The sequence below is a fragment of the Eubalaena glacialis genome, chromosome 19 (genome assembly GCF_028564815.1).
Source record: "Eubalaena glacialis isolate mEubGla1 chromosome 19, mEubGla1.1.hap2.+ XY, whole genome shotgun sequence".
In the NCBI taxonomy this organism is placed as follows: Eukaryota; Metazoa; Chordata; class Mammalia; order Artiodactyla; family Balaenidae; genus Eubalaena; species Eubalaena glacialis.
Genome location: NC_083734.1, coordinates 42,280,761 through 42,405,259, shown reverse-complemented (window position 1 = coordinate 42,405,259; position 124,499 = coordinate 42,280,761). Strand labels below are relative to the sequence as shown.

Genomic DNA, 124,499 nt, shown 5'->3' with positions numbered 1-124,499 from the left:
CACTCTGTATGACAGTCTCTAGATCCATCCACGTCTCAACAAATGACTCAATTTCGTTCCTTTTTATGGCTGAGTAATATTCCATTGTATATATGTACCACAACTTCTTTATCCATTCGTCTGTCGATGGGCATTTAGGTTGCTTCCATGACCTGGCTATTGTAAATAGTGCTGCAATGAACATTCGGGTACATGTGTCTTTTTGAATTACGGTTTTCTCTGGGTATATGCCCAGTAGTGGGATTGCTGGGTCATATGGTAATTCTATTTTTAGTTTTTTAAAGAACCTCCATATTGTTCTCCATAGTGGCTGTATCAATTTACATTCCCACCAACAGTGCAAGAGGGTTCCCTTTTCTCCACACCCTCTCCAGCATTTGTTGTTTGTAGATTTTCTGATGATGCCCATTCTAACTGGTGTGAGGTGATACCTCATTGTAGTTATGATTTGCATTTCTCTAATAATTAGTGATGTTGAGCATCTTTTCATGTGCTTCGTGGCTGTCTGTATGTCTTCTTTGGAGAAATGTGTATTTAGGTCTTCTGCCCATTTTTGGATTGGGGTGTTTGTTTCTTTAATATTGAGCTGAATGAGCTGTTTATATATTTTGGAGATTTATCCTTTGTCAGTTGATTCATTTGCAAATATTTTCTCCCATTCTGAGGGTTGTTTTTTCGTCTTGTTTATGGTTTCCTTTGCTGTGCAAAAGCTTTGAAGTTTCATTAGGTCCCATTTGTTTATTTTTGTTTTTATTTCCATTACTCTAGGAGGTGGATCAAAAAAGATCTTGCTGTGATTTATGTCAAAGAGTGTTCTTCCTATGTTTTCCTCTAAGAGTTTTATAGTGTCCAGTCTTACATTTAGGTCGCTAATCCATTTTGAGTTTATTTTTGTGTATGGTGTTAGGGAGTATTCTAATTTCATTCTCTTACATGTAGCTGTCCAGTTTTCCCAGCACCACTTATTGAAGAGACTGTCTTTTCTCCATTGTATATCTTTGCCTCCTTTGTCATAGATTAGTTGACCATAGGTGCGTGGGTTTATCTCTGGGCTTTCTATCTTGTTCCATTGATCTGTGTTTCTGTTTTTGTGCCAGTACCATATTGTCTTGATTACTGTAGCTTTGTAGTATAGTCTGAAGTCAGGGAGTCTGATTCCTCCAGCTCCGTTTTTTTCCCTCAAGACTGCTTTGGCTATTCAGGGTCTTTTGTGTCTCCATACAAATTTTAAGATGATTTGTTCTAGTTCCGTAAAAAATGCCATTGGTAATTTGATAGGGATTGCATTGAATCTGTAGATTGCTTTGGGTAGTATAGTCATTTTCACAATGTTGATTCTTCCAATCCAAGAACATGGTATATCTCTCCATCTGTTGGTATCGTCTTTAATTTCTTTCATCAGTGTCTTATAGTTTTCTGCATACAGGTCTTTTGTCTCCCTAGGTAGGTTTATTCCTAGGTATTTTATTCTTTTTGTTGCAATGGTAAATGGGAGTGTTTCCATAATTTCTCTTTCAGATTTTTCATCATTAGTGTATAGGAATGCAAGAGATTTCTGTGCATTAATTTTGTATCCTGCAACTTTACCAAATTCATTAATTAGCTCTAGCAGTTTTCTGGTGGCAGTTTTAGGATTCTCTATGTATAGTATCATGTCATCTGCAAACAGTGACAGTTTTACTTCTTCTTTTCCAATTTGTATTCCTTTTATTTCTTTTTCTTCTCTGATTGCCATGGCTAGGACTTCCAGAACTATGTTGAATAATAGTGGTGAGAGTGGACATCCTTGTCTCGTTCCTGATCTTAGAGGAAATGCTTTCAGTTTTTCACCGTTGAGAATGATGTTTGCTGTGGGTTTGTCATATATGGCCTTTATTATGTTGCCCACTTTCTGGAGAGTTTTTATCATAAATGGGTGTTGAATTTTGTCCAAAGCTTTTTCTGCATCTATTGAGATGATCATATGGTTTTTATTCTTCAATTTTTTAATATGGTGTATCACATTGATTTGCGTATATTGAAGAATCCTTGCATCCCTGGGATAAATCCCACTTGATCGTGTTGTATGATCCTTTTAATGTGTTGTTGGATTCTGTTTGCTAGTATTTTGTCGAGGATTTTTGCATCTATATTCATCAGTGATATTGGTCTGTAATTTTCTTTTTTTGTAGTGTCTTTGTCTGGTTTTGGTATCAGGGTGATGGTGGCCTCATAGAATGAGTTTGGGAGTGTTCCTTCCTCTGCAATTTTTTGGAAGAGTTTGAGAAGGATAGGTGTTAGCTCTTCTCTAAATGTTTGATAGAATTCACCTGTGAAGCCATCTGGTCCTGGACTTTTGTTTGTTGGAAGATTTTTAATCACAGTTTCAATTTCATTACTTGTGATTGGTCTGTTCATATTTTCTGTTTCTTCCTGGTTCAGTCTTGGAAGGTTATACCTTTCTAAGAATTTGTCCATTTCTTCCAGGTTGTCCATTTTATTGGCATAGAGTTGCTTGTAGTAGTCTCTTAGGATGCTTTGTATTTCTGCAGTGTCTGTTGTAATTTCTCCTTTTTCATTTCTGATTTTATTGATTTTATTGATTTTTATTTAAATCACCATATCCAAAATATTATTTCATCATGTAATGTGTATTTTAAAATAAGTGAGTTTTTTTCCCCCTGTACAAGATTTTCGAAACCTGGTATGTATTTTACACTTACAGCACATCTCAGTTCGGCCTAGCAACATTTCAAGTACTCAATAATCACGTGTGACCATTGCTATGGGATTGGACAGTGCAAATAAAGAGGTTAACAGAAGTTAACAGAAGTTCAACTGCAATCGGTGCCTTAAAACGTTAAATGGATTAAAAGTTAAGATTAACTTTCTGTTCTTTTAAATCAAGTAATAAAAAGCTTGAAGTTCCCAGATGTTTCAGAATTTAGGGTTTTTCTGATTTTAGGCAGTTATGCAGACCATACCCATGTGTTACGTAAAGTGTTCCATTTGGAACTCTGGAGCAACTCCGTGTGATCAAACGTATTAATATTTATGCTGAGAAATAAATACGCTAAATGGAATAAACAAAGACTATAAATAGCCTCACATCATTTTAGGTCATGTTTTGCTGCCGGATGAGTTTTGGTGTTAATTGTTTTTTTTTAAGTCAGTTTTTAGAAATTTTCGGTTTTCAGAATTGTGGGCAAGGGGACATATGCTATACAAGTTCAAGTCCCAGCTTTGCCACTTATTGTGACCTGTTTGAGCACATTAAGAGAAGACTTAATTATTTTACAAGGTTGATATGAAGTTCAAAATTTTTAATGAGATGATATTAAAATACTTAGTAAATTGTAAAGCACGATACAAATACAGATTTGCATTATGTTATTTTTTAAGTTTAAGAACTAATGTCAATATCAAAATGGGCAAAAGACATGGACAGAGCACATTAAAGGAAATATTAATCACTAATAAACAATGAGCAATCTCATAATTTAAAGCAAATTAAACCAGGGAATTCCCTGGCGGTCCAGTGGTTAGGATTCTGTATTCTCACTGCTGAGGGCCCGGGTTCAGTCCCTGGTTGGGGAACCAAGATCCCTCAAGTCCCTCGTCGTGGCCAGAAAGAAAAAAAATGAAGCAAATTAAACCAAGTATAATTTTATCTTGGCAAATATCTAAAAGGTTTTGGAGAATGGAGCACTCTTGGTGGAAGTGAAAATTGGTATGATTTCATCTAAAAGCAACTTGGCAACAGCTTTCAAAATGTTTATCTGCTCTTTGACCTAGCAATTCTACTTCTAGAAATTTACCCTATAGGAATTCCCTGGTGGTCCAGCAGTTAGGACTTGGTGCTTCCACTGCCAGGGCCCAGGTTCAGTCCCTGGTTGGGGAACTAAGATCCTGCCAGCCACGTGGTGTGGCCCGGAAAAAAAAAAAAAGAAATTTACCCTACAGATATTCTTGCCAAATATGTAAGGATCTACTTTTTAAACTGTTCCTTGCAGCCTTGTTTGAAAACTGAAAAAGACTAACAACAACCTAAATATCCCTTGATAAGGAACCAGTTAAATTATGGAAAATATATTCAACTGAATACCATGTAGCCATAAAGAAGAGTCAGATCTATGTATACTGATTTAGAAAGAGCTCCAATACATATTAAGTGAAAAAAAGCAGGGTACGAGATGTATATTAATAGTATGATTCCCATTGTGTACACACAGACGCATTGCATTTGCCTATGTGTTAAATTTTAATATATTGATATATTGTACTGTATATAAACAATACATGATATTGTGTATGTTTATGTTCCAGATATGTTGTATGTTTTATATATAACTATATAATTATATAATATAAATTATAGGTATTATGGAATTTATAACAGGTATAATATATAGATATAAAAATATAGACATAAATATATAAATTTATTGAAGAAACTGTTAACAGTGGTTACAGCTACTGAGGGAGTGCAAATTCTACTTTAAATTTTACACCCTTCTATACTATTTAATTTTTTAAACTATGTCCATATATTACTGAAATAAACTTTAGATTTTAATTTTTTTTAACAAATCTCAGTACTTTACCATGAATTCAAGGGCAAAGCCTGAGTATTGCATTTTGTTTAAGTCACAGTTTAAGTACACACTGGGCCCTCAGAAAATGTTTGTGGATGAATGAGGTAGCTGATGAATAGAGTAGTAAACAGACATAGGCATTAACTAATGTAACAATTAGCTTTAAAAGTGTAAAGATATTTAAAGGAATGCTCTCCTAGTGCCAATAAATGGCCTAACTGCTTTTTAAGTGCAAAAAAACATGTAAAGATATTTCTGGAGTATGCAGGAAGCTAAGGTGAGTTTCTGGCTGGTTCTAGAGGTGGCAGTATTAGCTATACAGTGAAAGGCTGGTTTCTGCTCTGAAGATCTGGGCATGGGAGAGTTCCCCAGCTTGGTTACAAGTCTGCTCCCAACATCTTTCTTCTTCCAATCTTGACAGTAAGGGCCAGGATCTCTGACACCCACCTCTCCACTGGAGAGGAGCTATAGACAGGAAGAGGCTTGCCTCTAGGAGGAAGAAGTACAAAAAGGAAAGAGACACAGAACAGTTCCTACAGATTTATTATAATCTATATGCTGCTTCTATGGCTTTTGCTCTTACACATATACACACACAGAGGCTCAAATACTCCAGAAAGCCCTGATGAGTGGCCCAAACACAAAGATTACAGCCAACTGGTAGGAAGTCAGAAGCCCCACCTGTCTACTCCTCTCCTATCCTGTCATCTGACGCAGCAGCCATAGTCAAGTGCCTAGGAAATAGAAATAAAGCATGAAGGAGGACCCTTAATAAAGAGCTTCTAGGAAAGTTTGGAGATCCCAGAGGACCCTGGCGCACAGCCAAAGAGCTGAGAAAGACCCAGGCCCTAGCTTGTTAGAGTGACTGGAAGATAGCCACAGCTTCCTCCCCAGCTCTGCTGTCACAGAAAGTTAATTACTTGTTGCGTCCGCACTGTCAGAATCATCCTGGGGGAAAAAAAAAGACAAAAGCACCTGTAGAGTCTGCAAAGAGTGGACATTTATGTTCACAAATGCTGCTCACTCCCTCCAGCTCTCCAGGTTTTCTTTGGTAATTTTCTGAATCACACAACTTCTTGGGAGCCTAACACGGAAGGATTTAAATTTTGTATGATAAAATAAGACACTTGTACTCAGTAAACAGCACTGTGCCATGCATCATTTAATGCCAGAATTTCAGTGAATGCTACTGGTCCTCACAGCTATAAAGATAATCAACAGGACCAGGTCTGCCCTAGATTGGAGAAGCAGAACGGGAGATGGAAGGGACAAGGGTCTTACTGGGGTTTTCTAGAGCATGAAGAAGAACATTTGACCTCCTGTGTCAAATTCAGATTTGGCTAACATGCACTGAGAACCACTATGTGCTAGAGACTGGGACAGGAGCTTTCTAGTATCTTATTTTTAAGGGCTAAAAGGAAAGGGAAAGGTTAAGGAGCAGGCTTTACTTACATCCAGGTCGTCCATTGCAGGGGGAGGTCTCTTGGTGCTGACCTTCTCCAAAAGCTGGTGGGAAGAGAAAAGTAGTCACAAGAGAGAAGAGGGGCAAAGGAAGAGCAACCTGCATATCGACGGACCACAGGAAAATGGTCCCAGGCAAACAACTGCCCCAGCTTTAAAGCCCCTAATACATCACTGGAATGAACTGGAGAAAAGTAAATTGATACCCCCCTTTTTAAAAAATTTTATTTTATATTGTAGTACAGTTGATTAACAATGTTGTGTTAGTTTCAGGTGTACAGCAAAGTGATTCAGTTATACCTATACATGCATCTATTCTTTTTCAAGTTCTTTTCCCATTTAAGTTATTACAGAATATTGAGCAGAGTTCCCTGTGCTATACGGTAAGTCCTTGTTGGTTATCTATTTTAATTATAGCAGTGTGTATATGAAATTGACCCCCTTTTTAAAAGGAAATTTAGACACACACACCTCCTTACTAATCCGGGTTACTATTAGTGTTTTTGCAACTTGAATAAATAGCTGAAATTCGGAAACCAAATATCGTATAGCACGGTGCAATTTATTGGGGATGGGTGATTTATTTTGTGATGTGAATTTTTATACTGCGTAGTTTGAGCTTCCCATGAAGCTATCTGGCTCAGGAAAAACACACACACATACACAAAGAAAATAGAAGAGAGAACAAGAATTACAGAAAAGTAGGGAAAGCTTTTGCCAAACTTGTTCGGAAGACAGGCTCTACTCTAAACAGTGAATGAATCTATGTATACAATTTCACTAACAGAATATTCACTTCTGTCATCCCTACTAAATAAACATTGCACAAAACATAAAGCCTATCACACCATTGAGCAACCTGCCTGGGGAGATCATATCCCTCTGCCTAGCCCTGACGACAATCCTCCAGAGCAATGTGTGCAGAGAGTCACAGAGAATGATTGAGATAGGCAGAAAACGGCATTACCTCTGCGTAATGGTCCACCTGAGCCAGCTCCACTTCTTCATCCCCTTCCCAGTCTCTCCAGTTATCAAAATCCACACACAACCACACTGGCTGCAGGAGGAAAGCACAGAGAGTCACAGGGCAGGAAGGCAGCAGCAGAAGTGCATAGATGAGTGTGGGTATGTGTGTGGGAGCATGCTTGGGGAAAAGAGGGTCAATGGGGGTATCGTCTTCCCAACAGCACCCCTTTAGTTAACCCCCCTCCAGGCTGCCACGTCATCAGCAGCAGCAGCAGCAAAGATTTACCAAGAACTTACTAAGTGCCAAGCACAATGCCAGGCATTGTAGGGGATGGAAAACATAGAAACTCTGTCCTCCAGGAGCCAACTGACTAGAAAGATAACACATCTAGAAAGATAACTGTATCATAAAGCATCCTAGGAGTCAAGCAGCATTCCCTGGAATCAGAGACAACCCTTTGAGGCCCATATTCCAAGTTCCCACATTTAGACAAGGAAAGAAATTATTTACTCGTTCATTTAACAGGTATTTATTGAACACATACTGTGGTTGGCACTGGGATTTTTAAAATGTTCACTACACAGTCCCAGCCATCAAGAAGCAAGTAGGGGACTTCCCTGGTGGTGCACTGGTTAAGAATCTGCCTGCCAGTGCAGGGGACACGGGTTCGAGCCCTGGTCCGGGAAGATCCCACATGCCACGGAGCAGCTAAGCCCGAGTGCCACAACTACTGAAGCCTGCGCGCCTAGAGCCTGTGCTCTGCAACAAGAGAAGCCACTGCAATGAGAAGCCCGCACACCGCAACGAAGAGCGGCCACAGCTCACCACAACTAGAGAAAGCCCGCGCGCAGCAATGAAGACCCAATGCAGCCAAAAATAAATAAATAAATAAATAAATAAATTTATTTTTTAAAAAAAGAAGCAAGTAGGGAAGGGAAATGTAAATAAATCATTATAATACAGTGTGGAAAGTATGACGGTGGGTTCTGTAGGGGATATTTTAGGAAGCCAGCCTTCTTGGAGTAGCAGGGCCTTGAAGGATAAGCAGGGGTTAGGTGGGCAAAGGTAGTGGTGATGGAGACTTTCCAGGAAGAAGGCATAGCTTGAGCAAAGATATTGACGTGCACAATAGCCTGGTGTGTGGAAGACAGCTGCAAGCAGTTTGCTGTGGCTGGAATGTGACATTTGAGGCAGAGAGTAAAGGGGTGTGAGGCTGCAGAAGGAAAGAACAGCCAAGTCATCAGCTTATATGCCATGCTATACAGGTGCTTAGACTCTAACCCAAATGGCAAAAGCTACAAGTTCAAATGCCTGAGAGTGTCAGGGATATAACGAAAAGGAGTGAAGTGAAGTGGAATGTATGCTCCATTTCAAGCTCCAACTCTAGGCATTTGGGAATTTAGACTGGTGTGGCCAGAGTCTCCAGTTTCCAAGAGAAGCTGAGAATCTGGATTTTTAGCTGAAATCTCTACGTTTTTATTTTTTTAATTTTTATTTATGTATTTATTTATTTATTTTTACAATCTAGATCTTTTATTTTCTTTATAGCTATCATGCCATGAATTCATAGGGAATGGGTTCCAACAGTTCAGGCTCCTTTCCATTGGTTCTCAAGAAGTGTGCTTCTCTGGGTGGAGCAGGCTGGTGCTTCAGCTGAACCCAAATACCTTTCTCTTTGGCTTCCTTCTTTTTCTGATCATTTTCCTTCACACATTTCAGGAAACTATCTCTGCTCTCAGAGTGCTTAATATGCTCAATATGCACATTAATTCTCTTGGCAATAATCTTGCCCTTAACTTGTTTGTTTACAGCGATGCCAACAGCATGCTGGGTAATGTTGTAGACTTGCAATTTTGCCATGGTAACATTTGTGGGGCATTCCTTTTTGAACAGAGCCCATTTGCTTGATATCTACAATACCATCTTTCTTGTAGATTCGCATGGAAGGAACAACTCCAAGTTTTTTAAAAGGCCTAGAGAACATATAGTGGGTGTCCTCCTCTTTCCCTTTGTGTTGGTCATTTTGGTGAGTTACTGGAAAATGGCGGTTCCGGCTGAAAGGTGAAATCTCCACATTTTTTAAAAATTAATTAATTAATTAATTAATTAATTAATTAATGGCTGCCTTGGGTCTTTGTTGCTGCGCACAGGCTTTCTCTAGTTGTGGCAAGCGGGGGCTACTCTTCATTGCGGTGCACGGGCTCTAGGCTTCAGTAGTTGTGGCACGTGGGCTCCGTAGTTGTGGCTCGCGGTCTCTAGAGCACAGGCTCAGTAGTCGTGGCGCACAGGCTTAGTTGCTCCACGGCATGTGGGATCTTCCAGGACCAGGGCTCCAACCTGTGTCCTCTGCATTGGCAGGTGGATTTTTAACCACTGAACCATCAGGGATGTCTGAAATCTCCACATTTTTAAATGTCAGTAGCCCATCAAAATAATTTTTTTAACACTTTGAAGACTGCTAAAACAAATTTGAGAGGCAGGTCCAGCCAGCATGCAGCCAATTTTCAACTTTTAGGGGAAAAGAAGCCACTGGAGGGTCTTAAGAGGAAAAGTGACAGGGTCAAATGTGTGTTTTAAACAGACCATCCTGCGAGGAATGCAGAGGATGGATTGAGGGTGGTGCTGAAAATATGCAACAAACCTCACCCAGTAATGGATAAGGCCTGAATTAGGAAGAGATTAAATCATGGATTCTATTTAGGAGGTCAAATAGGCAGGACCTGGTGAGTAACTGAATGTTGATGGGAAAGGAGCCAAGGGTGAGTCCCAGACCTAACTTGCCTATCTGGGTACACAGATAGAGAGCACAGGAGAAAAAGCGGCCACTTCCTGCACACCCACCTTGATATCCTCCTTAGTGAGTCGGGGCCAGGCCACCTTCTCCTTCCATTTCCTCACAAAGCAAGTAATGGAGCGGCCAAAGCGCTTATCCTGGGAGTCCTGCCAGATAGAGAGCATCATTCTTAGGGTCTGAGGTTTAGAATGAATCTCCATTTCCCAAGCAGCCTTCCCATCCAGCCCTTACTGCCCCACCCCACCCTTACCTTGCAGTTCACCTTGGCATAGAACTCAATCTCATTATAAAACTCCACTCCATCGGCATTCTTGCAGCTGAGGAGACAATGCAGCTAAGGAGACGAGGAGGCTGAGTGTGGAGTGTGGGGGCATTAGGAGAAGGGAAAGGTTCCCAAGAAGCCAGGCCCTGGCGGTGGGGGAGGGGGAGGGGATTACCTGAACACAATGCGGTGGTCTTCGATGAGCACGTGGACATCGGTGCTGTCCTCAACACAAAACTCCATGAACACATATTTGGGCCTGTCGTACCACAAGGTCCGAGCATGCTGCCTGAAGAGGAGTTGAGGTGGGGCTTCATAGGGGTGCGAGAGGGAAGACTGAGGGCATTTGGGAAAGGTCGGGGAAAATACAGGGACGTTTTATGCTATAGCACGGTCAAAGCGGAGCTAAATAAGACAGAAGGGGGTGGAAGGGGAGGGACGAGACTGGGGTGTGCGGTGAAGATGAACCTGAACCTGAACCTGAGGAGAACCGAAAGTGCGAGAGTAGAGAGGTAGGGAGTTATGGAGAACATTCAGGTCACACTTCCCCTCACCACCCCAAGGGTACAGAGACCTGGGGTCCGGGGTTCCCATGGGACCTCGCAGAACCTGGAGCGCCCAGAAAACGTGGGGAAAGGAATCTCTAGTGAAAGAGGCGGCCAGAAGCACTTACCGTGCCATGGCAGCTCCCGCTGCCCCGAGGCGTTTGGAATCCGAGGCAGGGGCCGCTATCTTTAGATCCTGGGAACTCCCCCAACAGCTGCCTCTCCTTACATGGTTGGGGAAAGGGTTTAGAGGAACGGGGAACGTGGCCTAAGCCAAGGGATCCGCACTCCGAAGAGACTCTGGGAGAGCATAGTCCCTGCAGCCCTTCACGTCTTGGGGTCTCCAGAAATACACACGTTAGGAATAGACGACCCGCCCGCCGGACCAGGGCAAGGATTAGAGGTCGATACACACGGAAGGACTTGTCCCGGCTTCATTCACCTGTTTCTCCAATGCTTAGTACACTCAGTGCCCGACACACAGCAGGCGCTCAGTAAAAAAAAAAAAAACCCACTGGCCAGAATTAAATCCCGAGGGAAGGCCGGCCCTGGATGACGTCTGAACTAGGTGACGTCTGGGCCCCGCCCAGCCGCTCCTCCGGGTTTCCCAGCTAGCGCGCCGTTGCCATGGCAGTAGGGGGGCGTGGCTGACGTGCGGCGGTGCTTCCTGAAACATGGCGGCTCTCAAAGCGGCTGCGGAGCCGGTAACAGGGGTGGCGGCCGTTGGACCAAAGGCGAAGGACGAAGAGGAGGAGGAAGAGGAGTCTCTTCCGCCGTGCGAGGCAGTGCGCTGGGCGCCGGTGGGGGCGGTGGCAGAGGCCGGGCCCGGGGCGGCGGCGTTCTCGGAAGAGGCGGCGGCCGAGGAGCCCGGAGCGGCCCCGGGCTCCCCGCCGGACTCGCCGGGCCGGACGCTGCGGCAGCTGCGGGCCGAGCGGCGGCGGCTGGACTCGGCGCTGCTCGCGCTGTCCTCGCATTTCGCGCAGGTGCAGTTCCGCCTGCGGCAGGTGGTGCGCGGGGCGCCGGCGGAGCAGCAGCGCCTCCTGACCGAGCTCGAGGACTTCGCCTTCCGCGGCTGCCCTCACGTCCTGGGTTACGGGAGCCCAGAGGACCCCGCCAGCGATGATGGCGACGGGATGCCGGGGGACCGGCCACGGTTGCGGGGCGAGGACCAGGTGAACAGCTGGGGCCGGGCCCCGAGGGATATGGGAATAGAGGGGTGGGTGGGTGGCGATGCTAACGCGGACGGAGGTAGCACTGGTGAGAAGCCGGCTCGTCTAGGTGGCTATGCGTGTCCCAGAAGATGAGACCAGACAGGTGTTCGGGGCCTGCTGAAAGGCAAGAGGACAGAGAGGCCTGGGAAGCTGATGGTGAGAGGTGTTCACCAAAGGTGTGGGAAGAGATGCAGGTGTGATGGGGTGAGAGGCAGAAGAGGGATGAGCGAGGAGAGTATTCAGAGGGCAACAGAGCAGCCAACTGAAACAGTGCAGCTCCCACTCACCTTGCCGTCGCCTCAAGAACCTAAGTCCTCAGCACATTTGCTGATAGAGTCCTCCGACCCTGGAGATTGAGAAAATTGCTTAGAGAAGAGCAAGTGAATTGAAATCCATGGAAATTTAGATCTACTCCCTGTCCGTGCTTTCCTAGAATCTAGAGAATGTCTTTAATCTTCAGACTCTTGTCTGGGTGAGAGCTTTGGTGAACAGCAAGGTCTCTTAGTAATTGTAAGAAACACAAGTCCTAATCATGTGAATTTCCTAATGCTGGTATTTTAAAACTCCTTCCCCATCCTACTTAATAACTAGGTATTCTAAAGGAAGCCCCTTTGGTAACTGTGACAAGATTCATTCAGTTAGTCAACACTAAATGCTGAGAATTTGTATGACAGCCCCAGGGGACGTTTCCTTACAGTCTTTGAACCTCTGTAAGTGCACAGTTGTAGATAGCTTGTTGGAAGAGACTGGCTGTTTTTCCTCCACCTTCTTATTGTTTAGGTTACAACCCATATGTGGCTTTCTTCCCACTTAAATTGGTTTTAACCAAGGAGACTTATCAGTAGCAGATATTGACTTGCTTATTTTAATCTGAAATGTTTCCAGTGCAGTCCTGTGTTTACTGTTCCACCCTTCTCTCCGTATACCCACAGCTCCTTGCACAAGTCCTCAGATTGCCAGACTTTTAAGGAACAGGTAGGATAGAAAGAATTTCTGTGGTCAGGCCCTGTTCAGGAGTGAGGAGCACCAAAGGTTTGGTGTGGATGTGGTGCTCTTTTGGTTGTCCGTTTTTACTTTTAGAAACAGTGTACAACTTAAAAAACAAAAACAAAACAAAACAAAAACTGTAGCGCTCAAAACACCTAATAAGCAGCTGTAATCTTGTGTGCATCTATTGACACATGAACAGGTGGTGCCAAAGTGGGGACATGTTTGAACCAAACGATTTACTACTTATCAGTTCCAGTTTTTTGTTTTTTTAACCAGTATTTTCTCTCGCTTCATACTGGAAATTATTTCTGTTATTTCCTGCCTTGCACCAGAGCTCGTTGTTCTCACCTAGTAAACATGTTTGCCCACACTCCAGTAAATCACATACTCAGTAATTACCATGGCAGGTAACAGTGTTCAGCAGACACACTCATGAAAATGGAATCAGGATCTATGGCTGGTTTCTTTCTTCTTTGGCTTTATAATGTTGGGATGGGATACAATGAAAACAAAAACAAAGTTTCCCTAGTCCTTTCCCTTTGGGCTGGTTAGACAACTTTTTCCATAAGAGTTCATTATTTGGAATGTGCCCTTCTGGACCTGATTGCGTTCAGTAACATACAGCAAATGTGTACTGAGAGCTTACCCTGTGCCAGACACAGTGCTAGGCCCTGGGGGTAGTCAGGGCCTTTGCCCTTAAGGAGTTCATAGACTTGGGGAGACAGAATCCTAAACAAATCATTATAATGTGACATGAGCTAGAGTAGAAGTGTGTACAAAATACAGAGGAAGTGATTGGTTCTGCCTGGGGAAATCGAGGAAACCTCTTAAAGAATAGCTAGGCCTTCACTAAGTGGGGGAGAAGAACAGGGTTCTAAGAAAAAACCAGGACACTGGGAAAGCTTTGGAGAGGCAGTATCCCCTGAGAAAAGACTTGCTTTCATATTGAGCAAAGCTAAAGCAAGAGGATTGCTTTTTAAATAGCTAAACAAAAAGTTAATTTGTTGTTTTTCATTTGTTCTCTCTCATACCTTACTTCTGGAGGCCTTGGTAAGTACCATTTTAAGATTAAATTTAATATCCTATAGACATCTAGTTTAAAATGCAGCCTTACACCTGTAAATGATTTGCTAGTTCTGCTTTGTTTTGTTTTTGATATTCAAAAAAGGCAAGGAAGAAGCAGTTTTTGAGAATACATTGGCAAGACCTTACCTCTCCGAAGGGTTTTTCGTCATTTAAATGCAGAAACTACCTGGTGGCCAACAGTGAGAAAAGGCGTCACTGGTCAGGGAACCTTACCGAACTTTTTTTTTTTTTTTTTTAACCTAATTACCTTCTCACCCCTATTACTTGGCTTTGAATTTTTTTCACTGCCCCAGGTACCTGTGTGTGTTTGATTTTGCAATACATTGGAGGCGCTTTGGACCTTAAGAAAGCTGGTTATGAGTTATAAAGCCTCTCTCTACACCCTTACCTCCAGATTCTCTCGCAAAATTTGGCTGTAGCAAGTATTCAGGACTTGTTCTGTGGTAATTGGCTCTGGAGGATGGCATGTTTAATTCCAGGGAGGCTGTCTTGGCTGAGATAAATTGTGGCAATCTTAACTAGACCTGAGGGGGTGGGAAGCAATCTTAACAAAAGGCCCCATTGTATTCATATCCTATTTCCAATGAAGGACAAATACTTTCTTAAAGAAAACAGGCATTTAATAAATTGCCCTGATGAGATAATTATTCTCATTTTTGAACCTGTCCCATGAATTCTGTATTTCATTCGGGTTACTTGGAAACATTTTATATTTTACTAGTCATTATTGGCTTAAGAGAATTCATAATGTGCCCTGACTTTTTCTTTTCCTGTGAAATCGACCCAAATCTTTTCCCATCTTAGAGTGAGCAGGAGAAACGGGAACATCTGGAAACCCAAAGGGAGAAGCAGAAGGAACTGATACTGCAGCTCAAAACCCAGCTCGATGACCTGGAGACGTTTGCCTATCAGGAAGGCAGTTACGACTCCCTGCCGCAGTCGGTGGTCTTGGAAAGGCAGCGGGTGAGCAGATCCAGAGGCACCTCCTCCACTGCCTCGGGTTACCTTGTCCCTTCCAGCATTCACAGGACAGCCTTGTCCAGCTTGCTCACCCTCGGCCTCACTGCTGGCCCATATCAAAGGGAAATTTTGCTGCTACCTGGGACCAGTCTTTATTCACACATGGAAACACACATGCCAAAGCTTTCTAATATGATGATTGAGCTCTTTTTTTTTTTTTTGGTGGCTATTATTATTAATAATAGTAGTAATATATAATAATAAAAGAAATAATTTCTTTCATTTGATCATTGAAACCGTTCTACTTGGGCACTTCATACGATGTGAACTAGTTTTCTCCCCCAGCACCAGTCAATAAATATTCCAGGAATCCTGACTTTAATGCTGTATTTATTAAAGCAACACCTGGGCAGACAGGTAAATCTGCTAGTCAAAACACAGTCTCCTTTACACGTTTGTCTCTCTGGAGCTGTGATGTGGCTGTTTTTCTGGCAGGGCTGGAGTTATACATTATCTGGTTTTCAAATTGTTCTTCATATTGTCACTAGGATATTTTGGCTGTAACGTGCCTGGATGTTTCGTAGAACTTTTCCTTTAGTTGCCTAGAGTAGTAAGGCAAGAAGGGATGAGAAGGGCTAGAAACTAAGGGAAATCAGTATTTATTCTCTTGGAGGCCATGGGGGAAGCTAACTATGGGGCTTTTGGGATCATCAGCCACTTTGGATCATTCACACTGTTGTTCTCTTGAGTGAAATTTACCTGGCCTGCTAGAAAATTTGCAGTGAGAGGAGCCATTTCTGTCAGAGAGGAACCAGGGGTCCTTGTTTCTATAAGAGAAGTAAAAGGCCTGTGCCCTCACCTTGATCAGCAGTTGCACCATTTTTCTCACAAGTTTGATTTCCATTTAAGGGTAGGAGGGAGGCACACTAGTAAAGGTTCTCCTTCTTCCTAACCCTCTCCCTGAAAATTCCAAAGGGTGTGCTCATGGCTTGTAGTCTTGATAGGTGATCATCGATGAGTTAATAAAGAAACTGGACATGAACCTGAATGAGGACCTCAGTTCACTCTCCACTGAGGAGCTTCGGCAGCGTGTGGATGTAGCTGTAGCTCAGATCGTCAACCCAGCCCGAGTGAAAGAACAGCTGGTTGAGCAGCTGAAAACTCAGATCCGAGACCTCGAGATGTTCATCAGCTTCATCCAAGGTCAGAGGAGGGATGGAAAGAGAAGGGTGGCTGGGTGTCATCATAATTATATGTATTATGAGTACTAACACCTAAAGGTGCCAGTCCTTGATGTATATGTAAGAGGTTTGATCACTCGGTAAGGGAGCCAGCATGGTGGAGTAGAAAGGACATGGATTGTAAAACCAGAGAGTTAAAATCTCAGCCCTGCCCCTTACTGGCTTCGTGTCCTTCGTAGACTAATGAGGTTAGGCAGGTTCCTAACCTCTTCAGTCCCGCTCTCCTCCTCCATAAAATGATGATTCGTGCTTCCTTCACTCAGCAGATATTTATTGAGCCAGCTAGTATATGCCAGTCACTGTTCCACACGATGAAATACTATTTGTAAAAGTCTTGTCACGTGGTAGGCACTAGTAAATAGTATTTCTCCTTTAAAAATCTGCCAAAAAGAGGCTAAATAAATGTCTCCTCTTTGTAACTTCTGACTGCAGATGAAGTAGGAAGCCCATTACAGACAGGTAGTGGACACTGTGAGTGCAAGGCCAGTGGGAAGACAGGAAACGGCTCCTGCAGAACTGGCGGCAGCAGACCACCTCCAGGAAACAGCAGAAGTAAGTACAGCTTCCAGAATGCGCAAATCTGTAGAGACGGAAAGTAGATTAGGGGTTGCCTAGGCTGGGGGATCGGGGAGAAGTAGGGAGTGGGAAATGCCAACGGTACACGGTTTCTTTGCGGGATGATGGTTGCCCAACTCTGTGAATATACGAAAAACCACTGAAGTATACACTTTTAATGGGTAAGTTGAGTGTTATGTGAATCATATCTCAAAATAGTTATTACTAACCAAAAAAAGTAAGCCCAGCGACATCCTAGGTGGCTCTTGGCTTCATGTGGGACCCATGCTGTGGCTCAGAAGCAAGACTGGATCTCAGCTTGTGACTTGTTGACTGTCCCTCTGACCACTGTGGCCTCTCACTGATGAGTCGTTGTGTTTTCTACGCAGCAAAGGCAGAAGACATGAAGAGAGTTCGGGAGACAGGGCTGCACCTGATGCGGCGAGCGCTGGCAGTGCTCCAGATCTTTGCTGTCAGCCAGTTCGGTTGCGCCACGGGCCAGATCCCGCAGACCCTGTGGCAGAGGGACCAGGCTGACAGGGACTACTCCCCCTTACTGAAGAGGCTGGAGGTGTCAGTAGACAGGGTGAAGCAGCTGGCCTTGAGGCACCAGGCGCACGACCACTTCATCAGCTCCGCCGGCCTCCAGGACCTCTCTCTGGGAGGCAAGGACGAGCTGACCGCGGCTGTGCGGAAGGAGCTGACTGTGGCCGTGAGGGACCTGCTGGCCCATGGACTGTACGCCTCCTCACCGGGGATGAGCCTCGTCATGGCCCCCATCGCCTGTCTGCTGCCGGCCTTCTCCTCGGCCCCCGAGGCCATGCACCCCTGGGAGCTCTTTGTAAAGTACTACCACGCTAAGAACGGCCGTGCTTACGTGGAATCCCCCGCCCGGAAGCTCTCACAGTCCTTCGCCCTGCCTGTCATGGGAGGCGCTGTGGTGACGCCCAAGCAGAGCCTGCTGACAGCCATCCACATGGTGCTGACGGAGCACGACCCTTTTAAGCGCAGTGCAGACTCGGAGCTGAAGGCCTTGGTGTGCATGGCGCTGAATGAGCAGCGTCTTGTGTCCTGGGTGAACCTCATCTGCAAGTCGGGGTCGCTTATCGAGCCCCACTACCAGCCCTGGAGCTACATGGCACACACAGGCTTTGAGAGCGCCCTCAACCTGCTTAGCCGCCTCAGCAGCCTCAAGTTCAGCCTCCCTGTAGACCTGGCTGTGCGCCAGCTCAAGAACATCAAAGATGCCTTTTGATGAGAATGCCCGGGCCCCAGACCAGCATCTTGCTCAATAAGGATAGATGGTTAGTCTTCTAGGATAAGAGCAAGAATTAGGAGGAGGGGCTAAAGACATTTTCCCTAGCCAGATGATGCAAAGTCTCTCTCCCCCATCAACTTAGCATCTCAGAAAGATATGCTGGAGACCCTCTTGTTAAAAGGTTCTGCCCTGGCGTGTAACCACGGTGTACATGGGAGCACATATACTTGAGCCTGTTGGAAAGAAGTCAGTCATGGCACGCACTCATCGTGCCATGTCTGATTTGTAGAAAATCCGGGTTGCTGTAACCATTCTCTTCACGGTGGTGAGGGACAGCATGAGTGAGTTGTTGGTCCTGGAAGACATTCAACGTAGGGCTCCTGTCAGTCAAGTTGCGAGCCATCTTCCTTCACTTGAAGCAGGTTTGAGAGAATCCTAGGTCAGAATTCACATTCCTTTTGTGAATACTGATGCCTCTTTCTTCCTGACCCCAAGGTCAGGGGAGGCCGTGTGTGTTCCATAGCTGCCTCTAAAACCGGGAGTGGGAATATCTGAGAACAGCATTTCTAAGGGTGTTTACCACAGTTGATTTTTTTTTTTTTTTTTGGCTGCGCCGAGCAGCTTGCGGGATCTTAGTTCCCCGGCCAGGGATTGAACCCCGGGCCCACAGCAGTGAAAACGCCGAGTCTTAGCCACTGGACCGCCAGGGAATTCCCCACAGTTGATTTTAATATGAGCCCTTTTTCATGTAGAGGTAAGAATGGAAATCTGTCACTGACCACGTGGTCCTTGCCTCACAGCCCAGATGATGGTCTTTCGGTTTTGGAGCAGGTTTACCAGGACAGCCACCATCTGGTACCATGTCCTCTGGCGAGTAACCTTTCCTCTGCGCACCTCCCAGCCCCTCAGAAGGAAACGTGTCCAAGGTGTGTTCCACGTGTCCTGGAGGCTGGATGGTAGAGGAGGTCTGACCACGTGATCATACTACAGCGGGGGTAGGAACTGTGGCAGATCACTGGTGACAAAGAAGGGGCTTGGCATTTCCTTGTAAAACTGACTCTAGATTGGTCCGATTGGGTCTCTTTTAACCTTTTTAGTTCATGTTTGCCATTCAGCTTGCATCCTGCTCTGGAACTGACCAAAGATGAGCAAAGTGTATCACCTTCCGGAAAGCCAAATGGGTTCCCAACACTACTGATTCAGCATCGTTTCATGTATTAAATTGCCAGCTGCACTTTGTGTCTGCACTATTATGTAGTGCATTTTAACTTAATTTTTTCAGTAAGATATTATTTAAGATATATTCTTGATAATTCATTAGAATTAGTCCTCCTTCATGTGAAACAGGATAAGTGTAAAATGTTGTGAAAAATGGTATCTGTGGTTGCTAATAAAATCATAGTATTTTGTGTAGCTTCTCTGCAAAGACCTTAGAGACCATTGGCTTTGGTTTATAAGTCTGGGCATTGTCAGCGTATCTGATCCAGATCAGTATTTCCTTGAGCAATGCCTGGCTCCTGGCCTTTCTGCCTCTTCTCTGCCCCCTGCGCTGGATCAACTCAGCTTTGGTGGTGTTTCCCCCCCTACCCCCCTTGAACAAATTCATGAGAAAGTGTCGTTGGCATTATCATCCCATCTTTCCCAGGCCTACAGTCCTATCCCCACAACAGATCTCACCACACATGCCACTTTAGGAATTGGCGCTTTTAAATTCACTTGTCTGGATACCATTTAGGGTGGGTGATAAGTGCTATAGTCATATGGCATAGCCCTGGATCACCCCAGTATTATCTTTTTCCAGTCCTCACAAAAACTGGTATTAAGGCTTTTATGCTAACATCATGAGAAGCATTTTGTGTGTGTGCCATCCTAATTTAATTCTCACTACATGTAAGGCAGGACAATATTATCCACATTTTATAGCTGAGGAAACTGAACTGCAGAGGTTAAATATTTTGTCCACGTTTACATGTTGGAAGAGCTGGGATTTGAACCCAAGTTGCCTGAATCCAAATCCTATGGTCTTTATACTGTTATGTTACCTCATTGTATCATGCTGCTTCTAGATATTTTGTTCCTCTCTCTCCTTTATCCACCCCCTCACTTCACCATCACTGTGGATGAACAGGTATTTTCCACATGCCTGCCAGAAATTTCAGCTGCCAAAGGACTAGGCTGCAGGGAGATGGGCAGACAGCCATTGCTCTGCCAAGTTCTTCATGAAACTTAAAGACATGTAGAGACAGAGACAAGCCTGCCAGCAGGCCAGCAGTCACATACCTGCTAGTCACTGATAACATCTGCATTATAACTGAGGACAGAGGTCTGTGCTTCGCTTGGAGTGAGGCAGACAGGATGAAGGAGGAGAGGAGGGACTGTCAGCCGAGGTCTAAGGCTATGCAAGAACAGAATGAAAGAGAGCCGTGGATATGTATCCAATGAAAGTGCAGGGTCCATTGTATGATCTGCAAGGCATTGTTAAAGATTCCCAAGGTGCTCTGCCTTCATTCATTCACTACTGAGCACCCACCAACTGCTTGGGCCAGGCTAGGTGCTCAGAACTTATCTCTCCCTGCCTTCAAGGAACACAAGATTTAGCAAAGGAGGTAGCAAGCCAATTGGAGATTTGAGTAGCTTGTTAAAACACAAATTGCTGGGTTCCATCCCCAGAGTTTTTTATTCAGTAGCTCTGAGAATTTGCATTTCTAACAAGTTCCCATGCTTGTTATGCTGATGATGCTGGTCTGGGGACCACACTTTGACAACCACTGATCCAAACCAACTGAAATACGTTCTATAGTAAAATTAAGTATGGATTGGATTGCTGAGGGAGCATAGAGAAGGAAGAGATGAATTCTGCCTGGGAGAATTCTAGAGTGGCCTTGAAGGATGGATAGGATTTTGCCCAGCTACAGTGGAGGAGAAGAATAACGAAACGTGGAACAGCTTGCATGAAGACCCTGGCGCTCAGAAGGGGTCGGATCTTTGAGTAGTTGAGCTGGCTGGAACCCAGGTGGTATGTGAAGGGTGTGGAGGAGACAGGAACTTATACTGCATGGAAGATAGAGAGGAAGGGAGTGAGAGTTCAAACTTTGGTACAGAGAGCCAACGAAGGATTTCAGGTAAGTGACGGACTTAAGAGTTGTGTTTAGAGAACTTTCTAAAAATAAGATCTATAGCTCATGGCTCCACACCAGACCTGAATTGGAATCTCTTCAGTTGGCAGTGCATATTTAATAAGCATCCCAAGCAATTTTTGACCCACCCTAAGTTTTGAGGAGGGACTGGAGAAAACAAAGAACTGAAGCTGGATCAGTTAGGGAGCAGGTGTAAAAGGATAGAAAAGATTTAAAAGACGTGAGGCAAAATTCACAGGATTTAGTTACTAATTTGATTTGGAGAGTTTTAGTATGTGATAAGAGTTCAAGGCAATGACAAGATTTCAGGGTTTGGTTTCTGTTTTCCAAGAGAGAAACAACAAAAGAGACAGAAGCAGATAAGGAGGCTGCAAGAAGACCATGGAGGTGGAAATGGACAGGGTCGTGTGGTGCCGTGGCAAGAGCACAGGCTTGGGAACGGGGGAACCTTGATCTGCGCCACCAACTCCGTGACTTTGCTGCTCTAGAACTGTCCTCTCATCTTTGAGATGACAGAGTAGACGATCTCTGAGTTCCTTTCCAACTCTACAATGTCATATTACAAATTAAAACAAAACATTTTCATTAAATATAGAAATATAAGTACATAATTAGTGTGATAAACTATTGGAATGAAGTCCTGAGGGCTGCAGGGGAAATTGGTCCCTGGAGAGCCTGAAGAAGAGAAATGATGAAACCCTGATTGTTCCCACGTCTTGCCCAAGACCAACCCTATAGATTCGTCAGTGTTCAAATGAGCAAAAACTATAAGATGGTTTCTCTTTCTCTTGAACTCGGAAGACACCTAAGGAACCATCTAAAAACACTCTTCCAGTAAGTGATGGGAAATAATTCAGTTTGAGAGCCAACTAGACCTGGGTTCAAACCTAGATTTGATGATCAGAGCCTTAGGCTCTCTAAATCTCAATTTCCTCATGTCTAAATGGGAGGAAAATACTCAAGATGCAGATTCCTGAGAATTAAATAGCAGTTGACTTACCTAAAGTGCCTAGCATCTTGCCTGGCACAGAGTGGGTACTCAATTTGGTGACTGGGTAAACAGTATGGGCTCAGGAGGACTGCTTGAATCTGAGTTCCCAGCTTGATCACGTACTAGCTGTGGATTTGGGGCAAATTACTTAACCTCCCCAAACCACAGTATCTTCAACTGTGGAATGGAGATAACATTACTTATCTCTTAGTGTCGTTATGAGGATCAAAAGAGATAATACATGTAAATAGATTAACTTGGCCTGACACAGGGTACGCGGCTGCTAGTATCGCCATAATCGTCCTTCATCTCCCTCCTTTATTCTGGTCGGAAATGTCTCTGACATCATTAGACTCTAAATGTTGAGGGCAAGTTCCCTTGTTTGATTGATCTTCGTCTCTTCCTTATGCGTAACTGTACACAGTTGGTACTAATAAATGTCCTATTTTGTTTCTTACTGTTCCAAAGCAAAAAAAGTAAATTTCAAACTGTGCCTCCCCCACCCGGTAGCGCCAGAGAAAGGAACTACAACCAAGGCGGCAGAGGAGCAGCTGCGTCCACGTAAAAGCCTTCCGGGGGAGGCAGAACTCCTTTGCCCTGACTACTGCTGGAGCTGCTCATAAAGTTTGATTTGAATAAAAAAGCTGCCAGGCCTTCCTTTCCCTTCAAGAGCTTCTTCCGCCCTCAACACAGATTCTGAGCGCCACGCAAGAGGGGGTGGGGGGAGAAGCCCGAGGGGGCGGGACAGGAAGTGAGGTCACCCTCCCTGGGGTGAAAGGTAAGCGGAAGTGCCCTTTCTTTCTCTGCTGTAGTCCCGAGAGGTTGCTGCCGGTGAGTAGAGGCTGGAGCAGGGTATTACAATCCGCAGGCATCCGCGGCCTGGGGGTCGAGTTGCGGGGTGGTGCTGGGTGCTTTTCATTTCTCGGTCTCTGACGGCTTCGTAGCGGATCCTGTTCTGCGAGCAGGACCTGCGGGCGGCCTGAGCCGAGACGGCAGTGAACGCCGCTGAAGTTTCGGGCCCACAGCCTGAGCTGGCGGGTTTCTGAGCGGCCCCTTCTCTTTCCTCTGCAGAAATGGGCAAGTTCATGAAACCCGGGAAGGTGGTGCTGGTCCTGGCCGGTCGCTACTCCGGACGCAAAGCGGTCATCGTGAAGGTACCAGCCTCGCGAACCTGTGCCCCTTTGTATCCCGTGAATGGGGCGGGCGGGCAACTTGGAATTCAAGACGTAGTTTGGGGGCATTACCCACTGAGCATTGCGAATGGTGGTGGGGTGGTGAATGCATGAGAGCTTTTGAGAGAGAAAGACGCAAAATAACAAATGGGAGTTGAATTGGACAGCTAACACCCAACGCGTTCTGTATCAAAGAGGTTTTAAATAATACTAATGACTGACGTTTATTGAACGCTTGCTTGGTGCCTGGCACTGTCTTATAGGTGTCGTCATGTGCAATCCTTGCGGTAACCATAAGGTTACTTTCTACTGCGAAGGTTTAGAGATGTTAAGTTTCACCTGAGGTCAAACAGGTAGTAAGTGCTGCAGCTGGGACTCCGTAAAAAGAGGAGAAATTGTTTCTAGTTAAAATGGTCACTTAGCATAATCTAGCCGTTCACTGTTTGCCTTTTACCTACGTCTTTAGCCTTTTATGAGATTTTCCTAAGCTCTGGCCACATACACCACTGCTGTTGACTGTTGGGGACACCGGGGCACCCTTGGTTCCCTTTCCTCCGTCTCCCTGAGGCTGGTTTTGGAGTTAGGCAGCCAGGTTTGGAATCCTGCCTCTAACCCTTCCTAGCAGTGCAATCCTGGAGGAAGTTAAGAGATGTAAAGTCCTGAGAACTAGTGCTTGGCATATAGCAATCACTTCATAATTGTTAACTGTTGTTACATTTTAAATCTCTTACCTCCCAGGAACCCTTCCAGATTTTTCCTGGTGGGAAGGATACCACCCTTTTCCCTGTTACTCTTTGGGCATCTAGCATAGCACTTAGTTAGAATGTCTGCTTTGTGTGGTTTTTAAAATAGTGGGTCTCAGAGGCCTAGGGGTTGAGGGTGTTCTTTCTATACACGCCCTACATCTAGCAAAGGGCCTAAACAGCAATAACATGTAATTCTTGCTCATTCAGAACATTGATGATGGCACCTCAGACCGACCCTACAGCCATGCTCTGGTGGCTGGAATTGATCGCTATCCCCGCAAAGTGACAGCTGCCATGGGCAAGAAGAAAATTGCCAAGAGGTCAAAGATCAAGTCTTTCGTGAAAGTTTATAATTATAATCACCTCATGCCCACAAGGTGAGCCTTTCAAGAATGGGAATGAAAGTGACTTTTTCTACCTTTTCCCTCTCTCTGCCCTGCTGAATAAGGAGACAACCTTGTAGCCACTCCAGTGGAAGAGACATCATTTTCAATTTGTCATTTGGCCGTGGTTTCCAGTGTTGCCTCTTTAATCCATCTTGGAAGTGTTCACTTTCCTGTCATTTTCTATTGATTTCCCTGACTTGGCAGAGCCGGATTGAAAAACCTCTTCCAAACTTGCTCTCGATCTGTCTCTCTCCTCACCTGAAAATTCTTTGAAGTATTGAGTAAAGGTTGTTCCATTTGTTTCCAGCCACAGTAAACACAGGCATAGAATCTGGCCTGCCTTCTTCCACTCTCAAGGATAATAGTTATTATAGGGTAGGGTAGTTGTGGGAAACTGAGAATGAATTGTGAAGTTTTTCAGTAGTTTGAATCTATGTAAATGAGTTTGTTAAAACTGGGCATTTCCAAAGAATATCATCAGGACTTTAGCACAGTTTTGATGATAGCTCCTATGGAGTCAGACCTTAACATGCCAATGTCCCAGGAGTGGGGCGGAGGGGTGAAGGCCCTGGCAGCATGTGGGCTGCTCCTACCTTCCTGCCATTGTACCCAGGTACTCTGTGGATATCCCCTTGGACAAAACTGTTGTCAACAAGGATGTCTTCAGAGACCCTGCCCTCAAACGCAAGGCCCGACGAGAGGCCAAGGTCAAGTTTGAGGAGAGGTAAGTAGGCTTTGGTAGTGAATGCTGGAGTATGGTTTCACTGTTCTCCATGAAGACAGTTTTGTCTTCTGTGATTCCTCCCCTCATTAGTGTCCTTTTTTCCCCCCTCTAGATACAAGACCGGCAAGAACAAATGGTTCTTTCAGAAGCTGCGGTTTTAGGTCTGTCTTGTTTCAGTCATTAAAAATACCAAAAAAAAAAAACATGTGTCTGCCTTCTTGTTATTAGACTGGGAAAGAACATTCATACGATGAGAGACACTGGGTGGTGGATGAGGGACTGTGGGAAAATATAAAATAAAAGGTAAATCTGCCTTTGTGAGACATGGGCTACTTCTGTCCATAGCCTCATAATCCTTTAGTGGTCTAGCTCAATGGGTAAAATGTGATATTGAACTGTTTCCCCAAAAGATCTACTCTGGACATTTTTAGGTGTGGAATTGTTTAAGCATCCCTGGCTTCAACCCATTACATACCTAGAGAACTGTTCCCCCACCACCACCACCATTGTGACAACCAAAGGCCCCTCTGAGTGGACACCATCTGCTTTGGATTAAGAGTCACTAACTTGAGGTGGTTTGTTAAACCAGAGTGCCAGATTTGGTAGGTCAGAATTCAGCATCTTGTCAAGTGATGTTGGTGCTGCTTGGACGAGGACCACACTGGAGAACTGCTCTAGATGGGGATGGACACCAACAATGAAGGCCTGAGCCCCAAAGCAGCCATTCCTAGTGGAATTCCTAGCCAAATGGTCTGGCTGGCAGAGACAGGCAAGAAAGGGTGTGATTCAAGGGGTTTGGGCTCTGGATTGTCACCACTGTGTTACAGGAAAGGCATTTGGCCTTTCTATAGCATTTTACCTCTCATTGGATACTTAACTGTGACTGGTGTTACTGATGAAATAGGTTCTCCAGCCAAGCTGGTACTAAGTCACTAAATGGAACTAGGATTCAAATGGCCCTATTTGCCAAGCTTCACACTTGGCACACTTTCAGCTGGGGTGAGAGGTGGGGGCTTGAGAAAGGGGCTCAGTAAGTTACTCTGAGTGGGAAGCCCTGGACTAGGTGAAAATAGAAAACATCCTGCACTGTTCTATGTATATTCATTCGACTCATCTCACCCTTAAGTGTTTTTTGGTTTTTTTTTGTGTGGCTGCATTGGGTCTTCGTTGCTACGCGCAGGCTTTTCTCTAGTTGCGGCGAGCGGGGGTTACTCTTCGTTGCAGTGCGCGGGCTTATTGCGGTGACTTCTCGTTGCGGAGCACGGGCTCTAGAGCACAGGCTCGGTAGTTGTGGCACAGGGGCTTAGTTGCTCCGCGGTATGTGGGATCTTCTCGGACCAGGGCTCGGACCTGTGTACCCTGCGTTGGCAGGCGGATTCTTAACCACTGCGCCACCAGGGAAGCCCCTCACCCTTAAGTGTTCGATGTCTCCAATAAGTAGCTTGCCTACTCACAGTCACAAATGGAACTATGTTTAAACCCTCCTTTAACTAAAATTTCAAGTTCAAATACTCTTCCAACCAGGTTTGGATACATGCATCACTTCCTAGCAATGTGACTTTGGGCAGGTTTCTACACTTCTGTGCCTCACAAGTTTAGAATCTCATCGGGCAAATGGAACCAACTTCAAGGGGTTGTTTTGAAGGTTGAGTTAATTCATGAAAAGCAGAATTGGTATTGGGCACATAACAGCTCTCAAGTGCTGGCTATTGCTACAGCTTCGTCAACTTGATGGGGCTTTATCTGTCCTGGTTGCATTTCTCATTCAGTTATCAACATCTGCATGTTCTGGGCAACATTCTAAGCTCTTGGGAAATAGCCATTAACAAAGCAGACAAAATTCTACCAATAGGCCTGTGCTGGGATCGCTAGGTTGGGAATGAATGGCTGATTGGGGCCAGCATTCAGTTTGTAGTTGCTTGCGGGGTAACTTCCCCTGAGGCCTCACAGCTGGGGGAAGTTCGAAGACCCGGAAGCCACCCAGGGTTGGAGTACGGAAGGGCAGGGACTTCACTGAAATGAAAGTGAAAGCAAAGAGCCTGCATAAGAACCGTAAGAAGTGTCTTTCAGGCTCTGCTGGGGAGACCAAAACTCCTCAAAGTGCAAGCAAGACTTTAGTCGCGTTGGACCCTGCCACTTTGTGCCAGCTCTGAAGCCTCAGCCCTTGCTAACTGGACCTTAGACCATGATGGTGAGAGGAGGGTCTTGGGGGTGGGGAGAATCAGAGGAATCCTCCGCTTGGCCAGGAATCTACAGGTCTCCCAGGGCCTGGCAGGCAACCCTCTCCCTGCCCATCTCTTAGACCTGCTACAGGTCTGGGGAGAGACGGCTGGGATGACCTCTCCGCTAGGGAGTTGGTCCCCTAATCCATTGCCTCAGAGACAGTTCTATAACCTGCATCTCAGGGGATCATGAATTCCTTGTGTGGATGTGCATTTTTCTGGAGAAAGAATCCATCGTTTTCATTAGATAGACAAAGGGTTCTGTGACCCCAAAAAGTTTAAGAATTGCTCACACCTTTATCTCCTGAGATCTTCCTCAACAAGTTCCTCCCCTCCTTATATTTCCATCTAAATATCACCTTGGCCTTTCTTCAGGGCGAGGGGAAGAAGTGTTCCTCTTCTGAGACCTAACCTTCCCCCTGTCTGCTGTGGACCCCTGATCGCCCCTTCTCGTGCTAGACTAAGCCCTCTGTGGGCTGGTCCTCTGTCTCAGCCTGTTCACCCTTGATCCCCGGTGCCCAGCACAGTGCCTGGCATGCAGTAGGCGCTCAATAAACAGCTGTTGAGTGAATGAATCTCATTTCCCTAGTTTCTTCAGTCTTTCTCCCTCATACTACCCCATCTGTTACAAATATGTGGGTCTCTTGCTTGGAAATTTTTCATTTGCCCCTCAAATGTTGAAGGAAGACAGGCTCTAGAGGCCAGCCTGCCTGGTTCCAAATCCTGGTTCCTCCAATTGTGTGGCCCTGGGTAAGTTATTAGCCTCTCTAAAGTTTACAATCTAAGCCCCATTTCCTTATCTATTTGGTGGGAATGATAGTAACACTTCCACACAAGAATACCTACCTGCCAGAATTAAACTAAACAATCCCTAAAATACACAGTAAAAACTGAGCACGCTGCTTGGCACATACTAAGTGCTCAATACATGTTCATTATTGTTAATATTGCCAACCTTTTCATATCCCCAGTTCCCCAGTTCAGCCACCCCTCACTCCTCCCACTCTGCTAAAACTGCTCTCTTAAAGGGCCTTTACATATTAGGAAAGAAGGAAGGTGGGTTCAGGAAACTGTATTTTTAAAAAATCACCCTAAATTCATTATTGAGAGACAGCGTCTATTAATGACATTGTGATGTCTATCTTCCCAGAATTTTTATGCATTAGTAAATATCCTCATGAATTAAAACATTTTAAATCAACAGAATAGGGAATGTATTTACAGGCAGCTTTATATTTTGCTTTTTTTGCTTATTGTGAGCATTTTTTCATGTGAAATGTTCTTTATTGCTGTCTTTTAATTGCTAAATATTTTATATTTAGCTGTTTCTTGTTGGACATGTAGATTTCTTTTTTTTTTTCCATTGTAAACAAGGCTACAATAATCATCCTTGTACGTGAACTGACCATCTCCTTATGATAAGCAGGACTGTTTTTTGTTGCTCAATCTCAGCGGTCATTCTCATGCCTCCTGGCAGAAGGCTTGTTAGCAGCACTGGGCACAGCTGCGGGCTCCTCTGCCTTAAATGTGTTGTTCTTCATGCCTGCTCTCCCTCAGGTTTCACTAGCCCCTCCTCTGCATTCTCCTCGGCTGGTTCTTCCTTGTTCCCCTGATCTCTTAGTGTTGGTTGCCCCAGAAATCAGCCCTTGGACCTCTACGTGTTGATCTCATTTAATTTTGTGACTTTAAATGTCTCTGCTTGGATAATTTTCAAATTTATACTCATGGCCTGGACCCCTTCCCTGGATGCCACATCATAGAGGCAACCACCACTCTACGTCTCTAGTGGGATGTCAAATAAGCACTTCATCCCTAATATGTTCAAAGTAAACCCCAATCTCTTCCATCCAACGTATTTCCCATCTCGGCAAATGGCTCTCTTTCCCCTCAGTTGCTCAAGCCTAACAGCTTAGTGTCATCACAGACTCGTCTCTTTCTTCCACATCCTACTTCCAATCCATCAGCAACTTGAATCAATCTAAACTCTTTTTTTTTTTTTTTTTTTTGTGGCACGCTTGTGCGGCTTGCTGGATCCTAGTTCCCCAACCAGGGATTGAACCCATGCCCCCTGGAGTGGAAGCGTGGAGTCCTAACCACTGGACCGCCAGGGAATTCCCTCAATCAATCTAAACTCTTGACTGCGCCTCACCACCTCCACTGCTACCACCTGATCCAGGCCATCAGTATTGCTCACCTGGACACTGTCATGGCCTCCTAAGTGGTCTCCCTGTTAGTGCCTTTTCCCCACATCAGTCTATTCACACAACAGCCAAGTTATCCCGTTAGCATTTAAGCCTGCCTGCAGTCTCCCACCTCACTTTATGTGAAAGGCCCTTCATGGCCCCACTCCGTTTTCTCTGTGACTTTATCTCCCACCACTCCCCCCTCACTCGCTCTGCTCCAGCCACATTGGTCTCCTTGATGTTCCTCAAATATATACAACAAACTCCCACCTCAGGGCCTTTGCACTTGCCGCTCCCGCTGCATAAAACTTTCCCCCACATATACACACGGCTGACTCCTTTATCACCTTCAAGTATATGATCAAATATCTCAACGAGGCCTACTCTGATCACCCCAGTTAAAACTGTACTCCAACATTCTCTGTCCTCCCTTCTCTGTTTTTGACCATAACACTTATCACTAACATACTGCAGATTTTACTTATTTATTGTGTTTATTATCTGGCTCATCCCCTAGAATGTAAACTCCACAGGGAAGTTTTGTCTGTTTGGTTCACTACTGTATCCCCAGAGCCTAGAACAGGGCCCGACACATGGTAGATGCCTGGTAGCTGATCGTTGCATGAGTGAATAAGGAAGCAAATGAGGGAGGGGACTTCCTGTAGCCCTCCTTTTCTTTTGCCTCTGTTTCATCACTCCTCTTCCTTTGTGTCTATGATGCTACCTAATCCTGGCCCTGACCCTGACCATGCCTTCTTTTTCTTTTCTTTTTTAACATTTATTTATTTATTTTGGCTGCACCAGGTCTTAGTTGCGGCACATGGGATCTTCGTTGCGGCACATGGGATCTTCGTTGCGGCATGCGGACTCTTAGTTGTGGCATGTGAACTCTTAGTTGCGGCATGCATGTAGGATCTAGTTCCCCGACCAGGGATTGAACCCAGGCCCCCTGCATTGGGAACGTGGAGTCTTACCCACCGGACCACCAGGGAAGTCCCCATGCCTTCTTTTTCTTCTCTGCATTCCTTTACCTTTCCTGACCCCTGACTAGGTATCTTCAAAGATCACATTTTTAAGGGCTCCGTCCCTGAATGAGTTCTTCCATCCTCTTGGCTTCTACCATTACCACATACTGTTCTAACCCAGAGTCCGATCCACCAAGTCCTGTCCCTGACACTCTGTGTCTTCGACAGCCTTGGGTTTGACTTACTTTGGCCCATTAGGGCCAAAGTTTTTTTGTTTGTTTGGTTTTGTTTTTTGTGGGTTTTTTTTGTTTTTGGCCACACCACGTGTCTTCCAGGATCTCAGTTCCCCGACCACGGATTGAACCCGGGCCATGGCAGTGAAAGCCTGGAATCCTAACCACCAGGCCATCAGGGAACTCCCCCCATTAGTTAACCTTGATGAACCTCAGGTTCCTCAACTATCAAATGGGGATTATTAAAATACAAAACATTTAACATAGCACTCATTATATGCTGGGAACTACTTTTCCAAATAAAATTATAGGTAGAAATTGTTATTCCCACTTTACACATGAAGAAACCAAGGCACAGAGAGTTAAATAACTTGCCCATTGTCTTGGCAGTAGTAAGAGGAGCTGAATGTAAGCCCCGGAGATTTGGCCCCAGAACTTGTGCTCTTAACTCCTATATTACACTGCCTCCCAGTACTGCTATGATGAACACAGATACCATGAGATTTTATCTTAGGGGTGGTTAGGTTCTAAACTTGGCAAGTAAGGCAGAAGAATGCATGTAGTCAAATGAACCTCAAATCATTAACTCACCCCTAAGTATCCAGAATTTACAGTCTCTCAATGAGCTCAGTGTAAAACGGATCCCTTTTTTTTTTTCAGTTGAGTACCAGATGGATACTGGCTTGCATTTAGAGACCAAGTTATCATGTTAAGTAAATAAATAGCATGTATAGTTGAATTCAAGTAAGTGACTACAATCAGCCTGTGTTGTCCTTAAGAAGTCTGTGATAGAGAAGTTTCAGTTGGGAGTTGGAGACAGGAGGCAGTTTTGTGATACTTAAATGGGATGGAGTCCAACTGTGCCAAGCACTTAGCAGGTCCCCAGTAACTACTGGCTCTCTTCCCTTGCCTGCTGGGTCAATGACATTATACCAAATCCTTGGACACCCAAGTCTGCAACCTCGGTGTTGCATCGCCTCTCCAGTCTGTCCCCTCTGTCGCTTTAATACAACATCCGGAGTCTGGCAGCTTTTCCTCTTGAGATGTACTCATCTGTGTGTGCTCCTTGTGCCCAGTGCCAGAGGTTCAGGTCAGCTCCTGTTACGTCTGTGAGAATTAGAGCCACAGGTCTGGGCTTGTTTTCCTCACTCCCCAGTTCCTGCTGCTCCAGTTCATCCTGCCATCACTGCCAGCTCTTTTTTTTTTTTTTTTTTTAAGTATAGTTGATTTACAATGTTATGTTAGTTTCAGGTGTACAGCAAAGTGATCCAGTTATACATATATGTATTCTTATTCAGATTCTTTTTCATTATAGGTTATTGCAAGATATTGAATATAGTTCCCTGTGCTATATACAGTAGGTCCTTGTTTATCTATTTTCTACATAATAGTGTGCATCTGCTAATCCCAGCCTCCTAATTTATCCCTCCTTCACCCCTTTTCCCCTTTGGTAACCATAAGTTTGCTTCCTATGTCTGTGAGTCTGTTTTTGTTTTGTAAATAAATTAATTTGTACCATTTTTTTAGATTTCACATATAAGTGATATCATATGGTATTTGTCTTTCTCATCTTGACTTACTTCATTTAGTATGGTAATCTCTAGGTCCATCCATGTTGCTGTAAATGGCATTATTTCATTCTTTTTTATGGCTGAGTAATATTCCAGTGTGTGTGTGTGTGTGTCTGTGTGTGTGTGTGTGTGTGTGTGTGTATACACACACACATATATATATAACATCTTCTTCATTCATCTGTTGATGAACAGTTAACTTGCTTCCATGTCTTGGCTATCGTAAATAGTGCTATGAACATTGGGGTGCATGTGTCTTTTCGAATTAGGGTTTTCGTCTTTTCCGGATATATGCCCAGGAGCAGGATTACTGGGTCATATGGGTAACTCTATTTTTAGTTTTTTAAAGAGCCTTTGTACTGTTTTCCATAGTGGCTGCACCAATTTACATTCCCACCAACAGTGTAGGAGGGTTCCCTTTTCTCCACACCCTCTCCAGCCTTTATTATTTATAGACTTTTTGATGATGGCTATTCTGACCCGGTGTGAGGTGATACTTCATGGTAGTTTTCATTTGCATTTTTCTAATAATTAGCAATGTTGAGCATCTTTTCATGTGCCTGTTGGCCACCTTTATGTCTTCTTCGAAGAAATGTCTATTTAGGTCTTCTGTCCTTTTTTTGATGACTGGATTGCGCTCTTTTCAACACTGTGTCCAACACCTCACTCCCTCTTTCAGAAATCTTCACTAGTTCCCCATTTTCCCACTGATAAACTCTCTGGCTTGAATTTGTTTGTTTGTGTTTCCTTGTATCCATTCGCTGGTGGATGGACGTTTTTGAATGTTTTTTTTAAACTGTATTTATGAAGCTTTTAAAAATAAATTTACTTATTTATTTAAAGCTATTTATTAAATAGCATTGCCAATTACTAGATTTTCAAACAATATGTATAATTAGATCAAGATTTAAAGCAGAAGTAAAAAGAGGATGGATTAAAGACTGAATCCAACTTTTATTTTTCATATTTATTTAAAATCAAGCCATCTTTTTCAAATAAAAATCCAGATTTCTGGTTTCCCTTAGAAATGGGAAGATATAGGATACGGAGACCACATTCCATGTGAAAAAACTTGGCTAGAGCCGAGAAGGGGTTGCCACTTTAGTTGGGACATGCTGTCTGCAGGATGTAAGAGTCCCCACCTCTCCATATCACACTGCACCTGCTCCCCTGACTCATTGATGTCATGTAACTGACCCTGAAAGTCACTGATTATTTCTCACTACTCATTAACCGGCATTATTTGGTCAAGCCCTAGTTTTCCTCTGCTTAAAATAGAGTGAACTCACACTGAATTATTCAACGCCCACTGTAATATGTTCCCATTCTGTCATTCGTTCACTTCATTCATTCACTCACTTCATTCATTCATTCAACACGGGTTCACTGAATGCCTGTTTTGTGCCAGGGACTCTGCTGAACACTTGGGACACAGAGATGGCCAGGACAGAGTCCCGTCCTCCCCAGTGAGCTCACACTTCCCTGAGCTGACCTTATTTATCAGGCTTCCAACCACAGGGTGAGCTCTCCATCCCACAAACAAAGGTGCATTTATTCCCATCCCTGGTGTCACTCCCCTGCCCATTTGTCAGCTCTCTCTGGATCTGTTCCAAATCACACCCAGCCTGAAAGGCTGCTTGGTACAGCAGAAAGGGTGGCAGTCATGGGACAAGCTGGGAGATGTGGGGTAAATTACCCCCCTACTCTGAGTTTGATTTCTTCACCGTAAAGCACAGATTAAGAGTCCGGAGTCAGACTGCCTGGGGCCAAATGACTTCGGGTAAGTCACTTGACCTCTCTGAGCTACTGTTGCCTCATCTGCAAAATAAGAAGAGGGTGTTTATTTCATAAGGTTGTTGCAAGACATGAGTGGTATAATCCATATAAAGGGCTTAGCACATGTTAGCTGATACTCTTATGACATCTTGCAACTGTAAGCCCCTACTACTCCTCGAGGCCTCCCTAGTTTTGTTAACCCCTTTGGGACGGTCCCTCCTCCAAATTCCCGCTGTCCTCCACCATCAGCCTCTCCTCCACCATCAGTCGTGTGATTGTGCACTGGCTTGAGTACCGTTTGTCTGTCTGTTTGAAATATTTATTTATTTATTTTGGCTGTGCTGGGTCTTAGTTGCGGCACGTGGGATCTTCGTTGCGGCATACGGACTCTTAGTTGTGGCATGCATGCGGGATCTAGTTCCCCAACCAGGGATCGAACCCAGACAGGCTGCATTGGGAGTGCAGTCTTACCCACTGGACCACCAGGGAAGTCCCTTGAGTACCGTTTTATACAGGCCTAAGCGCTGGACCCTTTTCTTCCACTGCCTGTGTCGTGCCCAGTACCTCATAGCAGGAGCTCAATCAGTGTTTGTTAAACTCTAGGTCTCCAGGAATGACCCAGCCGTGGCTGCTGCAAAGGCTCCTGCCTTTCAGAGCAGCTGAGATGGGGGCAGCCAGGCTGGGCCAGGACGAGCCCAGGGCAGGGTAAAGGGGTTGGGTTGTTCTCGGGCTGAGCATCAACTCTGCTCCTGGAGTGTCCAGAATAGCGGCCCCCTTTCCCTGGCTCATTCGTTCTCTGGAAAGGCAGGTGGATGTCTGGTTGTTCCCCTCTGCTCCAATAGGCCCTCCAAGCCCTTCAGGAGGAACAGGCCAAACTAAAGACCAGGCTACAGGAGCTGAAAAGGAAGCTCAGGGACAACCCCCAAGACAAGGTAAGCTGGGAGGGGGTATGGCCTGGTAGAAAGAGCTGGGGAGGTCTTGGTTTCACTCCTGGCTCTGCCATTTCCTTGCTGTGTGACCTCGAGTGTGTTACTTGAACTCTCTGAACCTGTCTGCTTCTCTGTAAAGTGGAGCTACCTACCTCACAGGTTTGTGTGAGGACAAACTAAGATTTTGCATGTAAAGTGCCAGTACATGCTTGACCCACATTCATCCACTTAGTTACCCAGCTCTTCTTTCAGTATTCATCCCTGGCACTCAGCATCAGTCGCATGTAATTGGGGGTGCTTTCCTCCTGGGAGTGGGGCACTCTCCCAACCCTGAAATCTGCATCAGCCTCTCCTCCCCCACCTCCAGGTCCCATTCCCAGTGCCTGAGGCCCCCCTGGTGTTCCGAGGAAACATTCAGCAGGGCAAGGAAACGGTCAAGTCTGTGGTTTCTAACCTGCGGATCTGTTACCCTCTGCCTGGAGGCTCTGCTCTGGTCACCTTTGATGACCCCAATGGTGAGCTCCGGGAAACCTTGGGAGGGAGGCTGGGAGGCTTCCTAAGTACTGACCCTGCTCCCCGACCCAGTGGCCAAGCAGGTGCTGCAGCAAACGGAGCACACGATCGATGTGGAAGGGTTCCGACTGCGGGTGCAGGTCCAGCCCTTGGAGCTGCCCATGCTGACCACCATCCAGGTGACAGAATGGCAGGGCCCTGGGATCTGCACGGGGCCCCGTGCCCCTGGGCACAAGGGAGTGGGGTTGTGCCTGGGATGACTCCCTCCTGCCTCCCCCTAGGTGTCCAGCCAGATGAATGAACAGAGAGTACTGGTCAGTGGGTTTCCTGCCGGGCTTAAGCTAAGTGAGGAGGAGCTGCTGGACAAGTTGGAGATCTTCTTTGGCAAGAGCAAGAACGGGGGTGGCGATGTGGAGACGCGGGAACTGCTGCAAGGCGGTGTCATGCTGGGCTTCGCTAAGGATACAGGTAAGGGCCCTGTCGGCGAGATGAGAGCTGAGGCACCAGGCCACGGGAGGGGAGAGCCCTTGATGCTGAAGGTCCCCCGCTCCCTGTCCCTGCAGTGGCCCAGCACCTGTGCCAGACGGGCCAGTTCACAGTGCCACTGGGTAAGCAGCAGTTCCCTCTGAGAGTCTCTCCCTACATGAGTGGAAAGATTCAGAAGGCTGAGGTAAGTGGGAAGGTGGAAGATGGGGACTGGACCCGATAACCTGTCTGCCTGCCAGAAACTTGCCCAGGGAAGGATCACAGCCCCGAAACCCCACCGACCTACCCGCTGCCAACCTCTCCAGGCCTCCTGCCCCCTCCCATACTCCCATGGTCACCACCTGCCCCGACCTCTGCCCCTCCGACCCCCCAGCCCAACCTGCACGAGCCCTTGCCCAGCTCCCGGCTCCTTTTCCAGGTCAGGTCCCAGCCAATGCCCCACTCGGTGCTGGTGCTCAACATTCCCGATGTCCTGGATGGCCCGGAGCTACAAGACGTCCTGGAGATCCACTTCCAGAAGCCCACCCGTGGGGGCGGGGAAGTGGAAGCCGTGACAGTCATGCCCCTGGGACAGCAGGGCCTGGCGGTCTTCACTGCCAAGTTGGGCTAGGAGCCTGCCCTGCTCATCACCCCCGCCCCTCTGCCAAGGTTCTCAAACCAGGCTGGGGTTGGACGCATACACAGGAGAGAGAGATCATGCTGGTCAACGGCAGGAGGGACTATGAGTTGTGAAACGCTGCCCGAGAACAGTAAAAGCGCCTGCATTGCATGATCTTCTTCCTCATTTTGTTTCAAGAAAGGAAACTCGATTAGGCCATGGAAGAAGGCTGGGGGGAGGGAGAAACCCTAGCCTTCCACTAGCAGCACTGGCCTTCCACAAGCTCCCCTTCCCCTCCACTATCAGAGGCAACATCCAGGACCCAGGGTTTGGCTTTTTATTGACACAAACACAAAGGCAGCTTCGGTAACGGGGTGGGTACACAAAAGTGAAAATCGCACTTCACACATTTAGGCCTCGTTCAGATGATGAAGAGGCCGAGCCCCTCCCCCCACCTCCCATTGGCAGTGGCTTGGGCAATAACCCGCCCTAATTCCAGATCCAAGGGCAGAGGGACTTGCACCCCTAGCCCCGGGAAGTCCCCACTTTGGTTTCAGTGGCCCAGGTCCTAAACCCCCGCTTTGACCCCCTGTTCCATCTCCCCACCCATGTAAACAAAGTTTGGGGCTTAGTCTGAAAAGCTGCCTCCCTGCTCTGAGGAGACAGTGGGCCTCCGTGACTACATGGGGAACGTGCTTCGATTTTTACTTTGGTCCTAGAACAAGAGACAGATGGCATCGCCTCTCAGAGCTCTGGCTGGTAAGTGCCACACTTAGCTGCAAGGCTGAGAAAGCTTCCCCGCCTCTTTCGCCTCAACCACCATAGAGAAATGACAGCCCCAGAGACAGGACATGGCACGCGCCCCCGGAGGCTAGGGGCTGGCCCCCCACACACCGGCACACACACAGATTTTTGGCAGTGCTATGGGACTGGGGAGCAGCGAAACCCCAGCTCCAGCAGAACAAGGAAGGCACTGGGGAGGACGGGGGGAGGAGGTGTGAGGCAGGGACCCCTACACACACAAGCAAGGTTTCCATTGCTAAGGCACTGAGAACAAATCCAGAGAACTCAGTGAAGGGTGAGGGGGCTCCGTGTCGCTCCCATAGAGTGGTGACCTAGGGAAGCAGGTCTGACTCCCGCCCCTGCTGGAAGAGGCACCCCTGGTGGAGAGTGGCAGAACCCCTGGAGGTGGGAGAAGCCCGATTGTGCTCGAGAAATTGGGGACAAGAGGACGAGGCCTTACAACAAGGTGGGCGCTGGCTGGCCCGGGTTGAAGGGACACTAGGGCGACACAGGGACATGCTGGATTCACACAGATTGGCCCCATATCCTGAGCTGGCATTTCGATTCTTTGGGGAGGTGTGGGGCGGGGGCAGGAGGGGAGACGAGGCGGAGGCAGAAGCACAGGGAACAGGACGGGAAGGGATTGGCTAACCTTGGCACAAAAGCAGCACAGCGAGGCCCGGGGAAAGGGTGGGGGCAGGAAGCGGCCGGCCTCCCTCTGACCCTCCCTATCCCCTTGGCAGGGCCCAGACATCCAAGTGGTCACTTCCCAACCTCTTCAGAGGGCAGGAAGCGGGGAGGGGGAAGCCCTGACTAAAGAGAAAGAACAGGGCAGGGGAGAGGACATCACTGCAGAGACCTTGGGGGGAAAGAGGGCAGCGCATTGTGATAGAGGATGAACCGCGAGGGTCTGGTGGCCAACAGCACGTGGCTTCCCAGCTTCTCTCTTCCCCGGGCCCTGAGGGTCTCCCAGCCCCCTGCCTAGTTCTCCTTCTCCGGCCCAGGCACCAGGAGGACTTTGCCCACGTTCCTCTTCTCCTGCATCTGCCTCATGGCATCCGCCACCTGGAGAGGAAGATAAGACTCTGCTCCCAGCGCCATTCGGCCCGTCCAGGGAGCCGGCCTAAAGGAGTCAGCCCTCCTCCTCCCAGGACTCCTCCCCTAGGGACCCCAGCCTTCACGGGTCCTACCCAGGCCCTCCCTGCAGGGCCATCACACTCACCTTCTCGAAGGGCCACACGGAGTCGATGTGCGGTTTGATGTGGCCCTGGTTGTACAGAGCCACGAGGCGGGTCACCACACCGCTGACCAGCTCCACCTCGCCCTCCAGGTAGCCCAGGTGGAAGCCACACACGGCTCGGTTGGCCGGCAGCAGCTGCAGAGCTGTCACGCTGAACTGATTCCACCATGTGCGTGCCACGGCCATCAGGTTCCGCTTGGGGCCCGTTAGCAAGTTGGCCATTCCTGGGGGACGAGGAGACACAGCCTGTGAATCCAGGTGCCAGGCACATCCCTGTGTGTCTGGATCCAAGCTCATCTGCCCCCTGCGGGCCCCTTACAATTATCCATACCGGCGCCCGGGAGTGACAGGAGAACCTCCCACCTGCCGGCTACCTGGCCGAGATGGACTCTAGCCGACTCAAAGATTGCTCTAATCTTTATATATTTGTTTATATTTGGTGTGAAGTAGTTTTTTTAAATGGAAACGCAACTTGCCCAAGAAGCCCAGGAGGTAGGACAGAGGAAAGTAGACTGGTTGATATTGCATCAGGAATAATCCCCAAACAAGAACACAGAAAGAACACAGAATTTGCTATGACTCATGAACGAGAAGGACAGTAGCTACACCCAGGAGGGAGCAATCTGAATGCAATATCCAGCACCATCCTAACCGTGATGCTTCCTACAGAGCACCGGAGTCTCTGTCCCTTCTGCATTCAAAAGCCCCGGGCCCCTATATCCTACCCCTCAGACCCCACCCTGCTTCCCCTAACTCCCCGCTCCAGCCCCGGCCCACTAACTCACCGTAAGTGACTACTTTGCCCATGGGTTTGAGGAGGTTGTAGCACTTGGCTGTATCTGACCCACCTAGAGGGTCCAGGACGATGTCCACTCCTGTCACAAAGTAGGGGGCCCAGGAACAGCATTAGGATCCACAGATCTGGAGACCCCCCTCTCTGTCCCATGCCATCCTACCCCTTCCCACTCCCTGACCCCACCTTTGGGAGAGATCTTCTTGATCTCCTCTACGTAGTCAGTCGTGTGGTAGTCGATGGGGTGTGTGACTCCGCTCTCCTTCAGCACCTCATGCTTGCTGGCTGAGGCCGTTCCGAACACTGTCACATTCTCTACTGTACGGCACAGCTGCACGGCAGCCATACCCACACCCCCTAAAGCAAGACACTTTCATAAGGAGGGGATATAGAGTCGTCCAGCCACCACTCTCCATTCTCACCTCTCAAGGATCCAGCCCATCACCTTCATTTTGCCTGGGCTCATCTTGAGGCTTTCTCCCATCATCCCATGTCTAATTTCCAAGATTGAGTATTGGGGGGAGGGTGGCTGGCAAGGAGGAGGTGCTGGGCAAGGGCACGTTGCTATGGATAGCACACCAGGCTGGACCTGGTGCCTGAATGTTACCACGGCAACAATACTGCAGAGGCCTCTGGGCACCATAGGCCGAGGCAGCTAGTGTTGCCATGACAACAGTCCAGACAAGCAGCAGGGAAGAGGCCTGGAAGGAGATCTGGGTGGGGTAAGGAAAGGGGATAAATGGAGGGTGCCTGTCACCTGCAGCCATGTGTACCAAGACGCTGTGGCCAGGCCGCAGGTTGCCAAAGTCAAAGAGGACCAGGTAGGCTGTGATATAATTGACCAGCAAGGCAGCAGCTTCTTCAAAGGTCATGGCCTCAGGCATTAGGAAGGTCTGGGCCGAAGGCACAGTCACCTCCTCCTGCCACATGCCTGACCGGATCAACACCATCACCCGGTCCCCTACCTTGAAAAATGGAAAAAGAAACTGAATCACTTTGCTGTACAGCAGAAACTAACACAACACTGTAGATCAACCATACTTTAATTAAAAAAAAAAAAAAAAAGAATGGAAAAAGAGCATCATTCATTCACTCATTCATTCACCCACTGGTAATTTATGACCTTCTACTATGCACAAGGCCCTCTTCCTGGCAATGAAGTAATAGTACAAGCAGCAGCAGTACTCGTGGTAATGGTTATTATAATAACAATAGTAATAATAATATCATCAATAACAATTTATCTTTATTGACTGCTTACCAACGGCCAGGCCCTATTGTAAGTGCTCTACATATAAACACTCAATCCTCACGTCAGCCCCCTGAGAAAGATACTATCCTTATCTCCATTTTACAGATCTTACACTTTATTATTGTGTAAGATCCCTGAATGCAAGAAGCTTACAGTTAGGGCAGCATGAAATATTGGTGAAGAGACCAAACTGCTTTGGTTTAAAAAAAAATGGGCTCCACTGTTTACTGACACTATGACCTTGGGCAAATAAAAATTATCTAACCTTTCTGAGCCCCAGTTTTCCTATCTGTAAAATAGGGCAGTTAATGAGGATTAAGTAGCAAAAAATCATTCAGTGGTTTTTAGCCTAATGTCTGACACATAGTAAGAACTTTGTAGTGTTAGCTAATAATAAGGACAACAATGATGACAATATCAGAAGCAAGGAGGGGAGGTCACCAGTCCAATAACTGAAGGAAGAGGGCCGTATGCTGTAAGGGCCATACCAAAGTGCAGGTAAAGGTCTCTGAGCAGTTAGGGCTGTTACCTCAGGAGAAGTATCTGAGCCACCACTGGGGGCTCAGAAAGAAGCTTCACCCAGAGACTGGGGGGAGGAGTGATGGCCAAGGAGAGCCATGCAATCCCACCTACCAGGAAAAGGCATCCCCCCTCCCCTTCCCCACACCCTCAGCCACCTGCACAAGAGCCTCCTTGCAGGAGGGAAAGGGAGCAAAGGAAACAGAACCTTCCCCTCCAGTTTAACAACTGGGGTCAAGGGGAGGACAGGGGAAAGGGGGCAGTCTCCGGAGGAAGGCCTCTCATGGTCCTCTGAAGAGCATGGAGAGGGAGGTGTGGGTGCTGTTCCAGGACAATCCGAGTCTGTCTTGGTCCCTGCCAGGAATGATGGGAATTCTGTACATTAACGAGACTTGGGATCCATGCAGCAGGGGGATGGGACTCCCACACATACCCTTTTTCATGTCCACACTCCACTGAGGAGGAGTACTGAGGGCAGAGTAGGATCTTTCTCTGCAAGCACTGGCCTGAGATGAGGTCTGAGGAATGGAAGCATCCCACCCCAGGACTCAGGACTAGCGGACTCAGAAATAACCCAGGAGAGCTGGGGAAAGTGTAGTGGTCAGTCCAGGTGGTGGCCAGTCGCAGATTTGGCCCAGAACAAGGTCCACTTACCCAGGCTAATGCTCACCCCTCAGCCCATTACAGGGCAGGCCCATGACCCTTCCCCAGCCCAGATATCAGGAGGGAGGGAGGGCTCTCCCCTCTGAATCCAGGCTCTTACATCATATTCTTACCCTGGACAGGATATCCTGTATTTACGAAGCGGAAAGTGTGGGGAGAAGAGGTTAGGTGGTTGGCCTTCAGCAGTAACATGAACTATTACTCCCCCCACCAAAAAAAAAAAAAAAAATTCTTCTTAGCACCTTCTTAAAGTAGGATTATTTAGAAGTCAGTGGAAAGGGTGGAGCCAGAGCTGACTCCACGGAGAAGCCCTTTAAGGAGAAAGGAGACGTATGCCTGTACAATAAATCCAAAAATTCCAGCTCTGAGATCTGGGACCCGCAGGTCTGGCAAGAAGAAAGTCTGCATTTGATGAGTCTCTTTTGCAGGGGCCAGATTTGAAAACAAACCCCTAAACAAATGACGTGCAAAGGCCTCACCCCAAGTCTCTCAAAAAGTTGGCCATTTGAAACTCTCCGGTGCCTGGGGCTGTCGCCAAGATTAATGATAAATAAAAAGGAGTCACAGACCGGCAGAGCTGGGCCAACCTGCTCATGGTGCCACACCCCCCTCCCCAGTCCAAATGGGCACCGGCCCGGTTTCTGAGTAGAGGGTCCTCTACGAGAAGACAGAGGTGGGTTCCGCCCAAAGTTCCCAAGGGCAGCCCGGGGTCGTGGTCTGCTGGCTGAGTCACCGGAGGAGGAGATAGTGCAGTCACGGGAGACAGAGAGCCCAAGACAAAGATCCAGACACCCAATCTCGCCCCCCACCCCACCCCACCCCGTCCCCACTCCCACCCCCACCCCCTCCCCACTCCCACCCCCACCCCCTCGATCAGACTGGCAGGATAAGGCCGGTGCGCGGGAGGAGTGGGTGGCAGACTCCCTCTCCTCCATGATGGGCGTGCCTCTCTCTAAGGCCCTGCTCTGGGAGGGGCCGCCTCACACCCCCACAGACCACGGGGCTGCATGTGACTAGGGCTCTGGCACGGCCCTGCGCCCCCGCCCAATCCCGACTACATAGCTCCCTCGCGGGAAAAAGGTACCGACAGTCACTTAGAGTCACAGACCACAATTACCCGCGGAGTGTTTAGTGGGCAAGGGTACAGGATAGGTTTCACGGCTGGTGGGAGGGGGCCGCAAAGGTCATTGTGCGCATGCGCATAGGCTCCTTATTGTTTCCCCACCCACCCAGCACCAGCACCGTTTCGGGGCGGCGGCCACAATTAAAGTGTTTGGGGAGGGGGCAATTACTTCATCTCAACCTCCCACCCCCAAATATAAATCCAGTTCTCCAGGAGCCTCAGAGTCCAGGCTCCTTTCCTACGTCTTCCATGCCCGTCTACCCGGGTTCGTGCCAGTTTCCCCCCGCTCTGCCACACCTATGGCGCCCGCCCACTCGTGCCCCACTGCCCCTTGGCCTGCGCAGCCTCCCCCTGCCCTGCCCTGGCCCGCTCACCTTGCGGTCGTTAACTCCCTCTCCCACAGCGATCACCACGCCCGCGCCCTCCATGCCGGGAGTGAGTGGCAGCGGCGGCAGCCGATCGTACAGCCCCAGCCGGGCCATAAGGTCGGCGAAGTTGAGCCCGCAGGCCTTGACGCGCAGCGTCAGCTGGCCGGTCCCGGGGGCCGGGGGAGCGGCCGGCCGGGTCTGCAACTTCACCTTGTCGTAGCCACCGAAGCCGGTGAGCACCAGGCAGCGCAGCGGCGGCGGCGAAGGGGCGACAGGCCCCTCGGAGGCCGCGGGTGGCTGGGCGTCGCCGGCTGCCTCCGCCTTCGGGAGCTGCGAAGAGGCATCTTCTCCAGCCCCTGCCTCGGCCGCCGCCACCACGGTGGCCGCCTCGGCTACCTCTCTCTCGGCGGACATGGCTGGGACGCTCGACGTGCGCGCACAGCTGGACCAAGAGTGCACCGCTGGGGAAGGCGGGGCGCGAGTCAGGACTTGCTAAGGCTGCGGACTCGGAGCGGGCGGGGCGGGGCGCCGGGACGGGGGCGGGGCCTCGAGCGCGGACTTAAAGGGCCAGGGCCACCGTGCAGGTGCGGCGCGAGCGCTATAAGTGGAGAGGAGGTGCTTATTGGGTACGGGCCCACGCGAGGTCCTTCTTGGGATCATGAAGACTGCGAGTTAATTTACTTATTTATTATTTACATAATAATAATACATAATTATTATTTACATAATAATTAAGCTAAAAATATATTAAGGGACAGTCTGAAGGACGATCCCAAAACAAACCTGAGCTTACATCAGATGTGGGGAGCCAGCCATCTGTGGAGCGGAACCCAACCGAGTTGTTCCTCAGGCTCTGACACGACCCATATGAGACCCATTCTTTGCTTGCAGTGGCAAACTTGGAGCAGGGTGACCGAGCCATCTGACTTTGTTAAAGCTCTGTGCTTCAATTGTCCTTTCTGTAAAATGGTGATGGTGTTGCTTGCTCTAGTTAATCTTTACAGGGTAAAGATAAAATTAAATCGAGTATCCTCTATTTAAAGAAGCGCTTTTAAACGGTAAAAGATGCCATGCAAATGCAAAACAGAGGTTTGATTATTGTTAGACTCCGAATCAAGCCTGAAATGACTTTAGAGCTTGTCTCTGGCTCCAGCAGGGCTGTCACCCTGGGCAGTTCTATCTGCCTCTTCTTTGTCCCCGTCTCCGTCTCCCCGAAGCATCCACCAGAGGACGCAGCTTCCCCAAAACTTTCCACCCTGCGCTTGGCTGGAGAAACTCAGTCCTTGCTTCCCGGCTCGCCCGGGCCCGCGGTTAAATCACCGCAGCCCAGGCCAGGCCGTCCGTTGCCATGGGAACGGAAAGCCAGGGCGTCACCATTGTCCGGGTGGGTGTGTTGGAGTCCTTGCCTATACATCCCCAAGACTCCCTGCCGGGACTTTAGAGTGGGGGAGGGAGACCGAACCAAAAAGACGCCCTTTTTCCCCCTACCTTCTCGCGCCCCCTTCTGTTCAGAAAGTGGATGGCTTCCCCCGCGCGTGTCCGCACTAGCACACCGGCGTTCACGTGTGGTACGCAGAAGGCCCAAGCCTCGCGCTTGTGCAGCTCCCACCCTACCCCTCAGAACTTTCCCCGAACTCTGCCCCTCCCCCATCCCTAAGGAAGTCAACTCAGTCAAATAACCCGGTTCAGCACAACCAAACCCGCAGGGGCCCATTAGACCACACCCGCGCGCTAGAACCCTTCTCCTGGGCCCCTGTTCCCCCGGGGCTTCGCCCCGCTCCCTGGGCCCCGCCCCCAGGCAGCGCGGGGCGGGAGGCGGGGCCGGGGGCGCGGCCGCCGGGCTGGGGGCGGGGCGCTGGGGGCGGGGCGCAGGGGGGGGCCCGCGGCCCTGGTCGGGGGCTCGGCGCGGGCCCGAGAGATGCCGGTGTCGGCGGCCCGAGCGGCTGCAGCTGCAGCGGCGGGGGAGGCGGCAGCGGAGCCCGGCAGGGGGGCTGCGCGGGGGGCCGGCGCGTAGCCGGGACTATGGAGGGGCAGAGCGGCCGCTGCAAGATCGTGGTGGTGGGGGACGCGGAGTGCGGCAAGACGGCGCTGCTGCAGGTGTTCGCCAAGGACGCCTACCCCGGGGTGAGGAACAGGCGTCTTGGGAGGGGGGCGCTGAGGCCGCGGGGGTGGGTGACTGGGGCCTGGGGGACGGACGGAAATGGGTGCTGGGGTAACCAGGGATCAGAGAGAGGGGCTTGGAGGACTGGGGAAAGCGTTGGGGTTTCTGAAAGGACTGCAGAGGTTTGGGGTGGGAGGCATTGGGGAGCAGGGTGAGATGAATGGGGTTTGGGAGAACCGGAGGATCCCGGAGGGGGCGCTAGGGGAATGTCGGGGGTCCTGGGCATTGGAGAGGGGAAGAACTAGGGCCTGAAAGGACCGGGAGGGGGTCCGGGAGCCTAGCAGAGATTCCGCTGAGGCAGCCGCTCCCGGGATCTCCCCTTTGCCCAACACCGGACCAACTTGTGTCCTCGGGCTGGGCTGCACGGGGTGTGGGAATGAGGAGGGCATTTGTCTGGGGTGAGGACTGGAGGATCTCATCTTGAGCCATTCGTGTCTGCAGAGTTATGTCCCCACCGTGTTTGAGAACTACACCGCGAGCTTTGAGATCGACAAGCGCCGCATTGAGCTCAACATGTGGGACACTTCAGGTAGCCAAGTCCCTCGGGGTCACCCTGACTTCCAAGGCCCCCACCCTGCTCCCTCCCCGGGCTAGACCCTTAGGCTCCAGGTCAACCCAGCCCATCATCCTATTCTAGGAGGAAGGAAAATTAATTTTCTGCTTAAAGCCAGGAAAACTAGGCAGAGCTTTCAGAGACACATAGAAACCTTGTCCTGAAGGAGAAAGCCCAGTATCCCATCCCCTCAGCTGGATTCTGCATACCTGGGAAAGTTGGGAAGGAATGGCTTTTATTTTGGAACATGTTTCTTAGGAGATAGGGCTGGGTTTAGGAAAGACACTTAGAATTTCTTTCGGGGGCAGGAAACTGCTTCTCTAGACTGAACTATAGAAATCTGAGATCGAGTCCCAGGAGGGTGGGAGGGCTCTGCCCCTGCCCCTTCCCCTACAAAAAGGGAGGGGTTTTTGTTTTGTTTTAGATTTTTACTTTGCTCCCCTGGAGAGCTTTAGAAGATGTCTGTCAAAGCCCAGAAAGCACATGCAAAATTTTGTGAGAATGTTGAGAGATTTCATGAGCTTCTCAAAGACTCAGAAAAGATTAAGAATGATTACTTTTAGAGAACCCCCTAGGGAAGTGGAGAGCTGTTTTCTGCCATCTAACCTCCCCTCTGTCTACTCCCTTCCTTGGAGAAACACAGACTCCTTGATGGGTATTAATACCTGCTCTTTTCCATTCTCTACTCAGAATCCCTTGACCAGGATTGCTAAGGTTTCCCATTCCCTTCCAGGCCTTCTGCACACTCAGGACCCTCGTCTGTCCCCTCCCTCCCTGTCTTCTCTCAGGTTCCTCTTACTATGATAACGTCCGGCCTCTGGCCTATCCTGATTCGGATGCTGTGCTCATCTGCTTCGACATTAGCCGACCAGAAACACTGGACAGTGTCCTCAAGAAGGTGGGAGCCTAGGGAAGCAGGACAGCTAGACTGAGGGGGACCAGAAAACACATGGGCCAGGAGGAGGGAATTACAGCTGAGCATGGCCGTCAGGGAGAGTGTGTGTGAAGCTTTCACCCTTCCCAATCCCCCCCTGACTTCCTGGAAATCAGTCCTCAGAGCTGGATATGGCATCTGGGGGAGATGGGGGACAACAGGGAGAAGTACTCAAGGGACATCTCGTCCACCCTCCCCATCTCCTTGGGTGTGGGAGCCCCAGATGGAGGGGATAGGAATGCTGCTGCTGGAGATCAGGAAAGCCCTGTGGTCTCCTCTCCAGGCCCCTATCTCCATGAGAAAAGCCTGTGGTGAATGGACAGAAGTCAGCTAAGGCAGCCCCAGTTCCCAGTGAGGGGAAGGGAGGGCGGAATTGGTCTGTTCCCAGGAGCAAATTTGGGAAAGGGGGTGGCAGACCCTTCATGGCCACTGAGGTAGAAGCAGGGCCCCACCCCTGCCCTCTCCTCCCTTCCCTTCTCCCACACCCTTCCTGCTTTCAGCCCAAGCCCACCACTCTCACCTCCTTGCTTACATGGGAGAGCCCAGAGAGGTGCGTGGTTTCTGCATGCTGTGAGCAAGGACTCACCCTGTGCCGCCTCCTACCCCTGCATAACTCTGTTTTTTTCCTCCAAATAGTGGCAAGGGGAGACTCAGGAGTTTTGCCCCAATGCCAAGGTTGTGCTGGTTGGCTGTAAACTAGACATGCGGACCGACCTGGCCACACTGAGGGAGCTGTCCAAGCAGAGGCTTATCCCTGTTACACATGAACAGGTGGGACCCTTGATCTCTGACCTAGTCCCAGCCTAGACCTCTCACCTCTGCCCCTCTCAGCCTCTGATTTGAAAACACCCTATCTGGCTAATCCCTTGCCCTGGCCTCTGACCTGATCCCTTGACCCCCCCTGCCCTCAGCTTCCCTGCCCCTTGCTGAGCTGCAGGCTACGCCCTGTAACTCTCTCCACTCACTCCATCCTTCCAGGGCACTGTGCTGGCCAAGCAGGTGGGGGCCGTGTCCTACGTGGAGTGCTCCTCCCGGTCCTCTGAGCGCAGCGTCAGAGATGTCTTCCACGTGGCCACAGTGGCCTCCCTCGGCCGGGGCCATAGGCAGCTGCGCCGTACTGACTCACGCCGGGGACTTCAGCGATCTACTCAGCTGGCAGGACGGCCGGACCGGGGGAACGGGAATGGGACTGGAAACGAGGGCGAGATACACAAGGATAGAGCCAAGAGCTGCAACCTCATGTGAAGGGCCCCGTGGGCAGACTGTGAGGAGGGGAGGTGTAGGCACAGTTGTCCCCCTGCTGGCCCCCAGCCTCCTGACCTCCTGACTCTGGCTGGGACTTTAGGGCGGGCGAGTGAGCAGTTCTCCTGGGCAGGGAAGCTGGAGGCAGTAGGGTACCCCCATTCCCCACATCCTCATTCAGCTCCTCTCCAAGGCAAGTTGAGGGAACTAGCAGAGCAGGCATCTGGGCTGGGAGCTGGGATGGGGCCAGGGGGTTGGGGAAGCTGGCATCAAGCAGTGACCTTGGTTGAGTCTCAATATATGAAGGGTGCCTTCCCTCCCCACCTTCAGTTCCCATATCCTGGTCCTGGCTTCCTTCCCCAAGGAAAGTTTCCATTCTCTGACCTTCCCTCTTCCTCTCCTCTCACTTCTACAGCTGTTCTCACTCATCCTAACCTCCAGGCAACATGCACTAAATTAAAAAGCAAGTTGAGAAGCCTCTCCCCCGATTTACCCACCAGTCTTAGCTCCCTCCCTCCCTTCCCCCAAGAGTCCCCAAATAAAGCCCATGTCCATGGAAAACGACTGTGGCTTTAGTTTTGTTGCTTTCTAAAAACCAATCTACCAGTCTCTAGCAGCAGGAGGGAACGTTAGACTTCAGTAAGAACTTCCCTGTCGATGCCCACAGATGGAGCAGAGGAAAAAGCTATGGGTTGGATCAGCAGTGTCCTTTTAGGAGCCAGAGGTGGGAGAGAGAGAGATCTTGGGAATATTCATGTCAGTTAATGAGCCAGACAATCCTAAAGCCGTTAGGGGGTTTTAAAGTGGACTGATGTGCAATTCATTATTCAGCCCAACTGGGGCCCCCTGCTAATGTGGGAAGGGTCCTGCTGAAGTGGTCCAGGCCCCTTGCTCACCATGTCCAGCCCCAACTTGGAATCTGCCGGTGCCCTGGGAGCTGTAGGTGTAGGGAGGGCATCAAAAGCCTCCACATCAGCGTGACCCTTTACAGAGTGGTTTCCCAAGGGAACAGTAGTTTGATTCTGGGGTCTCCTTGGAGGCTGGGGCAGGGGCTCTCTCCCTCTTTCCATCCTGAGCGCCTTGATGATTTTGGAGGGAGCACAAGATGTGAGTTGAGGGTCACACCTCCCCAACCCCCTACAGAAGGAAAGACGGTGGAGAGGCCAGCCAGAGCACTTGTTGTCAGGAAAGACAGTGCTGGTCTGTTTTCTCCGGAGTCTGGTTTCACATTGTCCTGTATTCCCTCCCTGGCTCTGATCCCACTGGCCTCTTTTCGGTGACATTCTCCCCCAGGAACCATCCATGGCTCTCCCCTCCCCCAGCCCCAGCCAGTTCTTCAGACACACTCTGGGAGAGAGCACAGACCTTACCCTCCCATCTGCTGGGATCCCCACCTAATTCACAGCCCATCTTTCCCTCATTCATTCAGCAAATGTGTACTGAGCACCAACTGTGTGCCAGACACTGGCTTGGGATTCTGAAAGGACCAGTCTCTGTGCTCTGGAGGCCAGCCCGGTGGGGAAGAGAGGTACCCCAGGTGTGATGGTTCCTTGGTTGTGGAAGCTCCTTACAGCCTCAGAAGCCCATCCTCTGAGCCAGGTCCTTGAGGGTTGAAGAGGAGTTTGCCAGGCAGGGACGGGGTAGGAAAGGCACTCTGAGCAGAGGGTAGAGCATGTGCAAACACGTGGAGATGAGGAAGAGCATGGCACGACTGGGGCTGCCATGGCAGGGAGGGCGGAAGACAAGGCTAGGAAGGTACAGGGAGGCCGCTGCAGGGCCCACAAAGGAACCAGGGCTTCATTCTGAGGATGTGAGGCAGCATGAGGGATTTCAAGCAGAGAATGAAGGGACCAGATTTGGTTTTTGGATAGATGGTTATCTGGATGAGGTGATGGGGGGCTGGGGTGGGGGTGGGGTGGGGGGCACAGGGAGGGCGTCTAGGGGGTTTGGCTCTGTGATGTGTCATTTAAAATAGCTTCTCCCTCGGGACTTCCCTGGCGGTCCAGTGGTTAAAACTCTGCGCTTCCACTGCAGGGGGCACGGGTTCAGTCCCTGGTCAGGTAACTAAGATCCTGCATGCCAGGCAGTGTGGCCAAAAAATAAATAAATAAAATAGCTTCTTCCTTCCCTATGCCAGGGCCCAGTCTTGAGAGGAAAGGAAATCCCCACCCACTCCTGGCTCATCAAACACTCCTTATCCTCCCTCTTCCTCCAAGACCCTGTCCTGGTCCATCTCAGCCAATCTCCTCAAGGATTCTGGGACAGCTTCAAGGGCACCGGGCACCCTACCCTTTTAAACTGAGACCTGGTTAGGGGCTGACTCCAAGATCCTCTGCAAGGATACTGAGTCCTGGATTGAGGGTGCTGGAGAGCGCTGGGGCTCAGCTAGGTGGATCTCAGTCTGGTCCCAGAGGCCTGACCCTTCCCCCACAGGGGCCTGACATACCACTGTCTTGGGATTTTTGTCTGTGGCTTCTCATCTCCACTTTGGACTTTGGTACAAACCAGGCTCAAAGTACGGAGTGTTTGCACCCCCTCTCTTCTCCCAACCTCCCTCTCCTGCCATGCTCAGGGAATGCAAACACATTTAAATATTTGCCTAAAACAAACATAATTAGGAAGATAAATCAGCTGGAGGAACCCCCAAAGTTTAATACATTTCCACTACCACCGGGAACAGATTTTGGTCCCCTCTGCAGGTCTGGATTGCCAGACGTTTTATTTCCACAGAGCGGGCTGTGCCTCTGGGCTGAGGAGCCCAAAGGGTGAGAGGAGGGAATGGGGCTGTTCCTAGATCTTCAAAGGCCCCTGCAGGCTGGAAGGAGGGGACCTTCCGCCACCCCATCCCAGATGCAGGAGTCAGACCCAGCTTCCTCCTTTGCAGCTGTTTCCCCCACAAATTGGACACCCCTTTGGGAAACAATGTAGCCTCGTTAATCATTTAATGAAATAAACAACTAATCACATTGTGATGCTGCCAGTGTTTCTTAACCTCAGCAATCAGCCTGCCCTGGAGGGAGGAGGGGGAAGGAAGGAATGGGTTAGGGGTGGGGTCTTGGTCTAACAAACACCTGAAATGCTTCAGCTGGCAGAGGGTCATCCCCTTATGACTCCAGCCTTTCCAGGAGGGACAGTCATGAAAAGCGCTTGATATTTGGAGGCAGAGGTCCGAGGGCCTGGGTCCTAGCTCTGCTGCTTCCTCCCTGGGGAGCCTTTAGTGAGGCCCTGCGGGCGTCTGAACCTCAGTTTTCACACTTGGAAAAGGGAGCTGATTGCCACATCTGCCTCACTGTGTTGCTGAGGAGGATTCAGAGAGGAGAAAGGATGTAGAAAAGTTGTTTGATCCTTTAAAGGGGGCTGAACTGATATTGACCTTTATTCTTTACAACTTGCACATCCAGGCTTGAGTGCCTCTGAACTAGGCCTGATGGAATAAGGAAAGGCTTCTTGGAGAGGGCCTCTTGTGCTGGGATTCAGACTGGAGGAAGGCCAGAAGACAGGAAGGGGCAGGTCAGGTGTCTCGTCCCCATACCTATCCTGAGGGCTAGAGAGAGAGGTCTAGCGACTCCTCCAAAGGATGTCCTTTGGTCCCCATTTTTCTGAACTCCCCCCATTACCTTTTCTGAAGTCTGGGTGAGGGCACCAGGTTGCCATAGTGACCCCACTCCAGATACACGCAGACTGGTCCTGCAGGCTGAGGGAGGTGGGGGGAAGGGGTCATGTCCCGCAGGTTCCCGGTGGACACCAGGACCCTGGTAGGCAGTCCTGCTACAGCCTACACTACTCTCTCTTCCCCAGGAAAGGGGTTCAGCTCTTCTGAGTATCCCCCCCTCCCTCTCTGCCAACAAAGGAGTTTCTTCTACACAGTGCAGCCCCTCTCCCCCCTTTCCCCCTTTCAGCTGGGTTCCCAGGTCTCTCTCCATTTCTAGCCAATCCCCTACTCCCTCTCCTCAAGGCTGGGGGTGAGGGTCAGAGAGAGGGGAGGCTCCAGGTCCAGGCATGTGGGGTGATTCCCAAGCAGCTACCCCCGCCAGCAGCCAAAGAGACAAGAGGGACACGTACATAAGTGCCCCTCCCCCCAAGAAAATGCCTCTGCTGTTGACTCCTAAATAACAGATGTCTGTCTGCATATTAATGAGATTGGACGAATAATTGGTGAGTTTTTCATTCAGTGTCAGAATGAACCCAGAGGCCTTATGTTCATGCACACAGACACCCACTCACTGACTCTCCCCTTCCCCCAGAGCACAATGAGACAGAGGCAGTTGCTGGCAAGCTTGAACCACAGAGGGGAGGGGCAGACAGGGAAGTGGGAGGGGGCGTCAGCAGGAGGGAGACTGCCACCGTCTGGGTCTGTCAGGTTTCTCCCTCTTGACTGCTATCTCCCCAGTCCCCCACTCCCACCAGGGGCAAAAGCTTGCATTTGTGAGATTTCACCACCATGCAGAAGGGGCCCAGAGGAAGGTGGGAGCCTGAAGGTAGGGAGAGGGGAGGCAGGTGCTGCCCAGAGAGGAGCAACAAAGCAGTGGCCTCCTTCAGCAAGGTTGTTACCTCCCATGAGCCTGGAATCAGGGGGCCCTTACCCTGCTTAGCCCCTGTGCCTGGGTGTGAGGTGGAGATTTTTGAGTCAGATAGCTGCCATCTGCCAGCTGGGTGCTCTTGTGCAAATTACCCAACCTCTCTGAGCCTCTCATTTTCCCGTCTCCAAGAACACCACCTTGCAAGACTGAAAGGAATAAATGAGATAAAATGTGTCATGTGTCTGTCTTAGTGCCTGGTTTACAATAGGCCCCCACACATATTTGTTTTCTCCCCACCTATACCCAAAATACACCAAGACAGTTTCAAAATTGCTGCCTCTCCTGCCAGACACACGCTCGTTAGGGCAGGGGCGAATTAGAAGTTTAGTAATTATCCTGGCTGCCTAGAAACCTGGGGGTAAAAATACAGAGAGGAGCAGGAACAGAGAAAGAGATTAGATAGACACAGGAGAGAGAAGTGATGGAACACAAGGCCTGGAACAGAAGGAGAGACCACAGAGATACAGAGCCGCAAGCTGGGAATGGAGAAGGTACTGCAAGCCAGTGGAGTGAGCCCTGGAATGAGAGTCTAGAATCTACACTGTAGATTCCAGAAGCCCTGGCTCTGCCATGCTCGCTGTTTGACCTTAGCAAGTCTCATCCCCTCTTAGCATCTTAGTCTCCTCATCTGTAAAATGAGGGGTTGATTTGCTCTCTGGGTCCCTTCTCACTGTGTGAGAACAGGAGTCCCAGTGGCAGCGGGTTGGTGGGGGGAGCAGGGGAGAGGAGGCAGGATTGCCCCCGCCACCCCCCCCCAGCAACTTACTATGGCCCATCGGTCACTCTTGCTCTGTGTCCTCCCTCCCTTGGTAAATAGATCTGCTGCGCCAGCAAACAACTGTCCATTGTGTCCTAATGAGGGACGAACAGGGAAAACCAATCACTTATGATGCAAATGAGCGGCGGCTGCGGCCTCCTCGCTTTCACTGAGTGCCTCTCTTCAGCGCTGCCCCAGTTGGGCCTTTCTCCTTAGCCCCAGTTCCCATCTGGTCCTGGAGGAGGAGGGGGCAGGCCCAGACTGCCCTTCCCATTGTCGTTCATTGCCACTCCCAGCAAGGGGGCTCTACCCTCACAGCTTCCTCGAGGCCCAGCTTCTCTCCCCACCCACAAAGAGCTCCCAGGGCAGCTCAGTTTTTGTATTGTTTTTTTTGTTTGTTTTGTTTTTTTTTAATAAATTTATTTATTCATTTATTTAATTTTTGGCTGCATTGGGTCTTCGCTGCTGCACGCGGGCTTTCTCTAGTTGCAGTGAGTGGGGGCTACTCTTTGTTGTGGGGCGCAGGCTTCTCATTGTGGTGGCTTCTCTTGTTGCAGAGCACAGGCTCTAGGTGCGCGGGCTTCAGTAGTTGTGGCACACGGGCTTCAGTAGTTGTGGCTCACACGCTCTAGAGCGCAGGCTCAGTAGTTGTGGCGCACGGGCTTAGTTGCTTCGCAGCATGTGGGATCTTCCCGGACCAGGGCTCGAACCCGTGCCCCCTGCATTGGCAGGTGGATTCTTAACCACTGCGCCACCAGGGAAGCCCCCTCAGTTTTTGTTTTTAATTAAGGTGAAATTCACATAACATAAAATTAACCATTTTAAGGTGTACAATTCTGTGGCATTTAGTGCATTCACACTGTTGTGCAACCACCACCCCTTTGGGCGTGGGCATCATGCCCCTCTGCCCATCTCCACACCCTACAAGCTCCAGTGGCATGGGGAAGCTGCGGAGGCCTCAGCAAAGGGTCGAGGAGTAATGGAGGTTGGTGTTGGGCTAAAGGCTGAGAAAAGCCCAGAGCTGGCCTGTGGTGAAGAGGACAAGGCCTGCTCTTTAGGATGGAGCCCAGGGAGAAAGCTCGGGCTTTGGTGGGAAGGGAAAGATCATCACTGCTTTCCCCAGCACAGCCCTGGGGCCACATCTTTAGGAAATGGCCTCTTGAATTGCTGTAGAGATTTTTTTTTCCTTAATTTTTCTGACATTTGGTTGGAAACCAGAGGAGGTTCCAGCACAAATCTTGGCTTCCATGGCTTTCAGAGTCTCTGTGCACTTAGGGATGGCCCCGCCAGCAGGCATCTCACCTTGGCAGCTGTGGAGCGCCGTGAGACAGCCCCCAAAGCCCTTTGCCTCCAGGAGAGACCTCTCCTCACCAAGCCCCAGGCTTCACCAAGGGAAGATTTTCTACCCACTTGGCACTAGTTTATTGCAGAAGTCCTATAGCCTAACAACTGGGAAGACCCACATAAGTTGTAATTTGAGTTTCTCTTGCCATTTGGTTTTAGATTGTTTTCAAAAGATGGCAAACATCTGCTTACCTGTGTGTCTGTGTTACCTTTGGATTCACCTCTTTTTCCCTCCTCCCTAATTTGGGACATGTAGTAATGCTTTAAACAAACAAACAAAAAAACCCACAAAAACTCTTCTGGAATTAACCAGTGCCAACTGCTGCAGCATTGCAGAGAAAAAACTTTACAGGGTCACAAACTTTCTTTTATCTTTCCTGGCCCCTACCCCCACTCAACTGGAGTCCACACTCCCTCTCTGACAAGACACAGCCCAGACACCATAATGAGAGCATTTTCATCTGTGTTCTAATGAATAGGGAGTCCTGGGCTAGTCAGCTCCAGGTCTGCCATCAATTCACTGGGTGACCTTTGACCAGGCCCTGGACCTCAGTTTTGTTTTTGCTTTTGTTTTTTTTTTTGCTGTGCGGCTCGGCTCACAGGATCTTAGTTCCTCAAACAGGAACTGGACCCAGGCCGTCAGCAGTGGAAAGCATGCCAAGTCCCAACCACTGGACCGCCAGGGAATTCCCGTGGACCTCAGTTTTATTACCTATAAAGTGGGGATAACAATCTCTACCCTAGTGATCTCCTAGGGAACAAGCAAGGAGAGAGAAATAATGGTTGCGCCAGGGCTTTGAACTTGCAAAGAGATTATCATGAGCGTCCTAATTATTTCTCCAGTGATGGCGGCATAGCAGTTTATCTATCTTGAGTATCTAGCCTGGAGGAGGCCCTGCTGGAGGACACAGGGAGAGGGGAAACACCTTCTCTGTCTGCGTGGGTGTTGGTTTGATTCATCTCAAAGCAGTAGGCTTCATGATAGGCAAAAGAGAATCAAGGAGGAAATCTGTAGGTGTGGGCTTAGAAGAGGAAGAGTGATTCTTGGACGTTTAGATCTCTCCTACTGGTTTTGGAGTAAATTTGGGTACTAGAAAAATGGGTGGGAGGGATTGAAAGGAATTAGCACTCTCAGTGGCAGAACGTGGCTTGTTTTCCAGGACTAAAGTTCTTGAGGGTGGGGCTAGCAGCTGGATAAGGCCTTTACTCAATGAGTCCATTCATTCATTCTTTAACTCTTGCATTCAGCAAATATTCATTGAGTACCCAACAAGGTGTCTGCCAGGAACAGAGCTGGGTTATAACAAAGATAAAATGATACTAATCCTACCCATAATGACCTTCTAGTCAAATAGAGACAATAGAGTATGTATGAAATAACTTACTGAGGGAAGAAAGTATCATAAATAAAGCAAAGCTTCTGGGATGCTCAGAGCGGGGAGATTCTGGCCTGGAAGTGGGGAGGGCTCTGTGGAGGAGGTGGGGTGGGCAGTATTGGGGCCTGTAGAGATGGCAGAGCAGGACTCACTGAGGACAAGACAGAGTGTGAGCAAAATCTGTGGGTCCCCATACTTGGTGGCCAGGGCGCCTGAAAGGAAACAGCAGGTGAGGCACTGGTGAGGATGGATTTCGGCTTAGAAGGGACAGCCTGAGGAGACTGGGTAGGTCAGAGAAATAGATCCTTAGAAGATTCTCTCAAATCTTCTGGATCCTTCCCCTAATTCTGCTAGCTGGGGTCTCTTAACTGGGACTTCTGGAATCTCCTAGCTTTTCACCTGGCCAAATCCTACCCAAGAGCCAGCTTGAGATGCTTTGCCCCTTATACTAAGCCAGTGGTTCTCAAACTTGAGCTTGTTTCGGAATCACAGATTGCTGGCCCCATGTCCGGTTTCTGATTCAGTAAGTCTGAAGTGAGGCCCTGGAATTCGCTATCTAACAAGTTCCTAGACTATGTCGTTAGCCCCCACTCCCATTCCCCATCAGGGGACCATGCTTTGAGAATCACTGCATTAAGCTGCATGTCAAACTGCCTTAGCATTCTGGGTGCCGACACTAAGTCTCAAAGCTCTTGTTTGTTGGCCCCCATGTGGAGGCGTGAGGTGCCTCCACAGCAGGCAGAGCCCACCACACAGCCCACAAGGGGCTTCTGAACCAGAGGACACAATTCTGCAAGGGTTATCGGTGGCCTCCTTGCTCCACCCTTTGAATAGCAAGCGCCTCCTCCCTCCCTTCCACAACCCTAGCATACACAGAGTCCACTACGAAACTGGGCACGTAGTTGCCCCCTCAGTCATTAACCTTGTTGTTATCACCTCCTAGGACTGGTTCCCAGCACAGTTGAGCCTCACACAAATCTTTGTTTGCATCAAAGTTTTGCCACCTCCTTTTGTGGTGTGATCTTGGGCAAGTTGCTTGACCTCTCAAAGTGCCATTTTCCTCATTGGTAAGTTGGGAATAGTGCCTGGCACTTAGGAGTGTGGCACATGACAGTCGCTTATTATTATTGTTGTTGCTCCTGAGAGCTGGCAAGATCGATGGTCCACAGACCCCATTTCTCTTCCTTTTTAATTGAGTCATCTCCCACCTGCCTCCTGTTTTGCCCTCCTTGGGCCTTTCCTGTCATCACTCTGTGTCTCCCTGCTTTTCTCCCTCCAGGCCAGCTTTCTCTTCTCCCCTCACAGGGCCCGCTGGTGGCCGACTCTCGCTGGGTAAGGATTGTCTGTACCTTGATCTCCATCAGTCAATAAAGGTAAATTACAAAATCATTTGTTTTACTTGTTCTCATTACCTGGAGGGCTGTCTGAAATTGCCTTTCTTTGGAAAGCCACATTTGCATATCTCTATGCTGGAGTCAAAAGCTGCAGCTGTGGTTTCACTGCAATTTAAATATTAATAAAACCTCCTAAACCTCTAGCTGTTGTTTTAAGCAGTCTGGCTCTTCTGCTCCTAGGTTGCTAATATAATTTAGTCTTTGTCCTTTGCTTTGTATTTGTTTAAAGAGCCATTCTGGAGTCAACTGGAGCTAGCTGCTACAACTTTGTAGATAAGAACCACTCACCAGCATGGGAACCTTAGTTTTCCTTAACAGGCCCAAGATCTTCCTAGAGACAAAAGAATAGACCGTAGGTAACATTTTATACCAATTAGCAGCCCCTTACACTAAGCCAGTGGTTCTCAAACCTGAGCTTGCTTCAGAATCACAGACTGCTGGGCTCTTCCCCTAGTTGTGATTCAGTAGGTCTGGAGTGAGGCCCTGGAATCTGCATATCTAACAGGTTTTGCCTGCCCCCCCCCCCCCCGCCCCATTCCCCATCAGGGGACCATGGTTTGAGAATCACTGTCCTAACCTGCATGTTAAACTGCCTTATCATTCTGGGTCCCTGAAACTAGGTCTCCAGAGCTCTTGTTTGCTGGCCCCCATAACGTGCAGGGAGTCTCTCCTGTTTTCCATTTCTTCCAGCCCCTCAAACCATTACTTAGATTTTCCTGATCGTTGAGACTCATTTCAGGATCTGCTTCCTCCTGCACCTCCCCAACCCCTGCTCTCCACAGTTCTCCTTAATTTTCTATTTGCCCAGATCCATTTCTTTAATTTTCTCCTTGGTATGGGCAGATTTAAAGCCTGTTGGAGGGAGCTAGGCATCCCTGAAGTACGGTACAGGGGCCTCTGGCTCAGCCATTTTACAGCCCTTGATAAGCAAGCTCCCACAGTCCCTGGCCAGTGAGCCCCATTCTCTCTCAGGTTCTGCGGGTAGATCTGCAGTTCCCCCTCACCCTGCCCTGCTCTCCTCACTGCCTGCCTCTGGGGCTGCCCTTATCTGCTCCTCGCAGCCTTCACAGGATACACTCTGGGCAGCCTGGCTCCTTCCGCTCCAACCCCCCAACACTGATTCCTTTCTTCTTCCCCTGCATGTTTCTGAGCCGATACTTTGTGGATGATCCTGGTTGCATTTTTTGGGAGGGAGATAATCTATGAGCTCTTCTCTAGGCCCCCCTCCCTGCGCCTGCATGATAATCCCTCCTCTTCTCCTTCTTTCCAGCTTCTTTGCAGAAGTTCATTTCGTGAAATGAGATAAAGGCAGTACAGGAACTAGTTCCCAAAATGCAGCTGTGCCCAGAAAGGGCTGAAGACTGTGGGATGGAAAAGTGGGAGGATATCTTAAAGCCAGAGGTCAAAAAAGCAGGTAGCTTTACTCCATTTTCAGATAAAGACTCTTAAGCTCTGCCAAGCATCCTGAGGCCAGAGCCAGAAGCTGACTTCCGGGAGAGGTTATGCAGAGCTGGAGAAACAGACTGGGTGGACATTTGTTGGGAGACCTTGAGAGACAATTACAGAAAACTTCTAAATGTGTCTTAGTTGTCTCTGCTTTCACCCAGGATTCCTGGGAAGGCAGGATGTACTACATAGATGTTGCTTTTTCTATTAACCCATCAGTGATGGGGGCAGCAGGATGAGGCCTAGCTTACCCCCAGGGTCCAGTGAGCCATGGCTTGTCACTGGAAATGAGACATTTTTGACCGAAGACTGGGAAGCACTTGCTTCTTGCCTGCCTTTATGGACTCCCTGCCAGGTGGACAGGAAGCTGGCGTGGGCCTGAGAGAGGTCACCCCGAGAGGTCACACCGAGAGAGGTCACCCCGTGGGCAAGGCTGAACTGGCAGGTCCTGACAGCTGAAAGATAAGAAACCCTAAGCTGGGAAGCTGGAGGGGAGTGGACAAAACAAGTAGCCGTGATCCAAGCCTGTAAATCCCCTTACCCAGGGCTGCTTTCCCAGGGAGAGCTGCCGCTTGGAGGCAGGAACTTTCCACCGCCTCCCACCACAGGCCACAAAGCCAGAGACTGCTAGTTCCCCTCCCAGTCCGCTCCTCTCCCCAAATTCCCTTGAGGCTTGAACCAGTGCCTTCTGACCTGGGGTCAGTGACTGATGCAGGTGGAAAGCTGAATGATGGGATGGAAAGGGCATGGGTTCGGATCTTCACGCTGTCATTTATTAGCTGTGCAAACTCTGAGCAAAATCCTATATTTCCAGTTCCTATTCTTCAAATGAGGTGACAAATAGCCACTTCACAGAGCTGTGATGAAGACTAAATGAGATAAAAATGTAATAATGGCAGTTAGTTCCATTTTCTCTACTTCTCCCCTCACCTACCCACCACCCTCCTTACAAATAAGGCAGTACTGAATTGTGCAAGGATTTCATCCTCTTTGCCTCAAAGAGAATTCCAATCTCTGAACAGAGTAAAGACCAACAAAAGATGATACAGACTGTTATCAGTGGATTAAGCATGTTAAACAGGAGTGGTTGTCAGAATTCCAAAGATGTCCTCCCTAGATTTCTGGCCCCGGCGTTATTCAATCAAACGCTAAGCTAGGTAATGCTGTGAAGGGACTTTGCAACTGTAATTATGGTCCTGGACCTTATGATAGGGAGAGCACCCTGGATTACCTGGTGGGCACAATCTCACCACTTGAGCCCTTAAAAACAGAAATTTCTTTGGCAGGAGTTAGAGAGATGAGGCAGAAGGGGAAGTCAGAGATTCCAAAAGTGAGACGGATTTGATCAGCCATTGCTGGCTTTGAAGATGGAGGTATGGGGTCATGAGTCCAGAATGTGGGTGGCCTCTAGAAGCTAAGGATGACCTCTGGCCGACAGCCAGCAAGGAAACAGAGAGCTTAGTCCGAGGAGTGCAAGGAACAATTCGGACAACATGAAATGAGCTTGGAAACAGATTCATCCCCAGAGCCTCCAAAAAGGAACACAGCCCTGCCCTGCTGGCACCTTGATTTTGGTCTTATGAGACCCGAAACAAAGAAAACAGTTGAGTCAACTTGGACTTCTGACTTACAGAACTGGGAGATAATACATGGGTGTAGTTTTAAGCCACTAGATTTGTGACAATTTGTTATGGCAGCAATAGAAAACAAATATAATAAGGTTTTGAAGTCCCCTTGATAACCTAGGAGGTAGGTACTATTATTATCCCCGTTTTACAGATGAGGAGATGAAAGTACAGTGAGAAAAAGCTCTGAGAAAGTCTGCAGGTGTGAGCCTTCAGAACAGTCATACTTGGTGGAAGTGTTTGCTACCAAGTTTATTTGCAGGTGAAAAGCACATTTACAAAACATATTTTGTACAATCAAGTCTTTACTGCCCGCACACACTGGGGGGCTAAGGAAGACCTAGTCCTTCCAACAGCTATAAACAATCCTGGATAATGAGTTTATGAAAAACACTTTCTCTTCCTTCAGCAAACAAAATTATTTATGAATCTGTACAGTTCAGCAATAGGGAGCAAAGGGAAAAAAATTACCTCAAGGAAAGCAAACAGCTCCTTTCCTGGTGGGATCCGTCATCTTACAGACATGAAATATTCATATCAGAGATCTTATATTTCAAGAGGAATGGGTTACATATCAGAGCTACAACAATAAACATTTTATTTGTCACTAATGGGGAATTAGAAGATTCTCTTTGGACACCAGAGTCCTTGAAAAGATTCTGCTGTTTCAGAGCACATCAGTGCTAAGAAATTCTTTAGAAACCCAGCAACTATAGCCCAGACTTTTGGAGATCAAGGTCAGCAAGACTCCCCTCTCCTCTAATTAACCCTCAAATTTCATATTATATCCATTACCACCTCTGGATTTCCTCCCCAGTGCTCCACTCCAACACTTGAGAGCTGTCCAAGGACTGTTCTGATTTTAAGTCACGGCACAGATCCCCAAGTACTCACCTTCCATTGAAGGATCTGACTCCTGGACTTTAAGAACACAAGGGTTTTGAGAAACAAATTTAGGGAAACCAGCTATTCTCCTGAGACCAACCACTCTGTGCCTCCAGTTTGAAGCCAACAGCCCCAGGACGAGGAATAAGGCTGATAAATAATGAATCAGCATCTTGCTCAATTGGTGGGGTTTAAATGGTTTTAAATTCTTTTCAGGTGAAAAATTACCACAATTTTGTGCTCATGGCAGATTTCAAAGGGAGACTTGAAGCAGAAAATCTTTAAGGGACCTTGCAGAGCCAGAAGTTCTTTTCAGGCTGATGTACATAAAATATTTAGGAATTGGGGCTGTGGAAGGACTGAAGAGGCCTTTCCCTGGGCCTGGAAAAAGGTCATTTCTTAAGCTCATTCTTGAGGTCCTGCAGAGACAGGCCCTATCCCCTATATACATGGCTGGCTGGAATCAGCAGCAGCTCTGGGGGACCTGGGGTATCAGGTAGGTGTCCAGCTCCTGGCACTGGTAGAGGGCTACGCTGTCCAATACCCACTCTCGGGTCACCACAGGTGCTTCACACATCTGCCCGATGACTGGGGACAGAGAACACAAGCAGAGATTAGTGTCAATTCACATTTCCCCAGACCAGACTCTAGTCAATCTACTCGGGGCAACTGGTTGGATGAGTTCTTAGAGTGACTTAGGCAGGAGCAATATCACTGATCTTCAGCAGTGCTTCAGGACATAGAACCTTACTCAAAAGCCTGAGGACTGACTGCTGGTGAAAGCCTACAGCCTCTGGCAACTTTATTAACATAAGCTCCAATCTGTTAAAGGAAAAGTCACCAGAGAGAGCAAAACAGCATTGCAATTTAATGACGTGGAAACATGTTTGCCATATCTTAAGTGAAAAAGCAAAACAGTATGATGAGCATGATCACATTTGTATAAAATATATGTGTGTACATACGTACACAGCCAGGCCTGGAAGAATTTTCTGGTGATCATCTCCAAGTGGTGGGATTGCTGGGATTATTTTGTTGTGTTTGTGCTCATTTATATTTTATGTGATGAATTTTCATATTTAAGCACCCCCCCACCCCCGTGGAAACAGTTCATGCACAACTTTTATAATGCAAAATAAACAAACAACAAAAAAGTTTTAAAAGGACATTTTAGCCATTCATTCGTTCATTCAACAAGTATTTATTGAGCACCTAGAATGTGCTGAGAACTATGTTAATCAAGCACTGGGTGACCTGTGTTGAATCAAACTCTTCCCACCCCATATGACGCAGGTACATGCCTATGGCCTTCCGGAGCCCCACACAGGTGCACCATTCACTCCAGTTGATCTAAACAGGACATTTAGACCTAAAATCACCACAGTAATCTGCACTTAACCTGGGCCCTCTACCCCATACTCCTCTGGATGAAGGCTTACAGCAAGACTCACCATGGAAGCCACCGCCCTCTGTCCAGGCATCCGGCTGCACGACCACGATTGGTTGAGTACCCTGCACCCCCAGAAAGGAAACAGCATTGAGGGTATCAGAGCAGGACTTTTGCGACAGTCACTTCACCATTTCTTGATAGTTTGCTGAAGCAGACTACTCTGGGGGCAACCACACAAAGGAGGGGGAAGGGCACATGTCAAAAAGGAAGGGTCAGAGGGAAAGAGCCTTCCCTGGCTCTTGTTTAATATTTGTAGCTCTCAAGTCCTTACTTATCCCTTACAGATGGAGTCTTCTGGCACAGGTACGTGGTCAGAGAAGGGTCAGGGTGAAGTGAGGCTTCTAAGGCTACACTGGGGGGTTCATAGGGACTGAAAGGTGCTGCCTTGCTTAACCTCAGGACAGAATATTGTGTCCTCCCCCGACAGGGCACCAAACACTTACCTGGCTGAGGGTGAATGATGAGGGCTCCTTCACCACAGAAGCCCCACACAGATGCACCATCCACTCTAGTTGATCTAAATAAGACATTTAGACCTAAAATCACCACAGTAATCTACATATTTAACTGGGCTCTCTACCCCACACTCCTCTGGATGAAGGCTTACAGCAAGACTTCTCAGTGGGAGAGTCCCTGTTTCTCTGCTCCAAAGGGACGGAAAGGCCTTAAACTACAAATTCTAAGTCAATTTGCTATGGATATGCTACCTACTTTGGTTATCAGTCCCCATAAGGCCACTTGGTAGATAAGGTCTGAAAGTCAAATGAAACACTTGGAAAGAAAGAAAAAAAAAAATCAAAGATCTCATTTCCATTAATTTGCTGAACTGCTGGCTAAGACACTGTGAAAAAATACCTACCCGCCATCCCTCCTTCCTTGCCTAATTCTGTGTTGGTAATTGATAATCACAGCCACTGACAGCACCATACTTGGTGGTAATTACTGTAAATGTCAAGAGATGGGAAGATAATTCATTCAGTCAAGAAAAAATACATGGGCTTCCCTGGTGGCACAGTGGTTGAGAATCTGCCTGCCGATGCAGGGGACACGGGTTCGAGCCCTGGTCTGGGAAGATCCCACATGCCGCGGAGCAACTAAGCCCGTGCGCCACAACTACTGTGCCTGCGCGTCTGGAGCCTGTGCTCCGCAACAAGAGAGGCCACGATAGTGAGAGGCCTGCGCACTGCGATGAAGAGTGGCCCCCACTCACCGCAACTGGAGAAAGCCCTCGCACAGAAACGAAGACCCAACACAGCCAGAAATAATTAATTAATTAATTAATTAATTAATTTTAAAAAAGAAAAGAAAAAAGAAAAAATACAAGTCATCCTGGACAGAGACTCAGCACATCAGTGGGGAAAGGCTACATGCTGAGCTGGAATCAAATCACTTGAAAAAATCAGAAGAGATCTTAGAGATGTTCCACTTGGACCTGGAAAAGCAGCAGAACTGACCACTGGGTGGTTCCTGGTCACCTCTGGGTTCTCTTTACCATCAGCCCATTTCTGAGGATTGCTGAGGTGCTCCTGTTTGGCTGAGTGAACCGAGGTCAGTTAACTCACCTCCAAAATGATAGTTGCTAGAGACCCTCGTTTTCATTATACCAAAGTACAAAAACCCTGAGAAAGCTTTGAGTGGCACTTGGAAATTTCATGAACACCCAATCAATAACCAATAAAGAAGACAGAAGCAAAATTACTTTGCCAGGTTCTCTTGCTGCCACTCATCTGTCCCTGACCAGATGCCAAGGCTGACTTCGGGGGAGTAAGAGGACCTGATCCTGGGGGCAGAAGTGGGTACAGAGGCAAAGGTGGGTAGCCTTTGTTTGGAAAAGAACGAACCAAATCTAGACACACCCCAGGGCCTCAGCGCCTCACAACTTCCGAGCTGAGCCACATAGCACTCCTCAACATAACATCACATTCAGTGTCAAATTTAATTAGAAAATGTTCATCAAGAGTCTTCCTCTGCTCTGGGCCTATGTGGGGCCCCAGGCCCACAGGGCTTATGCAGCTGTTGTGCTTTCATCTCTGTATCAAATGAAGATGGTTTAGGAGGAGCAGAATTCTTTCTTGACATTTACAAACCCAAAAGGTATCTTCTCTCTAACTTATTATTTCCCCCCTTTCTTAGACCAAAGGGCAGTAAGAGCAGCTCTATCCCACTGAGCACAGAACATACTGTGTCCTAGATCCTAACTCTTCACTGCCTTCTAGCTCTTGAGAAGGGGCACAGGGCTAGTTTTTTTGCCATGGGCTAATATTTTGGTGCAGTTTTGTCTGATGAGTGGTAGAGAAATAGAATAACCTCTGGAATATCTCACCCATATGAGGGAACCCCCATTAAGATGATGACGTAGGGGAAAGGCTGGTGCTGGATTCGGCAGTTCTCCCAGTCTCTTACCTGTGGGCATATTGGTAAAGGGTCCATAGCAACAGATTTCTAAGCCCTTGAAGATCTGGGAGAAGAGAGGGACAGAGGGGTGGAGAAAAAGAAACATTAGTTATAAAAGATATGGGTTTTTATAAAAAGCAATATAGAGACTCAAAAATGAAGAACTTTCCTTTTTTTAAAAAAATTTTTAAATTTTTATTGGATTATAGTTGATTTACAGTGTTGTGTTAGTTTCAGGTGTACAGCAAAGCAAATCAGTTATACATTTACATATATCCACTCTTTTTTTTTTTAAGATTCTTTTCCCATATAGGCCATTACAGAGTATTGAGTAGAGTTCCCTGGGCTATACAGCAGGTTCTTATTAGTTGTCTATTTTATATGTAGTAGTGTGTATATGTCAGTCCCAATTTCCCAATTTATCCTTCCCCCGACTTACCCCCTGGTAACCATAAGTTTGTTTTCTACATCTGTGACTACTTCTCTTTTGTAAATAAGTTCATTTGTACCCCCCCCACCTTTTTTTACGATTCTACATATAAGCGATATCATAAGAACTTTCCTTTTCTTTTCTTTACTACCTGATAATTTCTGCTGCTACTTCCCAGAGACAATCAGCCCAATGTCCAAAACACAGATGGATTTTAGACTTTTTTTCATGTGTGCATGTATTTGATCTACTCTATAGACATTCTTTGTCATTCAAGGGCTGGGCATCCCACCTTGCCACCAATCAGGTCCAGGCTCTTCCCTGATGACCTCTGCAGGTAATTTTACTCCTCGTTAGAGACAAGAAGAAAAAATTTGGTCCTCCTTTATGTTTAATAAAAGGCTTAGATGGCAAGAGATTCAAACTATCAGCTGAAGTTTGATGTTTATCCAGATTTGATATATACATCAATACTAACCCTGACCCTAACTGGCAGAGACGTCTATGTTTATTTTATGTGTACCTGCTCCTTTTCTCCTGGTCCCAGAACATCTGTTCCTGCCTTCACACTGCTCTACGAATGGCCCTTGTTCCTTCAGCAACCTAAGTCGTTTTTAGTCTAGAAGGGAAGCCTGGTTCTGCCTCTCCTCACTGAGCTTACTGCCTAATTTCCAGGAGACACAGATCACACTGCACCTTGCAGGTACCTCTTCCACTTACAGTGCTCAACAGACTGTCCAAAAGAACTTTCTGTTTTGGTGGAAATATTCTATATTTGCTTTAATAAGGTGGTCATGAGTCACATGTGGCTAATGAGCACTTGAAATGTGGTTAGGGTGAGTGAGGAACTAAACTTCCTATTTTATTTAATTTTAGTTAATTACAATGTAAACAGCTTTGTGGCTGGTGGCTACTCTGTTGGACAGGCAAATTCTTACACACGCTTCGGCACAAATTCTTAGGGAAGGACTTGGGTATCATTTCAAAGAACAAATCTAAATTTGTGTCAGTTGGCTGGATACATACCATTTAGGTAAACTTTGTTCTCTTGACCCTCTTTCTTTCTCCCCATTCCACTAAAATGAAAATTGTCTAGGCCTAGAACTCACCTCCCTTCAAGTAAGAGAGACTGGGGTAGAGAAAAATCAGGAAGCTAAAAACACATGATGGCCTTTTAGGAAATGCCCACTCACCCCCCAACACCCCATTTCAATCTCAGTCAGAGGAACAAGGACAGACAGCAGGACAAGTCTGTTTCTGTTATAAGTGACAGCCTCCATCTGTGCCATTCTCACTATCTGTATGAATAAACTGCATCTCCAACCTGTTGGCAGGACCTAGATGCTCATAATGCTAAAAGTTCTCCCCAGGTGGCCAGCTGGAGCCAAATGTTGACACAAAAAGTACAAAAGATTAGGAATTTTTTTTAAATTGTATTTATTTATTTATTTGGCTGCATTCAGTCTTCGTTGCTGCAGGCGGGCTTTCTCTGGTTGCAGAGAGCGGGGGCTACTCTTCGTTGTGGTGCGCGGGCTTCTCATTGCGGGGGCTTCTCTTGTTGCGGGGCATGGGCTCTAGGCATGTGGGCTACCGTAGTTGTGGCAGGTGGGCTCAGTAGTTGTGGCTTGTAGGCTCTAGAGCTCAGGCTCAGTAGTTGTGGCGCATGGGCTTAGCTGCTCCACAGCATGTGGGATCTTCCCGGACCAGGGCTTGAACCCGTGTCCCCTGCACTGGCAAGCAGATTCTTAACCACTGTGCCACCAGGGAAGCCCAAGATTAGGAATTTTTACATCCAGGCTGACACTCACTGATGAGGATATCTAGTTATGAGATTAGAAATTTGAAGTTTCACCTCTACAAATACATTTCTCTTCCACAAGAGAACACTACAGTGACACGTGGTGTCTTCAGAATGACACTACTTTGACCAGGCACGTTCCACAATTGCCACCCCAAATGCAGGGCAAAACTCCAAATGCTGGAATTTCCTTTCAAGGAGGTAAGAATCCAGTGCTGATTCTGCCTTGTATCCAGTGGAATAAAACATATGACTGGCTCACACAGAGCTCCCCTAGGTGCAGGCAGAAGGAGAAACAGGGCCAGCAGCTTTTCTTGGCATCTGGAAGTTACTTGATAGGCTCAGAGGGTGAGGGTGGGCTGACCCCAAGGGTTCAGAGCTCCAGGGCTTGATTTGTGATCATCTCCCAAAGCAGTTTTCCTTAGAAAATCACCTCTGTTGGTCCTCTCTCAAGTTCTATAAAGGAACAGGAGGCGCTCCGTATGTGGATGTTCTGACATGCCCTTACCACAACGTACACACTTGAAAAAGGAAGAAATGCAGACCAGGAGCGTAAGCACTCAGTCAGTGACCCAAGAGCAGCCAGCTCAGGCCTGACAGGCTGGTGTGAAATCTTGCCTGGATTTCTCCTTGAGAGAACGACATAATTTTGGCTACATCATCTGCTACAGTATGATCTGGGAAGAAAGTCACTGAATCTTCCTGGGCCTCTAGTCTTTCATTTGTAAAGTTGTTAGAATAATCAATTTTTCTCCTATGTGAAAACTTCTATAATGTGCCAGGAAACTATGGTATTGTCATTAAGAGCTCAGATTCTGGAGGCAGACTAGTTCTAGTTGCGTTCAGCTTCTAGTTGGGTTCACAACTAGCTGTGTGAGCTTGGGCAATTTACTCAACCTCTTTGAGCCTTAATTTTCTCATCTATAAAATAGGCATAATTATAGTACACGCTTCCCAGGGTTGCTGTAAAATTTGTAATTAGTTAAGATAGGGTCGAGTGTTTGGAGCAGTCCCTGGATATAGTGAACATTACACAGATGTCAGCTATTGGTTATCAATCACTTTCTCTTCTGTGCTTCCACAGACAGCCTGGGTACATCCCCTCACAGCACTTATCACACTGCTGTAGAGAAAGACACCACCGTGAAGTAGAAAGAGCAAAGGTTTTAGATTCACATCTGTCTCAAATCCCAGCTTTGCCATTTATCAGCTAAGATTTGCACCCTAGAATGAAACCCAAATTATATAACTTCTCTAAACCTCTAAGCTCCCTCATTCATAAATCGGATAATAGAGTTGGCCCACTGGCCTACTGTATCCAACAAGTTCCGCATCCGCAGATTCAACTAAACTGCCAATGGAAAATATTTGAAAAAAAAAACTGCCAATGGAAAATATTTGAAAAAAAAAATTTTCTTCCAGAAAGTTCCAAAAAGCAAAACTTGAATCTGCTTTTTGGCAACTATTTACATAGCATTTATACTGTACTAGGTCTTAGAAGTAATCTAGAGTTGATTTAAAGTATATGGGAGGATGTTACATTCAAATGCTATACCATTTTATAAAAGGGACCTGAGCATCCTTGGATTTTGGTATCTGCAGGGGGTCCTGGTACCAATCCCCCAAGGGTACTGAGGAATGACTGTACTTATTTACTTTGTTGGGCTGGAAGAACTAAAAAAACCTATATGAATGCACCTACTTGGTATTCTAGCAGTGTAAGAGGCCATCTTGTAAGGCCCCTTACAAGATGAATGAGACCATCTCCACGAAGTGGGCAGGAATGCAGAGGGGTGGGTAGGTTTTTTGCCAACATGGGGGAGGAGGGCTTTACCTTCCTGTCCTGGGATTCTCTTGCTCGCTTTGGGCCTTGATGGTTTCTTCCATTGACAACATCGCCTCTGACTTCAAAATCATGCTGAAAGAAACCAAGCCCAAACCACAGGGGTCAGAGAAAGAGAAGCCTCCTTCAATGGAAATCGAGGAGATATGTCATATTTAAGGAATCAAACATTGCCAGGCAGTTTTGAACCCTACCTCCCCCAAAATCATCTTTTCTGGTGGACTGCATGAAATGACCAGCATCTCAGCTGCTGAAATCAATTCACTGAAGCAAATCTTTGTGGGCAGAAACTAACAATTGGCTTTTCACCTCACTGGGACTTAATGTATTTTAATTTTCAACATCTATCTCCTCTCAGAACATTCACTTAGTATTTAAACTGCTAATACTATGCTGTTATAAAGATAACTGGAGAATTCCTGATCTCTTAAATCAATGTGTATTACCATCTAAAGAAATAAGGGCTTCTCAGATTTCCATTGAGAGATTTACAGTTAATGAAACCAATATAATAAAATATACATTTAATACACTGAAGAAAGTAAGAGGCTTTTCATAATCACTATTTGGACTGGTCAAGGCTGGGGGAATAAAGAATAATAGGATTAGGGAGGTTAGAGGTTTGGGGAGAATTCTGGGGAAGAATGCTTAGAAACAATTCTTACTGAAACTCAGGTTGCAGGGGAGACCACATCTGTTGCCAAGAGAATTGTGAAGAATAATAAAGTCATGGGTATAACCACAGGTTGTTATTAGGTGAAAGAGCTCTTAATATTTCCTAGTCACGTGAGTGAGAAGAGTCTAGTGATAAACATGTCATCTATTTGAAGATGACCCTCAAATTTATAGTCCTGATTGTACCCCTGTGTCTACTAACCTCTCTACCCGGAGGTCTCATATAAATCCCCAAATCCATGCATCTAAAACAGAGCTCTTGATTCTACTCCTGCCTCCTGCTCCCCAGCCTCCCAGGATGCTCTTCCCCCATGTCTTCCTTATCTAATTAACATCACTAACATCCACTTCATTGTTCAGGCCAAAAATCTAAGCGTTACCCCAATTCCTGTCTTTAACTCATCTTCCAATTTAACCTATTAGTAAGTCCTATCTTCCAAACATCTCAAACCAAACTCTTCTTACCATCTCCAGGTCTCATTACCCTATGAATAAAATTCAAATTCCTTACCACGACTTACACCAAATCCTACCTGATCTGGCCCTTGTCTATGACCTTCTCCAACCCCTTGTCTAACCTCTGCTGCCTACATATGATTCACCAATTACAACTCTCCAGTTATACTGGCCTGTTTTTCTTTAATAAACCAAGCTCATTCCCATCTTAAGACCTTTATGCTTGCTATTCTGCCTATAACATTTGTTCCCTACATTTTCCAAGGCCGATTCTTTCTTGTCTTTTAGGTCTCAGCTCAAGCTTTTCAGAAAGCCTTCTTGGGTCTCCTTACCTAAATAGTCAACCTCTGTCCCCAGTGAACCGCCAGTCTGTTGTTCTGTATATTTCTTCATAGTGTTTATTGGTATTTTAAACACATCTTTATTTATTATGCATCTCCCCTCCACAGAACATGAATCCCACCACAGCAGGGACCTATCAGTCTTATTTACTGCTGTATCCCTGTGCCCAGCACATAGTAGCCTCCCAATAATATAAGTCACTGAATGAAAGTTAAAACCAACAGAAACATCAATTAATTATGAATATGCTGAATAGTGCATAATAGTTTAAAACTGCTTTCGCTAATTTTATTTTGCCTGATCTGTTGTCACCAGCAGCTCTAAGATGGCTGTTCTAAAATTATTCCTCCTCCTACGTTCTATCTTATTTACCTCTCACTGTTCTCAGTATCAAAGAGTAAAATCTCTTTGAAGGAATCGGATTTCTAAACAGATACATTTGCATATTAATATGAAGGATTCTTTTCAACTGTGAAAGAGTTTTCTACAAAGGTGTATGCATGTAAGATTTAGGTGGGGCTGTTTCTCTCTAGTTGTGGCGCTCAGGCTCACTAGTTGCGGCGCACAGGCTTAGTTGCCCCACCGCATGTGGGATCTTAGTTTCCCAACCAGGGATCAAACCTGCGTCCCCTGCACTGGAAGGCAGATTCTTAACCACTGGACCACCTGGGAAGTCCCTGCTCGCATAACTCTTGATGATCTACATCATCAAGGAAAATCTTCAGAAAGTAGTGCAAGGCAGGAAGCAGATAAATTTTCGTGACTCAGTATGACTCAATGGCACCAAGTCTTTCCGATTAGTTTGTAAAACAGAGTACCTACCTCATCCAGCATCCTTCTTTCTTTAATAGACTGGGTCACCCCTAAAGAGATCACAGAAAAGACAGGTCACACAAGAGCAGAAGACCTCCTTTCATGGAGGTAGATGGTGAAGTGATTCACATAAGAGTGTGGGAGAAATAACACTGAATAGAGGTCCTCTCTCTATAAAGCCACAGCTCCTTAATAGATTTCCTTCTGGAGACACCGTTGATGCTTAATTTAAACATTATAAAAGTGCCTGCTGCACATGGATTTCTGCCTACAATTAAATAAATCCCTAGTTCATATGCTAACATTACCAGGAGCAGATTAGGTCCTATTAGTTATAAAAAGAAATACATTTTCCCCCACATCACCAGCTATCTGAACAAAGAGCTATGCATTAAAGATAAAGCTAGTTTAGTGTTACCACTAAAGACCTTTTCGTAATTCAGATTCAGCATCAGCAAAAATCTTAGGTGTTAAAATGTTAGGTGTCGAAATGCAATTCTGAGGTGTTAAAGGGAGGAGGGGAGAAATTATATGGTACTTACAAAAATAGCTAACTACCCATTTTCCTCCTGCAATTCCCAGAAAATATTTCAGTGTCCGTTCACACACAAACTCAGCATCTGCAGAATGGAAAACATCCAAGGGATTAGAAGTTGAAAACAAAATCAGGAAGGGCTGCCATAAGAAGCTAAAGCGCCCCAGCTCCTTATGCTACTTGAGATCAATCTGGATTGATGATTCCAACACCCCTGGTGATAGACTCAGAGGCTGGAAGCACCCTTAATTCTAACCAGCAGGTGTGGATCTTAGGAAGTCTGGAGAAGGCTGATATGAAGTTAAGACCACAGGAAATGCCTGCCCTATCTTCTAGATGCCAAGGCCAGCTAAAGATGTCTGTCATTGTGCTCAAGGAATTACCCATGTTGGTAGTATTGATACACGTGGACGGGGAAGATCTACTTTACTGGATGACGATATGTGAAAGGAAAAGAAAACAGTATTGTTGAAATCCTAAATTTGCAATGTCAATGCAAGTGATGAATTTTCACCCCCAGAACTTCTACTTGGGGAATCCTAACCCCCAATTCTTAATTCCCCTGCAAGGCAGAAAAATATAGTATTTTCGTAGTTTTTCTCTTTTCAACGTATTTCAGAAAGCAGTAGCTGAAGAATCACTTCTGCTTATTTTTTAGTGTTTTAAAGGCCCATTTGAAGGACTAAGCAAACTCAGGAAAGAACACTTAGTTTTAAACAGGAGAAATGTATTTAACTATATCCTAAACACAGTAGGCCATCTGCCAGTAGTAGCAACAGCCATTCTCCCTAACCGAATTCTTCACAAATTTAAAAAAATCTTTTCTCTTTCTTCACAATTTTTAAAGCTTTTTGTTTAACTGTTGTGAAGGTTGACTTAATAATATGCTTTAAACTCAGAAATCTTAGCTCATTTTTAGTTTAAAAGTAGCAAATGTACTGCCTTTGAGTTTAAACACTGAACTACTTTAGATTTAATTTGCATTTTAAAGTTTTCTTTTCACCTATCAGCAGCCTTGATCCAAACCCATAGCTTAAGATATATTCAAGTTTAATGACATTCATCTCTAAAACAGTTTAGTTCATGGTATCTTGTTTTGGCATCGGATTCCTGTGAGCATTATCCTCTGACCCTGTAGTATGATCTTTACACAGTAGAAAACTAAGCTCTTAGAGGTTCTAAGGCAGCATGTCCCTGCCAAGGAGTCTGGACCCTATGCTCAAGAACCTTCAGCTGTATGAACAGAAACACCCTGGAGAGGACCAGAGTCCATTTTGTTAGGAAGGTTTTAAGAGTTGAGCTTCAATCTACATCTTCTGTGTGCCATAGGCACCAGTCTTTGCTTTCTGGAGCCCATGAGTGAGCCTAACTCCTCCAGATAACAACTCTTCAGATATTTCAAGACACTTGTCTTGTTCCCTTAAGTCTTCCTATTCCTTCATTTGTCCTTCAAATGACATTGCTTTGAATTCCTTTTCCCCATTTCCTTCATCTACCTCTGGATAAACACTCTCCAGTTGTCAGGGACCAGCATGAAAAGAAAGCATGGTGCTCAAAACAGAGCACACACCTTCCAGGTGTTCGCTCCAGTGGGGGTGGGGTGGGGTGTCGGGATCATCACCTCACTTGCTCTGGACATTAGGCTTGTATCAATAAGGCCCAATTTCAAATGAGCTTTGTTAGCAGTCCTGAAATGTTTACTCAGATTTAGCTTACAGTCAACTAAAGGCCTCTGAGGTCTCCCTTGTCATCACACAAGCCATACTTAAGATTTAAAAAGGGGAAGGTGTAGGACAAATGAATTTTTCCCTTCACTTTTTTCTTTTTCATACGCTAGGCTATCTCAGAGCTTATAACTGGACTTGTTTCCTGTAAAACTCTCAACCACACTCAAACTAGGTGTTGGAGTGGAGTGAGGACATGGAGCTAGGGTTTCCAACCACCCAGATTTTGAGTGAAGACTCACTTCTGCTCATTCCCCTCTTTGCCCCGTTTGTTCCTCCAGGACTCGGGCTCTGCCTTCCCAGGAAGCCCTCACACAGTGTAGTCCAGGCAGGGTGGACTACGAGAAGTGATTCATCGTTCTGGCTCACCACTCTCCAATCTTAACCCAACATAAAAGGGGGTCAGGAAATAGCAAAACTATTATTTTTCTTTCATCAAGCAATAACTGATTGACTATTGGAAGACGGTCACCCACGCTATGCTTAACAAACACGCCCATTTCTTCATGTAGTTTTATGCAACAGATGCAGCATATTCTGTAAAGGCTCTTGGTGTACCTGTTTTCATAATGACATGAGTAGTCTCTTCAGTAATTAGATTAGTTAAAGTGATGTGATGTTTTCTGGCAAACTTGTGCACAAGCACCTGAAATCAGATCAAATATTACATTATAATAAATTACATCTAGAACACAGCTTGAGTATTAGTTATCCCAGCTTTGAACCTCCATTTTTCTCACAAAAGGTACATCCTTTTTATTGTAATATGAAGTTTCAAAATAAGTAGTAATTTAATAAAAATTATGTACAAATCAGAGGAAGAAACTCTAAAATAGTCTGTGCTAACAGACATGGAATTATAACCAAGGATTCAAAATAATATTAATTTTCCTTTTAATAACAGATATCATTTGATTCCCTAAGACAGTTTCTTTCCTACTATACTATAGTTTAGATTTATCAGCCTACACTTTATAAGCTGAGAGGTAACTTGCCTATACAGAAAGTTATGCTCAGATATGTGGCTTAAGAACTAGATTCAACCTGCTGACAGTTTCAAAACGTTCAAGTCAAGATGCTTCTAAAGGTCAGTACAAAAACTATCAATTCCTCTGAAGGAGAAGGATTGGAAGAGACTCATATTCTTCCCAAAAGAAATCTAGAGCCTTCTAGCTATTATCTATCAACCAAATAAAAAATCAATAGGCTGTAAAAGAAATTAACCAGATCCATTATAGACACATTTGACATAATCAGCAGCTACTGCTTGGTAAATAACTTTGTTTACCAAGGGCCATCATTTACTAGCCATCACCACCCACGCCAGTATTTATGTGCCGCACGAGATTGCAATGGAGGGTGGGCTGTCTTTCTTTCATGCTGCCTCACTCCATACTGCCACAGGGCACTGAAAAAGGCAAGCTGGAGAAGCTAATGACATCCTCCCCCTTCTGCCACTGCCCTTTGCCGGATCATTAGCAATTCTGAACTGATTAATTGCTGAAATCCCAGCCTTGAAACAGCGTTCAGTTAGAAGAGCAACTGCTGAAAAGATCATCTTAATATGGGCTTCGGAATTAATCATGTGTAATACAGTCAGCAGCTTTCATAATAAATTTACCACACTTCGGCAAGTCTGAATAGAGCTGAAAAGTTTTCTTCTTTGCTTGTTTAAAGACAATATGTACCCAAGCCACTTAGAGTCTCATTTGCAGTTCAGGATTGCCCATGGCAAGAAAGATTAGATCATTTTAGCCTTCTCAGAAAAGCTGATCTCACAAAACAAAGGAATAAGGAATGCTAATTTTCAGTGAATAAATGGGAATTTTAGATGTGTTGGCAAAAGATCAAGAGCAATATAAACAGACATAGGTATGAATTTTTAGAGCAAATAGCTGTTCTGGGCACATGGTTGTGAGATGAGAATTCTGGCATTATTGATGAGAATTTATTTATTCATTGTATCTACTAGGGCAGACACAGCTTATTTTGCCCTTTTAGTAGTGGGACACATCTGGTCACAGAGGTCATGCTGAGCTGCTAACCTAGAGAAGCTAGGATGAGAAATGGTTCCTATTCCAGGAAGGATATATTAAGAAAGATACTTAAGAATGACTGAACCATTTCTCAGTGTGCAATAAATAGCATCCACTATTGAATCTTTTTGATACTCTGGTGTGTTATCATGGTTTTAAAGAAATCTTCACTCAATTAATGATTAATTAATGGTGATTAATTAAGGGGAGATAAATTTCCTATGATGTCTGAAATCTATGCTCAATCCAAGTAGAAACAAAGTTTCAGTGGTCTTAATATTTTAATGGGTATTTTTCCACAGTACAAAACAATTCCTGTTTCTAGCAGGAGATGTCAAAATCCTAACAGGGATGGGTTATTGTAGGGTAGAACTGACAGGGCAAGCTATTCGATAACAGTGTTACAAGCCAGGATAAAGATAAATAAACACTGGAGAAATGCCACTATTTGGCCATGTACTTGGAACCAGTTTAAATTTAGTTAATCATGCTGGTAAGTTCACTCAGATGTGAACAACGGTGGGGAAAAGATGCCTTCTGGGGAGTAGAGGTATACCTCCTTGCTTTTTTAGATAGAAAGAAAATTAAAATAAAAAAGCTCTGTATTATACTCAAAACCATAACCTTTCTGCTAATATTTAATAATTATTTCCTTTACTAAATACATACAAAATAATCCATGCTATAGCTTTATCTAGGTATAAGTTTTCAGAAATTAGTAATGGAAATTAAATTACATAGTAATGAGCTTGTTTGCCAGATTTCTTCCTATAGGTTATTCACAGCTAGTACCCATTTAAAGCCATTGCGGTATGTTAATGAAGGCTCAGTCATTAGAGAAATACATATGGATACACTCACAAATTCTTTTGGGGTCAAGCCTGATGCCACCATAGAAATTCTTTTGTTGCCTCTTTGTGTTGAAGATATCAACTCTGGCTTCTCTCTGCTCACACTTTCTTCCCTCACATTATACCCTGCAGTATTAGTAGTATGAGCAGCAGCCGGACTCCTGGCAGATTCTTCTACTTGAAATTGGGGTAATTTCAGTGCAGAGGCTGAGGGTGGCATGCTGCAAACGTGAGCTGGCTCTGGGGCTCTGTCTTCAGAGGGATCAGACTCAGGGTCATCAGAGAAGAGGCTGATTCCAGATTCTAGGTAAGGGGTTCCCTCTGAAAGGAATGAGGAAAGAAATTTAATCTATATGACAGTGAATTTTGAATTATAACATCTAGTCTCTGCTAAGAACTAAAAAGACAGATTAAGTTAGGTTAAGAGAAAAATGGGTACATTAATAACACTGTTGGTAGATGTGCAAAGCGGCTTAACTTTTCTAAAGGAAATTTGGCATTATGTAGCAACAGCCTTGTGTGTTTATACTTGCAGTCAACAATTCTAGTTTTAGAAATGTATCCTAAGGACATAAAAGAGGTCTGTAAAAGTGTAGTCATAGGAATGTTCACTGCAACATTGTTTATAACAGTAAGGTTTTAGAAACAAACTAAATGTACAATGAGATTAAATAAATTATGCCACATCCATTCCAATGAACTACTCTTCACCTATTACATTTAATTACAATAAAATGGAGAAATGCACACACTCATGTTTGTTGTAGCATTATTCACAATAGCCAAGAGGTGGAAGCAACCCAGATGTCTATCATTGGATAAATGGATGAAGAAAATGTGAGATATGTATATATCTATATCTATCTACACACACAGTGGTTTTAAAAAAGCTACAAACATGGATGAACCTTGAGGACAGTATGCTATATGAAAAAAGTCAGTCACAAAAGGACAAATACTGCATGATTCCACTTACATGAGTTATCTAGAGTATCTAAACTCTTAGAAAGTAGAATGCTGACTCCCAGGGGATAGGGGGAGGGGGAAATGGGGAGTTGCTATTTAATGGGTACAGAATTTCAGTTTTACAGGATGAACAAATTTTAGAGATCTATTGCACAATAATGGGAGTATACTTAACATTACTGAGCTCTTAAAAATGGTTGAGGTAAATTTTATGTTTTTTTTAACCACAATTAAAAATAAAATTAAAAAAAGGTACCATTGATTTTTAAGATGCTACCCTATTTCAGTTTTAACATGAAATATGTTTGCATCTTAGATATTAAATGCAATATTATAAGAAAGCCTGCTTTCTATAATTTCTGTCATTTATCAGTTTAGTTCTTAGGGGATGGTTTTGATTCAAATGTATACTTCTTTAAAAAATTTTTATTTTATATTGGAGTATAGTTGATTTACAACGTTGTGCTAGTTTCAGGTGAACAGCAAAGTGATTCAGTTATACTCAAATGTATACTTTAATCTTTGGGCTGCTTGTGAATATTTTGGCACTTCCTATATCACTGAAACTTTAAAAAAGAATACCGAATACAAATAGTTGACTAAATACAATCAAAATGATTTTTGTTTCTTCATCCACGATGATATCATTAACTTTTTCACTTAATAAATCATCAGATATCATTACCAAATTAAAAACAGACCATCCCTGAAACATTTCAGAAAATGTCACTCCATCAGCAAGTAAGCACATCTAAGTAGAACGTATGAGATTCCTAAAATGACCCTAGTGAACATGGCCAAAAACATTTAGATGTCTAAGAGCACCTTTTATGATAATGTGTTTTTCAGGATTAATTTAAAACTTTTTTACTGATTAAAACCTTGATTTACAAGCCATAAAACACACCATTCAGTTACAGTGATTTATAAGGCATAAAATATATAGCAATTTATATTCATTAATTCATAAAACAAGAGCTTACTTTAGAGATCTGACTCACTTTTCAATAAAGGACAAGCCTAAAACTTTACCCTAGGGCCCTAGCACTCTTATCGAACAGTTGAAGTAAAATATTTAGAGAGCACCAAGACTCTCCCATCCTCAAAACTTAGAGTTAAACCAATATAGACTGATTAACAGCGGCAATAATGTTCAACTTGGATTAACATTCAAGCTATTTTTCTAACGGGTTTAAGTATAACAGATGCATTCATGATAGACTACCACATTTGAAAGCTGATTCATCAGAATATCTTTAGGTTAAGACTCGGAGTAAAATAAAAGTGTTTTCTCCATCAGAGCAGATGAAATATTACCTAGATCTTGTCTTGGCAAATAAGACTGCTCCGTTAAATCTTGGGCCTCAGACTCAGTCAGCTGTTGCTCCTCCACATCAACAACCTCAAGCTCCTTTTGAGGTGGGCAGTTTCTGTTCTGAAGACTCCTTGAGTGGCTGTGCATATACCACCTATTATCTGACAACTGCGATTTAGAAGGGGAAGACCTAGAAAAAAGGATGAAAGGAGAAAACCATCACTGTAGCTTGTGAGAGGACTAATCATACTTCTCAGGCAGCCAAGGCATAAGTGAAAGAGCTCACTGTCAGAGATCGGGAATGACTAGCAAGAGAAAACACGAGAGACGGCTAGGAGTCTGGATTCACGATGTCTGCCAACATGTCAGGGCTGACATATAACATCTCTCCTTAGGGTCTGGTCTGAGGCAGTATATCTCCTAGCTGTTTAAAAGCATGTCAGCATATTTCACCAAATTATCCACTGCCACTCACTCAAATTCTATACACTATTTCAAATGAATGTATGAGAATCAGCTCTCTCATGAAAATAAGTTGATTAATTTTGACATTGCTGCATTCTTTCTACCCAATTTTAGCAGAATTCATAGAATCATCCCTACCTCCTACCTTTTCAATGTCCAAAGTCATTCTAAAAATAAAAGCCAGCTATAATATATTGTTAGAAAAGCATATGCACACAGTAATTCCTCTACTCTTTCAGGTGTTTAGAACTTTGCTGAATAAGATACTTATCAACAGATTTAAAGGACCTCAGAGATCAGATAACTGATTCAAACAATTATTGGGTATTTAGTATGAGTCAGGCACTAAAGCTAGGCTCCATGGATTAAAGATGAGCAAGACCTGAACTGTTCCTCAAGCAGTCTAGTAGAGGAAGTTCAATCAATGTGTAGGTTTTTTAATAGAAGTCTCTATAGGGTATGCTGGGGTGGGGGAGGAGGAAGAGGAATATTTCATCTGAATATTAAACAGATGGTTAGCTCCATTGGTTAAAGCACAGCAGTGAGGTCATTACCTCTAATCATGGGTTTAGGGCCTATGGAGGTCAAATCTTTTCATTCTCTATCACAGCCACCAGGCCATTATCGCAGCCTCAAAAATATATCCTCAGTCCAATCCAAGACGCTTGGAAAAGATGGTGTGATTAGATTATTGACAACTTGTCACTATTCCCAGAGAGATAAGTGAAAATATACATACACTTGGTAGAAACTCAATAAATATGAATTCCTTTTCCTTTCTAGAGTCATGAGATGTGTGACTCTATCAGTTCTGAGATTCTATCCTGAACTATCAATTTGGAATAACAGTCCAGAACTTGTCCTTTTACTTCCACTGTGTTTTTATAAAGATCAAATGAAGAAGTAGATAAAGTAGTTTTAAAACTATAAAGTGTTACATAGTCTTATATCAATAGTGATGTGAACAACATCCCTGGAAGATATTCTGAATATTTACTGGGGTAAATCAATAGCTAAACTTTTTTTAGGAAGGCAAAAACTTCAATTAGGGCAAGGGCGGTCTTGGAGAAGTCTACCATCAGCCTCCAGGCCTGTTGAGGTTTTAGTTCTGTATTTTATTCTGACCTTGAAAAGGGACAGGTCTACTGTGCATTTCTCATGTTGTAGCTCATGCCTTGTACAGGTCCAAAGAGCCTACATACAATTAAACAAAAGAAGTGTCCTAGGGCAATGAGAGGTTAGATATGTCTGTGTGCCAAAAACTAGGGAAAGTATGGTGAAAAAAAAATTAACGCTAAAAGTTTAATGTAAGTACAGGTGTTACTTAGCTACCAAACTTGACATTTATTACCTCTTACCTTTCCATTCCTGGTTCTTTATTTTTACTGGTGGAACAATCCGGAGATACTTGAAACTTGTCAGCAGAAAGGCTTTCTGGATTCTGGCTTATAGGATATTCACTACTTTTCTCTGAAGTTAATACTGCTTTAAACGGAATGAGAAAACAAAGAAATCTACTTTACTGCTTTGTCCTGATGGTGATAATTCAGGTGAGAATATCAATTTTTTTCAAAAGCAGCAATCTGTGACAATCAAATTGTTTTTTTAAAAAATTAATTAATTTATTTATTTTTGGCTGAGTTGGGTCTTTGTTGCTGTGTGCGTGCTTTCTCTAGTTGCGGCACAGGCTCGGTAGCTGTGGCACCCGGGCTTAGTTGCTCCACGGAATGTGGGATCTTCCCAGACCAGGGCTTGAACCCGTGTCGCTTGCATTGGCAGGCGAATTCTTAACCACTGCACCACCAGGGAAGTCCCAATCAGATTGGTTTTTAAACAGGTATATCAGACAGAATTCTATAAACACAAGTGATACAGCACCAAATGGAACTCAATGACTAAAAAATAATAACAACAATAAAAGGAACACTTTAAAACTGGGTAAGTAAAAATACCCAGCTGAGACAAGGCTGAAAAAATAATATATTTATACTTTTTGGCCCTGAATGATAAGGACATAAGAATAGGAAATGAATTTTTATCTCTGCAGCAAACTAAATTATACTCAAATCAGACTATACCTCAGACAATAGGGAAGAGAAAGTACTGGAAAGCACAAAGCACACTCCCTTTTCCATCCATATTGCCTCCACATCAAAGACTGTATAAGGCTTTATAGCAAGATGAGCGGCCTCCTCCCGGCTGCTGCTGCAGCCAGCACCTCGGTGAAGCCCATTTTCAATTGGGACATGAACGAGGCTAAGCAAAGGCTGCGTGAGCTCCACCGCGCCTGGTATCGGGAGGTGCCGAACACTGTGCATTTATTCCAGCTAGACATCTTTGTGAAACAGGGACGGGATAAAGTCCGAGAAATGTTTATGAAGAATGCCCACGTCATAGACCCCAGGGTGGCTGATCTTCTGGTTATTAAGGGAAAGATGGAACTGAAAGAAACAAAGTGTGGAAGCAGCGGACACAGGTCATGCGGTTTTTCCATGAAACAGAAGCACCAAGGCCAAAGGATTTCCTGTTCAAGTTCTATGTTGGGCAAGACCCGTGAAATTACTCAATGGAAAGGTGCATGTTGATATTTAAATATTTTAGAGCACAAATAAACTCAATATATGATTAAAAAAAAGAAGACTGTATAGGATGGGGGTTTGAGTTTTTGCATGTGTGTGGAAACGAGGGAGGGGTCAGATGAGAAAGAAAAAAGAAGTGACATTTTGCTTCACATTTTCAATTACTAAGAAAATAATAAACCAAAAAAACAATACAAACAAAAAAACAAGGTGCCGACTGATAAGGAACCTGGAAGTAATACATGGAACTAATGATGAACTGGCACAAGAAAGGAAAAAACACAGAACAGACCCAAGGCAAAGTTCTGGCACGTTAGTACATCCTTTTTATTTATTAATTCCTCCAAATGTATTAGTGTGCCACTGCTTTCTAGGAAGTGGCTTAAAGGCAGAAATATTTAAAAAGCAAAAACAAATACTTAAAAATTACAAATGTCTTCTATCCATTACAGAGTCACTGATGACTATAATTTATTTTGAGCTTTTATTAGAAAAGCCAAAATCCATAAATAAAGGCAGAAAAATTTAAACAAAGGGCTGTATTAATTAAACTATTTTTTTAAGACACTGGGTAGCCTGGGGGGAAATAATCATTGATTTCCTGAGTTAATCCTCAAATACATTATTTATAGTTTCCTTTATAGTCTTCTTTTCTGGACCTGTGAGTTTCTAGGAACACAAGAACCCTGCCTGGAGCTACTGTAAGGTGCTGAAACAAAGAAGGGTCTAACCATGAACCAGCAGGTTTTTCTTTCAACTGGAATGTAAAGTTTTTAATATAGGCATCATTTCCCCCCTAAATGCAAAGTGATCACTGATAAAAGGCAATGTCTAAGGAATCACACCAAACAGAATTAATTATTTTTTTTAATTAAAAAAAAAAACTTATTGAAGTATAGTTGATTTACAATGTTGTGTTAGTTTCTGGTGTACAGCAAAGTGACAGAATGAACTATTGGAGAGGGCTTTTTTATTTTTTATTTTTTTAAGTGAAAGGGTGGGGAGGGAAAAGCCTCAGACACAAAAACAGACATTAAAAAGTCGTTCCATCACCTGGACATTTAACATACAAGTTCCTCTTTTCACTACAATGGGGCCCAAGCTACAAAGAAAATAAGCTAACCTGAGTTAGGATTCAATAACTCAACAGTACCTAAAAAATACAGGGAAAAACTTTTCTGCTCTTCTTTTTCCTTAATCCTTATTTCATAGATGCAGTGATCCAGAGCCCAAGTACTGGAACAGTACTGTAGTCTCCCCTGAAATCATTCCTTCATCTGTGGGTCTTAATATGTTATATTCTTCATGGGTAGGGAATATGGGCCAGACCAAACATTTAATAAATTTACTGACTGCCTATTAGGTGCTAATAAGCATTGTTGAAAAGTATTGGGAAGAATCAAAGAGAAAGACATTGAAAAGGAGGAAAGAGATATTGAGAAATGATAAACTATAAGCTTTCAGGAATGAACGTACTGTAAGGCAGAAAAGCTCAGATGTGTCTGAAAATCATTTCAGCTGTAACGGACTACGATGTTACAAATGCTAATGTTTGCTTTATGAATGACAGGTAATTCAGGAGGAAAAAACAAAACAAAAATAAAAACAAAGTGCCTGATATGAAATAGCTTTACCTGCAGAGGGAGGTACACATCATTCATAATGGGTAAGAATACACGTTTGCACAAAAATATTATGCAGGCTTGGGAATGACCCTTAGGTAAACAGTAGGGCAGATCTAGGCTGAGGGCAGGACATTTGATGTAAAGATCCTGGAACAGGAGCTTTCATCATCATTAAGAATACGGATTCTTAAAAACTAAAAACTGGTGAAATCTGATTAAGTCTAGAGTTTCGCTCATTACTAGTAACGTGCCAATGTTGGTTTCTTCGTTCTGACAAAAGTACCATGGGAATGTAAGATGACAACATTAGGGGAAACTGAAACTAGGTAAGGGGTAGAGTTCCTGTAGGAACTCTCTGTACTATCATTGCTGCTTTTCTGTAAATCTAAAGTTATTCAAAAATAAAACATTTATTTAAAGAATAAGTCATTTTAGTACAGCTGAAGGTAAACAAAACTCCTTTTCCCAGGATTAAGAAGTTTGCTTGAATTTCAGTTAGACTCACACCAATCTAAGAGGGAAAAAGGCACAAAACTTGAGCTGCTATTAAGTTGATGCTCAAAATATTTCAGAAATAAAGCCACAGAATTCCAGAATCCATACCCAGAAATTTTCTTTCAGTAACTCTAGAGTGGGCTTCAGAGTTTTAATCATGTGAATTAAAATATTTATTGAGCACCTACTGTGTTCCAGGCTCAGGTGTAAGGGTTCTCTGCCCACATGGAGCCTACATTCTAGTGGGAGGTAAGGAGGAACTCTAAACAATATGCATAACAAATTAGATATTGTTAAAAGTTAAGGGCCTTCCCTGGTGGCGCAGTGGTTAAGAATCTGCCTGCCAATGCAGGGGACACAGGTTCAAGCCCTGGTCTGGGAAGATCCCACAAGCTGCAGAGCAACTAAGCCCATGTGCCACAACTACTGAGCCTGCGTTCTAGAGCCCTCGAGCCGCAACTGCTGAAGCCTGCGCGCCTACAGCCTGCGCTCTGCAACAAGAGAAGCCATCGCAATGTGAAGCCTGCACCCCAATGAAGAGTAGCCCCCGCTCACCGCAACTAGAGAAAGCCAGAGCGCAGCAACGAAGACCCAACGCAGCCAAAAATAAATTAAAAAAAAAAAAAGGTTAATAAGGGCTATGAAAAAACATAACAGTATAACAGGGTAAAGTGGGGCCGGAAAAGTCAGAGACTTAAAAATTACAATAAAAAATACCATGGTTATAGGTGATCTCCTTGAGAAGTAGCATTTGAGCAATTTGAACAACATATTCAAGTTGTACAAATATAAGTGGCCATGGCAGACACTCTCTGTGGAGTTGGGAGAGGGGACACTTTTTTTTAAATGGAGAAATTCTCATAAGCCTTTCCTCCCTCCTCTCAACATTTACCCACCTACCTCAAAACTCTGAGGATGTTATAATTTCATGAGAAAGTAGACCAATGAATAAGTTTACCACAAAGGATACAGTAAAAGCTCTTTCGTAAAAAAAAATGTTTTATACAGAAATTCAGAAGAAATTTTCAGAGTTTTTCAAATCCATAGTAAATAGAATATATAAAAGTATAGCACTTAGGAAAAAAAAAAAGCCACAAAGAAACATTTTGTAGTGTCCATCATCGGATGAATGGATAAAGAAGATGTGGCACATATATACAATGGAATATTACTCAGCCATAAAAAGAAACGAAATGGAGTTATTTGTAGTGAGGTGGATGGAGTTAGAATCTGTCATACAGAGTGAAGTAAGTCAGAAAGAGAAAAACAAATACAGTATGCTAACACATATATATGGAATCTAAGGGAAAAAAAAAAAAAGGTCATGAAGAACTTAGTGGCAAGACGGGAATAAAGACACAGACCTACTAGAGAATGGACTTGAGGATATGGGGAGGGGGAAGGGTAAGATGTGACAAAGAGGGGCTTCCCTGGTGGCGCAGTGGTTGAGAATCTGCCTGCCAATGCAGGGGACACGGGTTCGAGCCCTGGTCTGGGAGGATCCCATATGCCGCGGAGCGACTAGGCCCGTGAGCCATAACTACTGAGCCTGCGTGTCTGGAGCCTGTGCTCCGCAACAAGAGAGGCTGCGATAGTGAGAGGCCCGCGCACCGCGATGAAGAGTGGCCCCCACTTGCCGCAACTAGAGAGGGCCCTCGCACAGAAACGAAGACCCAACACAGCCATAAATAAATAAATTAATTAATTAATTAATTAAAAAAAAAAAAAAGAAAGATGTGACAAAGAGAGAGAGTCGCATGGACATATATACACTAACAAACGTAAAATAGATAGCTAGTGGGAAGCAACCGCATAGGACAGGGAGATCAGCTCTGTGCTTTGTGACCACCTAGAGGTGTAGGATAGGGAGGGCGGGAGGGAGGGAGATGCAAGAGGGAAGAGATATGGGAACATATGTATATGTATAACTGATTCACTTTGTTATAAAGCAGAAACTAACACACCATTGTAAAACAATTGTACTCCAATAACGATGTTAAAAAAAAAAAAAAAGAAACATTTTGTGTACAGATCTTCAGGAAAAAATAAACTCCCCCCCCCCAACAAAGATGAGATAGTAGATTCACACACATATTCAAAGCCAGACAATAACATTTTATATCTGGTGCATTAAAATTGAAAGTCTAGTCTGTTTTTAGATTGAAGGTGGTGAAAGCACCAACGAGAACTGTGATGGTGACGAGACTTGGGGCTACATTATCTGGGAGATGAAATAAATGAAGATAGTTACAAAGGATGCATTTAAGGAAATATATTTTGAACCACTGCCATAGCAACAGAGTTCCTAGCTTCTCATGCATGAGCTACTTACTGTTTCTCTCTGAACATAAAAACACTACAAGGCACACTCCGGGACCAATGCCACTCTCCTGAGTAATGAAGAGTAGAGTTCCTAGAAAGACTCAAAGGAAGGCCCTTTGGCCCCCTGTAGGCCTGAGGAAGGGAGAACGAAGAAGGGACTTTTAACACTAAGTTAGCTGGGTAGCTAGCACTCTGGGAGTGCTAGTTCCTAAGCACCAGCTCCCTCCTGGAACCCAGGCCTATGCCTAGCCTCTCACTGCGTGTCTGTGTATTTGCCCCTGTTTAAAACCCTGCCTGATGTGTTGTTTTTCACAGGCTTTTTCCAGTTAAAACTCAAATTTTCATCTCACTTTCCTTCCTTTATGCCAGGTTATTTCTCAGCTCGGTGCTCACTTCTTACAGGGAGTCAGCTCAGAGCAGCTCCACCTGCCCAGTTACTCCAAATGCCTCGTCTTGTTGATAACAATCATGTTGTTATAAAGCACCTGTCTCTGCCACATAATTGGGCTTTCTGTGGATCAAGGTGCAGTTCCTGAAGTATATATAGACGTCTCTCTCTATAAACCAGAAAGTAGATTAAACAGGGCTTTGTGATCTGACACCAGTGCTATAAGAAACATGTCTGAGTGGTTTTTTTATAAGCTTTCTAAAATGATGGGGTTACCTATTTCCAATCTGCCCCATGACACTCGGCTTCCTGTGGGCGCCCCATAGCATTTCCTTACTGTGGGTACTCAGACGACGATGCTTACTGACTGTCCTGGGCCCTCTGAATGGTAAATTAGTTGTAAGCAGGGACTAGAAGCAAGGCTCTAAGATTTCCCACGGAGTGACTCAGCAAATATCTGCTGAGCAAAGATCATCAAATGTTGGAGCTGGGTCCATACTTTTCAGAAAGAGATAAAGGCTTAGGGAGGGAAGAATTTTGCTTAAGGTAACAGTTTGGCCAATATTACAAACCTCTTTCTGATGTGTTTTGTTCCAGATTTAGCAGGTCCTCCCGGGCACAAGAATCAGCTATGAGGGAAGGGGAGCTGTGAGAAGGCTGGCTCCCGTGCTGCTCTAACACAGCTTCCAGTTCGGCCATTTCCTGCTGGATCTTTAGCAGGTTATCTTGCATGGTATCCCTCTGCTGCAGACATGAGAAACGACACCAAGAAAGTTATACTCTTTTAGAAACCTGCCAGAAAACAAGAATATGTTACACCAATTAATTTCAGCATGGGACTTGAAATCACCTTGTATGGAATTATGAGTTCTGGCTGAGCACCTTTTAAAAATTTTATTTATTTATTTATCTATTTATCTATGGCTGCGTTGGGTCTTCATTGCTGCGCGTGGTCTTTCTTTAGTTGTGTTGAGCAGGGGTACTCTTCCTTGTGGACAGCGGGCTTCTCATTGTGGCAGCTTCTCTTATTGCAGAGCACGGGCTCTAAGCGTGCAGGCTTCAGTAGTTGTGGCATGCGGGCTCTGGAGTGCAGGCTCAGTCGTGGTGCGTGCGCTTAGTTGCTCCGCGGCATGTGGGATCTTCCCGGACCAGGGCTCAAACCCGTGTCCCCTGCATTGGCAGGCGGATTCTTAACCACTGCGCCACCAGGGAAGCCCTGAGCACCTTTTAATCGGACCATATTCATGCAATTAATGCCCATGAAATTATTTCAGAAAGATGTTAGAGGGGGAGAAAAAATTCCTCAAACTCTCCCAAATAGGCTTGTTTTATTGTGATGTCCTTTGAAGTTGGTTATTTTCTTTTAAAGCTAGGGAGTGAAAAAATACGGTACTTAAAAAACACTTTTGGTATTTAAAATTAGCATGATTCTGTTAACATCTTCCACAGGCTGCATTTCAAAAATTTGGTATTGTGGCACTCATAAGAGATTTGGGTTAGTCCATATAAAAATGTCTAATCTCTGGCTTGTGAGGTCTCTTCCTTTTCTGGGATTCTTTGAACATTTAGTTTCTAACAGAACAAGCAAAGAGCTAATTCATTAATTTATCTATTTATTCATTCATCAACTATTTGTTGACCACCTATTATGTGTTAGGCACTGGGGATACAGCCCTAGAATAGTGCTGCCATTCTAGATGGGGACAAGGTACCTAGAGATCGCTGCAGAGAAGAACCGGCTATATGGAAGGATCCAGCAGAAAGAGCCCTCAGAAAGCCTGTAAGGCCAGTTATTGTTTTCAATTCAAGATAATGGGCTCCTCTTGCTTATGAGGCTCCTGATGTTTATTTCTCCATATGAAGAAGAAATCTGCTAAGTCTAAGGTTTTTGATAAGCGAAGTATTTGGTAAGTAAGGAGCTCTCCAAAATATACATTTCTTCATTACTTTTAGAAGGAGCATGTATGGTTGCCAGCAAACCCTGGGGAAACAGATTGTTTCACCCTGTTTCTTCTGATCCTCGCAAATGACTTTGCCCTCTACTAAAAACAAGCCATCTACTTTCTCCTGCTACACTGAATTCACAGTTTTTAGGAGGTTTTTATGACTGGGAAATGCATTCCCTGCTCCACAAAGGCTTCCACTGCTACCCTGAGACTGCTTTGCTGCCAATGTCCACAGCAGCACCATTGCCACCACGTGGTGTCTTGTGAGTAGTTCCATCACTGATCAAATCCTAGCCAAGGGCTCACCTCAGTAAATCTGGAATGAAACCAGGATACCTGATAAGCTTCAAGGAGCGCTATCAGCCACTACTGCCACAACCATCACATCTAACTTCTGTGGCCATTAAATAGGTTAGAAAATCAGAAAAGTAATGGGAGAATTATAGGTAGATAACTTTCCTTTGGGTTTTCCCAAAGCAGTTACTTTATAACTTGGACAAATTCCCCTGCAGGCAATTGGCCTGATACATTTGGGAGACTAAACCCAAATTGGTTACCAAGTTTTCTTGATTCTAATTCTTGTGTTTCTTGAATTAGTCCTACTTTTCTTTTCTATTCCCACTGTGCTACTCTGATATCTACTTTTAATACAGCTAAAGTTCCCTAAAAGCCATGTTTATCATGTCTTTTTTTTCCATTAGGAGCTTAGTTGTATACAACTGCTCATATAAAAAGTTAACACTTTCTGAATACTGTATAATTATTACTCGTTATTGCTCTCATGATAAATTCCAAATTCCTAAGCACAGCATTCAAAAAGGCCTTCACGGGTTTCCCTGGTGGTGCAGTGGTTAAGAATCCGCCTGCCAATGCAGGGGACATGGGTTCGAGCCCTGGTCCGGGAAGATCCCACATGCCGCAGAGCAACTAAGCCCGTGTGCCACAACTACTGAGCCTGCACTCTAGAGCCCGTGAGCCACAACTACTGAAGCCCACATGCCAGAACTACTGAAGCCTGCGCACCTAGAGCCTGTGCTCTGCAATAAGAGAAGCCACTGCAATGAGAAGCCCACGGACCGCAACGAAGAGTAGCCCCGGCTCGCCGCAACTAGAGAAAGCCCGCGCGCAGCAACGAAGACCCAACTCAGCCCCAAATCAATCAATCAATCAATCAATCAAAAGGACCTCCACACTCTGATCTAATCTCTTGTTTCTCCCCAAAACCACCACGTATGCCCTGTTTTCCAGTCACATAGGACAACTTTGTGTTTCCTGGGCATGATTTCATGCCTCTGTGCCTTTGCCTTGATTTACTGCCTCTCTTCTCTTTCCACCTGGAAAAAATTCTTCTCATCTTTTAAGGTCCAGCTTGAACATCTCCTTCAGAAGTCCCCACCAATAATACATCTCCTGTCAGGAACAGATGACCCCTCAGTGCTTCATTTATACTGCTAGTGCATTAGTATACCGAAGTGGAATACCTGTTCCTCCTAGATAGATGGAATCCTTCCTTAATCATTTTTGTATCCCCAACATCCAGCAGGCAGTAAGCATTTAGTAAATGTTTAATGCAGAAATGAATTAATGAATATAGTTAATCAGTCTTTGATAAAGAACAGATACTAATGATACCAAATTAGGATTTATCTCCTATATATGTCTCCCCAGTTCTGTATAAACAGACCTTGGGAAAAGATCCCACTTCAATCATTTTGCTTGTTGGAGCTACTCTAGATTTAAGTTAGCCCTGAAATCTGACTTTGGCTCTGTTTTGGGTAGATGCTTGATAAAAACAGGTTATAAAATGAATCTTGAACAAATAGACATATATCTCTGGGAACAAGATCAGAAATATAGAAGACAAGGAGGTAGTTTATTAAATGTCAAATATTATACAATATGGCTAAGGCAGATGCAATCAGAAACCGAACACTACAACTCTAAAACACAAGGGATAAAAAGGTGAAAGTCATGTTGACAGAGCCCCAAATCCACACCGAGAAAGGATCATAGTAATTGCAAACAGAGAAAAGGCCTCCTAGGGAATTCCCTGGCGGTCTAGTGGTTAGGACTCTGTGCTTCCACCGCAGGAGGAACAGGTTCGATCCCTGGCTGGGGAACTAAGATCCTGCAAGCTGTGCAGCACAGCCAAAAAAGAAAAAAAAAGAAAAGGACTCCAAAACTCCAAAATCTTTTCATTAATTTAGTCACCATGGCAATCCTGCAGAAGTGGAGAATACAGGTGACAATTCAGGCACAGAACAGACAGTGGTCTCAGAGGTTTCTTCCTGACTCCATCAGGCTTCAGTCCTAGAGGGATTTGCTCTGTGTTGAAAACAGGCAGTAGAAGACAAGCCCTCTATCTACAGGCCTCATAGCAATGCCAAGACTCAGAAGTTTAGAACTGGATACTACCCAGTGTTGGCAAAGGTATAGGAAAATGGGAGCTACCAAGTACCACAGGGGCTGGAAGAGCACAGCTTGGTTCAGTCTTCCTAAAGGACAATTTAATAACATGTATCAAACAGCAAAATTCCAGTCCTAGGAATTTATACTAAGGAAGTCATTGGGGATGTGGGCAAATATTTAGCTATCAAGATAATACTACAGGGACTTCCCTAGTGGCACAGTGAATAAGACTCTGCACTTCCAATGCAGGGGCCTGGGTTCGATCCCTGGTCAGGGAACTAGATCCCACATGCATGCCGCAAATAAGAGTTTGCACGCCACAACTAAGGAGCCCGTGTGCTGCAACTAAGGAGCCGGCGAGCTGCAACTAAGGAGCCCGCCTGCTGCAACTAAGACCCAGTGCAACCAAATAAATAAATAATTTTTTTTTAAAGATAATAATACGGTGCTGTACATGATAGCAAACTGTGTCTCTTGCCCTGAAACCCTCATATTCAGCAATAGGTTGAATAAATCATGGTGTACACCAGGAAAGAGTACTATATAGTAGTTAAAAATAAATTCACTGAAGAAAATTTAGTGACATAGTAAAAACAATGTAAGTATGTAGAGCATCATCTGAATGTTTTTTAAAGATAAGGTATACACACACACACACACCCCCCATGTACAATAGGAAGAAGAAAGAATATATACCAATAAGTTAATAGTAATGATTTTTAATGCATAGAATTTAATTTTAAAAATAATTAATACAAGTTCATGGTATAAAATTCAAGGCACAAAAGGATATTCAGAGAAAAGTAAGGCTTCCTCCTTCTCCTTCTCCCAATCATCTATTTCCCCACCTGAAGGCAACAACTACTACCTATCTTTTGTATATCATACCAGAGATAAATGTTAAAATTTACCAAACCAATCTCTCTCTTTTTTTTTTTTTTTAATTTTTGGCTGCATCGGGTCTTAGTTGGGGCATGCAGGATCTTCCATTGTGGCAAGTGGGCTCTCTAGCTGTGGTGCACAAGCTCAGTAGTAGCGGCGCACAGGCTTAGTTACGCTGCAGCACGTGGGATCTTAGTTCCCCAACAGGGATGGAACCCGTGCCCCTGCAGTGGAAGCACGGAGTCTTACCCACTGGACCATCAGGGATGATTTTTATTTATCTGTATTTTCTAAGTTTTTTATGATGCACATATACAATATTATAAGACTATCGGCTTTTCTCAGTTTTATCTAATCCCGCATTTCAGGAAGTTCAGAAAAAAACGTCATTTTTTGCTAGCAGCTGAAGGTGTATTTAAGGTTTAGGTGAGAAAAAGAAGTCATGGCAGGATGATTCAAGGTGGTCCAGATATCTCCATTTTAAGAATGTGCATATTATAGTTCAGAGATGATAAGTAAATTGCCTAGAGTAACACAGCCAGGTACAGAACTCTCACCAATATTTCCACCAGCAACCACTGTGTCCATATTCTAAAAAAATAAGTTGAGGGTCTTCCCTGGTGGTCCAGTGGTTAAGACTCTGCGCTCCCAATGCAGGGGGCCTGGGTTCGATCCCTGGTCAGGGAACTAGATCCCGCATGCTGCAACGAAAAAATCCCACATGGCACAACTAAAGACCTGGCGCAGCAGAAGGAAGGAAGGAAGGAAGGAAGGAAGGAAGGAAGGAAGGAAGGAAGGAAGGAAGGAAGGGAGAAAAAAAAGCTGAATGAGCCTGAAGTTTTGAATATGAGAACTTAGAAAATTTTGGTGCCACTCCTACAACATAAAAATTAGGAGACAGAGCCAGGTTCTGTGAGGAATATGATGTTAATTTTTAGATGCTGTGGTAGAGAATGCTTTTTCTAGGAGACTATTCTGCCTGGAGTACTGAAATATTCATGTTACCAAATGTTGTAGATATGACAAAGCTGTTACCCCCCTCACAAGTCACCAAAATATTGGATATTGACCACTAGGAACAAGAAGTAAAATTGTATACTTTTTTAAAGAAAAAAGATGACTTACAGGCACTGAAGAATAAATAACTATACGATTTAAAAAGAAAAAACAAAAAGAAGTATCCACCAAACAGTGAAAGGCTGGATAGTGTCTAACAGGAAGAGAACGCTGTAGGTGTCAATTTGGTACTGAGAAGAAACACACCCCTCTATTTGATACAGTAGTGCTTTCATATATGTTTTTGCTATAGGGCAAATGGGTTTTGAAGGTTTCACTTATTCATTAAATTCAGTATTTAGTGTTCTGCAGTGAGCACGTTGGTACGTACGTGTGTGTATGTGTGTGTATGAAATAGAAGGTAACGTGTTCCATCTCGGTGCTTACAATCCAATTTGAGGAGACAAGGTCCCACACACAACTGTTATACCGTTAATTCTAAGAGGTGATACAAGCAAATGTAAGAATGCGGGATGCATAGCACTGAGAACACCACACACACATCCCCATGTGCTTTTTACCTGAGTGGTTAAGATATCGCTCTGAGAGGACAGCCCCAAACAGTCTTCAGAGAGGCTTGCTTCACTCTCATACTCGGATGCTGCTTCACCTTAAATGATAATAAAAATAGAGATTCAGATATAAAAACAGACAGCCAATAAATACTCCAACTTGCAGTACCTGTTTCTTCTCATTGACAGGACAAACTTCACTTTCATGTCACACAAAATGATTATACTCTGTTTGGGGACACCGGATTTCCTCTTAGGAATCGTAAGGATGAAAACCAGAAGCAAGTCCACCAATAATTAGGGCATTAAATCTCATTCAAATAGAAAAGATGTTCTAGCTGAGTAAAGGATTTTTGAGGAAAAGCACCTTGGGAGGAACATGTTTAAAGTTTAAGAAGCAGTTACTTTCATTGTACTTGGAAACTCATAAAATGTGCTCCCCCAAAGGCATAAACATTTAGTTCATTTCTATAAAATTGACTGGGGCAAACACAAAAACCTGGTTCCAATACCTAAGTCTGAATCCACACTCTGCTCTTCTTGGCGATTATCGTCTTCCAAGCCAGTTTCCCTTTCGTCATCATCTGAAACCAATTCCTTGTCACTCGGAACTTCCTGGTTTTCAGACTGATGCCCCACTTGTTTGGAGAGCAGATCAAACATCAAGAAAGGATCCTGGGTGTTTGTATTAGCGGTCAAGTCTTCCACTGCACTGCACCGTGAAGAAAATAAGCTATTAGAACATCTCGCTTCCTCATGAAGGTGATGTTCCTGGGATGCCTTTGCCGATGTTACCTGGTCACTGCAGTCATTTAAGCTATTCTTCAATGATATTAGGTTCTCCTCTGTTTCCTTAGATAGACCCTCTGTGGCAACAGCATTATGTCTGGTAGATGGAGACAGTGTATTGGTTACTTTACCAAGTAAGTGTTGGAAGCAGGGAAGCTCTTCATCCTCACTAGACACATTCTCTTCTGAGGACTCAGCCCCTCTTTCGTGACCCTGAGCCAAACACGTATGATGGGGTAAAAGACCAGGGCTCCTTCTGAATTCTCCTTTTTGGACACTTTTGCTAAAAACAGCAGATCTTTCCCTAATGTCACTTTCAGCAAAGTTGCTATTTTCCTTTATTTTGTCATCATTTAACAAGTCATCAGGTGTCTCAGAACAAACCTGAGAAGCATGGCTTCTTCCCATAGGTTGTTCTAGGTTATCTGAAATTAGACATGGGGAGAAATCTGCATTAACAGCCTGAAGTGTGCCTTCATTTTCTCCTTGCCTTTTTATTTCAGGAAGTTGACAGTTATTTACAGGAAGACTTTGCTTATAGACTTCGGGTTGCATAAGACCTAATCTGAGCAAAGCACTTAATTTAGGTCCTCTGTTTCTATCTAGTTTTGCTTGAATGTTTTCACCACTGGAACCTACTTCATTAATACTAGAGCCTACTTCATTAGTACTGGAACCTACTTCATTAATACTGCTTGAGCTGACTTCTTTAAAAGTGCTTTCTCGAATGTTATTTTGGCTAATTGTGCTCACTGTACTTTGAATGATGCTCTCGTTTTCCATTGCTCTTTCAGGTGACATTACAGGTTCCTCAAACATTTCCTCTGACAGGTTTTTCTTACATATAGTTTTAACAGATGACCTGATGGGAGAAAGTGATGGTATAAGATATGGGTTTTGTGAAATCCCATGTTTATTTGCAATAACGAGCTCAGTTTTGTTGCCTCTGAACTGTGATGACTGACAAAGCCTAGTTACTCTTTTTGGGCTACGTTTGGCATGATCGCTCAGCTTCTTATCTTTTTGACCAGCCACAGGGAAGTCCACAGTTGTATTAATTGCCCGCACATGCTTGATTTTAGACTCACTCTTTCCCTGATTTTCTTCTTTTTGTCTGCATTCAAGAGGGACTCTTGGACTTTGTTCCCTTAAGGACCCAGAGTGGGCACAGACTGTTGCACATTCCTTCTCTGGACTTTCTGGATTTGAAAACAGAGCAAACGTCTGACGCTTTGAAACCTTGAACATATTCTGCAAATACTGTGTATCAAGTTCACTCTCTTCCATTTCTATGCTCCCCTCCTGAATGTGGTTAACGTCATGTCCCAGTGGATCCTGAAAGTCCTCTGTGTCGTTTCTAATATCTTTAGAACAACCATGGATAAGTTCCTTGGGGCTTTCAATTGCTGCACACAGACTCACATGTTGATTTGGTGCTGTCTTTGCCTTCCCTAGGGTGTCAGCTTCCAGTAATGAGATACTATCCTGAGTGCCATAATCAGTATCAGGTACCAAGGAAATACTGGTACTCTCTACAGATCTTTCAATTTGCAAACCTTTTCCTCCACTTAATGTCAGATCTTTGGGGTCTTTGGTACTATTCGACACTTGAATTTTTCCTAGGTTCTCCTCTCTTTGAAGGCTAGGATTAACAAACTCTTGAAGTTTATTAGAACTAGAACAGTGAGTAAAAAAAACAGGTATGTTTGTTAAATTTAGTTCTGGATAAGTGTCACTGGCAAGTCTTTTATTTATTTGTTCGTGTGGCTTGTTACTCTTCTTGGCTCCAGTTGTAGGTGTTTTATCTCCCATGAATTGAAGCTTTTTGCCATGCCTGACTGGCATTTGGCTGGAATGTTTTTTCTTCATCTCTTCACTGCTGGAACAACTATCAATTTGTAGTTCAGTATGATTAGGTGGGCTTGGGTTTCTACTGACTACTAGTTCAAGTGCATGAATCTTCCTGGTAGAGCACTTCCTCCTCAGCCTATTTTTAGGTGCTTTTGAACTATGGATATTCAATTCTAGTTCCATATTGCTTATACTGCTGCTTATACGTTCAGGCTTAGTTCTGAAAGCAGATTGTTTTTCCAATGATTCTGTTAGGTTAGCATTTTTCTCTTTCTGAACATAATCACCTTTCATTTCAGTCTCAGGACCATTGCTAGTAATATGCATCCCATGACCATTCTGCTCTGTTTGGTCAGTTCCCTCAGTTATTTTTTCAGGGGTCTTTGGAATAACTGCCAAATCGACTTTCTTGATAAAATCCTCAGGATGAAGGCCTGATATACTTCTCCTTTTACGCTTTAGTTTATTTGTGAGGGGGCGCTCTTGTGTTATCTGAGGTTCTACAGTAGATGCTCCTATAATTAGATGTTCAGCTATGTGGCTCAAGTTAGGGAGGCTTGCCTTCCTCCGATAGGTTTTCCCAAATATTTTATCTTCAATATTACTCTCTACTGGTTTGGAGTGGACTCTTTCACTTTCACTTATTAAAGCACCATGAGGATCACTGGTCATTAAGTCTATTTTCTCTGAAGAACCCAAATATCCATCAACTTCCTTTGGAACTTCCACTGCACAAGCTACTTCAGTGTTTGATTCAAATCCCCCATCACGTGAGTCGTTAGAAGTTAACATTTCATCACTTCTGGAAAACCATTCATTAACTTTCTGTATGCTACTATTCACTGTTATCCAAGGAAACTCTTGGGAATCTCTAGGACTGTCAGAGCATGCAGGTTTCTGCTTATTCAGTTCTTTTCTCCCATATAGGGGATCAGCATTCAGAACTACCTTTATCTCTGTACTGGGAGTCTGCCTATCATTACATGTGTCCTTACTTTCAGCCCATCTGCTCTGTTGGCTCTTTGCTAAGACAGGCTGTTTGCTTTTATTACAGAATTCAGCCTTTTCTACATTCATTCTGTCTTTAGTGAGTAATAAACTGCTGTTTTCATGTTGTAATGAGCTGGCATGAGTATCTGTGCCACATGGCTCCACATGCAAGTTTGAAACAGAAATACCCTGATACTTTTCTGGATGCTTCTCAGTTTCATGCTTCTCAGTGGTGGTCAAATCTTTATTACTGAATTGATGATGTTCAGCCTTTGTTATGTCCTTCTCAGAAAACTCACAAGCAGCTGGAAAAAACAAAAAACAAAAAAACCAAGGTGCTTAAAAACTGAATTATTATGAAAAAAATATGTACTTAATACAACTTAGTTGAGGGGGAATGAAGGAACTGGCTATTCTTAGAGACACCTCAACTATCAAGTATACTGAAGATGTAGCTCATACTCTTTTGCTTAATTCCTATTTATCTAGATTCTCATTATTTCCACTCAAAATAATTAGAATTTTAATTTCATAATTCTCCCTACTCTTAAACCATACCTCCTATTTCGCTAAACTCTAACAGTGAATTAAAAGCACAGTTTGAGACTCACAGACATGGAGAACAGACGTGGTTGCTAAGGGGGAGGGAAGGTGGGGGGGAGATGAAGGGGGAGTTTGGGGTTAGCAGATGCAAACTAGTATATATAGAATGGATAAATAATAAGATCCTACTATATAGCACAGGGAACTATATTCAATATCCTGTGATAAACCATAATGGAAAATAATATTATAAAACATGTATATATATGTAAAACTGAATCACATTGCTGTACAGCAGAAATTAACACAATATTGTAAATCAACTCTACTTCAATCAAAAAAAAAAAAAAAATGCACAGTTTGGGCATCAGACATATAGTGCTCTGTTCTATCTTCAGACTCATACTCCCTCTATCTAAATACCAGTATGCAAAGTATGAAATAAAAACACAGCAGTTAAAAGTAAAGGCAACAACCAATTACATAGGGTACTATTATAACCATATCAGTCTAGTGCCATTGTCAGGCTGTACCATGACATCTGAGAAAGAACGATATTCTAACTCTGCCAAGAAATGTTGTGAATTATAAACGTCCCAAATGGTTCTTCAGAACAATCTAACTACAGTACCGCATCTACCTATTCTTTCTTTAGTGCCTGTTAAGTTGGAAGACTTGCCATTACCCTTTTTTGCAGGATTCAAACTGGCTTCAGCCTTGGCTCCTTGAGGGGTGATTTCTAACAATTCATGGTCTCCTACACTATAGGGAAAAGACAGAAGCCTTAGTGAGAAACAGTAGTTTATATGCGCACCTAGTTGTCACATGATCAAGTATTTTAGCTCCTCTAGGTAGGGTTGCAATAAGGGTGATCAATTTGATTTACTTTTTGAAATCTGCGCTCTCCTTTGGTAACTTCTATTCAAAACGAAATGGTCAAAGACTGAGAACATACAGTCACAAAAATCACAGCAGTAGTATAGAACATTGCTTTATGAACACACAAATGAGAACTAAAATTTAAATGATGGCCAAATAATAGCTAGAAGATAGTAAAGAGAAAACCAACAAAACTTAAAATATATCTTAATGAGAATACAAGCACAAAGTTATCTAAACAAAGGGAGCACTGGGATGGAACAGACATTCCAATAGAATGCAAAAGCGCACCACTCTGCAGCACTGCCTTCTGTGCTTCTTTTCAGGCTAAAAACCATTTTCTCCCAATTGAGAGATCAGGAAAAAGTCATTTGCAAACAAAATCTGATTGGCAATGACACCATCACAGATCTTAGGGTCAAGCAATAATTCCTAAGGAAAGCAATTTGACAACCCAGTTGGGGGCTGCTTGTAGATTATGGTTTAATTTAGGTAGACAAAGTTTGAGTTACAGACGGAATAAAGGAACAAAGGAAGGAAAGAATTGAAAACTGAGTACTCTAATGTTTTCAACAGCCACAATTATCACTGAGTCAACACTACCACACACGAGGAACTAAGCTAGGGCACAACAATCTGCTGGAAGTAAGTCCGTGCATAGTTCTACTGTTACTTTAAACTCTTTCAAACTCTTTACTAAGAAACCAACCAACGAAGCAAAAAGGGTATTTTCTGGACTTCCCTGGTGGCGCAGTGGTTAAGAATCCGCCTGCCAATGCAGGGGACACGGGTTCGAGCCCTGGTCCGCGAAGATCCCACATGCCGCGGAGCAGCTAAGCCCGTGTGCCACAACTGTTGAGCCTGTGCTCTAGAGCCCGCGAGCCACAACTACTGAACCCGTATGCCACAACTACTGAAGCCCGCGCACCTAGAGCCTGTGCTCTGCAACAAGAGAAGCCACCGCCACGAGAAGCCCGCGCACTGCGCTGAAGAGTAGCCCCCGCTCGCAGCAACTAGAGAAAGTCCGCGCACAGCAACGAAGAACCAACGCAACCAAAAATAAATAAATAAATAAATAAATATTTTTAAAAAGGATATTTTCTCAGCTATAAAATGAGGAGATTAAAGTAGATGGTCTTTAAGGTCTAGTCCAATGCCATGATTCTAACCTAAAGAAATACCAATCCTTAATATTAACTAGATACAAAAATGCCAGCTTCATAGAAAAAGGCTCTCTTTGACTCACCTGCAATAACTGGCCTTATTAACTGTATCTTCAGAAGAATCAGATCCTAAAAAAATTCCCCAAATACCCCCAAATAACAAATCAATAAAAGGATTTTTATTGAAAGGGTTAAACTCAAAAAATACACTTGTTGCAAAACATATCTTCAAGAAATATTTACTGAGCACCCACTACATGGCAGGCACAATGATACATATGTCAGGCAATACAGAGAAGTGGTCATAAGCACAGGTTTGAATCACAGCTCTGTCACTTACTAGCTTTACGACCTTGGCAAAATTTCTTAACCTCTCTGTGCCTTAATTCCCTCATCTGTAAAATAAGTATAATAGTAGTAATCACCTCAGGTTTGTCATGCATCTTAAATGAGTTACACAAGTAAAACACACCAGTGTGTACACTACAGTAGGTGCTCCTAAATATTCTCTATTACAATTATTTTGATTATTTTTATGAGGCAATACCTGTTGTCTAGGAACTTACGATCTTAAAAGGGGAAAAGACACAAGAAATTTCGAAAGAATCTGATAAGTGCTATGGCAAACATTAGTGCTTGGGAGCTCAAAGGAGGGCCGTTCTTTCCAATTATAAATATACTCTAAACGATAAGACATAGAGAGACCTGTTTGAACTGAGCTCAGCTGTTCTTAAAAGTCTTTCTAGTCTAGTACAAGTTATCTTAGATCCCTCCAAATGCTGTAGCCCACTCATCACATTCTTTCTTAGCCCTACTCTCCATATTTCCAAAGTATATTTACACATACTTATAACCAGACATCCTTTCTTTTGCTGTCTTTACAAAGTAACGTTCTTTAAGGTGAGACCTGCATCTTTTACATTATTTATAACACACCATAAGGCTAGTAAAATTATTTTATTTTCACTTCCCAGAGCTCCCTGCCACTGTATAAATTGTGACCAAGGTTCTTGGTAAAACTCTTAGACAAGGAATCCAGCAACTATTATTCTAAACTTACAAAATCTGAGACTCTTACCCAATTCAATGTAGACAGACTTTTTCTGAGGTTGTATCTGCTGCTTTGTCCTCAGAGATCTCACAATTCCAAGGTTAGAGAGCTGGACACTAAGACTGGTTTCCTGCTAAGCAGTAAAGAATGATCAACAAATTGTTGGCCAGTTCTGTGCTTTTTTTCTCTTAACAGAAACTCAAAGCCATGGACAAAACAAATAGACCATTATCAATTAGCTAACATTTATGACACCTCAAAAAAACACTTCGCAAACTACACACCAGAATGTATGAGTTTTGTGTGCTTTGAATACTTTCCCCCTCTCTCTGTTGTTCTAAATTTTTCTAAACTAAATATGTATTATCTGTGTAATATTTTTAAAGATAAGGAAAGCATTTTTTTTTCTTTTTGGTTTTTTTTTCCATTGTCTTTCTTTCTTTTTTAATTAATTAATTTATTTATTTATTTATTTTTGGCTGCATTGGGTCTTTGCTGTGCGCGGGCTTTCTCTAGCTGTGGTAAGCGGGGGCCACTCTTTGCTGTGGTGCGCTGGCTCCTCATTGCGGTGGCTTCTCTTGTTGCGGAGCACGGGCTCTAGGCTCGCGGGCTCTAGAGTGCAGGCTCAGTAGTTGTGGCTCACTGGCTTAGTTGCTCCGTGGCATGTGGGATCTTCCCGGACCAGGGCTCGGACTCATGTCCCCTGCATTAACAGGCAGACTCATACCCACTGCGCCACCAGGGAAACCAGAGAACTATTATTTTTAAGATCTTCATCATTCATTCACATATGAATAACAACAGCGCAAATCTCTGCATTTTCTTTGACAATTACACTTTTAACTTGAAGCAATTTTCAAATGTTAAAAACCGATTTTTTTTTTCCAGGCAACTTTTCAGAGGCAATAAAATAGAAGATATTTCCTTGTCCCTGGAGAACTGCCATAAGATGGTTATTTTAAAAACTAGCAAGCTGACCATCAGTGTCCTTGTGGCTATCTTAGACAGATATGAACAAAAATATGTTCATCAGAATGAACAAAGCACTAAAACTGGGGACCTTCTCTCATCTCCTCTAACTCTTGTTTGGCCACTTAATTTACCATCTTCCCTTGTTTACTGACTTTTTATGTAAATCCATAAGCATCCAGCACACTCACCAATTCCAAGTCTCAATAAAGAGATGTTATCAGAATACACAAAAATGGCCTTACCAAGGTAGGATTTTCAGGTGCACTCTGTCGAAGTCTTTTGGCCCGGTTTCGGTAGCCCATACTTTGAATGATAGAAACTTCCTCCTTCAGACGCTCAGGAGAGTTATTTTCCTTTTTTGAAAAGTTATAACTGTTTGCAACTGTGAATTACAAAGGAAAACATTATTTTTGCTGTTAGAAAAAAATGTATTAATTGTAAGCAAAGAACCAAGAGAAAGCCTGTGTATGCTCTTTGTTGTACAATATTAAAACAATGCATTAAAGGTTGCCTATACTTTTTAAAAAAATGAACTTCAGAAGTTCTACTCCTAGGAAATGAACACACAGACCAAAGTTATTTCTACTCCTTTTTTTCCCACCTTAATACTAACAAATTTGCCTATTAATACCATATTTCACTGAAACTAAGATACCAGTGATATAAAATGCACCATTATTTTCTGTACCACTAAGAAAGAAAACACTAAAATAAACAATGACACACCATTGATGGTAAATTGCTCCCAATTTTGGAGATGTGCAAATAAAAAACGTGCATCTTAGGATGGATAAAATAAGGTGTGAGACCAGTGGGAATGATTTAAAAAATAGATTACAGATAAAGAGCTAAAGTTAACCTAGACCAAAAGGTCTTATCACCTATTCATATAAAATAATTCCACAAACTTCCATTTTAATAGATGGCCACTTGAGCATTGGCCCCTGGGGTTATGCAACACTTACTCTGCAATCCTGTGTCAAGCTCAAAAGCATGAATGACCTTCAATAGCTCTTCAACAAGCTGACTAAATCTTGTACTTTCTTGTAGGCTTCTGAAAGTAAATTGTTTGAAAGACACACTTAGCAAGTGATTACCAACTTTTTAAGGACACTAAAATAAGGAAAGACATGTAAACAAATAAAAAAAGAAGTAGCAACAGTTAAAAAAAATATATATGAAAAGAACAGAGCTATTAGTGACATTACACTAATCAAAACATCATTGACAGCAGAATAAAACCACATAGCAGTATTGATTGTTTTTATAATTTTTTTTGGCCATTCAAACTTACCAAAAGCCTATAACTATCTAAAATAATAGTACTTTGAATCCACAGTAGATATAAATCCACTGCATAGAGAACTTATTATTCTTAACATCTGAATCCCATCCACCCAAACTGCCACTTCTAGCTCTCAGGGATTTCTGCCAAATGATGATTACATTATTTCAAAATCACAGATAGATAACAATGTCCAAAGAGAGATTTTGGTTTAGGACAGTTGTAGGACAACATAATTTATTTATTCATTTACATATCTGAGTGACTACTATGTGTCAAACATTGGAAAAACAGTGTTGACTGAGACAGACAAAGCCAGTGCCCCAATAGAGCTTACATCCTGGCCAGAGGGACACACAATATATAAATGCATTGCATATGTGTGTGTGTAAATAAGTAGAAATATACGCAAGGAAGAAAAATAAAAGCAGGATCAGGACAATGGGGGCAGGGTGGTACAGTCCTATATTAGATAAGACTGCAAGTTCTTGCATCATTTAGAAGGATTAGAAAAAGGCAATGAATTGCTAGTACCTCTATAAGGCAGATGTACGGTAAAATTTTCAGAAAAATGACTTTAGAAATAATTTACCCTGTCAGCTAAACACCCTTTTTTATATATTTTTCTACTGATGAGTGGTTTGATAGGAATACCAGCTATGTTATTAAGGAATTTCTACTTTTTCCTGTTGTTGTCACTTCCAACCTCCCAACTACCCAAATTATATACCTTCTGGTTATATCATTCTTACACAAAGGACACTGTGAAGGCCCTTTCTTCTGGTTGAGAAGTTTCAGCATACAAAATCTATAAATTTTAAAGAATGAAAAGAACAACTCAAGTTACATTTTTTTTTTTGCAGAGAGAATATTCAAAAAGCAAATAGCCATGAAAAGATAATCTCACAACTGCCCTTAAGAGCCATTTTAAAGGTAATGGCAGGTGAATTACAATCAATGGCCTTTAATTGTTTTTAGATGCTGCATAATCAGAAAACAAACTATATAAGCAAAGATCTATGAAAACTGAACTTACACGCATATGGCTTACTGTTATGATCAAATAAAACTTATTAAAAGTTAATATGGTGTATTTAATGATATACTCATAATTATTTCATGCTGCATAATCAGAGAAAAATGGTAAGTAGTTCAAGTAAAATGATTATAATTAGTTTAAAAACTCAGCACCTCAATACAGAAGTTACAGTAATCAAGTCAGCATGGTACTAGCATAAGGATAAACATATACATAGATGGAATAGAATGAGAGTACAAACATACATCTATGTTATTGTTGATTTTCAACAATAGCACCAAGACAATTAAATGGAAAAGGAACAATCTTATCAACAAATAGTGCTGGGACAGCTAGATATCCACATGCAAAAAAATGAAGATAGACTCCTACCTCACACAATACAGAAAAATTAACTCAAAATGGATCACAGAACTAAATGTAAGAACTAAAACTATAAATGTTTGTGACCATGGGTTAAGCAATGATTTCATAAATAAATAAATGGCAAAAACACAAGCAACCAAAGAAAAAATGGGTACACTAGACTACATCAAACTTAAAAACTTCGGTGCTACAAATAATACTATGAAGAAGGTGAAGGGATAATCCACAGAATGAGAGAAAATATCTGCTAATCATATATCTCATAAGGGACTTGTATCCAGAATATATGAAGAACTCTTAAAATTCAATAAAAAAAGAAATAACCCAATTAAAAAATGGGCAGAGGATATGAACAACTATTTTTTCCAAAGGAGATATACAAATGGTCAATAAGCACATGAAAAGATGCTCGATATCATTAGTCATTAGGAAAAAGGAAATCAAAGCCACAATGAGATGCCACTTTATGCCCACTATGATGGCCCTAATTAAAAAGACAGATAATAATAAGTATTGGCGAAGATGTGGAGCAACTGAAATCCTCATTCATTGCTGGTGGAAATATAAAACAACGCAGTCACTTCAGAAAACTGTTTGGCAGTTCCTCAAGATGTTAAACAAAGAGTTACCATAAGACTCTGCAGTTCTACTCCTAGGTTTCTTTCCAGGAGAAATGAAAACATAAGCCCACATAAAACTTGTACACAGGACTTCCCTGGTGGCACAGTGGTTGAGAATCCGCCTGCCAATGCAGGGGACACGGGTTTGAGCCCTGGTCCAGGAAGATCCCACATGCCACAGAGCAACTAAGCCCGTGCGCCACAACTACTGAGCCTGTGCTCTAGAGCCCGCTCACCACAACTACTGAGCCCGCATGCCACAACTACTGAAGCCCGTGCGCCTAGAGCCCGTGCTCCGCAATGAGAAGCCACCGCAATGAGAAGCCCGTGCACTGCAACGAAGAGTAGCCCCCCGCTCACCACAACTAGAGAAAGCCCGCGCACAGCAATGAAGACCCAACGCAGCCATAAATAAATAAATAAATAAAATAAAAAACAAAACAAAACAAAAAAAACCCCTCAAGGCTGGAAGAAATCATGCTCTTTTTTATATTCACAATGCCCAACAGAGTATCTGGCATAATCAAGCTGCTCACTAGACATCTAAGGAATGAAGGAGGCTCACTCAGGGTTTTGGAATGGCTTTGGATAAAGAACAATTTTGTTGTTTGTCTCAGATGCTGAATATGGCTAAGAAGACTTGAAGATCATATGCAACATGTTCAGAGTCAGCTTCCTTTTTTTTTAAATAAAGATTTTAACATTTATTTATTTAGGCTGCGCCGGGTCTTAGCTGCAGCATGCAGGCTTCTTAGTCGCAGCATGCGGGCTTCTTAGCTGCAGCATGCTGACTCTTAGTTGTGGCATGCGGACTCTTAGTTCTGGAATGCATGAGGGATTCTAGTTCCCCAACCAGGGATCGAACCCCGGCCCCCTGCATTGGGAGCACGGAGTTTTACCCACTGAACCACCAGGGAAGTCCTGAGTCAGCTTCCTTAAGAAAGGAAAATACTGCTCCCATTGGCTGGTGGTGTCCATAAAGATCAACATTCCCTTAGGAAGAAGACAAAAGAAGACTCAAAAGAGAGGTAGAACGGAAAAAAGTGAAGAGAGCAGAAGTAGCTGTGGTGATGATTATTAAAAGCAGTGATTCACTGATACAACCAATATTTACTACATGTCCAGTATTGTTCTAGATGCAAGAAATTCAGTGGAAAAGGAAAACAAAATCCCTGCTATTATAAAGGACATAATATTATGGCGAGGGAGGTGACTGGGGAAGGGAGTAGAGAGAAGATACCGACATTGAAGACAGCCAGGAAAGAAGATTTAGGGAGCTGAAAAGGCAGTGGGAATGGTGAGCCAGCAGACACTTAGAGGGCACTTTTTCCTAGCCAGGTCCTTTAGCATGCATTGCTCTCTCTCAGTCTACACAACCCTAAAGTATTATCTTCATTTTACAGTAGAGACTTGTCCCAGATCATACAGTAATCAAGTAAGTGGTAAAGGTGATACTGGATCTAGGATTGAACTGTAGCAAAGCCCATGGTTTTTCCACCAGAGAAAGTAAATGTAGGTAGGTTTGGTCAAGGAGACCCAGGGGTCCTTCTTCACTTATATAGTTGCTTGAACTACCACGTTGCACTTGACAACAATTCTATAGTTTAGGGGACAGGGGTATCAAAAAGCTACCTGCTTTGTATATAAAGCCCATTTAAACATTTATTTATTTATTTGGCGATGTTGGGTCTTAGTTGTGGCATGGGGGATCTTCGTTGCCGTGTGCGGGACCTCTGTTGTGGCATGTGGTATCTTTAGTTGCGGCATGCGGGAGGCATGCGGGATCTAGTTCCCCGACCAGGGATCGAACCTGGGCCCCCTGCATTGGGAGCGCAGAGTCCTAACCACGGGACCCAGGGGAGTCCCATAAAGCCCATTTAAAGAGCCACAAAATAGAGGCTACCACTCCTTGAGAAGATGCAAATACTACCTGCACTCTACCATAATGGCTCTAGGAGGCATCAATGCATCACACTGGCAAATGGTACAATTCAACAATTCAGAGTAGAGGTAGGGAGGTAATTCCCTAAACATAGTACTGCAGAATACAGCAGCTAAGATATTGCATGATAAGTCAAGCTATAGATGTTGCAGCCTGTACAATAATTACATAAGTAACACAGGAGAACCAGATACGTAGAAATCAACCAAGATATTATGAGTTCCAATCTTTCTTTATGCTAGAAAAAGAACAGACTCATAAAGGTTATTAACTAAACTCAAAAGAGAAAATGAACTTGTACATGACTTGAAAAGACTGAGCTAAGGAAAATATTGACAGATCAACAGAACAGTGGCATGTCTTTCAGGGCTCAGAAGAATTTATTAAACTCTGTTTTAGAGCCCTGGGGAATCTATGTGATGCACTAATTAAATGAAAACACATATACAAGTTCTACATAAGGTTCTCAGTGAAAAGGTCTAAGACAAGTTTTGGGATTCTTGGGTTTCTAAAGCCCAATGGTTAAGGAAAGGCAATACATTTTTAAAGAAAATGCAGTATGTTTTCTAAAGGGCAGCTTCAGCTCTTTAAGAAAACGCTGATGGAGAATAGTAAAATCACAGTGCCACAAACAAATTTGGGGGACTTTTCAGAGTACTCATTTTTGAGCACATCTACACCCTGAACAGTTTAACAAGTTATGGAAACTCATCTAATTTTGAGTTGCTTGTCCAAGTCTATCCTGGCAGGAAGCAATGAATTAATAGTTCTAAGTATAGGCAAAATAAAGGCAAGCTAACTTTTGGCTACTTTCAGTTATATTGGGTGCCCTGGCTTACTATCAACAGAGCTAAGATAATGGACAAATACAGTCCCTTGTTAAAGGAAATAAAGACCCTGAGAGCTCCACAGCTTAGCGTCTCAGCATCCACTTATGTTGCTGGTCCCACCAAACTTTGTCAGTTTGTATAAATAAGGCTCTGTTTTCTTTTCTTTTTTTTTAAATTTTATTTATTTTTGGCTGTGTTGGGTCTTTGTTGCTGTGCACAGGCTTTCTCTAGTTGTGGCAAGCGGGGGCTACTCTTCGTTGTGGTGCACGGGCTTCTCACTGCGGTGGCTTCTCTTGTTGCGGAGCACGGGCTCTAGGCGCGTGGGCTTCAGTAATTGTGGCACATGGGCTCAGTAGTTGTGGCGCATGGGCTTAGTTGCTCCATGGCATGTGGGATCTTCCCAGACCAGGGCTCAAACCCGTGTGCCCTGCATTGGCAGGCGGATTCTTAACCACTGCGCCACCAGGGAAGTCCAAGGCTCTGTTTTCTTTTTTTTTTGGCTGCGTTGGGTCTTCGTTGCTGTGCACGAGCTTTCTCTAGTTGCGGCGAGTGGGGGCTACTCTTTGTTGTGGTGCGCGGGCTTCTCATTGCGGTGGCTTCTCTTGTTGCGGAGCACGGGCTCTAGGCACACGGGCTTCAGTAGTTGTGGCACGCAGGCTCAGTAGTTGTGGCATGCAGGCTCAGTAGTTGTGGCTCACAGGCTCTAGAGCACAGGCTCAGTAGTTGTGGCGCACGGGCTTAGTTGCTCCGCGGCATGTGGGATCTTCCCAGACCAGGGCTCAAACCCGTGTCCCCTGCATTGGCAGGCGGATTCTTAACCACTGCGCCACCAGGGAAGTCCTAAGGCTCTGTTTTTTTGATCAAACCTCTGGTTTGTACTTTAGTTCCAACAATTAAGAAGCTATCTTTTTTTCTTTTTTTAAATTTTTATTGGAGTAAAGTTGATTTACAGTGTTGTGTTAGTTTCAGGTGTACAGTAAAGTGAATCAGTTATACATATACATATATCCACTCTTTTTTAGATTCTTTTCCCATACAGGCCATTACAGAGTATTGAGTAGAGTTCCCTGTGCTATACAGTAGGTCCTTATTAGTTATCTATTTTATATATAGTAGTGTGTATATGTCAAGCCCAATCTTCCAACTTATCCCTCCCCCACCAAGAAGCTATCTTGAGCTCTTCATCTGGGAGATTCTGCCTAGGTTCCTTGCCCAGTATCCCAGTCCCCTGAGTCAAGGCTCTTGTCTCCTAGGGATGAGAATCTACCACTAACCCTCAGCCTCCTATGGCTGGGTCCCTGCTACTTTTCTTCCCTTATAACTACCACCTTGAACTTCTCATTTCTGCTGCTAGACTCCTGAGAGACTATGTTCAATTTACTTGCTAGATTATCCATCTCTTGCCTATTTCTGGACCTCTGACATACCGACCTATTACTAGATTACAGAATTCCCTGGTGTCATGATCTAATGTATCCAGCCATGAAACGTCCCCGACACTGACTCACCACTTATCTGGATCTCCTCAGTTAACTGACCCCAAGACTTGCCTTACTTGGTCTATCTCGTCTTTAAACCTCAGACTTCCTTGGTCTAGTCCCTTTTAGTATCCTCCATATAAGTGTATAGAAAGGTTATCATTCCAGAGCACTGCTTCTCAAACTTTAATGTGCATAAGAATCTCCTGGGGATCTTGTTAAAATGCAGATTCTGATTCAGCAGGTTTGGAGTAGGGCTGAGATTCTAGGAAGTCCCCATGTGATGTGGTTGCTACAGACCCATGAGTCCCACTTTGAGTAGTTAGTTTCTAGAGCTGTGTTGTCCAACACAGCTGCCACATGTGGCTATTGAGCACTTGAAATATGGCTAGTCCGAACTAAAATGTACTGTAAGTATGGAAAAACACAAGTTTTCAGAGACTTACTACAAAAAAAGAATGTCAAATATATCATTAATATTTTTATATTATATTTTGAAATGATAAAATTTTAGCCATAATTGGGTTAAAAATATATAACTATATTAATTTCACCTTTTAAAAAAACCTTTTGGTAATGTGGCTACTAGAAAATTTAAGTTAGATTTATATGGCTCAGATTATATCTCTTTGGACAATGTGGTCTAGATCTTTCAAAAAGTATTACACATTTCATTTGTTGTTTGGAAACTGCAAGCTAATGCATGAATGGCCTAAGTAATATCTTCTAAACTGGTACCATTGTACTTTTTGTATATCTCATGAAAGATTTCAGAACTACAGTCTTACTCCGGTCAATAAAGCTGTGTTACTGTTAGCAATTAGAGTCCACCTTGAGAAAATACAATTAATGCTTGGGGGTATTCTTCTGAGCTTTCTTATCATATAGATCAAGGTGTTATTCAGACTATAAAGGTATTACAGAAGATATTTCATGAAAAAGTTGATCTATCACACAGGCATTATACTAAACTTTTAATTCTAACATATCACTTAAAATATGGCTGGCTATTCTGCTTTTCCTGTCCTCCATATTAGAAATTACAAGCCTTTTTCACTCTCCTCCAGTTGCCAACTTTAACCTTCTCAATCTCAACAGATGTCTTTACCTCCAACTTCACTGAATAACAACTATTTCTCTTTCTAGCATCCATTTTCTAGTTCCAATCCCTCTGCCTCCTCTTGGATCTTTCTCTCTTGCAAATATCATCTCCCCTCTGAGGGCTCCTTCCTTTTGTAATACAACTCCTCTATATATATGAAAAGTTAGTTTCTTTTTCCTGAACATATTCTTTCTTCTCTTCATACCTTTGCTCATATTATTTCCTCTGCCTGTAAAACTGCCTTCTTCCACAAGCTCTCAAAGTAATGAATGTTCATAATTTAATCTCTTCTTTACACACTATAATACCGTATATTCATTATTCAAGGTGACGGGAAAGCATACAGTATATTTCAGAAAGATTCTTGTCAAGAAACAGTGAAAGTCCCAGCATTTAAAAGGTTAGCCTTCAGCTATCTGTAACCTTTTAAATAGTGGGACTTTAAAATTTTGCTTTATAAAGGTATTGATCTACAAAGAAAATGGCCCTATACCACAGACAGTTTGAGAAGCTTCCCTCTAGAGGTCACAAAACTAAAAATTCTTGAAGGAGAGTTAAAGCTGTGCTGCCATGACACCTGACCAGGGAGAAGGGCCTGAAGAATGAGAAGGGAACTGTTGGGAACAGATCTAGGCCAGTGGGGTGACCTGGAAAAGGGGTGAGAGACAGTGGAAATGGGCTCTGGATCCTTGTTGGGACAGATAAATAGCAAGAAGGTAAAATTCAGAGGAAGGAAGGGGCTGGCCAGCTGGCAGACTTGTGCTCAGAGGATATCCCTCCAAAGGGAACAGGTTTCCTCCAGCTTCAGCCAGCCCTCACTATCCTTAATGCAGAAGCTTTTCACGTTTTTTAGGTTACAGAAACGTTCCAAGCTGATAAAAATTATGAACTGTCTTCCCAGAAAACTGCACAGGCCCATAGTTTTTAATACAATTGAACTTAAAATTCAATATAATTCTAGGAAATTCATGAAAACCATTCATGAATCCCAAGTTACAAACACTTGAATCTAAACATTCCTTAGAGGATACATAAGAAATTGATAATTGTGGTTTTTTTCTGGGGAGAGAAGGGAGAGGCAGGGGTTTGAGGTAGGAGGGCAAAATACTTTGCATCATATATGCTAGTAAACTCATTACCATTGACATGGCTTGTCTTTTCAATTAAAAAAGAAAAAAATGCTTAAAAAGAAATAAGTTGGCATTCAGGGCAAGCTTCAATCATAGCTTAACATCAAGGAAAGGAGAAAACCCCCTGTTCCACAAAATTACCTACCAAACTTTTTCTGAAATTCTTCCATCAAGAAACATATCCATTTCAAAGGGCAAGATCCTTAAAAATGTAAATATAACTTGAATCATTGGTATGAATGAATTTCAGCCTAAATATAAACTGATATCAGGTCCTTTCCTATTTTCACAAGGATTATGAAGCAGGCAAACACTGAACCTTAGAGGGCAGAGAGCAGAAGAACATGCAGAAATGAACAGAAAGGAGAAACTGGGGCAGCTGAAACACAATTTGCTTATTTCGTAACTGCTTGCAATCTGCTTTCACCCATGGACACAAAAAACAAACAGCTGTTCAAAGTGATTTCATATCCCACTAGATAAATATGCCAATATTTTACCACAAACTATGGCTACAAAAACTTATGATTCTTTTTCACATAATTGAAGATGCTAAAGCTTTAATAAAGCTAGGTGTTTCCTGTGTTATGAAGGATAAGCACAAAAGCTAATAATGGAGCCACATAAAACATTCAAACTTACTTGCAAAATATGTGATCACACTTTGTGGAAACAGGCTCTTTGATCAACTCCAGACTAGAAGGGTAGGGGAAAAAAAAAAAAAGAAAAGAAATGAGGTTCAATAATTCATTTAAAAATAAATGAATTCTTAATAAAAGAAGTTCAACTTTAAGCTGCCATAACTGAGTCAAAGTAAGGCTTTAAGTTCATTCAATAAATATTTATTAAATGTCTGCTGTACTAGGAACCAAAAATACAGCAGAGAATATGATCCTTACCCTCACTGAGCTTTCAGACATCAAAACAGAATATATCATTCTTTTTTATATTCTATGTTATCTTTAGCATTCAAAAAATTAGCTGATATTATTTCATATTAGTTTTCACTGATACCTTTTTTGAGCTATCACTGTGGGTGCACATCCTATATGTTAACTAAACTTTAAGCTCCACAAAGACAAAAACTTCTTGTATTTCTTTTGAATTCCCTCATAGCACTTTTTTGGCATGTGATTGCCTTTTTATTTTTTATTTCTTAATATGGAAGGCTTCAAGCATTTACACAAATAGAACAGTAAAATGAACTCCATGTACCATAACCCAATTTCAGCAATTATCAGCTCACAGCCAATCTTATTTCATCCATACCAAAATCCACTCAAAGCCAAGATTATTTTAAAATAAATCCCAGGGGATTTCCCCGGTGGTGCCGGGGGTAAGACTCCACAATCCCAATGCAGGAGGCCCACGTTCAATCCCTGGTGGGGAACTAGATCCCACATGCATGCCGCAACTAAGAAGCCTGCATGCCGCGACTAAGAACCTGCATGCCGCAACTAAAAAGATCCCGCATGCCACAACGAAGATCCCACGTGCCGCAACTAAGCCCCGACGCAGCCAAAATAAATAAAATAAATAAATATTTTTTAAAATCCCAGTTGTCATAGCATTTCATCTATATTTCAGAATATATCTTTCAAAGATAAAGACTTTTTTAGTTTAACCATGAAACCATTATTACTCCTAAAAAATAATTTCCCTAGTATCATCTAATATACAACTAATGTTCTAATTTCCCTCACTGTCTCATAAAAACTTAATAATTAAATTCATTTAAATCAGGATCCAAATAAGATCCACACATTGCATTTGGTTGATATATCTCAAGTCTCTTTTACAGATTTCTCCTCTTTTTTTACCTCGTCATTTATTTAAAAAACTAGGTCATTTGACCTCTAGAATTTCCCACATTCTAGATTTTGCTGATTATAACCCTATGATGTGGTTTAACTTGTCCCTCTAACCTCTATTTCCTGTAAACTAGACCTACAGTCTCAATCAAAATTGGGTTCAATTTTTTGGCAAGAACACTTTACAGATGGGTCTGTGTACTTTTATTACATCACTTCAGGAGGTACATGATGTTTGGTTTGTGATTACTTTGTAAGAACAGTGTAATAAGTACTCACTGAAGAAAATTTAGAAAATAATAAACTTAGAAAAATATTAAAATCCCCAGAAAAGAAAATACATCACTCAAATTCTCATCCCTACCCATCTAACCACAAAATCTCAAGGTCCTCCTGAGATTAATTCATTTACTAATATAACAAGTATTTATTGTGCATCTACTATGTGCAAGCACTGCTCTTGGAGATGTAAATACAGCAGCGAACAAAATAAAGCCTGCCCTCACAGAACTTACATTCTAGTCGTGGTAGACAGTTGATTGAGAAACAAACATATATGGGAATAAGTGCTAAAAAGAAAAATAAAGCAAGGTAAGGGGACAGGGAGTGCAGTGTGTGGGGGGAAGGGTATATACAGGGTGGTCAGGAAAGGCCTCACTGAGAAGGTGACACTGGCAGACAGCTGAGCAATGTGAGGAAACAAGCTGTGCAACAGTTGGGGGAAGAACATTCCAGCAGAGGGAGCAGAAAAGACAGACTCTGAGCAGGACCATGCCCAGGGTTTTTGAAGGACAGCGAGTAGGCCAGGGTCTAGGATGGATAATCAAGGGGGAGGTACTAGTAGAAGAGGTCAGAGAGGTAGGTGGGAGCCTGAGCATGTAGGAACCTACAGGCTATTTTAAGTCTTCAGTGTTTATTCTGAATGAGAGTTTCAGAAACTGATTCTTGGTAAAGTTCAGGCAAGACATCAAAGAACAGGTAACCTGTGTATGTGATAGGAATGTGGTTCATTAAATGTTTAACTTTTTAGAAAAGGATCACAAGAAAAGCTGGGGGACAATAGCCTCCTTATGAAGGGTTTGGTAACACAACTCTCGCAATCATGGGGTTTCTGACGCAGCACAGGGCAATGAAAAGAAAAATACCAGAGTAAGTCAGAAGACTGGGTTTCTACTACAGTTCTCTTTGTTAGCAGAGTGATCTCAGGCCAACCACTCTACCTGAACCTCAGTTTCCTTCTCGGTCACCCACTCTACCAGTCTCTTGAGGCTATTCTGAGAATAAAATTAAATGCTACTTGGGAAAATGTTTACAACCTGAGATGACTTGTACCAATGTTAGTATTATTATTGGGACTGAAAGTGATTTTAAAAAGAAAAACAAAGAAAACTCTGATTTGTTAGTAAATCACTATTCCTCAGATAGGCTAGATAGCAAAAGAAATTCTCAGTAAAAGAGAAATTGGATTTAGCTATGATACCAGATGGCTTTCATTCTCACCACTGACTCAATTCTGAGATAATTATATTTCAGTATAGTAATTAAAAACCAAGCTATACAAACATATTGTAAACACAAACTTTGAACAGATGAAAACTCCAATACATAAAAAAGTAATTACTGTTGAAGGAATAGCTTGAAGAGAGAATGAGAATGAAAAGAAAAAAATTAAAATGTTCTCTTCTAGGTCCTGATGAAAGTAAATGTTTACTATAAAAGTGATTCAGGGACTTCCCTGGTGGTGTAGTGGTTAAGAATCCACCTGCCAATGCAGGGGACATGGGTTCGAGCCCTGGTCCGGGAAGATCCCACATGCTACAGAGCAACTAAGCCCGTGCGCCACAACTACTGAGCTTGTGCTCTAGAGCCCGCAAGCCACAACTACTGAAGCCCGCATGCCTAGAGCCCGTGCTCCGCAACAAGAGAAGCCACCACAATGAGAAGCCGCACACTGCAACGAAGAGTAGTCCCCACTCGCTGCAACTAGAGAAAGCCAGCACGCAGCAACAAAGACCCAACGCAGCCAAAAATTAATTAATTAATTAATTTAAAAAATAAAAATAGGGCTTCCCTGGTGGCGCAGTGGTTAAGAATCAGCCTGCCAGTGCAGGGGACACAGTTTCGAGCCCTGGTCCGGGAAGATCCCACATGTCGCGGAGCAGCTAAGCCCGTGCACCACAACTACTGAGCCTGAGCTCTAGAGCCCGTGAACCACAACTACTGAAGCCCGCGTGCCACAACTACTGAAGCCTGCGCGCCTAGAGCCCGTGCTCCGCAACAAGAGAAGCCACCGCAATGAGAAGCCCGCTCACCGCAACGAAGAGTAGCCCACACTCGCCGCAACTACAGAAAGCCTGCGTGCAGCAACAAAGACCCAACTCAGCCAAAAATAAATAAATAAATTTATATTAAAAATAAAGAAAGAAAGAATAAAAATAAAATAAAAGTGACTCAAATATTTTAAACTCTTCAAACCAGGCAATATTTTAGGCCTACTGCATATTTATATTTAGAGCTTCCAACATGGTAAGTAATTGGAGAAAGAAGCTAGGTTAGGTTCAAAAAACCACCACCACCCACTGGGATACACATTTTAGCAAACTCTTCGTAAGTCAAAGAATTTATATATTCATGTGTAAAGTTAGAAAGAACTACCAGTTATCAGAAATAAATGCCAATAATGACTCAGGGGCCAGGAGAAGGAATTTTAGCTTGAGACCTCAAAGAAGCTGGAAACCTACCCTATAGTTACCATAAATAACATTGTTTCCAGTCACAGTCAGGAATCATTTATTAAGACATTAACTGCAAATTGTACTGTTCTAGGCAATGTAAAAAATAAGCATTATGAAAAAAAGGGGGATAAGGGATTTGTTGAGGGTGGGAGTGTTACAGTTTTAAATTGGGATTGTCTGCCTCTTTGAAAGATGGTATTTCAATCAAGATTTGTGAGCCATGCAATTACCAGGGGAAGAATGTTGCAGGCAGAGGGTGCAGCAAGCATAAAAGCTCAGAGGCAGGAGAATATGTCGCATGTCTGAAGAGCAGTGAAGAGGCCAGAATGACCAGAATTAAGAGAATAGAGGGAAGAGGGTAGTCAGTAATCCTCCTAAATTGCCTTTCTGGCTTTTTACCAAGAAATTCTGAGGTATGGTTTTTAATTTATTTTATAGATTTAAGAGATACGATTGAGGTCAGCGATACCATTGAGGTCAGCTAGTGACTACCTGGGGTTCATAACCTTTGTTGTACCATGGACCCCCTTTGGCAGTTGGTAAAGCTCATGAACCCTTTCTTAGAGCAATGCTTTTAAATATATAAAATACAAAATATAAAATTACATAAGAAACTAATTATATAAGAATACAGTTCTATCTATAGGCTTCCAAGGGTCGTGGAGGCTCAGCAAGTTAAGAGCTCCTGAATCCACACAAGATAACTTTCTGGGGTGACGGAAATGTTCTATATCATTCATTCATTCATTCATTCATTTATGGCTGTGTTGGGTCTTCGTTGCTGTGCACAGGCTTTCTCTAGTTGCAGCGAGCGGGGGTTACTCTTCGTCGCGGTGCGTGGGCTTCTCATTGCGGTGGCTTCTCTTGTTGCGGAGCACAGGCTCTAGGCGCGTGGACTCAGTAGTTGTGGCATGTGGGCTCAGTAGTTGTGGCTTGCGGGCTCTAGAGCTCAGGCTCAGTAGTTGTGGCGCACGGGCTTAGTTGTCCGCAGCTTGTGGGATCTTCCCGGGCCAGGGCTCGAACCTGTGTCCCTTGCATTGGTAGGCAGATTCTTAACCACTGTGCCACCAGGGAAGCCCGGAAATGTCCTATATCTGATTGGGTTACTCAGATATATATACACTTGCCCAAACTCATAGACTTGTACACTTAAGCTCTCTGCATTTCACTGTATGTAAATTACACCTCAATCTAAAAAAACCTTTAATATTCTAGTCCCCTCCTTATTTTGTAGATGAAGGAAACAAAGGCTCACTCAAAAAGTCTAAGAGGGGGGAGGGGCAGTATAGGGGTGGGGGGTAAGAGGTACAAACTATTAGGTGTAAGATAGGCTACAAGGATGCAACATGGGGAATATAGCCAATATTTTGTAATAACTGTGAATGGAGAGTAACCTTTAAAAATTGTATAAAAAATAAAAAATTTTAAATAAATGAATAAATCTGGGGGGTGGGGTCAAAGAAACTTGCTAAAGGCTTTGAGGACTCACAGTGTTCTTATTTAAATATAGTACAGGGCTAGTTTCAGCCAAAGGTTCTCCCAAGACCTACCCACTCACTGACACCAAGCATTTGTGATTTTATTTTGCCATTATTAACTATGTCCATTCCAAGTGATCAAGCTGGTTGTAGAGATGGATGAAATGCCCAAATGCCACTTAAGCCAAACCAGATCCTTGCCCCAATGTAGAACCAATCAAGACAGTCTGTGAACATTCAAGACAGGGGGCTGTGTGTGTTGAGGTGACACAGAGGGAAGGTTAGAGTGGAGAAAAAGGAGTAACTCCTTATATTCCTAAAGCTCTTCAGTTAAGAAAAGCAGCAACTTTAATAGCTTAATCTTAATAAACATTATAATTTTTTCTCCTTTCTATCTAAGGTCAATTCTATTCATTTGCATCGGATATAAGGAAGAATCTCAAATTAATAAACTCTTGACTTACCAGATTGGACACTCTAAGATTTTCTGCATAGCATTAAGGACATTTTGTACTTCTTCAACGTGATCCGCAGAAAAATCCATTTCTTCCTGTTCCCATGAACTTTAACACATGAACTTAAATATATATGTAAATAAATCACGTTAAAAGGTTTAAAAGCTTGGTTTCATTAAGTGCCATTTAAGATTGGAATGCTTTAGTATCAGATCAACCATAGAACTAATGACAAAAACCTTATTTTTAAAAAATTCTATACGTTTTTTGTAATTAAGACCATTTAAATTCTCTATTTTTTCACATCTAGCCTCCAATCACTTCCTTTTGGTCTTTTCCTTTCTCCAAGAACGGGAAAGCCACAGTGGGGTGACTGACTGGGTGAGTGGTGGTAGCCACCTATTTCTAAATCCAATCATCCCGGCTGTTTTCTTTTTCTCGCTTAAAATCAAAATCAACATCAACCAATGCTCCCCACCCCTGTCCTTCCCCAGTGTTTCCCACTGGCCTGCACTCATCTCAGGATCCTCCCCAGGCACATCCATGCCAGCAGCGTATGTGCCTAGGGAGGCTCGCCCCTCTACTTCCTTCTTGTCGCTTCTCAGAAACGCATATGAATCCAGTTCTTAACGGCTCTCCCTCCCACAAAATCCTGTTTCCTCCTCTTCCCAGACACATTCCTGCACCCCGTTTTCCCTCTGGGTCTCCATCTCACATATATCAGCCCGTCTTTGTATACCATGATGTCCTCCTCAAGACCCATTCCAGTTTCCACCATCAGGATTCCCCCTCGGACACACCCTGCCCCCTCCCTTATCCTCAGCGCCTCCCCCCGACCCCGTGACCCACAAGTTACCCCCCCTCTCCCCACGATTTCCCCAGACTCAACGTCTTAGGCTTCCCAGGTTCCATCTTCCGCCCGCCCGTTGCCAGATAACACCCATCTTGCTCGCCTTCAGGAGTCACCTCTCCCCTGCTGTCTCCACACCTGTTTACTGCCTGTCCCCCGGAGCACCCTGTGGGCCCCTCTCCCTTCCCCAGGGTTCTCTCACCTTTACCCAGAGCAAAGCGCCTGTGGTTCCCGGGCCCAGAGGCCCAGTTCTCTGAAAAACCCCCCGGACCGCCCTTGGTCAGGAAAGCTCACACCGCGCAGTCGCAGTTTCAATTAATCTGTAATTCCCGCGCTTTCCTGTTGCCACGGAAACCGGCCGCTGCGCCTAGCGAGAGCCTCTCAGAACGCGAGAACGAAACACGTTACGGAAGGGCGGAACAGAAAGAGCTGTCTCTCGGGGTGGTCACCCATTCTTTCCCTGCGTTACGTAATTAGAAAGAGACGGAAGAGAACGAATTCTGCTCGAGTTTTCTAACAGGCGCCTGACCCCTTACTTCTACGCTTCCAGTTGCGGCTTATTATGTTAATTATGTCACAGTGATTGCTGTACTAGGGTCGGAATCGCTACCTGAGGCCCGAATATGAGCGCAAGATAGTGCCTAAAAGAGTCGCAGGAAGAGGCCCCGTTCCCTCACCCTTTCCGTCGCAACGTAAGTCTCCAGTTTTGGTAAATAAAAGGGTTGGGGGGGAAAACTACGATTTCCAGCATGCATTGCGGATCGAAAGGCCTTGGCCACAGTGTCCCTTGGAAACTGTAGTCTTATGGAGAGGAGCTTCCGACACGGGAAGCGGGCATGAGTCTCACGACAGCCCAGTTGACAAATTGAAGAGCTCCGCCCGCTTATGCACGTCAACAGATATGGATTGGAGTGTTATGTTTTAGTATCTTGAGAGCGGATAATAGGCTAAAGAACCTACAAATCCTAGAACGACTACAATTCCCATCCATCCCCGCGAGTCTCCGGCAAGTCGTCCTCTAAGGTCGGTGACCTAAGGTCGGGCGCAGCTTTTAACCTGGGAAGGGGAAATCGGCCCACGGCTGCGCACGCGTAGTCCCGCCCCTTTGCCCCAGTGTTTGTTGTTGTTGTGAGGTTCGGGCTGCTCCTGCCACGCCTCCGCCAACTCATCTTCGACCAATCTGTGGGGTGGTAGTTTTGAGGGACAAGTGGTAAGAACCAATCATCTTGTCGGAAACTCAGACGCAGGGGACTAGGCCCTGTCTCTCTCCGCCATGTTAGATTCACCCCGCAGGGATAGCCCCAGAGCTGGCTGCGGACGGTTCTTGCACTGGCCTCGGGCAGGCGCCCCCCGGGGGCGGGAAGCTGGTAAGGAAGCAGTTGCGGTTACCTAGGGGTGGTGTCACGTCGCACTGAGAGGGCTTGGGGAAGTTCAAGGGAGGAAGCCTGCAAAGAAGAGGGGCGACTTTTTCCGTGTCTGGGGGCAGCCGATCTTTTCAGTGACCGGATGGGAGAGCCGTTCGTGTTCCGAGGGGCCAAGGGGGCCGATACCACCGGAGGGATGGCGGGTCCGTGGCTTAGAACGCCTGGCTTCTGCTGAAGGACGCCGAGACTCCCCAGCACAAAGAGGGCCTAGGCAAAGAAAACGAGAGAGTCTTCAGGGGTTGGTGATACTGTCTTGGGGACATGGAGTGCCAGGAAAAGATAAGTGGAAGACTAGGATGAAGTTTTCAAGGGAAAAAAAAAAATGACACTACCCACACAGCCTCCTACTCCTCCTCATCCCACTTTTGGGGAACCTCATAAGGAAGTCTCCTTGGTCAGGGACCTCTGGTATTGGAAAGGCACCGTTTTTCCTTTTTATCGAACACGCAGCTTTCAGGTCACACATTTTAACTCCAGGATAGCTTGTACAGGCCTCCGGTGGAGATAGTAATCAAAGCTCAGGTTCCCAGGTCAGATTCATTAAAGGGATTTTTGATATCCTGGAAAAATCGACATAGAGGAAAAGCTGATTTATGCCAAGCAAAGATGAGCCAGTGGCATGAACTTAATATAATGCCAGTTAATGAAAGCTGAAGGCCGAGGCCCCAGCTACCTGACTTTACTAACTACAGGGACAGAGGGTACTAACCATAGCTTTGGTATTTCCACAAGTTCAAGACTAATGCTCTTGCTGAAAGAATTTTCACATATAAGGCAAACAGAAATAGGCAGCTCTTTATGAAGACCTGGATATGGTCCAGCTAAACTAGAATCTCCCACTTCCTGTTTTCTCCTCACCAGCCAACCAATTGGATGAGCTCCAAAGTATCTAAACTAATTTCCAACTGTGTAATTTGAGAAAAGGCAAAGAAGATTAGTTTCCTTTTGGACTTTAAAAAGTGTGAAAGTGTATTTCTCAGAAGCTGAAAAGTGAGAATGTGTTTTAGAATATCCACTTTTGGCTGAGTGAATCAGTCACTTAACCTCCCTGATTTTTTGCCCAAGATTCTGGGGAGTTGCCAGGAGTTCTGTCCAAATTTTAAGGACCCCAAGAACTGCATTCCATATGAATGAAATACTAGATGTCAGCAGGATTGGTGCTAGAAACTATTTTGGTGGTGAACTTGGCTCTAGGTAGAGACAAAGAATGGAAAATGTAGGAGAATGATTGTCTTTGGATTAAAAAAAAAAATCCCTGATCCTCAGAGAGTTCAAGATCCTTTTTAATGACAATTGTATTGTTTCACAGGGCAGTTCGTTACACTGTGGAAAACAGGACTATTTCAGGCCCTGATTTATTATGATAATCACTTTTATATTTGAGTACTGTTTTCAAAGAAATAGCATACATATTTTTACTTGATCCTTATGATAACATTGTGAGGTTAGCAAAGCAGAGGTCTTAGACCTATTTTACAGATTAAGGAACTGAAGCTCAGAGGTTAAAAGACTTACTCACACTTATACGGCTAGTAATGTGCCAGAGCTGTGTCTGGAACCCAGCTCTTCTAAACCCCTGTGATCCCTCCCCTCATTACACTGTAAACTCCTGAGACTTAATCTTGTTTCTCTCCAATGTCCTGTGCCTGGAGCAGAACCTGGCTCTTTGTAGATGCTTAGTCAAGATTTATTGATGAATATGTTTTTAAAAAAACATATGAACATATAAAAAAGCTGGCCTTTTTCATTACAACTTATGTTTAGATTTAAACAAACTATTTTTTCATAAAGTCATAAAAAAACCAATCTAACAACTCGTAAGTAATCAATCCTTAAAATTCTTACCTTTTAGAGGTAAATATTCAATTATTTTATGGATGAGATGAGTTTGGTTAAAACATTAGTTGACTACAGTCAATCCATATTGGGGGGATGGAAGGGTATAGATGAAGTGAGGGTAGCTTTGAGTTGATCATTGTAGTTAGGTATTCACTACTCTCCACTTTTATGTATGTTTGAAATTCTCCATAAAAGAAAAAAAGTAGCCTACAAAAAAAAACAAAACAAAACACATGAACTTCGATGAAGGTTATTGAATGCTACCCCTGTATAGTTTCTTGGCGAGTGGTTCAGCCTCTAACTTGTTAAATGGATCTAATAGAGAACCTTGGTTGCTCAATTTAGGAAAGGGCTGCTTTTCCAAGAAAAATATAGACCATCACTTTCAGGCTTTAGGAATGTAAATTCCCCAAGGGTAGAGACCTACACTTACTCATCTTGGTAACCTACTAGTAAATATGTAACAGTAGGTATCTGTTTAATTAAGCAATCATTATAAAGTTCATAAAATCCTAAAGGATTTTACAAATGTTAGATGATTTCTGTGAATGTAGCCAAAATTTACATTCTCTCTGCAAACATATGGCAGTGAGATTTGTTTTAAACCACCCACTAGACTGTAAATAGCAGAAGAGCAGGGACATTATCTTCACACCCACTGCTGTGTCCTCCTAGCCTAGCCTGTATTAGGTCCTCACAAGTATTTGTTGAATGAATGTTTATGCAGTTTACAGAACTCTTTCTAATGTGTTTTCTCTCTCTCACCCATCCTCTCTTCTCTAGCCCCACAGCATGGAACCACAGGTTACTCTAAATGTGACTTTTAAAAATGAAACTCAAAGCTTTCTAGTTTCTGATCCAGAAAATACAACATGGGCTGATGTGGAAGCTATGGTGAGTGTTATTTTGTTTTGTTTCTCCATCCTTTAAGCATAAATATTTTTTCCAGAGGTAGCTATCTTTAGCTGTGCTTCCTAGCTGTAAAGTCTGTCCTATTTACCATTTCTGGGCCTTTCGGAAAATTATTTTTGACAGGGGCTTGGGATTTGTATAGGAGATGTGCCCTGGTAGAGGAAACAAACAAATTCGTTCTGAGGAGTTTAGAAAGGAAAGGTAAATTTATTTTTTTAAGTGAGATAGGACTTAGAAATCCTGTTTATTTTAGAAACAACCTGAGGAATGAATTGGTGTGGACTCCACCCTAACGAGCGAGGCCTGAGGTGAATGTTCTCTTGCTTGAGAGCAGATAGGTTACTGTGGTTTTTGAACCACCAAGGATATAATTTGTGTTTTGCAAGAGCTGATCGATTGCTTTTATTGCTAGGTCAGAGGATGAATATCTCAAAGTTGAGCAGGAAAAACTTGCACGGGTGTTCAGACAGCAGCTCATCTATCACTTTCGTTGTTGTTAGTGCTTTTCCTCTTCTTGGTTTGCCCTTTGTACTCTTCTGTTTTTGTTTGATTTGCAGTAGTGAATGTTTTACTTCCTGTGTAACTGTGTTTGTCTAATGAAACTCTTTGGTAAAAACCTAGTTTGACCTGGTTGGTAAAAACCTACTTTTCTCTGGTTATGTGTTATGGTAACCAAAAAGGAAAAGAAATGGTGGAGAGACCACAAAAGATGATCTGATCTCATCCTCTGTCTTCCAGGAAATATTTCTTTATACTACCCTGGACAGATGGTTATCCAGAAAGTTGGATCTTGTTTGTCAAATGATCTGAAAATCAAACACAGCTGTCTTTTTTTTCCTAGTAGTTAAATGAGCTGACAGCTTGCCTTTTTTCTTTGTTGTAAATTTTAAATTATAAAAGTGTGATACATGCCCATTATAAGAAGTGAAACAATCCAAACATATATAAAGAAAACATTAATATCCCTCCACTCCCCACACCCTCCACCCGCTATTCCAGCCTCTTTGGGGGTAACCAGTGTTAACAGCCCTGTATGTACTTCCCATATTTTCCATGTTCATACAGTTATCGTACCATACTATGA

General features: G+C 44.4%; 8 protein-coding genes and 1 pseudogene across 60 annotated transcripts in view; 5 read left to right on the top strand and 4 right to left on the bottom strand.

The window, feature by feature from the left end:
• Positions 1–5,099: 5,099 nt before the first annotated feature.
• Positions 5,100–11,073, bottom strand: PTGES3L (prostaglandin E synthase 3 like). Of its 2 annotated transcripts, XM_061175893.1 has the most exons (8): positions 10,732–11,073; positions 10,234–10,347; positions 10,047–10,113; positions 9,844–9,942; positions 7,003–7,092; positions 6,027–6,080; positions 5,495–5,522; positions 5,100–5,308 (listed from the first exon to the last, which is right to left on the bottom strand). In XM_061175893.1, the coding sequence occupies exons 1-8, from the start codon at positions 10,737–10,739 to the stop codon at positions 5,301–5,303; spliced, it is 468 nt and encodes a 155-aa protein (XP_061031876.1). In that variant the 5' UTR covers positions 10,740–11,073; the 3' UTR covers positions 5,100–5,300. The 2 variants fall into 2 exon arrangements, with proteins under 2 accessions (XP_061031876.1, XP_061031875.1); XM_061175892.1 differs by having other exon boundaries at positions 5,100–5,522.
• Positions 8,554–9,024, bottom strand: LOC133080044 (large ribosomal subunit protein eL21-like; annotated as a pseudogene).
• Positions 11,074–11,253: 180 nt separating the features above from the next.
• Positions 11,254–19,236, top strand: RUNDC1 (RUN domain containing 1). The gene is made up of 5 exons (XM_061175849.1): positions 11,254–11,775; positions 14,695–14,853; positions 15,855–16,053; positions 16,524–16,643; positions 17,036–19,236. Exons 1-5 carry the CDS (start codon positions 11,278–11,280, stop codon positions 17,899–17,901), a joined length of 1,842 nt encoding a protein of 613 aa, XP_061031832.1. The 5' UTR covers positions 11,254–11,277; the 3' UTR covers positions 17,902–19,236.
• Positions 19,237–22,791: 3,555 nt separating this feature from the next.
• On the top strand, positions 22,792–25,247 carry RPL27 (ribosomal protein L27). Its single transcript, XM_061175894.1, has 5 exons — positions 22,792–22,863; positions 23,104–23,186; positions 24,158–24,327; positions 24,950–25,060; positions 25,173–25,247. The coding sequence occupies exons 2-5, from the start codon at positions 23,106–23,108 to the stop codon at positions 25,219–25,221; spliced, it is 411 nt and encodes a 136-aa protein (XP_061031877.1). The 5' UTR covers positions 22,792–22,863; positions 23,104–23,105; the 3' UTR covers positions 25,222–25,247.
• A 1,818-nt stretch (positions 25,248–27,065) lies between these two features.
• Positions 27,066–36,711, top strand: IFI35 (interferon induced protein 35). The gene is made up of 7 exons (XM_061175872.1): positions 27,066–27,251; positions 34,853–34,942; positions 35,307–35,454; positions 35,525–35,631; positions 35,734–35,920; positions 36,016–36,122; positions 36,357–36,711. Exons 1-7 carry the CDS (start codon positions 27,246–27,248, stop codon positions 36,546–36,548), a joined length of 837 nt encoding a protein of 278 aa, XP_061031855.1. The 5' UTR covers positions 27,066–27,245; the 3' UTR covers positions 36,549–36,711.
• Positions 36,712–36,852: 141 nt separating this feature from the next.
• On the bottom strand, positions 36,853–43,781 carry VAT1 (vesicle amine transport 1). Its single transcript, XM_061175865.1, has 6 exons — positions 43,284–43,781; positions 40,110–40,317; positions 39,539–39,709; positions 39,345–39,434; positions 38,542–38,783; positions 36,853–38,384 (listed from the first exon to the last, which is right to left on the bottom strand). Exons 1-6 carry the CDS (start codon positions 43,689–43,691, stop codon positions 38,301–38,303), a joined length of 1,203 nt encoding a protein of 400 aa, XP_061031848.1. The 5' UTR covers positions 43,692–43,781; the 3' UTR covers positions 36,853–38,300.
• Positions 43,782–45,299: 1,518 nt separating this feature from the next.
• Positions 45,300–50,050, top strand: RND2 (Rho family GTPase 2). The gene is made up of 5 exons (XM_061175883.1): positions 45,300–45,401; positions 45,880–45,967; positions 46,780–46,889; positions 47,562–47,696; positions 47,904–50,050. The coding sequence occupies exons 1-5, from the start codon at positions 45,300–45,302 to the stop codon at positions 48,168–48,170; spliced, it is 702 nt and encodes a 233-aa protein (XP_061031866.1). The 3' UTR covers positions 48,171–50,050.
• An 11,789-nt stretch (positions 50,051–61,839) lies between these two features.
• BRCA1 (BRCA1 DNA repair associated) lies at positions 61,840–118,479 on the bottom strand. 50 transcript variants are annotated; one of them, XM_061175788.1, is made up of 22 exons: positions 118,400–118,479; positions 112,554–112,607; positions 104,135–104,212; positions 103,085–103,173; positions 102,362–102,501; positions 101,175–101,280; positions 100,180–100,225; positions 98,740–98,816; positions 94,394–97,816; positions 93,891–93,979; positions 87,649–87,820; positions 81,026–81,152; positions 79,205–79,392; positions 76,932–77,242; positions 74,593–74,680; positions 72,318–72,395; positions 71,785–71,825; positions 69,481–69,564; positions 65,428–65,482; positions 63,468–63,541; positions 63,026–63,086; positions 61,840–62,162 (listed from the first exon to the last, which is right to left on the bottom strand). In XM_061175788.1, the coding sequence occupies exons 1-22, from the start codon at positions 118,477–118,479 to the stop codon at positions 62,038–62,040; spliced, it is 5,586 nt and encodes a 1,861-aa protein (XP_061031771.1). In that variant the 3' UTR covers positions 61,840–62,037. The 50 variants fall into 50 exon arrangements, with proteins under 50 accessions (XP_061031771.1, XP_061031773.1, XP_061031776.1 ...); XM_061175790.1 differs by having other exon boundaries at positions 81,026–81,149; XM_061175793.1 differs by having other exon boundaries at positions 87,649–87,817.
• Positions 118,480–119,761: 1,282 nt separating this feature from the next.
• NBR1 (NBR1 autophagy cargo receptor) overlaps positions 119,762–124,499 on the top strand; it is a 26,677-nt gene continuing 21,939 nt past the window's right edge. The window contains exons 1-2 of one of the 3 annotated variants that reach the window (XM_061175843.1): positions 119,762–119,932; positions 123,287–123,397. In XM_061175843.1, the coding sequence (XP_061031826.1) occupies positions 123,296–123,397 (102 nt within the window). In that variant the 5' untranslated portion in view covers positions 119,762–119,932; positions 123,287–123,295. Of the gene's footprint in view, positions 119,933–120,516; positions 120,608–123,286; positions 123,398–124,499 lie in introns of those variants that run through there. The other 2 variants (XM_061175844.1, XM_061175845.1) reach the window with 2 other exon arrangements.

Coding starts and splice junctions, on each gene's coding strand:
- PTGES3L (XM_061175892.1), bottom strand. Junction 9,943..10,046: donor ATGCCAAGGTGAACTGCAAG/GTAAGGGTGGGG, acceptor TCTATCTGGCAG/GACTCCCAGGATAAGCGCTT. Junction 6,081..7,002: donor AGGTGGACCATTACGCAGAG/GTAATGCCGTTT, acceptor TCTTCCCACCAG/CTTTTGGAGAAGGTCAGCAC.
- RUNDC1 (XM_061175849.1), top strand. CDS start 11,278: ATGGCGGCTCTCAAAGCGGCTGCGGAGCCGGTAACAGGGGTGGCGGCC. Junction 11,776..14,694: donor GGTTGCGGGGCGAGGACCAG/GTGAACAGCTGG, acceptor TTCCCATCTTAG/AGTGAGCAGGAGAAACGGGA. Junction 16,644..17,035: donor ACCTCCAGGAAACAGCAGAA/GTAAGTACAGCT, acceptor TTTTCTACGCAG/CAAAGGCAGAAGACATGAAG.
- RPL27 (XM_061175894.1), top strand. CDS start 23,106: ATGGGCAAGTTCATGAAACCCGGGAAGGTGGTGCTGGTCCTGGCCGGT. Junction 23,187..24,157: donor GCAAAGCGGTCATCGTGAAG/GTACCAGCCTCG, acceptor TTGCTCATTCAG/AACATTGATGATGGCACCTC. Junction 25,061..25,172: donor AAGGTCAAGTTTGAGGAGAG/GTAAGTAGGCTT, acceptor TCCCCCCTCTAG/ATACAAGACCGGCAAGAACA.
- IFI35 (XM_061175872.1), top strand. Junction 35,632..35,733: donor CCATGCTGACCACCATCCAG/GTGACAGAATGG, acceptor GCCTCCCCCTAG/GTGTCCAGCCAGATGAATGA. Junction 35,921..36,015: donor GGGCTTCGCTAAGGATACAG/GTAAGGGCCCTG, acceptor CTGTCCCTGCAG/TGGCCCAGCACCTGTGCCAG.
- VAT1 (XM_061175865.1), bottom strand. CDS start 43,691: ATGTCCGCCGAGAGAGAGGTAGCCGAGGCGGCCACCGTGGTGGCGGCG. Junction 40,318..43,283: donor AGGGAGTTAACGACCGCAAG/GTGAGCGGGCCA, acceptor CCATTTTTCAAG/GTAGGGGACCGGGTGATGGT. Junction 39,710..40,109: donor CTTGGTACACATGGCTGCAG/GTGACAGGCACC, acceptor GTCTTGCTTTAG/GGGGTGTGGGTATGGCTGCC.
- RND2 (XM_061175883.1), top strand. CDS start 45,300: ATGGAGGGGCAGAGCGGCCGCTGCAAGATCGTGGTGGTGGGGGACGCG. Junction 45,968..46,779: donor CAACATGTGGGACACTTCAG/GTAGCCAAGTCC, acceptor GTCTTCTCTCAG/GTTCCTCTTACTATGATAAC. Junction 46,890..47,561: donor TGGACAGTGTCCTCAAGAAG/GTGGGAGCCTAG, acceptor TCCTCCAAATAG/TGGCAAGGGGAGACTCAGGA.
- BRCA1 (XM_061175788.1), bottom strand. CDS start 118,479: ATGGATTTTTCTGCGGATCACGTTGAAGAAGTACAAAATGTCCTTAAT. Junction 101,281..102,361: donor CACCTGAAAATCCTACCTTG/GTAAGGCCATTT, acceptor TTTACTGCTTAG/CAGGAAACCAGTCTTAGTGT. Junction 97,817..98,739: donor TTTGAATCCTGCAAAAAAGG/GTAATGGCAAGT, acceptor TGTTTTTTCCAG/CTGCTTGTGAGTTTTCTGAG.